At 44.7% G+C, this 144,179-nt stretch overlaps 2 protein-coding genes across 11 annotated transcripts in view; both read right to left on the reverse strand.

Moving 5' to 3' along the window:
* The window catches only part of LOC100774408 (cytochrome P450 2D20-like), an 11,171-nt gene extending 5,297 nt beyond the window's left edge, over positions 1-5,874 (reverse strand). The window contains exons 1-4 of the mRNA XM_027404131.2: positions 1,858-5,874; positions 932-1,103; positions 514-666; positions 275-435 (exon numbers count right to left, since the gene is read on the reverse strand). Coding sequence (XP_027259932.1) covers positions 275-435; positions 514-666; positions 932-1,103; positions 1,858-2,046 — 675 coding nt within the window. The 5' untranslated portion in view covers positions 2,047-5,874. The remainder of the gene's footprint in view (positions 1-274; positions 436-513; positions 667-931; positions 1,104-1,857) is intronic.
* Positions 5,875-15,477: 9,603 nt separating this feature from the next.
* Positions 15,478-106,061, reverse strand: Tcf20 (transcription factor 20). Of its 10 annotated transcripts, none has more exons than XR_004768616.1 (7): positions 105,729-106,061; positions 52,154-57,904; positions 31,155-31,248; positions 22,951-23,000; positions 22,738-22,817; positions 21,808-21,897; positions 15,478-16,778 (listed from the first exon to the last, which is right to left on the reverse strand). XR_004768616.1 is itself a non-coding variant. In XM_027404141.2 (7 exons), the coding sequence occupies exons 2-7, from the start codon at positions 57,866-57,868 to the stop codon at positions 16,775-16,777; spliced, it is 6,066 nt and encodes a 2,021-aa protein (XP_027259942.1). In that variant the 5' UTR covers positions 57,869-57,904; positions 105,729-106,061; the 3' UTR covers positions 15,478-16,774. The 10 variants fall into 10 exon arrangements, 8 of the variants coding, with proteins under 8 accessions (XP_027259942.1, XP_027259934.1, XP_027259940.1 ...); XR_004768615.1 differs by having other exon boundaries at positions 22,723-22,817; XM_027404141.2 differs by having other exon boundaries at positions 21,808-21,930.
* Positions 106,062-144,179: the final 38,118 nt, after the last annotated feature.

Below are 144,179 nucleotides of genomic sequence, written 5' to 3' on the forward strand. Positions count from 1 at the left end.
TGCCCAGGGTGAACAAAATGACTTTTCTATCTGTAAATCTAACAGGCTTGTGTAGTTTGTGTGTAGATAATGGGTAGAGGTTCACCCCATTTCTAGAGCCCTTGGCCTTCGTCCACCCCTCCCCTCCTGTTATCTGAGGTTTGCCAAGGTCCAGGCCTTTCCCCCTGCATTTGACTCTCACACAAGGCCCTCTCCCTATGCACCCTGAATGCACTTTCATCTGATGGCCTTTACAGCACAGCAGTTGCCATAAACACTGCCCTGATCCTCACACCTCAGCAATGAAGCCAGTGTCCTCTCCAAAACTTTCCTGTAATGTCTTGAGCAGCCTCTTGAAGAAAGGGTCTCCATAGTCGAAGCGATGGGCAAAAATGAGGGATGAAATCACATTGCATACACCTTTATTCAGGAGGGTGATGGGATTAAAGGGATGTCCTAGGAGCAGAGATGCAAGCAAGTCATGATATTGCTCATAAGTGCCTGCCCCATCTCCATCTCTCACCCGTCACCTACCTGCCTCCTGGGTGAAGGCATCACAGAGGTGACCAGCCTCCTCTGTCACCCACTGCTCCAGTGATTTCTTGCCCATGCCGAAGTCTCGCATGGTAGACACAGAGAATCGACGCTGCTCTCTCCACTCGGGTCCATCAGGTGCTAATGCCACACCTTCAGGGACATCTTGTGTAACCAAGGATACTTGGGTATGCTGTCTCCTCTTCTCCCAGTATTTCCCTGTGGTCAGTCTTAGCCATCAGTGCCCAGCACTTTGCTACCACATATGAGTACTTGCCATTTTGGAGGCTCCACCCTCCATTTCAGTGACTGTCCTTCCATTGCGTGACCACACCCCCTCCGTTAGGCCCTGTCTATCTTCTGTTCACTGCTCCTCAAGCCCTATTCTCTCTGCCTTGTCCCCACTAAAGCTCTTTGCCTTTTGATTTGTTCCCATAGCCCAGGTGTTTTAAGATGGGCATTGGAGGGCGGTCAGCAGTGTCCTCTCCACAGTTCACCAGCACTTCCCGCACCGCCTTCAGTCCATTGACCACGACCACAGGCTTCCAGGCCATCTGTAGGCTGAACACATCTCCATAGCGCTGTCGAAGCTGAAGTAGAGAGATAGAGCACTTAGGAAGTAGAGGTTCCCTGCAGAATGAAAGATCCAACCTCAACGTGTGTGTGTGTGTGTGTGTGTGTGTGTGTGTGTGTGTACAAACATATGTTCCTTTTTATGGTATTCATTATTGAGCCTTGGTCCTGCCCTATGCTGGTCAAATGCTCTATCACTGACATACATCTGTAACTGAGGTATGGGACCTTGTGATGTCAATGCCATCCTCTAAATCCATCAAAGATTTCATAGTAGATATGGTCATTCAGCGGTGGCCTTGCCAGAGCAAGGTCCTTGTCCCCTTCATACCTCTCCATACAAGAGGGAATTCAGGTTCCCAAGATGGGCAGCAAGGCCTGAGACCACCCAGCAGCAAGAGATTATAGCTCACACAGCCGCTCTCCCAGCTCTGCTTTGCTGACTGACAGGCTACACTGGACTCTGATGCCCACCCCACGTCCCTGTTCCTGAGACCGCATCCACTGATGGGATCTCATGGGACCTGAGCTGGCCTCCCTGACTTATGCCCTGTAGTCCAACCATACTCCATGCCTGTCTCCATGGTCTTTCCACACTGTGCCTCTGCTCTTAGTCCACAGTGTCCTCAGGCACAGGAGTAGCTGCCGTGAGGAAACCATTGAACCTCCTTCCTCTTGGGGGCCATCTTCCTGTCTACCCTGTGGCTTCAGTACCACAATGTGCTGGTAGGGGCATCATGACATCTACTGTCCCCCACCACCATCTCTCACCTTGTAAAAACTGTATGGCAAGTTCTCAAAGTCCAACTGCAGCAGGTTGCCCAGCCCAGGAAGTGGCACAGGACCTGGAGGGTAGCGGGCAGCCCAGAACTTGCGTCGGTGCATCAGGTCCACCAGAAGCAGGAAGATGGTCGTGAATATGACCACAGACCACAGGCCATCTCCAATCAGCAGTGCCATGGCTGCCCCACTGCTTTCCAGACTGTTTGGGGGACACCTGCTCTAGACACCCAAAATCAGGAAAGTCACTCTGAGGACACACTGGGCACCTGATCCCTTATGAAAGGGAGAAGGCTGCACTTTGTTCTCTGCTTTGAGCCAAGTAGCTGTGTTTACTGTTCAGCCAGGGTGTGCAGGGAGGGGTGAAAAAAGGACAGGGAAAATCAGTCTCATAGGTTTCCACACTTTCTTCTTTCCTCGGGTGCTTATCCATGGGAGATGCTCAGTTTCTCCACAGGGAGCTGAATACAGTGGTCATGTATGTTTGGGCACTGTGAACACAGTGGGCAGATGACCAGTGAACCCTGCCTCAAGGTGAAGGATCACAAGGTATAGAGAAGTCAGTCAGCAATATGCCACATAGGCAGAGCTCTGAGGGGCCTAAGGACATTGACTCAGAATTGATCTAAAGTTGTTGAGGCTCTGTTGAACACTTGGCTAGTAGGACTTGAGGTGTGACTGGCTTTGCAGGCACTATCACTGTGCAGCAAGGGCCACTGAAGTGGCTTGAGTGGCTAACCAATGATGGTGAGTGAGAGGCAGTGTGGGGAAGGCAGGTCTATCCTTGGAAGCTAAGAGTACAGGTGTGAAGTCACTTACTCACAAGGAAGGCCAACCTCCCAGCCTGGGCACCTCTTAGCTCTGATCTGAGAAAGCAGAAAAACTGTCTACAAGTGTCAAGAGCATCCTGGGGAGGCCAGCAGGATGCCCAGGTGCTTGTCACAGGGAGGCCCTTGTGTCTGATTTCATTTTCTCTTTGCTTCTTGGTGGGTGGAGCCCTGGGTCTACATCTATCATAGTAGGGATGGAGAGGGTGTCTTTCTCATGCTACACAAGCAGAGTTTTGAGGGACTTGTGAACATTGCCACACACTGGGGTAAGACTGACCTGTAGACTCAAGGACCATTTAGGTGGCAGGGCACAAGAACCTTCCAGAAACTGCAGGATATACCAGCTGACTGTGACAGCAAGTGCCACTGATTAGTTTTTTGGCTGCAGCCTGTGGAGTCTTGTGGACAGGTTTGAGGTAGGCAAGTTGATATGGAAGGCAGACTCAGAACTTGTGCATGTCGTCCATCAGATCTGAGAAAGCTGAGAAAGTGTTAACAACTGTCAGAGAGTGGAGGCTATGAGGTTAGGTTGGGGACTGTCACATGGTGGTCTCAGTCTTTCATTCATCATTTGTTTCCTGGTGGACCAATCTCTTCTGCAACAATCTTCCACATGAGGTATGTAAGCAGTGTCCTCCTCATTCCAGAGGCCTGTGGTTAGCATGGGTAGCCATGAGGAAAATGGAAAGATTACTCCTGAGCCTCTCAACAAAGGGTACTATTATGGTGGGCACTGCTGGTCAGACTGCACATGCCAACTCTCTAGCGTCAGCAAAGGCACAGTCCCTGTCCTTGTTGGGGATCCAGACTTCTGAAGAGCAAAGTCTCAGAAATCCCAGTGGAATGCAGGCTGGGACTCTTTGCAGTACCATCCAGTGTGGCAGAAGGGAGGCAGGAGCTCAGCTAGAGATGAGCTGAGTCCATCTCTAGCACTGTTTGCAGCATCTCAGCAAGGACTAGACACTGGGTCTCCTCCTCTCAGCTGCCCTGCCACTCACGTCTATGTCACCAGAGCCCATGGGGATTCCATGCTTATAGCTGGCTTGAAGGCCTCAAGTCTGCTCCCTGTTCCTGTTCCTGGCTCTTGGTCCTCTCCAACCCATTTACATACGATGGCACCTTATGTTGCGGCACAGACAAGGGTCTTTCTCTAGTTCCAACTTGGCCTGGATGCAGGCCTGAATGGGAGTCAGGGCACCAGTTTGCATTACAGTCAGGAGTGGAGGGACAGACACAACTGTGCTCTGGTTACTGATTGGCTCAAGCTGGTGGCTTTCTCCTGATTTACCCCCAAGACCCTCCCAGGGTAACTTCTGAAGCCATGTTAAACCTGGATGTTAGGTGTCACACTTTCTGCTATTCTTCAGGTCTCCACCTCTCTCCTGTGTGTCATGTATGACATCATTAAAGAGAAGTAATTGTGCTGATTGGGTGCTGGCCCCAGAGTGGGATGGGTCAACCCAAGCATGATTTTCCTGCTTCAGGCCAAGTGAGGACCCGCGAGGTAAGTGCACTGAACAGGTACTAGATGTCACACACTGTATGTTGTAAAGTGTTCCCTGGTCTGTCACCAGCTCTTGGGAGATAACCTGGATGCTCTGGTAAACATCTGCCTACTAGCACTGTTTGCTTCCCTTCATCCTCAGTCCAAGCCTCCTCAGCCATGTGAACAATTGTGCCCTGTCAGGATCAGTGTGGCTTCCTGGGAGACTGGGGTCTTGGTATTCATGTCAGCTGCACAGGTGTGCCATGTCTGCAACAGCAAGCTGGAACAGAGTCCCTGGTCATCAGGACTCATGGGTGTTTCCAGATTTGCAATTCTCTGTACACATGTCAACAGATAATCACTGTCCTTTGGACTCCACTGGAAGAGGCCAAATGGAACCTGGGCATGTTTCTCCTGGACTCTGTCCTGTGTGCCATTTACCTTTCCTGGCTTCAACTGCCTGGGTTCCTTGAAGTGAAGACCAACAGTGAGTCTGGAGCCATTCCTAGGTCTGTGCTTTCTTTCCCTAGCCATGGTGTGATGAACAAATCCAGTCAGTTTGTTAAGAGTGATGTGGCTCACTGGGGTGACTGTGACTCGGAGAGTGCTGTCTTGGGAAAGTTTATTTGTGCAAAGGAAGGCCTGGCATTGTTTGGTGTTGGTGAGGCTCTCATACCCAGATGGTTACTTCACCCCTTATGGTTGATAGAATGTTACCTATGGAATCACAAACCACAGAACCTATGCTTGACATATGTAAAATACTAAGAACCAACCTCATATATAATTCCTGGATGATATATGATGTTTATTCCAAAAATGAAAACAAAGGAGACTGTTGAGCTAGATCATGACACTGAACCAACCACAATTTCAACTTCCCAAGATGTAGAGGTAGTTATCAGTGGGATGAAACTGTTCTGGAACCTAGATATATCCATGATTTCTGGTCACAAAAACTAGAGTTCAAGAGGGCAGGGTGTAGGCCAAAGGCCAGCAGCCAATGAATCATGTTCTCCTGTGTTGTTGTTTCCTATGTGGGTGGGGCAGGGTCATCAGTCTCATGAAAACATGAACTCAAATGGAATATGGTGGGCACAATTGAGGCTCTTGGTTCTGAGTATAGTAGAAGTGTGGGCATGTCTGTGAGACTTTTGTCACAGCTCACTCACTTGAGACTGTGCATCCCAGGTAGGAGGAAGGACCATAATCCTTGATCACACATTATTTAGTTGTGTATATAGGAAATAGGGAAGGTTTCACAATATCATAAGAGAACATGAAATTCAGCAAAGATACCAAGTTAACACATGAAAACCACTGGTTTGTTCTTTAATGATGAACCATCTGAGAATCAAATGAGAAGCAGTATTATGTATAAAATAGCAACAAAAGACTAAGTATTTTAGGGCAGGGCAGTGGCTCTCACAGTATGGTGCTTGCCATGTAAGCATGAGGACATGCATTCATTCCCAATCATCTGGACTTGCCAACCACTTGGACAATCCCAGTGCTAGGGAGGCAGAAGAGGCAGGGTGCTCAGTTGCTGGCCAGCCAGTCTAGCTCAATGAGTAGGTTCCAAATCAGGGAAACACTGTCTCAATAAATAAGATGGAGGAGAACTGAAGAAGACATTCAGCTTTGACCTCTGGCTTTTGCCAGAGGAAATGAGTAATTGCATACACGTGCATTTGTTCCCTTCTGAAGTAGACACACACACACACACACACACACACACACACACACGTGCACACACACACACAGAGAGAGAGAGAGAGAGAGAGAGAGAGAGAGAGAGAGAGAAAGAGACAGAGACAGAGAGAATAAAATATATGTATAGTAACCTGTAAGAATCATCAGAATTGACTGGATAATATATAAATGTAATGCACCGAAGAAGTAAAATTTATTTTTGTTCTTGTGTTGGCTTTGTTTGGGGGGGGGACGCTTGCAGGAGTGAGACAGTTTTTCTCTGTAGCTCTGGCTGTCCTGAAACTTGCTCTGTAGACTATGCTGGCCTAGAATCCACAAATCTGCCTGCCTTTCTCTCCCAATTAGTGGGATTAAAGGCATGTGCCACCATCCCTGGCAAGAAATAAAAATTTAAAGAGAACATTAAAACAGGAAGGTTTGCTTTATTGATCATGCCTTGGACAGAAATTCTGGGAAGGGGTCTGTTATTCAATAGGATCTAATAGGATTCCTACAAGATTCCAAAATTCACAAAATTCATATGGAATATAGAGATCACAAATGCTGCCAAACATCAGCTACATACAGCATAAATGAACCCAGGTTGAAATAAGCCATCCATACAAATGAAAAATGTGGGATACCACTATGCAAATTTATAGAAACACTGTGGTTGTTAGCAGCTTGGTAGAGTGCTATTGTCTATGAATAGAGCTTTAAAATTTTCCTTTTACATTGTGTGTGTGCTTCACTTGTGAACACATGTGGTGTTCAGAGAATAATTTCACGAAGTTGGTTCTTTCTTGCTACCATTACATGAGTTCTGGGATCAAACTCAGGTCTCCAGTCTTGTGCAACAAGTGTCATTACTGGCTGAGCCACCTCTCTGACCTAGAGCTTCAGTGCTGAAGATGGAATCTGTGGATCGATAGTGAGAGTGATTGCATATTACCAATGGACTTGACAGCATTGGGTCTAAATTCCTGTCCTGCACATTTTGAACAGTCTCCTGATGCATATGCTCTGGCTATTTTTGGTGTCCTGTCCAAGCAAATGCATTAGAGTGATGATGTACAAATCTTTCCCTACTTGAGTTGTTCTTTCAAGCATTTTGGTCAGAACTCCCCAAAACTAACACAGTGAGCCTGGGAGGTCAGTTCACTGGTAGGATCCTGCTGCAGAGGACTTGGTTCCAGCACCAGAAAATAGGGGAAGAAGACAGAAGCCAAAATTATGTTATTACTCCTACAGGAAGCAAGGAGGGTGGTCCACACAAGACAGTTAACTCAGCTTGGGGAGTTGATCCTGCACATTCCAAAATAAATGTCTGATATGTCTGATTCTTGAGGTACCACTATGGTGAGATGTCTAACCTTTACTTGTGTCCAGGAGGTAAGAATTAAAAAAAAAAAAGTCTGAGCTGTGAGTCATGGTATTATGTTTAGGACACAGTCTTGGGATGGTGAAGTCTGACCTCAGAGGGTAAGGAGACCAAAGTTAGCCCTGTGGAGTGCTCCATATCTCCAGAAATGTCCTCCCTATTCCTATCCCTACCAAACCCCAAACTTTCAGGACTCTTAAGACTTTTGAACTTCCCAGTGACTCTTACTACTGTCACATGGGTTGCTGGAAGCATGCTCCTGTCTAGATAGATATCTTCAGTCAGGACAGCAAGGAACGTGCCATCTCTCTGTTGTCTTGTCAACTTTTACTGCTGCAGATTTTCCTCTTTACCCTTAAGGACAGCAAGTTTTGTAATTGTGAGTCCTTTCAGCAATTTGTGACATCTCAGGGTCTTAGGGACTACCACCAACAATATCTGTCATCCAAACAGAAACTGCACACACAAGCACGCATGCGCCCACACACACACACAAACTACTTTGTTTTGCCTAGTCTTGACTTCTGCCTGTAGCCATTGCTCACTAACCCAGCAGCCACTGATGGGTGTCTATGTGTGATACGGGTTTAGCTGGCACTTGCTGAACATCAGCACAGGTATCCCTTTCTATTTTTCCTTCCTCCTTTTATTTTTATGTTATTGTCATTGACATGCAGGTTGTTGTTGAATTCTTTATACATCTGCCATTAGCACTTAGAGTATTCTGCTGAATGTGCATGAGTATGCCTTAGTACTCTTTTTCATAGCATCCACACAGTTGTAGGGGGATGACATAGTTGGTAAGGGTTGGTTGTAGCTTGTTGTCTGAGAACACAGTAGACAAGGACTGAGTTCAGATCAAGAAACCAATTTTTTTTTTTTTTTTTGAGACAGGGTTTCTCTGTAGCTTTTGAGCCTGTCCTGGAACTCTGTAGACCAGGATAGCCTTGAACTCAGAGATCGGTCTGCCTCTGCCTCCTGAGTACTGGGATAAAGGCATATACCACCACCACTGTAGCAATGGCTACAGTCCAGATCAAATGGCCATCTTAAGACTTGTTTATTGTACATCAATCTGAAATTAGTATCCCTGCTAGTGTACAATTGTACAGAGCTAGAGGGGGCTTGGGCTAACGGGAAATGTGAAGATGCCATTGTCACTATGCTGGGGCTATCCAAAGGGTACCAAAAAACTAAAGGAAGGGCTTCATGTTAGACAGGAGCTCCCCAAGGCATGCGAAGCCAGCCTGGGAGTGAGTGTAGGGCTCAATCACCCTAGAATCTGGCTCCATCCTCCAAGACACCCTGGAAAAGGCACAGCGATACAGGCACATCACAGACACCTGCTAAGAGTGACATGAAGGCTGTGCCTCATAAAGTGGCCCTGGGATCCCCGAAGTGTTCAGCACCACTGACATGTTGGTGATTATGTCCCAGCAGGAGACACAGGGTATGAACCTGAGGCCGATGGGAATACCAAGATCCTAGCTGCCAAGTTCATATGCATACATTCTGCCCCTAAAGGCATCTTGCCACCTTAGAAGAGCCCTGTAGTTCTTGCCCAGCCCTGTGTGCTTTCTACAATCATCCATCACTTGCTTTGTCGTCTCACTTCCTGGAGACTCTGTCAGCAATGGCTACAGTGTAGATGCACTCATATCAGAATGCCGGGAATCCAGAACCAGGTAGCCTTTATTTGGTGTGCCTATGCTGGGGAGGAGAGTCCATGCCTAATTTGGGGATGAGGAAGCCCTATACTTCAATTTCATAAGATGACAGATGGGACAAATTCACTGGTATTCTACCTCCAAAGTGCTGCACTTATGGATTATAGCAGTAGTAAAGAGCATGCCAGCCTGGTATGTCATGTGTGGAGACCACACCTGCCCCATGATACCACCAGTCTCCTTTTGTACATGGCTTGGAGAGCATATTCCCTCAACATAGTAGTAAAGTCTTCACCCAACATTCTTTTATCTCTGTGTTGAGGGCTGATCCATGTGAGAAAGATGCCCATCACTTCTGTAGAAATCTGGATCAAGCCAGTTGTTAGGAGCCACATGTGTCACACAACTCTGGGACTGTAACCATACTCTTACCTCTAACCCCAGCCTTACACCACATATCTAAGCTAGCAGGGTCAGGTGGCTACGATTCCTGCTTCACAGGTCAGCAACCACAAACAGATTATCACTGAAGTTGCTCTTGGGGTTCCTCCTGTCCTGGGCAAGGCAGACAGTGGGCTCAGGGACATAAGAAGTTCCCTAATTGTTTTATTGTTTTCAGGCAGCCCAGGTGCCACATTACTGGCTACATAAACAGGCCTATAACCCACCAGCACTGATGTCCACAGTCCCTCACTTTTTCCATCTCAGCCAGGAAGACATCAGTAGGGTCTTAAAGTTGCTATTCAGGATCTCAGGCCATCCTGTGCTTGCCATTAGCTCATTCAGCAGGGGCCAGGAGTGCCTTCTGCCTAGGAAGACCTTACCAAGCAGCCCTGGAGGTGCAGAACCATCAGGAATGTATTCAGCACCTGTGACATCCAGAAACAGTGTGGGTGCTCCTGTGTTCACTGGTCACCTGGACATGTCTCAGCTCCCAGTTTAGTCCAGTATTAACCCATCTCCGTTTTCTCCAACCCATTGCTGGTTCTAGCCTTTAGGGTCCCTTACAGTCTTGGGTTGTCAATAGTACTTATTCTAGCCTGCAAATCTCAAAGGCTAATGTGGCCATCACATGGAAATACAAATGTTCATGCTTTTTGGAACCTTAGACTCTCCTCTCCTTCCTGTTGCCTGTGCAGATCCACACCATCCCTCTTGCATGAACCTTCACTTCTGAAGGGGTTCTAGGTGCATGGAGCTGGCTCTGTATAAGACGCCAGTGAGTATGGTATCTTGCAAATGAAGTGAACCTCTACCTCCATATTTTCTTCTAGCAGATCCAGCAGCCTAAAGAAATATCAGCAAACTCTAAAAAATAGACAAACACATTGCAGTTTGACTTAGGATTGTGTTAGGACTGAATGAGTGTCCTGGCAGTGAGGATATGGGTTAACTCTGGTACTTCTCCCTCCCCTTCTTGTGTCCTTTAGTCCATCAACCACTGGCCTGTCAGCTAGTATTGAAGTAGTGGGCCTTCTCAGTCATCCACAGCTCCAGTGATTTGTTGTCAAGGCTGAAGTTGTACAGGGTCAACACATCACTTCTGGTCCATGGGATATGTAATGGTTTGAAAGAAAATGTCCCCCAGAAGTCCATAGGGAGTGGCACTATTAGGTATGACCTTGTTGTTGGTGTGGTCTTGAAGGAAATGTGTGCCACCAAGGACCAGCTTTGAGATTTCAGATGCTCAAGCTAGGCCCAGTGTGTCTCTTTCTTCCTGCTGCCTGTGGATCGATGTAGAGCTCTCGGCTACCTCTCCAACACCACGTCTAGCAGCACACTGACATGCTTCCCACCATGATAATGGACTGAATCTCTGAACTGTGAGCCAGCCCAAATTAAATGTATTCCTTTGTAGGAGTTGCCATAGTCATGGTGTCTCTTCACAGCAATAGAAACCCTAAAGCAGGTAACTACATGTGGTGTGCATATAAGCAAGGATTCATGGCAGTGCACTGAACTCTCAACATCTCTCTCTCCTCCTCTGGGTTCAGCACCATCACCACCCGCCCTTGTTCCTTTCACATATCACATCTCTTTTGTAGGCTCCACTGTAGAATCCAATGGCTTTTATTATATTTGCTTGACTCTACCAGGAGCTCCATTAGTCTCTGTTCTGGTCATTGACCCTTCTGTGGCATCTTTGCTGCCCCTTGCCTTTGGATGGGAACAGGTGGTCTTCCACATTTATCTGCACCTCCTGCATGGTTTCTGTCTGTTGATCACAGCCACTGGCTTCCAGGCTACCTGTAGGCTGGTCATCTCTCTGAAGCACTGCTGCAGCTAAAGTGGAAGATCATAAAACTTACAAAGTGAAGATCCCTAGCAGACTCAGACCTTAAGGACCAGACCTGACACATGAGCTTTGCTGTGTGTTGCCTTATTACTGAGCCCAGAGCCTCAGTATGCAAAGCAAATGTTCTATTACTGAGCAGCTTCCCCAGCCTGATATCTGTTGCCATGTGGCTGGGAAATACATCATCTAAGTTCAGCAAAGGGCTGATATTAGATGTGATTACCCAGCAGTGACCTTGCCAGAACCAGTACACCTGTCCTCAGTTCCTTGAGGTACAAGACCTATAGAACATTAAGAGATTTGACCAGCCACTATCACCTCTTCCCACTGTTTCCCGACTAAAATACTGATCTAGACTGACATCTCTCCACCAAGACCCTTGTCCTTTGATGGGACCAAGGACTTGGGCCTTCATGATGTCTTCTGTGTGAATGGATCCCAAATCAGAAGCACAGTTTGTCCGTGTTGGTCTTTGTCCATATATATATACTTCTGCTCTTGGAAAGTTTAGACTGTCCTCAGGTCCTGTAATCCCTTTTTCTTGGGAGATGTTTGTGGATTCATTGTGTGCTACTAAGGGTACCATGGCCTCTGCTGCCTTCTACTACCAACTCCCCTACTTTGTGCTAGCTATAAGGTATGTTCTCAAACTCTACTTGCAGCAGGCAGCCCAGCTCAGAAGTGGCACAAAGCTTGGAGGGTAGTGGGATAGTTCAGTGCTAGTACCAGTTTATCAATTAAGTCCAGCAGCAGCAGAAACAGGGGTGTGAATCCAGCCGGAGGCACAACCCTGTCTATAGGCCATGACTGCTTCCTGGATTCTCTGGGAACACTGACTGGCCCTCAGCCCAGCCACCTAGGATAAAGAAGGAAATGATAATTATCACCTAGGCACTTTGTTCCTTATAAGGCAGCCAAGACTGCCCTTTGTTCTCTGGTGTTGAGACAAACTGTTAACTGTCATGATAAAGGGTGAAGGTAGAAGGAGGGAAGAACAGGTTGGGCAGATTAGCCTCCATGGCCCAAGCACCTGTGGCCCCTCCTATTTACACAGAAACTGTGGGGAAGTAAAGGCTAATATACCTAGTTATGTCAGGAAGTGACACTTGAATGGTCTGTGTGGGCAAGCAAAGGGCAGTGGGAGTAAAGTAGCTGAAGCCTATGGTATCTTTAGAACAAGTCTACAAGCCACTCAGTTGATTAGCGAAGCAAGACACACAACCTGGAGACTTCTAAGATCTGGAAACAAAGGCTGGGAAACGTGTCGGTTATCAGAGAACTTGGTGAGATCTACGTGATGATCCAGGAGTTTTTCAAATGGAGACCACTTTCTTCATTTACCTTTACTTCTTTTGTGTCAAGCCCACCACAAAGTCACTTTAATGGGGGTATGGAGAATGGTATTCCCCTTATGCCAGAGGCCTGTGGTTAAGATGGGCCAGCCACATGGAAAATTAAAGGAGCCTTGTGTCTTCCAAGGGTTATGTGCCACGCATTGCTGTTCCCATTGCACATACCAACTCATTAGCCCGCCCCAGGGTCCCCAGAGGCAGGAGTTTTCATGCTACAAGAGCAGAAGTGATGTCACACTACACTGCAATAGTACTTGCTCTGAGCTTCAGCTCTGCACTGCTTGGACATGATAGTCTATTGATGGCCAGTATAGACTTACTGTTTTAGAAAACATCCAAGCTGCCCATGATCTGGGACCTACGTTAAGGGGTAAAATGCACAATGTACTGGTGGGCCCTCTGAACACTGCCATGAGAGATTGAATTTCAAAATACTGTAGCAATAAGATGGGTTAAGTCAATACCTGAGTCCTATATGCCTCTATAAGACCCAAACTTTTTTGTGAGAAATTTTAGAAACCCATTATTTAGAGCTGTTGTAGCCAGCCAGCATAGGTCCATTAAGAGGAGAAAGGTTTGAGCATTTTTCTGACATTTCTTCCTCTCTTTGTCAGGCACAGCTATGTCATTGTGAAGAAATTTCCAACTCACAGCTCATTTCCCCCAAGAGTGCTAAAGGTAAGATGGGCAGCCTCTTGGGCTGCAGTCCCAAGAACTATCACTGGGGGGAGCCAGAGATTAAAGGCAGTGGAACACTAGAAAGAGAAACCTGCAACGTAGGACCAAACTCATAGGGAATTATTTAATGGACAGTTTCTGTTTTGTAAGGTGGAAAAAATGTAGATATTAGCTGCAGAACATGAGACATATATAAACCATAATTAGGACGTACATACCTCTAAAAACACCAGAAGTCTAAAATTTTAGTACGTATTTAAAAGAGGAACTAGAGAGATGGCTCAATCGCAAAGAGCACTCACTGATCTAGAGGACTTAGGTTCAGTTCCCAGTATCTACATTATCAGCTCACAACAGCCTGTAATTCCAGTTCCAGAGGATCTTCTGCCCACTTCTGGCCTCCACAGGTACTAGGCACACAAGTGGAATGCAATCGTACATGCAGGCAAAACTTCCATATACACAAAATTAAGTGTTTTAAAAGCGTATCTACTACATACCTATCAGCATAGTCAACATAAAGGATACCTCCAGATGCTGGTGAGGATGTAAACCAACAGGAACTCCCATTCATGGGTTATAAAAATACAAAATGGTATATTCATTTGAAAAGCAGTTTAGTAGTTGCTTACAACAAAACATACCCTAACACACGACACATTAATCTGAAAATTTATGCCTACACAGGAACACACACAGTATTTATGGCAGTTCTACTCATAATTGCCCAAATTGGAAGCAATCAAGATGTCCTTTGGCAAACAGGAAGCTGGCAAAACTGGGCATATCTAGACAATGGAGTATCTTTTTGGCAGCAGCAAAGAAATGAGCTGTGTAGCCATAAATACATGAAGAAACCATAAATGTGTATCACTAAATTGGAAGCAGCCAATCTGAAATGGCTATATACTGTATGTTTCTAACTATATGACACACTAGAAAAGGAAAAAGTATGAAGATGACAAGATCACTGGCTGTCAGCTTTTGGAAGGAAGGGGAGGAGCAGTTGGCACAGCTGTTTTAAGGTAGCAAACTGTCCTCTAAGAGACTGTAATGGGGTACACAAGCGTCATAAATTTGTACAAACCCATGAAATGTACAGCACCAGGAGCAAATCCTAATGTAAACTGCAGACATGATGGGTGGGTATAAGGGATCATGTAGGTTCATCACCCACAACCAATGTGCGACTCTGGTGGGGGCACAGCCAATGGGACAGGCTGCACATATATATCTGGAGGATGAATGTACATAGGAGATTGATTACCGTCTGTTCAATACTACAGTGAACCAAAAACTGCTTTTAAAAAAATCTACGACAACACGCATGCACTGACCTTAGAAACTGCAGAAGCTCAAAAGCACAGTCAGCTAAGGCACTGCAGACATCAGGAAACTGTCATCAAGAGGAACTGAACAGGGCCACTGTCCACTGGAAGAATCACTTCTGAATCCCAATTTAAAGAAAGATGTAGAACAATCATGACTGAAGCAGTGCTCAGGGATCATCATAAAATGGAAAGGGGACAAAAGAACAAAAGGCAAAGTGACAAACACCTGCTATCAGTAAAATATTTTCCTCAAGATAACTATTCTTCAAGTTTTATGGCTTAGTCCTTGACACCTGAAATCTATCAATTGCATTTTAACTGTGTTAATACAGGTAACCAACAAGAGATGCCATCCAGCTCAATAGCCCTCATTTCTATTCAGGTCTTGTCCAGCTGGCTGAGCATGATCCCATGGCTGACAAAGCACTTCATTCACACTCAGCACCATCCAGAAAGGTGAGATGAGAAATGGACCACACTGCTTGTTACAGCCATTAAAGCAAAATTAATCTGCCATTTCTGCAGCCCCAAATTCATGGGCACACTAGAACTCATTTATAATTGATTACTTCCAACTCAAAACACTATTTAAAGTATTTCTTCTGCTCTCTTTTTTAAAAAAACAAAGTCCATTAACATTGCATTATAGTTTTATAATCCTTAAAATTAATGCTGACTGGGAATATTTCCTCATGTCAACTTCAAAAAGTCAGAGGCAGAAAAGAACCCTAGGTTTGGTTTCAGGCTCTGCTGCCAAGGACTACCTAGACTTCAAGAAGCCAGGGAACAAAGGGCTGATGGTGGCCTCCTGGGGAATAGAATCAAGGTCTCCTTTGGGAGGTTGATCTTGGAGAAGGAAAAGACAGACACATTCACTTAGAGTAAATGAAAAAGGACACAAGGTTAAAATGAAGTTTATTATGGTTTTGTTGGTTTTTTTTTTTTGATTTTTGTTTTTTTAAATAAAACTGTTTGTAAAACAGCTATTTTATCCCCACGGCAGAGTGACCCCTGAAAGATGCACATATCCCTTCTTAAGGCCTTAACAAGATTTTTTTTTTGTACTTTTTTCTTTTTTTAAAACTCATATATTTAAAAATTATACAATTTACAAAACAAAACAATACAACATAAAGATTCATGTAGCATGAGGCCACACATCTGACAAGCCCCCTTTTTCCATTATAAAAATGAAAGCAAAAAAAGTGTTCAAGTGGGTGGTTCTGGTCAGCTTCACCCACCCACATGGCTCCTACGCTCTTCTCCCCCAGACCTGGCCTATTTCAGCAGCAGAGGCCTGGGCCTCCATGGGTTCCATGGATCCTGTGGGTCCTGATGGGTCCCAGTTACATAAAATTTGTCAAGGAAAGAGGGCGCCAGAGGTAAGCCATTCCTTAAGTATACCTGTTGCTGTGGGGCTACTCTACCTACTTGGTGGGGCCACAGAGATCCAGGACACAGCATGACCTTGGAGCATCTACCAATTCCACCCCCCCTAAAAAAAAGAAAAAAAATTAAAAATAAATAAATAGTGTTTCTGGAAAGGAAAAAAAATTTATTTTTGTGTTTAAACATCATTCCCCCACTTTTGAAAATGACCATCCCCATTCTGCCCTCCCCCAAAACTTCCCCTGTGAGACAGACTGACCAGAGGAAAGGTGGTTGTCATTGGTCTGCTCTTTCAGTCCTGGGTCTAGTGTTCACTGAATTCTTGTGAGACAGGCTAAAGATCAAAGCCACACCCCATCCTTTATGAGATGAGTTTGTTCAGTTCAATTTCACATTTAAATTTCATTGTCATTGGAACAAATTTTGAGTTAACTAGATAATTTTAAAATAGAATCAAAAGGGATAGCGCACCTTTCATTTAAACAAAGTCTTTCCAGACTAAAAATAGATTTATATATATATATTTTTTATCCCTCCCTTTTATCCCCCTCCCCCCTAACCCACCCCTCCCCCCTCCCCCATATTGTCACTATGGAGATTGTGTCCATGGAAACAGCCATTCCAACATCTGTGTCTTTCTCTCCTGTGGTGTCACCAGTTTGAGTGTGATGTGAAAACATGGGAAGGAAGTGCTGGCATGGGCAGGCGCAGTGGGGGTGCAGGGTAGGGTAGGGTGAGGGTGTGGTTGTACAGCAGGAGGATTCCATTCCATCACGTGTGTCCACCACCTTCTTATCTCCACAGTCTCACCTGGAAAACAAGCAGTAGACACTGGGTACTGGGAAGGTCTATACGGTCTCAGCACAGCTATGGTAGCAATACAAGGATATGGCTTTCAATAAGGATCTTACACTCAGACCTTTGTATAGATGTCTGCTAATTTTGAACACATCCAAGATCAATGCCAGCACTATCGGGCACTTTGAACCAAACATGGGGAAAGGCATCAGCTAATGGGTCTTGCATGGAAGGGACCAAAAAACAAGATTCCTTGACCTCCATGGCTGGGCCATGTTTGAGAGTGTGGTGTGTGATTCTTTGCCAGCATACTAAGCGCTGAGGTCCTGTGGCTGGCTCAACTCTTGTGGCAAAGCTCAGTCCTCATAAAAGTGACTGACAGTATCCTGTTGTCCCTGAAATGTAGAGCACCCACTCAAATTGCAAAAGGATCATCTCACAACTATGTCTCATCTGTCTGCTCTTCATGCAAATAGAGAACACTTCTCAGAGCCTCTGATGGGGAGGTGAGACAAGCCCTAGTCCATTTTCTAGAGCTAGTACAGAGCTGGAGGCTTTAATTCTGTAACTCCTCAGGAACCTGAGGTACTTAAGAACCCTGGGCTTCTCTCTTCTACCATTTCAGATTTCAGAGGTTGTTCTTACAACCCATGTAGGGCAAATGGATTTTTCAGGGGACTTGGAGGAGTGCCTTATGTGAGAAGCTCCCAGAGACATAATAGTTTCCAAGGACTTAGTCCAGGAAAATTACACCAGAAGCAAGCACTCTCATCCTTGCTTTCTGCCAATCACTGCACTCTTCGAATCTGTGTCTCTTGGGATTCCTGTTTGTCTCTTCCTCAAGTCTCTCCTGTCTCACCACCAACAGATAAACTTCAGGAAAAACCAGGCTCACCGTCTCATACCTGCCCTCACGAAGCTGACCAATTTGCAACACTAAGAAGGCTGATATGTGTGTAGGACCTAAGAATGCACTGTTCATATGAACACATAATCACACCTGCCCTTGCTAAATGCTTTACAAAAAGTCTAGGAAGGAAGAAGGCACTTTGCCAAGACAGCAGTATATCGCAGCCCAAGACTCCAATTCTGGGAATGCAGGAGTTTTATCATGGCACTACAAGATGAAGAAGCTCAAGTTCAGAGAAGTGACACTTGCACCCAAGGCACGTGGCTAGTTCAATATAGGATTTGGGTTTACAGCTACCTAATCCTTTGCTATCCCGGTTCCAGGGATTGTGTTTCATTGCATGAGACATGGCTGAGAAGAGGTAACTAGGCTTTAGGTGAGTTTTCTGCCATTCCAATCTGAAGATGGCCAATATTCTCTTTAAATCTCACTGGGAATGTGGCTACCATCTATAATCATAGCAGTTGGAGGAATAAGGGAAGGGGATTTTGAAAAACCAAAATGACTATTACTAAGAATGAGGATGTGATGAGGGTAGCTTAGTAGCAGAACTCTTATGTGGGACTAGGGCTCTATCTCCACAAGCACAAAACATTAAGCACCTTGATGTTCATCAGGTAAAGCACAGGGCTCTCTTTAGACTCCCTAACCTACCCTGTGACCTGAACCTGAGAGGGCTTCCTTTGTATCCTTCTCCACCCAACTATAAGACATACTCGCAGCTGCAGCAGGCACCACTCACTCAGTTCAACTATGCCAGGATTCAGAGACTTCTTCTCTGAAGTACATATGATCCCTACCTGAGGAGGGACTGAATTCTGACTCGGTATTTAATTACAGTATAAGGGAGATGTGATGGACTAAGGGTCTCCTTTTGGAGGTTTTAACAAAAGCAGCACTTCCCTCGAAGAACTTAGAGTTAGGGTGGTACTTATTCATCTGTGGATGACTGCATGCTACTCAAAAGGAGCAGAGAGGATGCCATCCCTTTCTTTCCATGGCTGTTCTACGCAAGGCATATATATGGGTAGGTGGCATTCCTAGCACCCAGGATAGAACATCTCTTCAAATGATGGTTTCTGTTCCCTGTCTACTACATCTCAGGGCCAAACAGGGAAGCCATGTTCAGGAATCCTTCTGTCAAAACCTGTAATGAAGCCAGAGAGTATCAGTATTTGTTTGTTTTTGGATGGGGTTTCTTTGTGTACCCTTCGCTGTACTAGAACAGGCTCTATAGATAAGGCTGTACTAGAACTAGCTTTGTAGATCAGGCTGATCCCAAACTCCCAGAGATCCACCTGCCTCTGCCTCCCAAGTGCTGGAATTAAGGTGTGCAGCACCACTGCCTGGCTAGTATAACAATCTTAATATCAAAGGCCTATCATGGTAGGAGACTTTCTTGTCCTCAGAAATGGATGGGGCATGGCCTACTGTGGCCTACTAAGACTTTGCCTCTCTTGCATTCTTAGCCTGGTGGGGACAAGTACACAAACCCGAAGATGTTGGAGCAACATCTTCTAGCACCTAGCACTGAGTATTTTTTGCTAGATAGAGCAGTTGCAGCTCTCAGAAACACACAGCTAGGTAGCATGCAGTGGCCAGTGTGCTCTGACTTGCCAAGGCCTTGTCAAATCCTCCTTAGTTCATCACTGATATTTCTTTTCTTTTTTTTTTTTTTAGACAGGGTTTCTCTGTGGCTTTGGATACTGTCCTGGAACTAGCTCTTGTAGACTAGGCTGGTCTCAAACTCACAGAGATCCGCCTGCCTCTGCCTCTGCCTCTGCCTCCCAAGGGCTGGGATTAAAGGCGTGTGCCACCAATGCCTGGCTGATATTTCTTTCGTTACATAGGAAACAAAAACATAGAGATACTAATGGCTTTAACCTCAGTCACACAGCCCCTTCCCCATCATTTTGTATGAGAAAGTGGGGTACCAGTAGGTCAGGACACATGCACACTTACTGTCCCTTCTTTTGTGTAGTTCCCCATTAATGGTGACTTTCTATCCTGAGCACAACTGTTCCTTGAGGACAGTAGTTTGTTTCTGTCCCTGACCACTGAGGCTTCAACAACTGTTTGGCCTTTAAAGGACACTGACTGACCTCAGTGTAACAACTGAATAGACAAACCTAGAAATAAATTTTTCATTGTGGGAAGTTTACAAAGAGAATATTCCAGATATTAAAACCAGACACGGGGTCTGTTTTTTACTCAACAGGTGACTGCTACAACCTCAATAGACTTGAGGTTCATCCCCACATAAGGGTCAGGTCTATTATGGCCAGATACAAGCTCAGGAAGGGTGGAGGTAAAATCCATCATTCTGCTCAAAGTCCATTCTGCTTCTAGTCCAGAAATGGAAGAGTCTAAGAATGAGTAGGGATGATTACCAAGGTCCCCAAGGCCCAGATTTTCTAAAACTCAAGCCTGAATTCAGGACAAAACCAAATTCCAAATGATCTCATTTTTACCTCAGCCTAGCCTTCTAGGACACACTTACTTCAGGAATCTATCACGTGGTCCCCTTGGAATTTGACTCTAACCATCAGGGCCAATACAGAGGCACTTACAGAGACTGCAGAGCCTAGTTAGACAAGGTGGCATACAAGATCATGAGTTCCACTGAAGGCCAATACAAACAGTTCTCCAAACCCATATTTATCTCCCCACCACTCTGTCCTGAGGGTCACATCACTATTCCAGGACTGTGCACAGCCTGTATATACCCCAGTAGCTTCTACAAGTACAGAGCCTTTTTGTCAGTCCACAGTCTTCTCATGTTTGGGTCTTGTGCCCCAAGAACAAGTAAAATGGCTCACATTCACCTTTCAAACTGTTCTGCTCTAGGCATTGCCAGCCCTATTCCCTGCAAGAGGCAGGCAGGGAGAAAAGGCACTACAGCAAAGCACTCAGCATCCCCACCAGGGAATCCTGGGGAGCCCACATCTGATCTAGACTTATCCCACAGCGGGGTGCAAGCTGCTTCCTCTGAAGTTAGTACCTGAACCACCAATTAAACAAGCATTTTCTTAGAGGAAAACCACATATGCTAAAATGAATTCAACTGTTCTTCAAATTATCAATGGTTTTTCCAGAAAGCGGCAAAAACCTCCCAGTTGTAACCAGGGAGAGGGCACACACCACAGAGAATAGGTCTGCTGTGTCTGTGGGAGCAGAAGAGCCCCATTTAAAGAATGATCCCACAGACACCATATCTCCATACAGCAAGGCCCACGTCATGACAACTCTGTTCTCTTTACACTCAACTTTTTTCACCTGTCAGTGACAGAGCAGGAAGGCTGAACCACGCTTCCAGAGACCATGTCCTCTAAACTGCATTCTCATGGTTGCACAATGAGTTTAATCCCTTGACACTGTTAAAAATGTAACTAAACTGGATGACAAAACCCACTAAAACAATTTTCCTTCTCTTTGTGCTTTTAACAAAGGAATTCTCCACAGTACTGGGTGGGATTACAAATAATAAAATTTGGAGAATATTTTGGTCCGTTTTCTTTCTTTCTTTCTTTTTTTTTTTGGTTTTTTGAGATAGGGTTTCTCTGTGTAGTTTTGGAGCTTATCTTGGCACTCGCTCTGGAGACCAGGCTCACAGAGATCTGCCTGCCTCTGCCTCCCGAGTGCTGGGATTAAAGGCGTGCACCACCAACGCCTGGCTTATTCTGTTTTTTTTTTTTTTCCCCAAAGAAAACATAGTATATAAGCCTTACTGAAATGTCTTTTTTTAAGTGACCTCTGGTTAAACTCCTCTAAGACAAAGTCAAAAGAGCAGGCTGCTGGCAGATGATTCCCACTTGTAGGGTTGTCCTAGAGGTTCTGCCTTTAGGACTATCAATCATGGGCCCATTTGTCAACTCTTCACTAAAGGGCTAACTTCAGGAAAAGTTGTCCCTTTTGATTCCAATTGGCAGTGGACAGTTTTGATGTCTCTACCATCTTCCTGTAGACATTCAGGAAGTTAAATAACAAATGAGAAACTATTTTTTTTCTGGTTTTATTAATCCACAAGACTAAATGTTGATGGTGCAGCATGTGGCCCATAAGAAGCCTGAGGCCAGGACTCACATGGAGCTTTGTGAGGAGGTGGTGGGAGCCCAGCAGGCCCCAACTCACCTGTGCTTGCTGTCCATTCCCACGTGCACACTGCCCCCCTCACCCCCGCTCCGACTGCTCTGTGCTGAGGCTGCCTTTCGCGGTCTTGTTCTGCAAGGGGGGGAGAGGGCACGGAAGGGGAGGCTGATGCCAGCCAAAGCCAAGGGGAGACAAGACAAAAGGACAGAACAGAAAATATAGTGTGGAAACCAGGGAGGGTAGTGGTAAGGACAGGAATGGCACATGGAAAAGGAAATAAAAAAAAGCAGAGTCAGTACTGAATGACAAACAGGAGACACCCAGACTTGGCTTTCTGAGGCAAAAAATGTGATCATAAGTAAAAATAAAGAGAATACTGTCTGATCATAAGAACCCCCTCTGAAAAGTATTCTTAAAAGAAAAGCATATGAATCTGCCAGGAACAGTCTGAGGACAGCCCTATTTGGAGACTGAGTGGTCAATGACCACCAGGTGTCAGTGTGAACTTAGCTAGACAGGAGCAAGTGCAGGAGACATGGGCAGCAGAGCTCTCCACCCTGACCCTCCTCTTTCACCCCATCCCACCTTCTGTGGTACCTCAGAAATGAGTTTCTAGCCTCATCTTTCCACCTTTCCTAAATGAAATGACTATTAAAAGCATCACTTAAACACAACGGCAAATGGGCCAGTAGCAGCCCATCACCTATACCTTGTTGGGTTGCTTCTGCTGCACTACCTGGGAGAGAACGAGAGCTTCCCCCAGCTCTGGAGTTGGCTCTATTTCTTAGTCCAAGAAATGTTTCTATACCAGACCTTGCACCCACTCATTATGAATTGATCCATAACTGGATAGAGTTTACAAAACTCAAGTAGAAAACAGTAATAGTTTCATTGAGTCTGATCTTCTAATTTCTCATAATGAACAGTTATCACCCCCCCCCCCTCAAAACAGCATACCTCGTCCCATCCTACCATGAAGGGTGTTGGCCCCATTCTCCAGGGATTTCTTCGGCTCTGTGCCCCTTTACCTTCCAAGGGCTAGAAGGCTTCAGCTAGAGGTACATGTTGGGAAAGGCATGGTTGAAGTCTTTCCAATGCCTGGGGCTTTAAATCTTTCAAGGGGGCTACCCCTAATCTCCAGCTACACAGCCAGCCCCACTCAGAGTGAAGGGGTCTATGACTCACCTTGTGCTTGGGGCACCTCACCGAGAAGTTCTCCTCATGTAGCAAACAATCTACAAAACAAAGGAGACAGTCAGATGAGCCTGTGCATGCTTAACCAAAGTATGGCCATACTGGTTGGACTGACAGACACGAACCTAAGAGGCCTCGATACCGATTTATTTCATTTCTTACTTCTGAATGTATATATGCAATATTCTTTATTTAATATGAAAAAACTGACCCTATTTGTGGAAAAGCCAGATGCCAAGGGACACATACACTTTTTCCCAGCTTTGTTACGTTTTTAGTGGGTTATCCAGAGAACTGCCATAGGGTGCTCACATGGCTGCTGGAGTCTAGACCCTGTCCTGCTATCTTTCCTACCCTCTCAGATAAAGGATTTCCAGAAGCTTTTGGTCTGCCTGGATTTTCAAGTCATTAAACATTCAAAATGTTAACATCATTCAGATCTGCACCTTAGACACACAATTGTTTTTCTCTTATTCTTTGACCACCCTATAGTTCCTAATAAGAAAACATCAGTGACATCCAAAATAATCTATGGTAATGACATGGAATCAGCCACAAAAGACTAGTATTTTAAAGTGATTGATGATAAGTGTAAACAACCATTGTATTGTTATACAAAAATCACTCCATAACCAGGATATATAAATGTCTAACTAATTTAAATTTCATTACAATTTTACATACATTCAAAACAAAGCACTGAAATGAAACTTCCAAAATGTATCAGTACCTTCTTGTAGGAAAAAGTTTGATTTCAAAAAAACCCTTCTCTCTGTGTATTTCCACAATGACAATGCTTAACAATTGAAGATAATCTCTCTCCCCACAGGATCCACACAGAATGCAAAGCCTGCCCTTCACACACACACACACACACACACACACACACACACACACACACACACACACACACACACACAAAATACAGTGACCCCCCCTTCTGCCTCTATTCAAGACAGCCCGGTTTCAAGATAGAACGGCGACCAGCCCTTTAAGCCGGGCTGTCACTTGCATACCACAGCCCCTAGAGACACAGGAAGACATTCCTGACATGATCACACAATCCGAACTGAACATTTCAGAGGGAAATCAAAATCCCATAAGGGTGGTTTTACTCCCTGGAGGAAAAAACATATGATGTATTTCAGCTTTTAACACGGTGGCAACATGCCTGAAGGCAGCCAAGAATACATGTACCTTCAGGTAAGTCCAGCTTTAAGGAACAGGGCAGTGTGTGGAGCAAGGCAGATAAACCTAACTAATGAGTTTATTCTGTACATCACAGCTCTGACAGACAGACAGCCAGGTCACTGGTGCAGAATGTGATGGCAGAATGTTAACATTGATCACACACTCTGAGAGAGCTCTCAGGCACCACCACAGCAAGAGGCAGCCATGGCATTTACCTTAGTAAGTTCACTATTTAACCAGTTTAAAATGAAATCCAGATTAGTAGTCTATATAGCCACAGATTTCAAATGTAATAGAAGAGTATGTAAGAAGCAGAGGAACACACAAATGATACCTTCTCAGGTCCTCAGTATCCTGAAGAAATCAGTTAAGACACTCAAGGTGGGCTATCAGCTTTCTCAGATCAAGGCCCAAGAACTCAGCCAGTTATCACTAGATGCCAGGCCCCTCCCTCCAGCATGCAACAAGCATAGCAGTAAGTGAACTGTGTTAATTTAAACCCACAAGTTCATAGCATGACCAAGATTCCTGCTGCTCCAATCTGCCAGTGAGTTTATGAACAGTAGGAGGCAGACTACTGGAGCTCAGGGAAGTACTTTCTCTTCACCTGGATTCTCCAGTGGCGCTATGCCACTAGTCTCCAGGCACAGTCAAACATGCCAGAGGATTTACAAAATCATCTGGAATAGGGACAATGTCAATTGCAAAAGGCACCATCAGAAACGCACAGGTGAGTTCATTCACCCTCAGAGTGACAGAACAGTGTGACCTGCTGTGACAGACCACTAATAAAATGTTTCTTAAAGTTAGAAGACTTTTTTTTTTCCTGAGTTAAAAGAAAAAACAAGTCACAAATAAAACACTGTAAATATATATTACACTTCTGGAGATGGAGTTCTCCTAAAAAGTCTTACAGACTGCCCCCCTCTGCCCTTGCAGCACACTGTAAAGACAAATGCTCTTTTCTCTTCTCATACAAATCTGCAAATCATCAGGAACTGTAATTGCATTCTTAGCAAAAGTCATGGTACTTTATAGGCAGAAAGCTCAGAAGGTGGAAAAGTACAGAAGAGATTATGCTATCTAATACCCCAGCGCTACCAAGATAAGAGCAAAGAGTACAAAGTGCAGTGAAATCCCAACTGAGGACTCTGGCGGGTACCTAATCCTCTCTTGGTCAGCCAGTGACAAGTCACCTGATTTGCATTTTCTCAGACCCTGGCACTACCTTGCTGTCCACAGGGCCTGGTCAGAATTCCTATAGGGTAGAAACCAAAGCAACAACTCATCAGCTCACCACATGAGCTAGAAAAGATTCACAAGGTAGAACAGTCAACAAGACAGCTTCCAGAAACAAATACCACCTCCATAGTACCCCTAGGAGAGGTATAAAGCATAAAGACCAGGGTGGCTTTGCTGAGTGGGTCATAACAAGCTCCATAAAACTCAAGTGTATCATCCATACAGAATTCAGGTTGAATGAAGATGGTGATCTCAAGGATAAGGTAGGAAAAACTAGAGGGGGTCTAACATGTCCTTTAGGTTCCTTGTTACTAGACACAGTCACCAGATGAGGTGCAATTTACCTCACAGAACTGTCATCCTCATACTAGTATAGATGGACAATACAGTCCTATGGCCACTCCTGAAGCACAGGGAGGGGAATAATACGCCCTAGAAATAAATCCTTGATGCTGATAGAGCCCCTCCCAGGAGAGGACAGATCTTTGTGTTTTGTCACAACCCACCCCAGACTCTGACCCCACTATTCAAAGTCTTCAGCAGAGAGTGAAATTTCCGGCTGTGCTTCTTCATGAGACTTAAAGAAAAATCCCCTCCAGCCAAGTTTCTTTATGCACAGTGGAATTACCAATGAGCTACCACAGACTTACTTCTTGTCTTAATTGTTGTGTTCTTTGTATTAATACATTAAACATTTTCCTAGAATCAAAATCAAATCATATTCTTATTACTGTATCCTCTATATAAAGCCAAACTCTCCTGTAACATTAACAACCAACACAGAAAATCTAATGATGGTATCAGAAATATGGGACAACATTAGGTGGGGGAGTTACAGGAGTTGCAGAACCTGAAACAAAGATTCCATTTCCATGGAGACAACCAAACAATAAAAGTTCTTCCAGAGGCATCAAGAGTTTTTTAAAGATTTGGCTGCTGGCAGCAAGGCAGAGATGAAAATGTTATACTGTTCCTTACTCCACCAATAAATTAGAGCCTCTTAAAAAGAGTTACTTACCTTGATATGAATAGAAAACCAGTCAGGGTCAATGAACACACCTTCCCTACATATAAGACTATTACATAGAACAGAGCTCTTGAAGAGACCATGGATTAAGCACAAAATCCATGCCTAATGGGCAGTGCAGGACTCTAGGTCATTACAACTTGGATCGTCAAAAAAGACTGACGTGTCTGTAGCTTATAAAGCTGCATGCATCTTTGACACCAGCTCTGCACTCACGAAGAGCAGAGTGCAGTTGTGGCAGCAAAGCTAGAGGACCACGGTTCAAACCAGACCTCTCAACCAGACCCTCTCTCTTGCTGGAAACTTGGCTACGTTTGTTAGAGACTTATGGGCTTGATGGATGTAGGGGTGATGGGTTTGGGTAGGGACACACGATAGACAGGAGCAGAAAGTGGCAGGCATTGTTTACTTACTCTCAATGAAGGAGGCCTTGCTTTTGATGAGGTGGTTTGGCAAGCTTCCATTATAAAAAGGTGTTCCCACTGCCCTCTCCTAAAAACCCCACCTTGAGCTTTATTGCTCTATGTCTGTCATGAGCAATACACAGCTATTTCATTTTAAGTTCCATCAGTTGTTGGTGGCACACACCTTTAATCCTAGCACTCGGGAAGCACAGGCAGGCAGATCTCTTAAGTGGAAGGCAATATGGTCTACAGAGTGAGTTTCAGAATGGTTAGGGCTACACAGAGAAACTCTGTCTTGAAAAACCACACATCCCCACTTTCCTCAGACCCACTATCCACGTTTTAAGTACTCAATGGTCACATATGGCTACAGCTACCATCCTGGAGCAGAGAGGTCTAAAGCATTTCCATTACTGTGGAACATTCCAATGGCTTTACACCTGAGAAACTGTACCAGGAAATATATGGAAATAGACTGGGAGCTGGAGTAGCACCCCAGGGACCTTGCTGTTACAAACCTGGCTATCAACACAGCTGATACTTGAGAGTACACGTGGGGTATGCCTGGAGTCTAAGTAGTTAACCTGTCTAGGTGTACAAGCTTCTGTTGCTGAACAGTCTCTGTGTATGAACACTGCTCACCCAGGCACTGGCTGGGACAGTCAATGATTGCATAACCCCCAATTCAAAAGAACCCCCCCAAACTTAACACTTGGGAATCCCCATTTAAGAGAAGCTTCAAGTGAAGGAAGCCAGATGTTCTACAAGCAACATAATGAACAATGAAGAAAAGCAACTGTCTGACTAAAAAAGATTTAATACCCTGAGTACAAGCTAGGGTGAACAGCTCAGACAATATGAAAACTTATCAGTAGGGAGAATGAGGCTAAGTGTAGAGGTGCATGCCTTACAACCTCAGCACTTAGGAGCAGACAGGAGCATCAGTTCAAGGTTATCTTGAGTCATATAGTGAATCTGAAACAAGCATGGGACACATGAGACTGTATCTCAAAAAAAAAAAAAAAAAAAAAAAAAAAAAAAAAAAAAAAAAACAAGTAGGGAGAAGAGAGGAAAATAATTAGAAGTAGAGGTATAAGAAGGGAGAAAGGAAAACAATAGTCCAAAATCCAAATCCCATGAAACAATGGTTCAAGGCTCTTTACTTCCTTCTTACCTATCCCCATAGCCAGTGCCTTGCCTATAAAGCAGCTCTACAGCAATTGCACACAAATCCCTATATACAACACTTTAAAAAAATCTTCCTGTGCGCCAGGCGTTGGTGGTGCACGCCTTTAATCCCAGCACTCGGGAGGCAGAGGCAGGCGGATCTCTGTGAGTTCGAGGCCAGCCTGGTCTCCAGAGCGAGTGCCAGGATAGGCTCTAAAGCTACACAGAGAAACCCTGTCTCAACCCCCCCCCAAAAAAAAAACTTCCTGTACAATTTTTGTTCTTTTTAGTTCCTCTAACAGAAACTTGGAGAGAAAACATTAGAAGGAAAAAAAGGATATGGAAGATGTCGACTAAACACAGTCACCTGGGAAGGGGAAACCTAGAGAGACTGACTCATAAGACTGGACTCTAGGTATGTCTGAGGAGCATTTTCTTGACTAATGCCTGATTTTGAAGGGCCCAACCCATTGTAGACAGTGCCACTCCTGGGCAAGTGGTCCTGGGTTGTGTAAGAAAGCAAGTTAAGGAGGAGAGATGGCTCTGTAGTTAAGAGCACTGGCTGTAATATCCAGCAACCACATAGTGGCTTACAACCATCTGTAACTCCAGTTACAGGGATCCAATACATTCTTCTGATCTCTGAGGACACAAGGTAAGCACATGATGCACAGACATGCAAACACACATACATATAAAATAACGAAATAGGTTGAAAAGGAAAAGAAAGAAAGAAAAAGAAAGCTGAGCAAGTCATTAAAAGCAAACCAGTAAGCAAAATTCTTCTGTGGAGCCTCTAGGTTCCTGTCCTGACCTTCCTTAGCAATGGCCCATGACCTGAGGGCTATAAAGTGAAATAAATAAACCCTTTCCTCCCCCAGGTTGTTGTTTTTGGTCAGTGTTGTCACAGCAATAGAGAAGCCTAACTAGGATACCAAGCATGTAATCCCACTGCTGGGGGTATGGGAAACAGAGACCAGAGGAAACTGGGGCTTGCTAGCAGCCAGCCCTGCTCAAACCAAACAACCAATTGGTGAGCTCCAAGTTCAGTGAGACCCTGTCTCAAGGGAATGAAGTGGAATGTAATAGATGAGAGCAACCTGCCACCCTAGTACACCCACATGTACCACAACTCTCCCTAAAACAAACAGGCTCCATTATAGCACTTACTTTCTTTTTTAAAAAATAATTTATTATTTGTATTTTATGTGCATTGGTGTTTTGCCTGCATACATGTCTGGGTGAGGGTGTCAGGACTTCTGGAACTGTAGTTACAGTTTTGAGCTGCCATGTGAATGCTAGGAATTGAACTGGGGTCCTCTGGAAAAGCAGCCAGTGTTCTAACCCTCTGAGCCATCTCTCCTGCCCCCACCACTATTTTTGTTAGCCTTCCCCGTCCCTCCGCCCCATCTGTTTTATGTCTCCCCACAGTAACCAGTGCTCCACTTTCATGTCACAGTATAATTTCTTTTCCCTACACTTCTCCATTCACAGTCCCTCCTTTAATTTAGTGACCTACATTCATACCCTCCCTCATACACAGGCATGCACACACACTATATAAATTAGAATCTAACATCTAAATGAGAGAAAATATGTGGTCTTAGTCTAAGTCTGAGTTACTTTACTCAATACAGTTTCCCGTTCCGTCTACTTTTCTGTAAGAGTGTTTCCAATTCATCTACAGATTTAGTGAAATCCCTATCAAAATTTTAATAGTCTTTTATTCACAGAAATGTGCAAGTTGACCATGAATTTCATAAGGAACAAAGAGGGACCCAGAATAGTGAAAACAATCTTGGCGGGAGGGAGACAGAAATTTTCCAAATTTCTTGTTCCATTTTTTTGGGAAGCAGGGGGACATACTTTGAGACTAAACCCAGGGCCTTGCATGTGCTAAAGTAAGCATTCTACCATTCCCAATTTCAAAACCTGCAAAGCTATAGTAATCATGATAATGGAATATTGCATAGAGGCAAGAAATAAGTCCATGCATAGTGGTCAACTGATTTTCAACAAAGTGCCAGAATCCTATCATTCAATGACAGAAGAAGGGTCATTCTGTAAATGGAGATAGGGCAACTAGATAACCACTTACAAAAGAACAGATCTGAATTGCTACTCCACAAAATAGTCAAAGACTAAAATAAGAGACCTAAAACTTTAAAATGCTTAGAGAAAAAAAAAAAAAAGCAAAACCCACTTTGGATTAGGTGTTTATTACTTTAAGATGACACCAAAAGAAAAAAATAAGATAAATTAGACTTCTCAAAAGCAAACTGAGGATACTATCTCGAGTGCTTGTCTGGAGTGCATAATCTCCTGGGTTCCATCCTCAATATTATGTAAATTAGGCATGTTGGTGTACACCTGTAATCTCAGCACTAGGGAAGGAGAGGCAGGAAATCAGGAATTCAAGATCATCCTTGACTACATAAGCAAGTCAGTCTGAAGATACTTGGGCTATATGAGATCTTGTCTCAAAAAAAAAAAAAAGAAAAAGAAAAAGAAAAAGAAAGAACACCTTCAGAAGAGTGAAAGAAAGCTCAAAGAATGGAAGAAAATATTTGCAATTCACATATCTGGGTCGGGGGGCTTAGAATTCTTAATACTTCACAACAAAAAGACAAAATAAGTAAAATAATTTAACAATGGGCAATGAACTGGAATAGACACTTCTCCATAATAACTGTACAAATGGCCAATAAGCACATAGATGCTTAATATTACTAGAGAAATATAAAACCAAACTACAGCATTTCACAACACTGGGATGTCTACAGTGATAATAAGAACACCTAAGTATGGTTGGTAAGGATATTGGGAAATTGGAACCCTAATACATTGCTGATGGAAATGTAAATGTGTATATACTTTGGAAAACCATATGGCCGTTCTCCCAAAAGTTAAACATGGAATTAACATGCAAAGAGAATTGAAATCCTATGACTACTATACAAAGATTTGTATGAGACTGTTCTGTGGCAACATGATATATAGTAAAAAAGAAACAAACTCCATGTCCATTAACTGATGAAAGGTAAATCCAACACAGTAGGTCCTTTACAATAAACAGTTTGGAAGTGAAAATAAATGAAGTACCTAACACATGCCACAACATAGATAAACCTTAGAAATCAAAAGGGTGTGTGGTCCCAGCTTACCTGCATCAATGGCACATGGGTAATGGTATCGGAAGGAGCAGCCTTTGTTGTAGCAGCCCAACGTAGCGCCAGCCTCCTGGCAGTGGGAGCATTTCTGAAAGGAAGAAATGAGCATGTCAGTAACTCCAGACCTGCCCCTCTCTTGCAGGCTTCTCTTTACCTCATCTGCTAGACTTCAGCATGGCCTTTGTGGTTGGAGAAATCTGTGGTGGTAGGAGAGACTGGTTGATCTCTCAACCACCACTCGCTGATCACACCATGGGAAGAGATCCAGCAGATTGTTTTAAGCCCAAGCCTAATGAATACCTTTAAGTCAAACAGAACACACCAGGGCAAGTGAGTGACATTATATTACATGTGGTAGACATATCAATGGGTGTAGCACCCAGACCTGCCTGTTTTACATACTCCCATGCTCTATTGGTAAATGCCTCTCTACTATTATTCACTGCCTATAGATCCTGCTTCTATTTCTGACACACACACACACACACACACACACACACACACACACACACACACAGAGAGAGAGAGAGAGGAGAAAGAGAGAGAGAGAGAGAGAGAGAGAGAGAGAGAGAGAGAGAGAGAGAGAGAGAAACCTTTTACAATTAAAGTAGAATTTGGTTTCTAGTTCTTATATTTGTAAGATTTTATTTTTAATTTTGATTTACTTATCCCAAATGCCCAATACAAGTATATTTTTCTTTCCAGAAAATATGGGTTTCTGTAAGCAAATGGTATTTTTATACATGAATCTTATTTTAAATGTACTAGGAAACTTGCCATGAATTTCTGGCTAAGTGAGACACTATTCTCTAATTGCAATGCTCCTCCTTATATGGTCAGATTTTCTTAAAGCAGGGCACATCTCTATTGTCACTTTGATGTGGCTGCTGTGAGTACTAATCCTGTCAATCCCATCAACATCATCACCAAAGGCCCTACTGAGGAAAATATGCAGATTAGTTATCCTTCCTGGGTGTGGCTATGATCCACACAGGAAAGCTAACCAGAAGACACACACTTGTTCCTGATTCTATGAAAAATAAAATGTGTGTGCTTCTTAAATCCTCACATCTGAGGTGACTAAGTTCCCAGAACATGGCAGCTGTAGAACCTAAATGTTCACCATGTCTCAAGATGGGATAGCTATGAACATTGACAATGCATTCATCTGGTAGGATCTGCATGAGTTCACTGTACAGTCTGGATAAGCAAAGTACCAGAGGGCAAGACCTAGCATTAGGTCAGAGCTAAGAATGTCTCCCGGAGACAAATGGTGTAGGACCTTATACCTCCCTCTCAGAAGACCAAGATCCTTTTAGGTGCCAATAATCAATAAATGTTTACCATGTATCCTTAATACCTATGAGAAGAAAGCAAAGATCATTTAGCCTAGGGTAAACCAAGGACAGTTAAAGAACACTTGGAAGAATCTCCAGGTTCTATGTCTCTTTCAGGATAAAAGGCCTCATCACCAAACCAAAGAAACAGAAAATGGCCAATCTGTCAGTGCAAAACTGGCAGCTTTTCCTCCTATCAACCTTTTTATTTGAAGTACCCAAGCATTCATTTATCCAGAGGTTTTGAGCTTCAGGCCTCTCCATCTTGGAGGATGAACCTCAGTTCATGGTAGCCACTGATGAATGGGTATATTAAGTACTTTTGAAAGTCTGCAAGCAAACATGCTCTTTTTTGCTCTTAAATATGGACAAGCTGGAAAACAGCAGCGTTCTGGAGGCAGAGGCAGGCAGATTTCTGTGAATTTCAGGCCATCATGGTCTACAGAGTGAGTTTCAGAACAGCTAGAGCTACACAGTGAGACCTGTCCCTCTGGGTATTTAACCTCAAAACAAACAACCAAACAGAAAACCAGACAATTGTGCTCAGCCTCTCTTGAGTACAGGACAACAGGATCTGTGACAGTCACCTAATCATCACAAGAAGACAGTCCTGACAAGGCCCATCTTCGGAAGCAGCAGAGTGGAAAAATGAGAGGCCCATCTCCAGACTTGTGATAGGACAACACAGACATACTCTTCTGTTTTTTTTCAATAAATTTTACAACTTATAGTCAACATATCCTAATTGATACAGAAAGAGCCTATTATCTGAGGTGAAGCTGGGCAAGGAAGGGTTAGGTGCACAGACTCTACAATCTAAATAACAACTTTGTTAGTAATTCTTCCACTGCCTCACTATGTCTTATCAGCCAATTTCCTAACCTTTGTTCGGTCCATCTTCAAAGAGAATACTAACAGTGCTCACTTTGCAGAAATGTTGAGCGTTGAATGCACTAATCCAGACTTAGAATATTGCTGGACCAGAACTGCCGTGGTGTCACCCAAGATGACTACAGGCCAGAGATACACTACATGTCCTAAACACCAAAAATTGAACAATCACCCACAGAGTGGTGTTGTTACTACTCATTTACAGATGAGGACAGAGAAGACAAGGCGCTGGGACATGGATGTCTGTTCCCTTCCTACTTCAACACCAGTTGCTCCATCCCTTGCAGGACCTCGCAAAGCAACCTGTTCCCAAACAGTCCACACTACATATGTATCTTTTTCCATGAAGACAGAGAACTCCTCACTCACGAGGAAATTGCAGCAGTAAAATGGTATTTGCTCCTTTCAACTAAAAGTATGATATGGAGCTGGAAAGATTGATCACTGGTCAAGAGCATTTGTTAGTATTCCATAGACTCCCAGTTTCGTTCCAAGCAAGCTTATAGTGGCTCAAAACCATCTCTAATACCAGATCCAGAGTAGCAATATCTTCTTCTGACTTTCTGGGGCACCAGACACTCTAACATGGTGCACATACAAACATGTAGCCAAAACACTTGCATAAATAATTTTTTTTTTTTTTTTTGGTTTTGTTTTGTTGAGACAGGGTTTCTCTGTGTAGCTTTGGAGCCTATTCCTGGTACTCGCTCTGGAGACCAGACTTGCCTCGAACTCACAGAGATCTGCCTGCCTCTGCCTCTTGAGTTCTGGGATTAAAAAGGTGTGTGACACCAACGCCCCATAATAAAATAAAATTTAAAAAGCACAATAAGCTGACTATATCATACCCAAAAAAGATCTCCTGCAGAAGTTATTAGGACCTCAGAGAAAGCACCTTATAAATGGTTTAGTTCATTGGTCCTGCAAGTGTGGTCTGGAGACCAGCAGCAGGAACTGAAAGAACAAATTCTCAACCCATGTTCCAAAGAGCCCTCTATTCGATTATAGCACACAATGCAGACTCAGAACCATTAATCAACTCCTTCTCTTGTAACATAGACCCACAGAGATACAATGACTGACTAGAATCCGTTTCCTGAGAGCCATTTAGTGTTTACTACACTTCTGTACTCGATATAGCAATCTGAAGACTATGGGTGTGAAGGCAGAATTGAGGCCTCCAATGATGTTCATCTGAATCCCTAGAATCAGAGACCTTTAATACTTTGCAGAGGTGGTAGAAGGGGGGAATGTGCTAATTATCTGGGGATGAATCTATTTTCAACACACAAACATTATAAAAACAAAGATTCTCTTTCAGAGTGGGGCAGAGCTGTAGGCTTCAGGGAGATGTGGAAAGGGGATCGGGGTCATACGCTGACTTTGAAGATGGAATAAAGAGCCACAAGCCAAAGAATGAAAGTAGTTATAGCTCAAAAAAGGCAAACACACAAAATATCCCGAGCTTCCAGATAACAACTGAATCCCAGAGAGTGGGACTTCATTGGGCTTCTAATCTGCAGAGCTGTAAAATAACAGGTACATGATGTGTCATGCCAAGTACACAGGAGTTCCTGAGATGCTCATAGTGACAGAAGTGACTGCTCACTTTTCTGTTACATTCTCTAATATACCAATTTCTTCCTCATGGGAAAAACTACAATTTCCTTTCCTTTTTCATAAAGTCAGTTTTGTTATCACAAGGTCCCCAAAGGAGGCACACTGGGTCTGTTTCCAGTGTTTTCCTCCTAGTTGAAGAAGCAGAAGCTAAAGCAAAGGGAACCGCTAAGATCACATAGCCAGGGAGCAATGAACTTAGAACTGTAGCTTTTTATCTACTAATCACAAGTTCAACACTCCTCACTCTGCCTTGCTCCTTTTAGTTCCCCTTCATTTATTTAACCATCCCACATTTTACAAGTACCTCCCACCTTTAATCCCAGCATTCATGAGGCAGCATGGTGGAGCACTGTGTTCCAGGACAGCCTAGTCTACATAACAAAGCAAAACACTCAAAAAAGAAACTCCAGATGTAAGTATTAGAAAATTAATAAATAAAAGTACCTCCTATATGCCTACTGTCAAAGACAAAATATAAAAACCCATCTCTACAAAATCTCAATTTGTTCACTCTATACCCAAACCTATTCTTTAGTCAGCATAATTTTCAATTATATTTTTATTCTTTATGTTTTGCCTGAAAGAAAAACTTACCTCATTCTCCCATACTGTAATTATTTAAAGTCCCCGAATAGCAAATGTCCTTGACTTAGGGGAGATGAGCACACAGTATCTTTTCTGTTTTGTTTTTGTTTTTAAAGACAGGGTCTCATGCAGCTCAGGCTAGCCTTAAATTCTTTCCTTCTTTTCTTTTCTTTTCTTTTCTTTTCTTTTTTTTTTTTCTGGAGACAGGGTTTCTCTGTGTAGCCCTGGCTGTTCTGTTCTGGAGCTTGCCGACCTCAAACTCACAGAGATCTGTCTGCCTCTGCCTCTCAAGTGATGGGATTAAAGGTGTGTGCCACCACCACCACCTGGCCCTCTTTTCTTTTTTTGAGACAGGGCCTCACTTTGTAGCTTTGGCTGGCCTGGAACTTGCTATGTGGGCCAAGCTGGATTCACACTCATAAAGGTCCACCTGCATCTCCCAAGTACTATGATTACAGGTATGTTGTTACCACACCCAGAAGCTTAAACTGATGAAGGAGCCGGGAGGCAGCACTTGGGAGGCAGAGGCAGGTGGATCTCTGTGAGTTTGAGACCAGCCTGGTCTATAAGAGCTAATTACAGGACAGCCTCCAAAGCCACAGAGAAACCTTGGGGGGGGGGGCACACTGATGAAGGAAGGGAAATTTCTTTTAATACAAAAAGTAAAAATTGTTTTCAAGCAACCCTGACAAAAACAAACAAACATAAAACCCTTGTATTTCTGGACACTATAACTTGTAAATAAATTACAAAATGTCTTAGTTTCTAGACAGATTTAAACAGACATTCATTCAGCCTGACCTTTCACAAGTGCTTGTCACTCACTATCTAGGGGGGCAGGGTCTGGTGACTTAAAATGGCAAACTACAGAGACTGAATCAACTAGGAGCCATCTAACTCTCCTTTAAGGGAGGCTGCAAAGGAAGAATACTGCATGACTCTTCATTCCCAGAACAGCACTTCCCTCTGAGATGTAACAGCAACTTGAATAATCATGCTGCTTAATGAACATCTTTAAGCAGCCTAGAGAGTTACAGCAATTAGGTCAGAGCATTATTAGTGCATCAATGCTGATCAATTCTGCACAAACCCTGCAGACTGCACTCTGTCCCACTGTATCCTACAGCAGTGTTCAGCCACCACTGCATTCTTTTGTTCATACATACAGTATTTACTGGGAGTAAATACTAGCACCTCCTGGACCAGACACACTGAAAATACAGGCAAGGTCTGACACATTAGAGACTTGGAACAAACTAATCAAGTTGGCTCTTTTGATATTAGTTAAAAAGCTGAAGCTTGGAGAAATGTAGAAAAGTATTTATTTTTTGGCTACCAATAAGAAGAAAACTCTTTTAATTATACCTCCTACAACTAGGGCAAAAACATCTGTTGATCTCATGATGCACTCCTACTAAATGACTGCAACATGGTCTCCATCCAAAGCAGTACAATATCTATTATGGTAATAGCAGCATCTTCCTTTGATTCAACTCTTCATCAGATCAATTTTCTTTCCAGAGGGTTACAAAGTGTTGGCCAGGACAATTTATGTTTTAGTCTTTGCTCCCTTGGAGCAAGACACTCTCCTTAGGTTTCTCCATCAAAGCTCTCACTTGGGAGCACACTGTTTTGTCATGCTCACTAAGTCTTGGAAGATGGCACTTGTGCCAGCCCTAGAACCATACCCTGAATTGGTATATCAGAGCCAACTCAAGAGGGCCAAGGAAGCCAGAGTTCTTTCCAGGATCATTTATTTAGTACAAGAGATGCAGAGATGTACTAGACGTATTCATGTCTCACAGCTGTTGTACAGGTATCAATTTCAGAACCTGAACTCATTAAATGCACACCTTAATAAGTTCTGAAATCAGCTACCAGTCATATTAGCAGCATTCACTGGTTAAAGGCTACTTTTGTATTTAATACAAGTTTCCAGATTTGACTGGCATTTTAGAATAAACACGGTTGGTCTAATGTGTCTATTATCCAGGTTCAAGTCAGTAAGGTCTAGTGAACAAAGGCCAAAATCTATCATATTAACCTTTCTTTTGCAAAAATAGGAATTTGCTTTACCTTCCTCGTGAAGTTGTATGAAATCACTGTAAAAGGATCTTATAGCTACAAAGGAATGTAATTGTTTTGATTTATAAAATACATAAAATATATCTTTGTACAGGAGTCTTACTGGCACTAATTGATGTCAAAATCAGGTATAGTATACATCTACTAGTCTCTCAAAGTAAGAGAAACTAAGTTAATTTATTAACTTATTTCTTCCACTTAGACCAGTGCCTAAAATAAGCAGACTATGGGGGCCTGTCATGTTTGTTACAGCCTTTTTATAAGTTCAGCATTTCACCTTTCTAAGGGCAAGAACAGTCAGCTCCTGCCAGCTTCATTCGCATTCCTAGCTACTGTTTACTTTCACTGGACTTCCTCTGTCAGTTCTTCTGTGATTGACCAATCCATATTAAGATGTTTTTAAAGTTTCTTGAAGCATTTTGCGTTTGAATATGTTTAAACAGACATATACTTGAATACATAATAAAAACAATTAACAGGCGTTCAAAAACATTGAAAACTACCTAAAAAGGGTTTACTGAGCTCAGTTTGGGCAACCTGAGTTCTAGTCATCTGTACCTGAGTGTTGAGTGATAAACAATCCTGCTGCAGGCACCAGTGCCCTGTTACTGCTCCCGGCCATAAGTCTCCATCTAGCCTCACTCTTGTCATACAGCACTACTCACTAATGTTAGACTAATCATGCATCATCTACAGCTGCTGGAGACCCTGATGCTATAGGGGCCAAAGGATCAAATGCACTACACACAATCAGGAATCTATCTACCTTTCTGCCTCCTCAAAGCCATCTGCTTCCCACAATGATTAACAAAGGACAGTACACTTGCACACCAGTTTCAGTCTAACCATCATCTTTGAAAGAAAAAAATCAGTGTAGGAACAAGGACCAACAAAGACAGTTGTTGGATTTGGGATGGGGGAAGAGTACTGATATTGGAGTTGGACATGCTCACAAGAGGAGCATTAAATGATTTAAAATAAATAATTATGTAAAGATGTGTTGTATTTGATTCACCTTGCCTGCCTAAGGCACCTGACTGGTCTAATAAAAAGCTGAACAGCTAATAGCTAGGCAATAGAGGGATAGGCGGGACTGTTGGGCAGACAGAATAAATAGGAGAGAAGGGGAAGAAGAAAGAGATAGAGGAAGAAAGAGAAGGACACACGTGGGGCCAGAAGCCTGAGAAAGGTAAAAAGCCCAAAGGCAAAACGTAGAAGAGAAACAGGTTAACAACATAAGAGCTAACAAGAAACAAGCCTAAGCTAAGGCTGGGCATTCATAACTAATAAGTCTCCATGTCATGATTTGTGAGCTGGTTGGTGGCCTAAAAGATAGGCCTGCTACAGTGGTGAGCCCTGAGGCATTCCACTGTATATTGGTGGTATAAGTCAGCACAAGTACAAGGGAACCCCTTGAGGTATTAGTGCAGCAGGATATTGAAGAGACAGCTCACACACACCACCTGGTCTGGACACTTCTTTCTCAAGAAAGATTGCATTACCAACCAGGGCAATTTGGATTTGGAAGTAAAATCTCAGTGAGAGTGAGGAATGAGTTAAACCTCTAATGAGTCTTTCTGGGTAACTGAAAGCAAAGCTACAAACACGGTCTATTTTCCTGTTGGAGAATATAGCTTAAATGTTTTTAATTAAAACGATTGTCTTCTGTTGCCATATATAGACTCTATAGTAAGAATATTATTGCAAGAGAACAGGCTTCATCCAAGTGACTCCAAGGTATAACCTAAAACTTGCTTTTTAAAATAAATCTACAGCCATTCTTGGGGACTCACATCTATAATCTCAGCACTTGGGAGGCTGAGGCAAGAGGATCACCACAGGACAAGCCTAAGATACACACTGAGTTCTAAATCTGACTATGTTACAGAGTGAGACCCCCTTTTTTTTTTTGGTTTTTCGAGACAGGGTTTCTCTGTGTAGCTTTGCAGCCTATCCTGGCACTCGCTCTGGAGACCAGGCTGGCCTTGAACTCACAGGAGACCCTATTTTTTAAAGTAACTAATTAAATCTTTGTTGGCAAGTGCTACGAGGGAAGATACAAATTCCATGAAAGAAGCATTTCAGTTAGTTTAAGCCGGAATTCCTACATGTGCCTTCCATACATGTGCTGATACCTTAAAAGAGTCTGAATAGATAAAGTGCTGGGTGTGGTGGCACATGCTTAAATCCCATCACTCAGAAGGCAGATTATCTGAGTTTGAGGCCACCCTGGTTATAGCTAAGGCTACAAAGGGAGAGTTTCTCAAAAGGTAATAATAGAAATCAAATCATAGTTATCAGAAGTACATATTGAGATGGGGAGCTGAACTTCTCCAGAGGGACTAACACTTGGCCTTGCCTTTCACTAACTTTGTGAGCCTGGTATGTTTGTACGTGTCTGTCTGACTGTCTTTAAGTCAGTAACATGGAGACAAATACCCAACTGAGAAAAGTGAAGGGGGAATCTTTTGTTATATAGACACTGGTTAACAAAAACTAACAGTAGTATTTCTAGTCATTTTCTGCTACTTTCCATTCTAGCAGCTAGAGACCAGGTTGGGAGGAAGGATAGGTAGTTTGCAAAGTAAACTACTTCTAGTGACTAGGCTAACCCCAGTCGTGCTGTCCCATAACACACTCCTTTGTTGGTGCTAAATATTTTTGCAGGTCATGCACAATACCTTTACCTATGGCTCAGTCATCTTGCTTTAGTGCGAACACTAAGAATGATGATAAACAAATACATGAGATTATGGCCAGTACCAATAATTATTCCTAACAAGTTGTCCCTAAAAGAGAAAGCTGACAATTATCACATAAGAGCTCAACTTTAACTGCCATTATAGCAGACACAGGTACTGGCCACTTGCTGTGGGTTTTAAATGCTCTGCAACCCCCTAACTCCAACTCTCTGTAGTTGGTAGTCTTCAGAGTCAGCAATGATAATTTAAGAAGGCAAAACAAAAGCAATCTAAAGCAATTTCACAAACAAAATGCATGAATTCGCAATAATGTAAATTATTCTAAGTATTAAGACAAGATTTGGTTTAATAGTGTTTCTCTTGCACAAAGTATACCCATATTGTTATACCAATACACTGTCAGAAACATGATTATTACATGTCAATACAGGCTTCACTAGTGATGTTTCGGGGACTACCCAGTTAGCTTGCTTTTCAGTTGGTTTCTATTTTATCTTACCCTCAGGTATATACACTTTGTTAAAAATAATTTTAACACATAGGGTTTCATTTACAGTCCAAGGAGAAAAATCACACAACTTCTCTGAAAATGTTTTGTGTAAGTAAGTTTTTTTCCCCATGTTAAGAGGTTAGAAAGGAAGGGCTCTCAGAGGCAGGACTAGGCTTAAGGCAGTAATTAGCACTTTTCCTCTGCAAACCTGAGAAAAGGCTGAATCCAGCAGGAGCAGGAACCAGCAGCAGCCCCATGAATGATGAAGAGAGAACAGCATCTTCTAAGTGTAGAAATGCATCTTACAGACAGAGATTAAAAATCTTGAATTCTAAGCTACATGTTTTTCTTTTACCCTTTGTGCAAACAGTGTACTGGCTGGGTAAAAAGAATGGTTACATTTTGTGCTTTGTGAAGCTAAAAAAAAATCCTTTGCCTGAAATCACTAATCAGGGAAGTGACTATAGTACTGCTTCTCTCTAGGGCTCAACCCACCTGTGAGCTCAAAACACATGCCCAGAAAACCAATTACTCAACTGCTTATCTGTGAGGCACCCAAATAAAAATGTTTATGATTTGACATACTATCTGCCACAATCAGACACCTGTAATAAGATTTCTAACCTGTGAAGATGATACTATTGGAACACAAATCTCCAAAGATGATCCCAACTTTCTGCACTAAAAGCCTTTATTTTTTATTCTCTGCACACTTAAATGCAAATATAATTTCCCCTTGCCCCCCTTTTTTTTACCCAGACCTCTGTCTGTCTCCCCAAAACTCTCATCTCTGTAAACTTTCATCTGAATAACTAAGACTTTATAATCATCTCCTAAAAGTCCCACCCTTAAGTAACATATGAGTTAAATAATACATGAGGAATGAATTTCCATCCTCCCCATACTTCACAGCTGGAATTACATTTCAACACTGAGATGTTGGGGGCCACTCTACCATATGGAAATGGTAGCATATTTAAGCTACTGACAATAAAACTGCCTATTTATCATGGTTCCAACCCTCCAAGGTTAACCATTGCCCCCAGTCTCCGAGTCAGGCCTTAGGAAAGGTCACTTGATTGTGTGTGATAATGTGACGCACATTCAGCACATTTCAGGTCACTCTGACACTCACAGGCATTTTTACCCCAGACCCTTTTATTCCTAGTAACCTGTATTGGAAGGCAAAAGCTCAGTCCAGATCTTCAAGAGCAACTTGGTGCTCAAGTCTGTGACCACCTCACCAACAGTATGTATGCTCTCTGAAATGACATCTCAGTTTTTCTCAAAGTATGATTTTGTCAACTGTAGCTACCATGCCTAAAGTGAAAGGGGTGTTATAAATGCAGACTAAGAATATAACACTTGGAGACTGCACAGCTCCAAGGGTAATGATTACAAGTTCAATCCATTACACTCCATTCTGTTTTAGATTCTCCCAAGAGGAAGAGAGTAAGAAAAAGGCCAAGGGTACTTCAACAGGTGAAGAAAATGGAAATTTCCAAGTAATTGACAAGGTTAGAAACTCAAAATGATTAAAATGTTTCTCTCCTGTCTCCATTTGTTTTGTTTCTTTCATTTGTATGTATGGTACATGCCTGTTTGTTTGCACTCATATACATGTATTAGGCTAGAGGTCGACATCCAGTGTCTTTTTCTCCATCTTTTTTTTTTTTTTTGGGGGGGTCTGATCCCCAGACAGTGCAGTTGCAGATACCTGTGTACAGCCATGTGAGAATCAATGTGGGTTCTCTGGAAAAGTAGCCAGGACTTTAAACCACTGAGCTATCTCTCTAGCCCTTCTTTACCTGATTTTTAAATATAACTCACTGAACCTGGAGCTTACTAATTCTGCTAGACTGGCTGGCCGGAAAGCCCCTGACATCAGCCTGTTTCTACTTCCCCAGCATTGGGATTACAGGCACACACTGCTGTACCCAGCTTTTTATGTGGGTGCTGGAGATTCAAACTCAAGTCCTCATGCTATGTTGTATAGCAAGCATTTCACTGAGCCAGCCTGGTGATTTTTTTGTTTGTTTTATTTTTGAAATAGGCCTCACTTGTAGCTCAGGCTGGCCTAGAACTCAATATATCCCAGGCTAGCCTGACATTCACCATGATTTTTTTGTATCAGTTCAAGTTCTAGGATTATAAGTATATGCCACCATGCCTGACTCCCATGCTCAATTGTTAAGTGTCTATTGACTGTTGAGACAAATCTCATTCATCCAATAACCTATTTTTGTACTATTTTTCTGGGTAAGAGGTAGGCTGAGAGGCCATATGACATTATCATTTTTCAAGAGACTAATTCCTAGAAGACTGTGTGTATTAAAATTAACCTGAGCTCTCTAAGGTTCTATAATCACTCACTGCTAAAAACTCCTCTAGTGTCTTCAAAAACTGTTAAGTAAATTCCAGGGCCTTTATGCTCCCTCCTTCTGGTCCTAGGAAGCAGAGTCAATAACATGGTGCCATTGTATGAGTTTTCTTTTATAAGTGAGATTAAAAAGAAAAAAAGACAGGATAAAATCCAAATTCAAGGAGCCAAGGGGCTATACTTGGTGCTTACAGGTAGGAAGTACCACAAAGTGTATGTTTAGACAGTTTCTGTCTGGAGTTGTCGAGAGCTAAATGGCTTGAACACTGTCTTCTAGAATTGAAAAGTAAACACCTTGTCTATATTCACACTAAATAGTGCCCTACCCACTTTTTTTTTTTTTCAAAGCAGTAGGATAATATAATCTGGAAGAATAGAATGCCACAATCACCATTACTGAGAAGCATTTGATGAGTCTAGTAGTTTGACTAAGAATAGCCCCATAGACTCAAGTGTAAGCTTCTTGGTGCTTACACAAACTCACACTATTCAGGGACCATGGTTTTATAGCATTTACACAGGTGCTGACATATGCTAACCTACAATGCCACTTGACTAAAAAGAAATTAGGAAACCACCCATTAAGAACCCTTTAACTGGAAATGGTCAGGCTTTCAACATAAATAAGAAGTATCTTTGAACAGAGATAAGATATAAATCTGTGTTTCCTTTCCAGCTGTCCTTTCTCCAGGACTTCCTGCCTTATGAAATGGTGCTGCTTACTGGTGGACCGTTTCCATTCCTTGACCTCAAGGCCAGAGGCATTGGTTCTTGTCTATCTTTCCAATCTCACTGTGCTCTTATTCCAACTACCTCTGCTACACCAACGCCATTTCCTCTATTGCCTAATCCACCAAGCTTAGTGCCTCCTGGTGGCCTGCTGTACCAGTCATTCCCTCTACTTAAAAGTGTTCTCTGATTCCAAGACTGACTCTTTTTATCATCCTCTCAAATTTCTCAGAAAACCTTTACCTGGTCCTAATCTAAAGCAGCCACCTGGTCTTCATCACATGGCTTCATTTCACTTATTTGAACTGATTTATTCCTAGCACATAATGGATACTGATTAGATGCCGAGTGGATGAATTTTTTGTGCTTATGAAGCAGGGTACTAAGATGAGATGAGCATGCACACCTAGGTTTCAGAAAGATCACCTCAGAGGCCACAGAGAGGGCTCAGCAGTTAAAAGTACTTCTTTGCGTACATGGAGGCTGGAGTTTGGATCCTAGTACCACATAGTAAGCTGGGTGAACCCCACAAATGCCTATATCCCTAGTGCCAAGGATGACGGAGACAAGAGGATCAATAGAACTGGCTGGCTTCCAACCTAGCCAAAACACAAGCCCCAAGTTCAAGAAAAGACCCTGACTCAGAGAAACAGGCATAAAGTAAAAAGAAAAAGGATACCTAACAATTATAGACTTAGATACCTGTATACACGACCCCTCTCTTTCTCAGAGAGAGAGAGAGAGAGAGAGAGAGAGAGAGAGAGAGAGAGAGAGAGAAGAAAGTTCTGCTCAGCCTAGAGAATGGACTGATGCAGTCAAATGACAATATAAGGAACCAGTAAAGAGGTCATTCTCATAGAAGGATGAAGGCTTGAGCCAAGGGAGTAACTGGAGACGTGAGATAGAAAGGTTTGGGTTATTTAGGAAACAGAACTTACTGTCTGGATAAGAGAGGAGTCTAAGACAGTTTCCAGACTTATAGATGATGGGGTAAGAAACAAGGTATGGTACACTAGCACCTGTATGTTCTGGTTGCAAGGCTTTAAAAGCTGGACTGGAGGACCTTGAGTTCAGAGTGTCATGGGGTCATACTTTTACACAGGAAACACCCTCTTAACATGGCAGTCTGCTGCCACCATCATCACTAGCTTAGGGCTCAAATGTTCCCCAAAAAGCAAACACTAAAACATATGAATAAAACCTTGCACAGAAGCAGAACTTATATGACGGTCCCTGACATACTACACTTCAAAAACAAACACAAGAACAAGGAGTTAAGATTACCACTGGTTGTCCAACTCTTTTGCATTATTTTCCATGATGACTGACTGTATCTATATATCTCCATTTACAGTATCATTATCAAAACACATCTTTCTATCTCTAACGTGGCTCTAGGGTTGGAGAGATGGAAGAGCACTTGCTGCTTTCCCAGAGGATCTAAGTTCAGTTCCCAGCACCCTTGTCAGAAAACTCACAACTGCCTCTATCTCTAGCTCCAGTACACTCTCTTCTGGCTTCCTTGGATATATATATATGGCACATGTGGCATACATTCACAAAGGCACATACACAAAAAATAATTATGTATAAAAATCTTGAAGAATGGCTTCAACTTATCTTACATTAGCACCATTTAAATGCTGTGGTCCCTGTGTGCTGTAAATCTGTAAATGCACTAAGAAATTCAATCTGACAGGAAAGGCCTCAAAAGACCTGATCTGTGCAGTCCCATTGCAGACCAAGCCTGTGGCTACTGCAGTGATTTAGACAGAAGAGTAAGAATGAAGTATATGTGTACCAGGTATTGATAAAATATGAGTTCCAAACAGCACTTACTGCCATGAACTGGGGACAGAGTACCAGATGAGCTGATTTTAAGGTCAATATGCTTGGTTTTGGTAGGTCTACTGATTTTTTTAAGACAAAATATCACTATGTAGCTCAAGATAACCTCAAAATGAAGACTCTCTTGTCTTAGTCTGCCAGGTGCTAGGATTACACCATGCTTCACCTTCAATGTGCTTTCAAGAATAAAGGTGAACTTAAGCATCCAGGCCCACTTTTCTGACATGGGAGGTACAAAGTCTCAAACCAGTAAACAGATTCTTTCAATGAGGCTGTCCTTTCACAGTATTAATATATGCTTATTTCCACAACTGAAAACTCTACTGAATTCAACAAAGGGAATCAATCATTATTTTACTTCGAATTATTACCCTGTTAAAGCACTTTAAAATAATTCTGTATATAGAGTAATTTTTACTCAAAACAGGGGCCTGATATCTGAACCAAAATTTCATAGTTTTCAAAGTCTAAAATTAAAAATGCCCAGACACATCCACAAATCAGTTACAAAAGGCCATGCCTGAAACTTGTTAAACAAATAGCATATAACCAGAAAGCCCTTCCTTCTTCTTCTATTAGGATCTACTTCCCTTTGCCCTTTTAGCAAAACAAACACCAGTAGTGGTGGGTCCCGCTACTATCCAAGGAATTTTTATCTACCTCGATTCAAGTTGGGTTGGAAATTTGTCCAACTGCACAAACTATGAGGCAGTTTATAAGTTTTCCTTATTCATTTCTTGACAGTATGTGCCAACGATTTTCTAATTAAGCATCAGATCCTAAGTGTATACAGTGGAAATAACTCTATCAAACCTGGCCTTCCTTCATGAATCAGGGTAATATGACCCTAAGGCCATTACTGTATCAGATGCAGTCCTGCCTTCTCTTCCTTGTATCTCCCTCCTTTTTCCTGTAAGTGGAACTATCTATGTCGGCTGTTAAGAGAAAACATGCATTCATAGCATCAATTTCTACTTCAAAGCCCATTTGTCTAAACAGTAAAGTAACGCACTTTGTCTAGTTCCAATTCAATGTTCAAAGGCCTTGAGTGGTGTTCTAGCAACCCTGGGAAATGGTTGCTACTATGTAAAACAGAGAGGGGTTTTTAGGTCAGTAAAATGATTGTTTCACTTCAGTTCTCAGCATAATTAAATGTAACCTTAGTTTCCTAATACTATGCTTAGAGCCAGAAAGTTACCAAAAAAAAAAAAAAAAAAAAACCAACAGCCATAGTTTTATTTTGAAACTGTTTATCATATTGCCAACACTAACTTCAAGCTGGCTATATAGCCAAGGATGGTCCTGAACTTCTGATCCTCCTACCAAGTGCAGAGTATGTGACACAATGCTTAGCTAGAAAACAATAAATTGCCCTTCCTATTTCCCTCTTCCAACTACATTATAGTGTAGTTTATAAGATAATCAGAATAACAAGTTCTTTGCTCACTTTTCAAGGCTTTCTCTATGGAGACATTTATACCCATACAGACCTTATGATTTCCTATTTTTTTTTTGACTTAGATTTAAAAGTTTACATTTTGGTGCTGGTGAGATGGTTCAGTACGATAAAGGCACTTATTGTCAAGCCTGATGACCTGAGTTCAATGCCTGGGACCTATGTGGTAGAAAAACAACTCCTGCTCCTCTGAACTCCCCAGGAGTGTCATGTCACCTCCTTTCTCTAAGAGAAAATTTTAATTTTTAAAGTTTATTATTTTCACATTTATTATAACCTGGATCCCTTAAGTTTAACTGCCCTATTTAGTTAGTATAAAATCTACCAACCATAAATCCTAAAACATTTCTATAGTACATCCCTTCTGATTTCCTTTTCTCCTTCATGTTCAGATGGTATCAGCTACTGTGCACATTCCAACTGTTCTACTTGCTGCTCACTTCTTCCATCCTCTTTCCTGAACTTCATAACACACAAACCTGGCCATACAGTTCCTATATTTATAAATCTCTCTAGGGGTCTAGAAATGTCCACTAATTGAAAGCCATTAGAATTACCTTAAAGCACACTGCACCCTCCAGAGTTCACATTTCATTAACTGAGGGAGGGGCAGGGATTAGAAAGTGGTAGAGAGGTGTTTGCTCTGAAGTAGTCCATGCATATGCCACATACTCTTAATTAGTTTGGGTCTCCATTATAATGCTAGCATTTTGAAAAAGTTTACTTTAAAAACAAACAGGGCTGGAGGGAGAAGTACACACCTTTAATTCTAGCACTGAGGATGCAAAGAGGCAAGAGGATTCTGTGAGTTTGAGGCCCACCTAGTCTACTATCTATAATGAGTTCCAGGACAGCCAGGGCTATGTAGAAAGATCTGTTTCAAAAAACAAAACAAAAAATCTATTATGGACTAGGCATATAGCTCAGTGGTAAAGTACTTGCATAGCAAGTTAAACCTCCTTAGTTAAACCTCACTGAAAACTCCTCACAGAAACACTCAAAGAGGTACATCCTAAGAGATTATAGATGAGGTCAAGCAGAAAATTTAAATTCACCACCACTTGAACTTGAACTTACACAGAGATTAATGGCTTCATCAAATTTTGGTTGATTTTGTTGTTTTTCAAGACAGGGTTTCCCTGTATAACAGCCCTAGCTATGTTAGAACTCACTTTGTAGACCAGGCTGGCCTCAAACTCACAAAGATCTGCCTGCCTCTGCCTTCTGAGTGCTGGAATTAAAGTGTATCACCACACCCAGCCATATTTGTTTGTTTTTTCAGACAGGGTGTTACTACCATGGCAGACCTGAAACTCACTATGTGGACCAAACTAGCTTCAAACTCAGATCCACTTGATTCCGCCAAAATAAAGAAAAAAAGTCAGTCAGTAATGGTAGTGAATGCTTAAATGCAGTTAAGAAGTTGAGGCAGGAGAAACAGGAATTCAAGGACAGCCCATGCTATATAGATCTTGTTCCAATAAAGAGAGGAAAGAAAGAAGCATTAGCATGAAAGTCAATTAAGTTGACTTTTTAAGTACAATAAAATAACATTTTCTCTTTCTCTTCCCATTTTTCTGGGTAGCTGACCAAGAACACAGATGTTAAGTATATTATATAAAGCTAGCATTCCAGTATTAAAGTGAGATGAGGAGAAGGACTAGGAAATAAGCTGGTGCTGTCTCAGAATGAGATGTGCAGCCCTAATGGAGCAGTGGCAGAGACATGCACATATAAAAACAGAACTTCAGTTCAAATCTACTACAAATGACCTTCTTTATACCATTCTCCTTAAATGAAGCATTTCAGATTTCTATCCTTCAAAGAATAAAATTAAAACACGCCTGAAACAGTTGTGACTGCAACTCTAGTTCTAAAAAAAAAAATTCCACCATGTAGATCCCAGGGATTGAACTCAGGTTTGACACCAATGACCATTACTGCTGAACCATCTCATGGACCCTGAAATGCTCAGGGTTTGTTGGTGGTATTGTTGTTTTGTTTTTTTAACCATCCAGTCACTAAGTTGTGAAAGGACGGGGATTAGAAAAGACATTACCATATTTGTTTTATCTGTTCCAATTATAACATTCCAGATTTTATTTTAGAATCAAATTTGACAAGTAGTAAGCTAACATTCTGAGTAGCAATTTTAATGTTTTCACTTAAATGCTGTTCACTGTTCACCCCTTAGAGAAAGGAGCTAATTGTTATTTAAGGTAGCTGCATCATGTATTATGTAACACTGTAACACACTGACTAGAGATTTACTCGAAGAGTAGGGATTCAGCCTAATTATTGATAACCAATAATCCGGTTAAATATAGTAGGCTGAAATATGTTTATACATATGATCTCTTCCCACAAAGGCAAGTGGATAAACTCACCAGGTATACATACTGCTACTTTTTATGTCAACTTGACTTGGGTAGAATCATTTGGGAAGATAACCTCAATTGATAAAATGCCTCTACCAGATTGGCCTACAGTCAAGCCTGTAGTGTGTTTTTTTAATTAGTCATTGATGTGGGAAGGCTAGACCCATTGCAGGTGATGTCACCACTGAAGCCAGAGGTCATGAATTTTATAAGCAAATACTCTGAGCAAGCTAGTAACCAGTATTCCTCTGTGGCCTCTGCATCAGTTCCCACCTGCAGGTTCCTATCTTGAGTTCCTACTCTGATTTCCCCAGATGATGCTTTTGGTCTAGGTGTTTTATCACAGCAATAGAAACTCTAACTAAGACATGAGGCTAATGAGGATGTGAAGAATATAAGGAAAGATACAAATTCTGAAAGTTGGAAATTGGATTAAGAGGTGATCCAGTGGGCTCAGAGGAAGCAGAGAGCAAAGAATAAAAGAGAATCAACAAGAAAGGTGTGGTGGTGCACAATTTTAATTCTATTACCAGAGAGGCAGAGGCAGGCAGATCTCTGTGATTCCAGGCTAGCCTAGTCTACAAGGCGAGTTCCAGGACAGCCAGAGCTGCTGTTACACAGAGAAACCCTGTCGTGAAAAAAGTGAAAAAAGTAAAACAAACAACAAAAGGACCAACTCGAAGACAAATGATTTTGTATCACAGAATCTAAGAAGGCCCAGGTGCTTACTTAGAAAAGGATGTATGGGGGGCTGGGGTGATGGCTCAGAGGTAAGAGTACTGAATGTTCTTCCAGAGGACCTGAGTTCAATTCCCAGCAACCACATGGTGACTCATGACCATCTATAATGACAACTGTTGCCCTCTTCTGGTGTGCAGGCATACATGGAGGTAGAATGTTATAAACATAATAAATAAAATCTTTTAAAAAAAAAGAAAAGAAAAAGCTGTATGTGAGGCGGGGCTGGAAAAAGGGATACTAGATCAAAGTCTGAGGGAGGAAGTAAAATTCCCTAACTCAACTCAATTTAATTAAAACTGTCCTCCATAAGGAAACATATAGTAATTGATAACAAGTAGAAAGATGTCAAGGTCTATACAGTAAATGCTTTGTCTAATCTGTAATAGAGACTTCTAAATAATCATTTCTTAGCATCATTTCCTCCTGATTGGACAATCACAAACAGCTAGACATTTTAAATAATCTCTAACAAGAAAGGAAGGAAATGGGCTGGAGAGATGGCTCAGCGGTTAAGAGCACTGACTGCTCTTCCAAAGGGCCCAGATTCATTTCCCAGCACCCACATGGCAGCTCGAATAACTGCAAGATCTGACACTCTCACACAGATACATAACAGGAAAAACACCAATTCACATAAGACATAAATAAGGAAAGAAACAAAAGATTTTTTTTATTTTTAGTTTATAAAAACAGCCACCAGGGTTAGACAGATGGCTCAGTGATTAAGAGCACTGGTTGCTCTTCCAGAGAACCCAGATTCAACTGCTAGTACCCACATGGCAGCTCACAACTGTCTGTAATTCCAGTTATAGGGGACCTGACACCCATGGCATAACACCAATGCAGAGGGAGGAAGGGAGGGAGGAAGGGAGGGAGGGAGGGAGGGAGGGAGGGAGGGAGGGAGGGAGGGAGGGAAGGAGGCAGGGTGTGTCATAAAGAAAAACACCACAAAACTTTTAAAATGCATTAAAATACATTTAAAAACAAACTACTAACAGATGATGCTCCTCTAAATAAAAGTCTAATAATAGAAAACGGGCCAGTTTTCTGGTAGCTTGTGCCTTTAATCCCAGCATTTGGGAGGCAGAAGCAAGTGGATCTCTGAACTACAGAGCTACTTCCAAGACAGCCAGGACTACAGAAAAAGACCCTGTCTCAAAAAACAAAAGAAACAGCAGTTAGTAACCTAGAGCAAATACCAGGTGTGGTGGCTCACATCTGCAATCCTAGAACTTAGAAAGCTGAAAAACAAGAGGATTGTGAAGCCTGGGTTACAAAGTAAGACCCTTTACCAAATCAAATAAAACTAAACAAAACCTAAAAGCAGTGAAATGCTTTAGAAAAAAAAGAAAATATAAACATAGTGTAATTTGTGAGTACCATATGTTGAAAAATGATTTATAAAAATTAACTAAATGAATAGTAGTAAAATGTTACTCAGAAACTAGTTGACCTGCTTATGAAAGCTACAATGCTAAAAGTGAATGGCCCCCTAATAAGGAGCAATCAAGGCTGAGAAGGGGTACAACAGGGACCCTTGTTTCCTTAAAGTTACATAGCCAAAAATATGTTTAGAATCTATAGATACATTATTGATGAAATGTATAAGCTATACCTTTCCAAAACACTTCCTTTTGTGTTTGTCATTTAGGTCAAGAAAAAAAAACATAAGAATAAAGACTAAGTCATAAGAAACAAAGCCAAAGTGAAGTAACCAGAACCCAAGAGGGTAAGGAGTTTCTCCTACTCACCATCTCTCTGGCGATTTCCAGCGCTTCCTGCAGGCCATAGAGCCTGCCACAGACCAGGTAGATTCCATTGGCCCAGAGAATACAACCCTCGTGGACCCAAAATTCATTGCTGTCAAGAGGTAGTTCAGGGATTTGTAACTCCAGCTCAGGACCACCTTCTGAAGTGGTAGGTACAGAGGGCTTTGTGTCCAAAACAGCCTTTTCACAGCTGCCCTCAGTGGCTGCTTTTTTACAAGGGAGTCCCCTGGACAGGGACCGAGGGCCTCCACCACAGTCTTCTGACCGGTGGCGCCGCTTGAACCTAGGGTGAGCAGCCAGGCTCCTCTGCTCCTTCTGCTGCTGCTGCTGCTCCTCCTCCTCCTCAGTGTCTGTTTTAGAACCGTTAGAAGTGCTTTTGTGCCGAACCTTGACCTTGCTCTGCATTTCTGTGGATCTTTTAGGAGGTGGATTCTTCGGAAGAGTGGCTGCATAATCTTGGGGATAAAAGGGTCCAAAGAGGTCACCCATGTTCCGATAACTGGCCCACTTGCCACAAAGACAACAAACCAGGTGCCCCATAACAGAAGATTCTGTTACCACAGGACCCTGCAGCATAAAGGATGAAGCTGGGAGCACCTTGCTTTCTGTGCTGCTGGGGGGAGGGGTCAGAGATCTCTGGCCCTTCCTGCTCCTTACCAATTTGGTCTGTTCTTCTTCTTCAGCATTGATGATTGTACAAACAGCTCCAAGTTCACACTTATTTACTACATGGATGTAAGGGAAGAAAGACTTGTTCTTAGCATCTGTTTTATCTAGTGGCTGGGTAGCATACTTTAGCTTGATCTCTGGTTCTTGAGGTTCTACGATGGGAACTGCTTGTTTGGTTTTCCGCTTCCTTGGCTGGGCCCCAGGCTTCCTTCTCTCCCTCCTTTGCCTCTGCTTTTTTGGCTTTGGCTCTCCATCTGCAGAACCTTCTGGTATCTGAGGGGGTTGAGGGGGTGGAGGTGGTGGCTGCTGCTGTTTCTTTTGCTTATTCACACTACCAATCGGTCTCCCCTTTTTCTTTCCTGATGGGAAATACCCTTTAGGGGGAAAACTTTCTTGTTTGGGTGAAATCATGACTGTTTCATTCTCTTTCTCTTCAGCCTTTGGGTTTGCCTCAGGGGCCAAAATGCCCACTGGAGCTACATTCTTAGAGTCAGGAAAGATTAGTGGTGCTGCCCCACCCAGGGAACCATCTGGTCTCCCTTGGTTACCACCAGACTTCTGTGAAGCTGTGGATGTCATAGTACCAGAAGGTTCCTTTCCAGTAGGAGCTGTTTCTGCATGTGCCTCTGTCTTGACTTTGTCATCCCCACTGCCACGCCACTCTTCTGAAGGTCCTGGAAGAGGCTTCTCAACATTTGATTCCTGATTAGTTACACTGACTAGGTCAGATACCACCTCACCTTTTCTCTTCTCCATCTCAGCCTCCTGAGTAGCCACAGTCCCACCTTCAGGAGGACCACTCTTCAGAGACAGTATATCATCCAGTGTGACTGTGTCTCCCCCAGCCTCAGTACTATTTGTGGATGCACTCCTCCTAATATTTGGGGATGTGATCTTCTGAACTATAGCTTCCAATTTCAATCCCCGTCCCTTCCGTGGGGGCAGTATTTTGGTCTTAGCAGGGCTTGTGAGGGTAACAGCAGGACAGTTTCTATTGTCTGGGTTTGCAAAGTCCTTGGAGGCATCTCTCTTAGGGATAGATTTGATATCTTGACTGTGAGAAAGGGTGTAGGAATTGTATGCCTTATCGGCACCTTCTTTTGATGGGTGGAGGCGTCCTTTATCATCAGTGTTACTGTTTTTTACATCTTGTGACTGTCTTTTACTGGGAATAGGAGAGATAAAAGAACGAACCCGCCTCCGCATGATTAAGGGATTTTGAGAAGAATGATCCTCTTGACCTGGTAGCCGTAGCATTACATTACTAGGTTTGGATGACTGTGTAGAATCAGTTAGTACATGTCCATCTGTCTCATGGGGTGGCCCATACCGTTTCTGATTAGACATTCCTGGAGGACCACTGCTTTTTCCTGGAGAAGTCTGCCGAGAAAGATCCCAACAAGACTCTTGTAACTTCTGAGAGCTGTGTTTCAATTCCATGCCTTTAGCAGGCAGACCATCACTAGACATGAGACAGCGCCCAGCTTCCTGAGTGCTTGGGTCATGGTATGTCCCTACTGGTGGGCCATACATCATACCATCTTTGTCATTTTTCAGGGGGCTCCGTACTCTGTCAAGAAACTGCTGCTGCCGTGGGCTCTTCCGTGGCCCTTCTTGCCTATGCTGTGCAGCCGCAATCACTCCCTGAGCAGAACTGCTGGTCCAATCTTTATACTCCTCTTGTTGCTGTTGGTACATCTGTCTCTTATAATGGAGCTGAGAATTCAAACCAGCATTAGGGTCCCCATAAGCATGAGCCCTGGTGTTTGTGTGGTAAGCAGAGGCCAGACTTTCTGAGTTGGGAGAAAAAGTAGCATGTAAAGAACTCCTGTTGGCCCTCTCTGAAAAAGTCATGTGTGGGTTCATGTGATGAGGGTCTGCCCCTGGGCCTCTGCTCCTGCCTGGAGACATCTTCAGTTTTTCTGCAAAGTCATGGTACTGAGAAGAGGACCGACCTCTCATAGTCTCCCGGCTACCAACTCTACCAGGGACCCGCCGCATTGGTGTGGACCTACTATCTTGTGAGCTGTAGTCTGAAATGGAATCATGGGCTGCTACGCCAGGGCTGACATTGCCACGGTAAGACTCATGCTTGATGCTGGTAGAATGGCAGTGGTCTCCAGATTTCTTGTTGAAACTAGCTTGAGATTTGGACTGTTCAAAGTCTTCCTCTTTTATTTGCCCACTCTGGGATTTCAGTTTTGTTTCCATGGACACCAAACCACCTGGAAGAATGACTGACTGACTTAAACTTGGGTTGAGACGCTCATTCCTCCCAATTCTGGCATCAGCACCCATGTGTCCCAATGAGTGAGCCCCTGGGTCCCTGACAATCTGTCTTAGTGGAGAAATATCACAGATCACTGACCTCCTTTCAGAAAGGGAGCCCCCAGGCTCATGGGCTGATGATGCAGGTTCTATCTCAAACTTTCTGGGAATGGGATAGTCAGATAAATTGATCTGTTTCATTTCAGGAGCCGTGCTGCTTGACTTCCTTTCCCATGGTCCCCAGTGGGGATTTTCTAACAGAGATCCAATGCTCTTGTTCAGAATGCCCCTGCTGGCTAATTCATTGGCTTGACTGACTAAGATATTGGGCCTTGCAGTTCCTTCCAGGCCACTAGTCATACCTTGATGGTCCTGAGCACTCCTAGGATACCTTCTGTCAGGATGGTGGTGGTAACCCTGAAGCACTTCCTGTAGGAGACTTGGGAACTTCTCATTTCTACCCTTTCGTTCCCCGTGGCTGGCAAAATCCCCCTTTTCTTGTCCTGAAGGATACTGAGGAAAACCACTTACATTTCGTGGTACAGCTGACCCAAAACTCTCTTTGTAACTGTAGCGCAAACTTCCAGGAGATTTGCTAGGCTCAGTCCTGCCTGTGAAACTTGGGCCTACTGCAGAGTGGCTACCCTGGCCATTCCCCTCTCCATTGTGATTAGAGCTATTATCACCATTCTTGTTTCCTTTGCTCCCTCCTCCTGGAGGATCTGGCTGTGGAAGTGATGTGTGGCTGGCTTCCTTTATACCACTATTGCTAGGTGGCCTCTGACTGGCAGCAGGATCCTCCTCTTGGGATCCTTTATCTTGTCCACCAGATTTTTCTACCCTACCAGTCATGGCTTCCCGAGAGACAATCACCCCAACTGTCTTCTCATTAACTTTTGCGTTCCCCTCAGACAGTGGTGTGTCCTTAGCACCTGGAGATGCAGCTTCTTCCCTAGCTGCAGGACTGGTACTGAGCCTAGGGGCCTCATTCTGAGCACCTTGTGTTGGTGAAGAGCCAGCTTTCTCTGAAGCTCCACACTTGTAGGTGGTGTCAGAGCTAGTGCTCTGGCCACTTAGTTGCCTCACTCTCTCACCTTGATCTTCTGAACTACTGGAGCAACCTCCATCCAATGACTCTGCCATAGGGGACTTCAGTTGTTCTTCAGGCTGTGAGCCTTCTGAGTTTGTACAGCTATCTGCTTTCTTAGATGATGATGAGGGCCTCTTGGAAGTCTTCTTCTGAGGTGTCAAGGCATCAGAAAGCAACATGTGCTGGACAGTATTAGGAAGATTGGCCACTTGAGTACTCAGAGCACTCAAACTACTCAACCCAGGATCTGTCAGCCGCTTTTCTGGGACGCCTTCTAATCCAAACCCCTTGAATCCTGCAGCATGAGAATTAGGACTGGGCATCATTGATGGGGTCGGACTGAGTTGGGGCATTAGCTGTAAAATTCGGTTTCTGGAACTCATGGGCACATTGCCTTGCCCACATTGGAGATTCTCACTACTCTGCATGAGAGGAGAAGGGGTAGAGCTACAGCTTGGAGACTGAACCACAGAAGCAGCTGGAGAAGGGTTAGAAATAGGGCTGAAGTTCTGATGAAACTGCATAGGGGACCTTACAGGAACCTCAGGCTGGTTGTACTGCCCCACCTGGCTTTGCAAGGGCAGCTTGGGGGCAGCATTAGTGTACTGCATCACATGCTGGGGGGGATGTTGCTGCTGCTGCTGCTGCTGCTGCTGTTGCTGCTGCTGCTGCTGAGACTGTGGCTGTTGCTGTTGTTGTTGCTGCTGCTGCCCCTGCTGGGTTCCTGGTGGAATCTTTGTCTGTTCAAAATTCTTCATAGACTGAGACTGATAGCTATAATTTGATTGTGTTCCATAAGCCTGTGCATTGGAACCCACATTATGCCCTTCATACTGAGATCCAGCATTTACACTATAACTGCCATCATAGCTTTGTCCAGACTGACTGAAACGCTGTGGTGAAGGAAAGGAGGAGGAGGAGGAGGAAGAAGCAGAAGACTGGTAGTGTTGGCCAAATTGACCTACTCTTAACTGATAACCAGCAGAAGATGGCAGAGTTGAAGGCCGCTGCATTGGTTGTAGATGGGATGAGCCAGAGGCTGACTGTCCAGTGGCTTGGGACAGAGGCTGATGGGATTGGTAAAGCTGTTGTCTCAACTGCTGTACTTGCTGTTGTTGCTGCTGTTGCTGTTGCTGCTGTTGCTGCTGCTGTTGGCTGGAGGCCTGCTGTTGATACTGAGCACTCCCAGGAGAGAAAGGCCCTGTGTAATCCTGCTGATAATGAGACACACCACCAAGGGCAGAGTGCTGTGCTTGAAATTGGCTCACATGACCCTCACTCCCATACTGATTGCCAAAGCTGCTCCCCTGGGGCGGTCCATAGCTCTGCACAGGACCAGAGGGCCTTCGCTGAGGAGGCTGTGGGGTTCCTGCTGCCACGGGGTCTTTGTTGCCTGTCATGTAGTAAAAATCCCCAGCTTCTTTCCTGAAACCCTGGTAGCCTTGATGGCCAGAGGTCTCACTAGCCATTGCTGTGGCAGCAGTTGCTGTTCCTCGACGTCCACTACTATTGCTGCCAGTGCCACCACTACCACCACCTGCTCCCCCAAAATTCTGGAACATATGGGCCTGACGAGGGCTGAACTCTTCTATACGGGATGAGCTGTGTACCTCCTGTGGGTAGCTCTGCTGGTTTCCGTGGTAACTGCTTTGCTCCCGAAAGGACTGCATACTGTTCAGCAGCACAGCAGCAGGCCAACAGCCCTCCTAGAAAAGGAAAAGAAAGAAAAGCATGAGACATACATCTGCTTGGTACAAACAAAAACCAAGCCTATATAACCCAATGGCCAGATAAAGCTGAGTACTTTAAATTTCATCTCCTTTTTCCTTATTGTATCCATTTCTGATCATGCAAATAAGCAGAGAAATGTCTAAAGAATGAAGGCATCTGTAACACAACAAAGAAAACACTAGGTATACACATTCAATACAGTCTTTTAAAAACTGCATTATTAGATAAACAAGCCTTACAAATTCAACTGGGGTAAATATTGGGATAGTATTACAAAAAATAAAAACACATTTCTTAATTAATCTTCAGTTACAGTGGGGAAGGCTTATAAAAACCACTTTCATCTCTTTAATTTCATTCATTAGACTGCCTCAAATAATGATGAGGCAGTTGTTCCAGGGGCTGTCCACACCTGAGAAACAGAACTATCCTAAGACCTAAGCTAGTTCCTCAGATCCAAATGCATACCACTTCAGGCTGAATGTAATTACCAACTGCCTATGATGACTATTCTCTGGGACACTCAATTCTTTACTACTGTGGATTCCTTATATATTGTAGCCACCCATATAAACATTAGATCTGATCTCTTCTTGACATAAAATTGTGTCCTAAGACCATTCTTGACCACCGATTTCCAGGTATTTAGTGCTAGATATAGGCCAGATAAGTTTCTTGTCTTTCGAACATTTTTTGTGGGGTGGGGTGGGAGGTGTGCCAAGATGTTTCAGTACCTCTATTTTCCATGTGGCTTTCCATTTGCCATCTAATATTCAGTTATTACTATCATTCCTATGGTAGAGAATAACAAAACATAAAGAGCTGAAAAGAATATCCAGGGCTGGAGAGATGGTTCACAGGTTCAAAGTACCTGGGTTTAGTGACTGACTTACAAGAATGTGTAACTCCAGTTCCAGGAAATCTGACACCCTGTGCTGATCTCCTTGGGTACAGGCATACATATAGCACACATATATACAGAGAGCATTTGTTGCTCTTTGCACAGAGGACCTGGGTTTGATTCCCAGCACCAACATGGTGGCTCACAATCATCTCTAACTCCCGTTGCAGGGGATATGATGACCTCTTCTGACCTCCGAAGGTACCAAGCCCACACATAGTACACATATATACACATAGGCAAAACATTCTAATATGTAAAATAAATATGAAACCAATCAATTAACCAATCATTCATGTAATACACACATACATAAAAATTGTGTGTGTGTGTGTGTGTGTGTGTGTATGTATGTATGTATGTATGTGTGTACACGTACAACCAGGACCCAGACTTCCAGAGTTATCTGACTTGAGCTGCCACATCTATACTAATGTTATCACCCTCTTATTTAAGTGGATTTTTTCAATACTTATTTTTAGTTTGTGTTTATGGGTATGTGCACTTGAGTGCAGGGGCCTGTGGAGTCCAGAAGAGGATGTTGGAAACCTTGGAGCTGGAGTGTTACAGGTGGTTGTTGAGTCAACAGAAGCGGGTGCTGGGAATGGAAGAGCAGTATATGCTCTTACCCACAGAGCCATCTTTCCAGCCTCCTAAATTAATTTTATTTTTGCCTTTACTTAGGCTTGTTTCCTCAGAATCAGAGAGGAAGGGTCAAGCTTTCTCAAAGGACTTTTAAAACAAACTGTTTAAAAAAGAAGTTATGAAAGTTTATGAAATACACTTTTCCCACAATGGTCTATGAAGCTACTTTCTTAGTCTCCCTTACAGGAAGTTACAATGGAGCTGCCTATATAGTCAACTAATCACATTCACCATCTCCTTGCTCTGGGCTAGGCCACCAACACTCTGCTCTGCTTACCATGCTTTCTTCCATACAAACACCACCCCCTTCCTGTCCTTTTTACCTTTTTTCAGTCTCCAGGCAGGCATTACCAGTTAGCAAGGCTGCCTGCTGGGCATCCTGTTTAAAACAGCTACCTCATACCTTCACCTTTGTTCCTCCTCCCTCCCCTACTCTGTTCCCTCACTCCCAATACAGCTGCAGCACAATCTAATAAATTAAAGCAAAAAATGTTTACTGTCTTATCGCTCCCTTCAACCTAAAATGTTCCTAAATGTCATTCAAATAGTAAGGAACAGAAGCAGACAATCTGCATGGACAATGACATGGTTTAAAAACTAGGTCTTAACAGAACTAAGGTAGAACTCACATAATCTGAGACACTGCTAAGGAGATAATAGAGGAAGTATCATTAATCTAAAAGCAGAGCTAGAAGACACTCAAAAGCTACCTGTAAAATCCTTTGGGTCCAGTCCTTCAGAAAAACCCACTTACCTTGGGTGCACATGAGAAATATAAGGGAACACTTCAAAAGTAAACAGATAACAGCAGATGAGCAGCAACCCTAAACTCTGAAAGCTTAACCTGTCCCCACCCCACCTCAACACACAGAGGGTTTCTCTGTGTAGCCCTAGCTGTCCTGGAACTCACTCTGTAGACCAGGCTGGCCTCAAACTCAGAGATCCGCCTTTTTCTGCCTCCCAAGTGCTGGGATTAAAGTCATGTGTACCACCACCACCCAACAACCCATTTTTGTTGTTGTTTGTTGTTGTTGTTGTTGTTTTAAGATTTATTATTGTAAGGCACATGAGTCAGTCAAAGATGGTGCTGAGGGAAAGTCAGATGGGCAAGTCCTGAGTTGTTTACAAAAAAAAAAAAAAGGTGATTGGCTGCCTATCGAACCAGATGAGGTCACTGCACGAACAGCTCATGTTCATTAGATAAAAGCATAGATCACCTAGGTGCATGTTAGGCTGACCTTTAAAACCACTGGTTGGTTGTTTTCCAGCTCTGCAGTTTTTTCCTTTAAAAGATGTGGCATGTGAGACAATAAATGAGTTCCTGCTTGACTAGACTCCCTGTTGCGTCTGATTGTCTCCGAGCAGCGCATTTACCCTTCCTCAGACCCAGCTCAGCTTTCTGTGGTTGGGCTAAGACCCTGCATCTGGCGCCCAACATGAGGACCTAAATCTCGGCCGAGGCCAAGTGGTCTCTCAGGGTAAGTGAGACCCTTAGTATGGATAACTCTATTTTCAGAAAGAAGGGAGAAGGGGAAGGACCGGAGAAGTTGGCCAAAAATGTGGCAGAGGAGAAATGGGCCAAACTATCTGCCCCAGATAACTCCAGACCCCTGCCTTACGCTCCCAAGAGCAAGGAGGTTGGGTCCTCCTATATAGCCCTCAGGGAAAAATCTATGGGACCTGGACCCTTATGAGTGACTGGACAACCGCAGGTCGAGACCTAGAGACCCTGTTTATTCGGAGGCCTACCCAATCAAGGAGGGACAGGAAGATGCAACTAGGGCCCCCCAAACCTACCCAGTAAACTTGGCTCCTGGGCCAGGCAGGCCTCTAGACTGGTATCCTTGGGAGGTGAAGGATCTCAAAGAGCTACGCAAGGCCATGCGTAAGATGGCCCTAATTCCCCTTGGGCACAGTCCCTATTGCAGGACATCACCTACCATCCATCCATGCATCCCTAAGGACTGGTTGGATGTGGCTAAGGCAGTCCTCCCTAGTTCTCAATTTATTAAATGGTTGTGCCTTTTATACGGAGGAATTAGGGTACGAGCTGAGGCAAATAAGCAAGCTAACCCCCCCCCATCCCTATTACCTATGCTATGCTGTCAGGAACAGGAGATGGTTACTCCACTGGGGTTCAGCAAGCAGGGATCCCAGGGCCATATCGGGATCAGGTGAGGCAGACTGGGTTAAACACCTGGGCTAAACTGGATGATAGGCCTACTGAGTCCCCCATAGCTGGGGTGAGGCAGAAGCCCGGTGAGCCTTTGCCAGAGTTTATAGACCAGGTCCAACAGAGCATATGGCGCAAGGTGCCGTCCGGAGACCTTAGAGAACAATTTATCAGACTGCTGGTATGAGAAGGGATAAATGGGGACCATAAAATGGCCTGCACAGGATTAAAAGAGAGTTCTCTGAGCAGTTGGGTGGTAGCCTCCCAAGATGTAGGTACCCAACACCACCAATCCCAGTCTCTACCCTGGCCTTACAGGCACAGATGATGGAGGTCATCATCCAGGCCCTGGCAACCCAGGGTCAAGGGTCCTCAAGGCCACTAGGAAAAGGGACATGCTTTAGATGTGGGCAGGAGGAACATTTTAAAAGAGACTGTCCTCAACACCCCTCGCCACCCTGGCTAACAAGCCAGGAGGGACTAAGCCCCCCCTCCCCAACCCCATGCTCTCAGTGCAAGAAGGGATACCATTGGAAGGACTGTTGATCAAAATTTGACCTGGAGGGGCAGCCTCCAGCCCCGTTAAAAAAGGAAAGAAGCCTCTCTAAAGGTAGGATTGGAAGGTCTCACACCCCAACAACTCAAGCCTACTGGACTGTCCCCTTGATTGAAGTACTTCGTCCAAAAATGACCACTTTTCTAGGCAATAAGTTTCACTCTTTGGTAGACACAGGAGCAAACAGGACAGTACTCCAGGAGGGGGAAGTAACTTCCACCTGGGAGCTCATACCTGGGCCCTCAGTTTTGGGGGTGGGAGGTAACTCTCAATCAAGAGAAACAGTGGCCTTAATGCACTGGACGAGCCCACACGGGGACCAAAGAAAGATACACCCCTTAGTGGTAGAGGCCTTACTGCCAATTTGCTGTGACAGGACATGCTAGGCCAAATGGACGCTGTTGTGACCACAGATCATCAGGCTTTTTGAGGATGTCCTGGAAGAAAAGGAGGCACAAAGGGTGGGAAAGGACCAAAAGGGGACAACAGAGGATTTTTTTCAACCTTCACAACTACAGGGGGGAGCCTGAGGCCTATCCAGGCATACCCCCAATCATAAGGGCCACAGCCGCCCCCCCCCCCGAGTGCCACCTATCAGTTGGGCACTGGGAAAATCCATATGGGTGGAGCAGTGGCCACTGACTAAACCTAAGTTGCTAGTACTCCACCAATTAGTGGACGAACAATTAAGGTTGGGACATATCTGCTCTTCTATGAGCCCATGGAACACCCAGTGTTTGTAATTCAAAAGGAGTCTGGGGCTTGTCGCATGCTCCAAGATTTGTGCAAGATAAATGAAAGGATGGAACTAGTGGACTCCCCTGAAGGGGCATGCCCTGGACTCCTGCTATTCCCACAGAATATACATTTATGGTAATTGATATTAAGGATTCCTTCTTTTCTATACCGATATATCCAGAGGACTGTGATAAATTTGCCTTCTCTGTTCCTTATTTAATTATTCCAAGCCAGATCAATGTTTTGAATGGGCAGTGCTACCACAGGGAATGGCTAATAGCCCAACCTTCTGTCAACAGTATCTTGCTACTCTCTTAAGGCCTATGCTAAAGTCAAAAGATTCAATAATATATGCTTATATGGATGATTTAATTTGGGGACATCAGGATCCAGCATATCTGGAGGGCTTTGTGACACAGGTGCTCCAACTTCTTAAAAAAGGGGGGCTTTACTGTTGCCCCAGAAAAGGTCCAAAAGGTACCCCCCTTCAAAGTACTTGGGTGGTACCTCACGCTGACACAAGCTAGCCAGCTTAAGCCTGTTCTGAAGGTGCCTGAATTTATGACCTTGACCCAGCTCCATCGCTTACTAGGGGAGACTAATTGGCTGAGACCCTGGGTGTGAATCCCCATTGAAGACCTGGTACCCCTGTACACCTCATGACAAAGGAGCACCCCAAGATGCTCCTTGTCTTTCAGAAGGCCTTGGACAAACTCTAAGGAGGAATTCAGTGACTAGGCCTTTGTCCCCCTGGCTGTTTGCTGGAGCCTCCTGATTACAGTGGTCCTAACCCAGGATGGGGAGCCGTTGAAATGGATCCACATGTCTTTGGGAGGAATACCCCAGGTCCACTCTCAGGCAGATCAGCTTGCACACACCATCATAAAGGGCAGGACCCAGGCCCAGCAACACTATTGGCTAGACCCCCATACCACTGTCTTCCCCTTCCAAGTGGTGGATGTTGAATGGCTTGCTCAGGCTAAGGCCCGCCTTGCTCTAACCTTAGAAGGATTTATTGATTGCCACTATGGGCCGTCCAAATGGGCTCCTCTTTTTCAGAGACTCCCCCATTAAGATTCTTTCCTTGTTTCCATCCGAGCCCATCCAGGAAGCCATTTGTATCTTCACTGGTGGGGGGCTGAGAGGCTCTGACTATGTTAGCTTTAGGGGATACCAAGCAACACCAAGCCACCAAAGACTTCAACCCTACCAGGGTTCTGCCCAATAAAAGGAAATGCTGGCCGTGACACTGGCATTACAGGGCATCTCCAAACCCTGCAATCTTTTTTCAGTCTCTATGTGGTTAACTTGCTTCCCCACATCACACAAGCACATAACCAGTTAGATAATAACCCTCTATCCCCCCTCATGGTGGCTCTTAAGGCCCTTTTAGAGGGCCAAGAAGCACCAATTCACCTTCAACACCTTTGGGGGCACTCCGGCCTCCCAGGGTTCCTGACTAAGGGCAATGAATGCACAGATAGACTGGTGACAGCCCCAGAGGCACTAACCCTACAGGAAGCCACTCAATTGCATGATATGACCCGTGTCAATTGGAGGGGACTACATAATAGATTCCTGATGATTCCTATAAAAGAACTAAAACAGATAGTTCACACCTACAAATCATGTCAACCATACCTAAGAGTTCCCCCTCTATCTCCACCAGGAGTTAACCCCAGATGTCTATGGCCCAATACCCTCTGGCAAATCGATGTTAACTCATTTTTCAGAAGTATGTTTTTGTCTCCATACATACTTATTCAGGGGCCTGTTGGGCCACTGCACATACAGGAGAAAAACCAAACATGCTCGAGCACATTTCCTCCAATGTTTCACAACCCTAGGATTACCCACACAGGTTAAGACTGATTGATAATGCTCCTTGCTTTGCCAGTAATTCCATGGCAGAATTTTTCGATGGCGCATCAAACTTACTACAGGAACATTGGGACCACTAAACCCTAATCCCCAAGTTAAAGTCAAATGGAAAGACTCTCTAACATCCCAATGGAGGGGCCCAGACCCATTAATTACAATGGGAAGAGGATTTGGATGTATCTTCCCCAAAGGGGAAGAAGCGCCCATCGGGCTTTAGGCCAGAAATCTAAAATTCTTGCCTGCTTTCACAATGCAGGAGGATGACCAAAAACAGGTTGACCAACAAGGAAAGGAAGCGACAGTGGTGGTCAAGGCTCGTCTTCCGAAGTAAGAGGACCAATACAATGATACCTAACCATGTCCAAGGGCACCAGACCCTTGAAAAACTCTTGTGTTCTTTAAAAATCACAGATGTCATGCTACCTGACTACTCTGATGCTCCTGCTGCTGCTGCTGACTGCTCCAGTGACCACCCAGCAAAAACCCTCATTGTCTCCAAAAGATGACATGGATGGTGATTGATGCCACCAATAGAGATGTCCTCAACAGCACCACAAATGAGACAGTCCCCCAGACCTGATGGCTTATGCTCTTTTTCGACCTCTGTGACCTGGTCCAAAGATCTTGGGACATGGGAAACTGGACCTTTCTTCATTAAGGACAGTCTGAATGTGGAGAGTTGTGGGGGTGCCACCTGCCCCACGTATCAGACCCACAATCCCCGGGCTGCTCACATGTTCCCAATAAGGCAGCCTTAAGGGACACTGACTTTACATATGCCCAGGGAACAATCAAACAGCAGCAGACATATCCAAATGTGGTGGGGTGGATGCCTTCTACTATGCACAATGGAGGTGTGAGAAAATGGGGATGGATTCTTGGATAAGGCAATCTCCACCCCACTGGGTTCCTTGATAGTAATAACTTTAATTTGTGTCTTTGGGCCTTGCCTTTTCAATACGATGGTCAGACTAATCAGAACAAAAACTCAAGAGACCCAACTGATGACCCATCATGTACATTGTGATACACTCAGTCCTGAGGATTATCTCACTTTTGAGTGAACACAAAGTGCTATTAGAGGTGAAACTCTGCAGAGGTGCCAAGAGGCCTGTACTTCAAAAAGAGGTGGGCCATAATCTAAAACAAAAAGGGGGAATCTGTAGGGCACACAAGTCAGTCAAAGATGGTGCTAAGGGCAAGTCAGATGGGTGAGTCCTGAGTTGTTTACAAAAAAAGGTGATTGGTTACCGAAATTGAACCAGATGAGGTCACTGCACGAACAGCTCATGTTCACTAGGTAAAGCATAGGGCGCCTAGGCTCATGATAGGCTGACCTTTAAAACCATCTGTTGGGAGAGATGTTGGGAGATGTTGGGCCCCATCCACCACAGGAACTCCGTGAGTTGCTTATCAGCCAATAATCACAGGTGCCATCCTGTTTTCTAGTCCCCCCGGCCATACCCCACTGGCATAAAAAACACGAGCTCTTACACCTGGGGTTTTTCCACTGTGTCGTAAGTCTGTATATAAGGCTGCTCCCTCCCTGCAAAAAAAAGAAAAAGAAAACAGACCCGCACACACATTATCCTAGCACAAATGACTGGACGTCTATGCTTCTGACTACATCTCCAGGCTTTCACCCCATATTCCCGTCATAGTAGTGGCACTGGGCACCACAACCATTGACTGGCTGTTTTCCTGCTTTTGTGTTTTTCCCTTTAAAAGATGCTTGCTGTGGGGCAATAAACGAGTTCTTGCTTGACAAGTCTCCCTGCTATGTCTGATTGTCTCCGGAATTATGGGAGGCAAGCAGTGCACTTACCCTTCCTGAGACCCAGTTAAGTCTTCCATGGTTGGGCTAAATTATGTGTATATGTGTAAGTATATGCTATGTGTGTGAGGGTACTCCTGGAAGCCAGCTACAGTTACAGGCAATTATGAACAGCCTAAGATGGGTACTGAGAACCCAACTCAGGTCCTTTGGAATAGCAACAAACGTTAACTGCTGAGTCATCTCTCTAGTCCCAAGATATGGAGACTTTTGTTTTTGAGACAGGGTCTCTCTATTTGGCCCTGGCTGTCCTGCAACTCTGTCCTGGAACTCAATCAAAATAAAGACCAGGCTTCCCTCAAACTCAGAGCACAGAGATCCCTCTGCCTCTGCCTCTTCAGTGTAGGGATTAAAGAGGCATGTGCTACCACCATGCCTGGCTCCTGACCCATTTTTAAAATACCTTATACCTGAAATAGCTAAACATGGGACTAAGTCCAATTACATATAGTCACATGACTCAAAGCGATCCTTTTAAATGTTCTTATTTAAAAAAAAAAAAAAAAATGTCAGGACCTGAAAGAAACCACTTCTCATCAATACCTCTGCAATAGACACCATTTCTCCCATGAGTCTTCTAGGCAACTATGAACATCTATTAGGTGTTTAATACAATATTTGACTCTGTTTCACCAATTACATGTACTAAACTCAATCCTCACAAAACCAGAACCCGCATTTTACAAATCATGAAACTGAGGCACAGAATTCATCAACTTTATTAGAGCCCAGTGTGGCAGCCCCACGGGTCACATTTTTCATACTACATTATACAGAGGACTTTTTTTTTTTAAACAAGGTTATAACATACACCCCTTCAGTGCTCCAACGCTGTTCTAGCTGGTTCTCTACTTCCTTCAATCTTTAGGACTGTCAAGAACAATTCCATCAACATCTAAACTTCCTTTGTTTCTAGGACATGTTGGGAATTCAGATGCTTTAACTAAAATTCTTTTGATTCTAAAACTCGTGATCCTTTTACTATACCATATGTTAAGCAAGAAACATCCCAAATCCACATTTGTTTTTCTCTTTTGAGAATTCTGACCAACAATTTGGGTCAGATCTGGATTAACAGCGGCTATTGCTGATTTACTGCATACCTAACATGTGCTACACACACCACTAGGCACTTTAAATAATAATATACTCTTTCCTTACCATATCTATAATGTGCCAGTATTCCCTTTTATAAACCAAGGCTTAGAAATTACATAAATAAATCATGTGTCTCATAAACAGAAAGACAGGATATGAAACACCAACTCCAGAATCCAGTCTACACTTCTGGCAAGAACCTTCCCCAAACTAGCAGAAGACAATGGTGCTGTATTCATAAAGGAGAATCACTAAGAAAGGAATCTTCAAGTCTGCCAAATTGAGTTGCCTGTCTTAAACCTGGATGTAATATCTGTTTCATCTGCTTTATGTGCATGTAAACTAAGCAGATTAGGAATGTGTATCTGTCTAGTGAATTGTTGTTGTTGTTGTTGTTTTTCCCTATTCTGCGTCCAGTTTACACAGAATCTAGCTTGTCCTTGGGGACTGACAAGAACCTCAGTACAATTAGTGCTGATGCCACTGGTAGTTCTCTGGCAAGGGAATCCCAAAAGCAGATTCTAAAAAAAAAAAACATCTTTTTTTCTAAATTTATTTATTTTTATTTTATGTACATTGGTGTCTTGCCTACGTGTATTTCTGTGCGAAGTTGTCAGATCTTGGAGTTACAGACAGTTGTAAACTGTCATGTGAGTGCCTGGAATTGAACCTGGATCCTTTGGAAGAGCAGTCAGTGCTCTTACCCACTGAGCCATCTCTCTAGCCCCTCTGAAAACATCTTATGGAACACCAAGACAGTCAAATTCACAAGCTTTTTGGTTATCTGGGGGGGGGGGGGGGACACACCTACTAGAATACTGTAGGTATAAGAAGTTGGCTCTTTTGGGGTCAAAAAATGTACATAATATCAACCATAAAAGCTGTGAAAAATATCTGCAACCATGATGATGACACAGAAGGGACTAATCTACAGCTTTTAAATTTTTTAAAAATAAAGCCAGGAAATGGTGGTATTCCCCTCTAATCACAGCACCTGGAAGGCTGAGGAAGGAGGATCATTATAAACTGAGGTCAACACAGGACATTGAACTACACAGGAGACCCTATATCAAAAAACCCACCCCAAGTTTTTTCCAAAACAATTTACGAGAGCCAGGCATGGTGGCACACACCTTTAGTCTGAGCACCCAGGGAGGTAGAAGCAGGTAGGCATATGTCTGTGAGTTAGAGGCCAGCCTGGTCTACAGAGGAGTTCCAGGCCAGCCAAGGCTACATAGTAAGACCCTGTCTCAATAACAAACTAAGAGATCGTATCCCATCTGATTAAGCCGAGGGCAGAACAAACACAACAAAAGCAGCATACATTCTTACAAATTAGAAATTAGATATAAATGGGTTATTTTTAAAAAGACTGCTCCAGTGGGATCTGGTAAGAAAAAAACTACCAACAAACTATGTCTTTTTATCACTTGAAAATGATTAAGCAAATTATAACTACTTAAATAGTATATAAATCAATAATTGTGAAGATTCTACAAAGTGCCAATAATTTGCATACCTGTGCTACAATTACATTTGGAAATTGGACATTCTTATAGACAGAAGACAAAGAAAATGATGCGGATAAATGAAAAGCTTTTGTCCATCTACAGGGGCAGGATTCATATACCCTCACATACAAATAATAAAATGTATACTACTGAACTTTACCATCATCTCAGCTGACAGCAAAATATTTCTATGCTCAAGGGAAAGAGACACAAGACACCCCACAAGCCCAGAGGCATGGTGGATGACCAGATGTGCCCTGCCCCAGGAACTCAAAGCCAACATACTACATACCTTTCACACACCACAGTGCCCAAGTAGGTATGCACATCACTGACTCAGAGGTTTGGGTTTTTTTTTAACTTTATTTTTGTTTTATTGTTTTTCTAAGAAATGGGTCTGAAAGCTAGGCACGATGATGCACACCTTTAATCCCAGCACTCAGGAAGCAGAGGCAGATGGATCTCTGTGAGTTCAAGGCCAGCCTGATCCACATAATGAGTTCCAGGACAGCTGGGGCTATGTAGAGACCCTATCTCAAAAACAAAACTTCACACAAAAAGCAAAAGATAAATAAGCCTTAAAAACAGCTCAATTCCCTGATTTCCCACTATATATTACATACACAATGGACAGGCCTATTTTTAGACATAATCCCCAAGAGCCCAAAGCATCCCATCAATTACCTATACAAAATGAAGCTCCTGGAGGTATGCCTGCAGCTCACACCCTAGCTCCATGCCCACCCGCATTGCTATCTATCTTTCACACAGGGGCATCCCAAAGTCAACTCAAATAGCTGCGTGGGAGAGCATGATGGCTCAACAGTTATCAGAAAGGGGACGGGAAAGTAGGACCAGTGGCACCTTGGGTTAACTAGATCTCCCTCTCAAGTCTTTGTCACCTACTGAAGCCCAAGACTTTGGGATGGCACTGAAAATTTCTATTTAAATGTTAATAATACAGTACAGTATAGTACAGTACAGACTAAAGGATAACAAACAGCAATCAGTGCTGCCACTTAAAGGCCATGTGTCTCACTCTATAATTCTTTCAATATAATTTTGAATTAAGAGTCAAAAGACTAATTCAAAACAGAAGTGGGCAAAGGCTGTATGAGGAAAACTACAAACTTTTTTGAGAAACACCAAAATGTTAAAAACAAAACTAAAATGAACTGGAAGAAGACATAGTATAACTAGATGAAAAGGGCCAGTGTCAGAAGGCAAGACTCTAACAGAGTAGTTTAATAAAATAAAGTTTCACTTTGAAGTAATTTCAAACACAGAAAGTTCTAAGTGCTTACATACACCTTTTAGCAAGATTGCCCAACTCAGTTCTTTACCTCATCTGCTAAGTTTTCTACATATATTCAAAGCCACAAGTCTCTTTCTGATCACTTTGAGAAATCTAAAAGACAAAAAAAAAAAAAAAAAAAAAAAAAAAAAAAAACACTCTTCTGTAGAGCCAGCACACACCCTCCTCATCAGGAAGCCAACACTACTACTGCTTTGCAAACCAGCCCACAGGCCCAACCTCAGTTATGGCAAGGGCCACATTTTTCCCCGTCTGGTCCAACACTTCATCCAAGTGTCATCTCTCTAGGGATGTCTATTGATCTGCATTAGTCCCTCATTCTTTTGCTGACTTATGTGTGTCCCTGCTGGGGTCACTCCTCAGTCTCAGACTGGTCTACATTTCTTCATGGGCAGCAACACAGAACACACAGGATAAAACAGAACAAACAGCAACCCATCCCTACACTGCTGATGTTAACCATCTGGTCAAGCCAATGTCTAGTCATATCATTTTCCTCTTCAAAACAATCACTTTGCTCCAAAAATTCTAAGGGTCTGCCAATAACTTGTTCTTTGTCAAATGTCAAATCACAGTAAGCATCAAGATGATCCCCATCTCTATGATGCCTGCCCGGTGGTGATACTCTAGCCATCATTCCTTCTACATTTGTCAACAGGCAAAGCATTGCTTCTTCATCCATTTTCTGATCTTTGAAAAACTCACCCACTTCCTGGCAAAAAAAGCTTCAAATTCATCTGGTATTTTCCCTGCTCTAACTCCTAGAAGTACTCACTTCTCCAAAGGCAATTCCTCTTCAAGGAAGATGATTTAGCAACAAAGATTTAGCTGCTAGGACTGAAACTATGATGTCAGTACTTCTAGCTATAAAGTGCTATGCATGGTTACCATTCTTGTAACTATTTTTACACATGTAGTTACATGTTAAAGACCATACTTATTAGTCCAATTCCAGCCCAACATTTGAGTTATTTTCATCTTCCCATGCTTGTTAATTCCTTTCTCATACAACAAGAAACCTAGTACCCATAATCTTTAACAAATGCATACTCACAGTTTACATCTTCTGTTCAAGATAACCATCTCCCAAGAATTTGTCTCATTCTTGCACCCTGCTCCTACGAGCTCCTCAGCCATGGAACTTCCTACTATCTATGCAGCACACTTCCATTATAGTTTGATAAATTAATCCCAAAAGTCATCCAAAGAAAAACCTAAACAATATATGTGGTGCTTTGAAAGAAAATGGCCCCCAAAGGAGTGGCATTATTAGGAGGTGTGGCTTTGTTGGAGTCGGTATGATCTTGTTGAAGTGTGTCACAGTGGAGAGGGCTTTGAGGTCTCATATATGCTCAAACAGCAACCAGTGAGACATAGTCTACTTCCTGTTACCTGCATATCAACATGTAACAACAAGAAGCTCCTTCCCCCGCACCATGTCTGCCTGCATGCTGCCTTGCTTCCCACCATGATGATAATGGACTAAACCTCTGAACTATAAGCGAACCACAATTAGATGTCTTCTTTCGTAAGAGTTGCTGTGGTCATGGTGTCTCTTCACAGCAAAAGAAACCCTAAGACAATATGTAAGAATAGTAAAGAAAACTTGGAAAACTATAAAAAGGTGAGAAGCATTTGCCCTAACAATATATCAAAAATTTTAAGTATAATTAAAATAAGGGGTAGCATGCCACTGGGGGGGGGGATAACTGTTAGATCTCACCTAATTAAAAGAAAAAAATTAAAAGAAAATACAAAAACATTTAATCTTTGGGATCAAACTGACATTCTCAGTTTTGTTCAGTTTGTTTTGTTTGTTTGGTTTTGGCTTTTCAAGACAGGGTTTCTCTATGTAGCCCTGGACATCCTGAAACTCACTCTGTAGACCAGGCTGGCCTCAAATTCCAAGAAAACCACTTGCCTCTGCCTCCCAAGTGCTGGGGATTAAAAGCACATGCCACCACAGCCTAAGAAAAGGTCTTGCGAAGTAGCCCAGGCAGACTCTAACTTACAATCTTCCTGGCTCAGATTCATAAAATTCATGAAAGCACAAGCCATTTTGGGTTTTTCCCTGTTGTGTCATACCAAACAGCCTAGAATTCTTAGGGAAAAATGATTAATTTGCCAAGGAACAGGCAAAGTACAAGGTAACACTTCACTCTGCCACAAAGACAGGGTATGCTTTTCCACCTGATTGAGATGGAGCCAACAAGTGTCAGGAAGCAATTGTCATTGTATAGAACCAGGTACAGTAGGTGCAGTGGGGGGTGGGTGGGTGTTTGTGTGTGCAGGTGCAAACACTTACACTATAACAGGTTGAATTAACAATGGGATCTATCTATGAAACCAGCTCTCCAGGCAAGTATGAACAAGGATAAATCTCAGTGGCAATGCAAATGAAAAGGGGCCTGGTATTTGGAAGGAAGAAAAAGGTATTCAGGACATAATAGTAACATTTGTTAGGTTCATAAGTGTGGTGATAACATGCTACCTTTGAGGGAGGTGGCCTGGGTTGTTTTTTTTTTTTTTGGTATGTTTGACATATTTGTTTAAAAAATAGTTCACTACCTAATCCGTTTAAGAAAACAGCAAAATTTATGTAACTCAAGATCTTTTACCTTCTGCCATCAACAAAATTTCCACATTTTTCTCTCATGGTCTGTCTTTCATACTCAGGCTTCAGACCTGTAGGCCATGCCCATGCTGCCCCCATGTCCTGAATACCAGTTCCCTTCCATGTTCACTGTCTGACTAACCAGAGTCTCCTGCCCACTCTTTTTAAGTCTCAGTTTCTTCAAGCATAGAACAGAAATGACCCTCTGGTCTGTCACTGATAAAACAAATGATACACTCCACCATTCTGTGGACCGCAACTGTGCAGTACATGGATGGGAAGCACTTTTGTTCTCTGGAATTTCATGGCAGGATCTCAGGCACCAGAGGCCTAAAGAATCATATTCTGTATGTTAACCAGCTCATCAGGCAATCACATGTGTGGTTCTGTTTAACAAAGACTGATGAAAGGTCTTGAGGAAATATGGGCCACAAGTGGAATCTATTAGAAGTCTCCTGGGGACACATTCTGGTTTCAGTTTTCAAATATCTTGACTGTTTTGTGGAAAACAAGTAGGGGAGGAGCAGAAGCAGAAGCAGAAGCAGATTCAGTAAAGAAGCTATTTTAGTAATCTGGATAAGGGATGTTGGCTGCACAGATGAATGTGGTGTTGGTGGAAGTGGCGTGGTCAAATAAAGAATGTATTTTGAATTCAAGGACAACAGAAATTGCTAGTTTATCAGAAATATAGCATAGCAATACTAGGGAACACTAGTGCTTTACATCCTTTACAGGTGAAAATTGTAAAAACTCAAGTCTGTACCATCATACCAGGTGGACACAGCTGACAATCTCAGTTTATTAAAATGAAGACAATAAAGCAGAGAGATTAAATAACTGACCAAGGCCCCAACACTAGTTTATCAAATCTGAGCCCTGGCAGTGGGCCTGTGTAGCAGTACTCCAGTAACCATCTCCTACAATAAACTGCAAAAATGTGCACCACTGTAGAGAGGGTAAGACTGGAGCACAATAGGAATGGTGTTTTGCCTGACATGCCTGCCACCTTTGAGATTCCCACTGAAAATCTGAGTGGAGAGATAGACAGTTGGCATGACTGGATGGGGTAAAGGTAAAGTCAGCAGCACAGAGAATTCAAAGCCAAAGGAATGAATAAGAACACTTGAAGCAGGTTGAAAATCAATTTAGAGGATCTTACACTCGAAGGAAGGAAGGAAGGAAGGAAGGAAGGAAGGAAGGAAGGAAGGAAGGAGGGAGGGAGGGAGGGAGGGGAGGGAGGGAGGGAGGGAGGGAGGGAGGGAGGGAGGGAGGAAACAGAATTGATGGCTCACAGTAAGATAATGTATACAAAACTGGAGAAACAGCTCAGTGTTTAAGAGCATGCATTGTTCTTACAGGACTCAAGCTCAATTCCTAATATATAAGCCACAACTGCCTGCAAGGGGGTCTGATGCTGTGGCCTCCCAAAGCATCTGTAAACACACACATAATAAAATCAGAAACAGTAAAAAATAAATCTTTAAGTGATTTGAAGAGGGAAAATGGGGTAATGCTTTAATAAGGGAAAAGGAAGTCAATACAGAAGGGACAGAGAGAGGAAAGGAAAAAGGTAAAACACTAACAAAAACTCCAAGGCCAGGCATCAGAAATTACCTTTCAAATTGTCATTCAGGGGAATTTAAGAGACTTCCAAAACAATATAGGCTATTGTTGTTGCCCTTAGTAGCCTTTCAGAAGTTGAAGGTAAGTCCTTATTTGTCAAAGGCACCATGCACTTTAGACACAGGACCCATAAGATCTGAATCTGACCTGAAAGTATTTTCCTGCAGACTAGTTTTCACAGTACAGGAAGGTGCTATGTGTACTTCTGTGGTAGTTTGAATAATAACCCCCCACCCCCCTTCTCCCCCACCTCCACCCCCACTCCCCACCAGCACAGGCTCATAGAGAGTGGCACTATTAGGAGGTCTGGCCTTGTTGGAATAGGTGTGGACTTGGAAGTGTGTCATTAGGGTGGGCATTGAGATGTCAAATGCTCAAGCTAGGCCCAGTCTCTTTCTTTCTCCTGCCTGCTGATTGGGATGTAGAATTCTCAACTACCTCTCCAGCACCATGTCTGCCTACATCCTGCCATGCTTCCTACCATGATGATGATAATGGACTAAACCTCTGGACCTGTAAGCCAGCCCCAATTAAACATTTTCCTTATTCAGAGTTGCCGTGGTCATGGTATATCTTCACAGCAATAGAAACCCAAACTAAGACAGCTTCCAAGTAAGGAAAGCAACCAAGAGCACTTTCCTACTGCAAAACCTGTGAACCACAACAATGATCAGCATAGCACAATAACTTTAAGGGTACAATAGTGGCACACATTATCTCAGTAGTAACAGCTGTCTAATTGGAGTGAAGGCCCATTCAATAGGAGGAAAACTATGCCGATCACTTGAAACCTAGCTAACTACATAGGATAAGTGAAGTTTTAGACTTTTAGAGAAGAACCTATTTCTACAACTCGATTAAAACTACAAAATTCCTAACTGTATTCTAAATAGTTACCCTTACATGCCTCATCAAAGGTAAGAGTAGCTCTCACTCCCCATCAAAGAAACAACCTTGCAACAGAGAGACCATTGCAAAAAACCACAAGTGATCAAAATACAGAGAACAAGCATCCATGGAGTGCCCAGCCACAATGAATCCATCTACAGCATAACTTCTGCACCTAAGGTTTAGCGAACATCATGGATGGGGGCTGGGGTAGAAGAACTGTTAAGAGCCAAGGAAAAGACCAGGAAATCTGCTGTGAGATTGTGCCTCCTATAAATAATATGGAAGCTTCACCCACCCTACCTCAACAACATGGCTGCCTACACAATACCTGAAAAAGCAAACCACCAATAGATATGATAACATGGAAAAGTGGAAACTTCACAGACCACCACCTCTAGACAAAGAACTACAAGCAATCAAGGAATGCTGCGAGGAAGAAATAATCTTCCCCAGGGATGAGCCCCTAATTGGTTACCCATTACCAAGTAGTCACCCTTGAAATAATATATAAAAGAAACACTAATTAGACTGATTAGGTTGTACTTATATATGAAGGTGTGTTTGTGTTTGTGAGTGTGTCTCTGTGTGTGTCTGTGTGTGTAACAAAGAAAAAGAGGCCATGAACTCAAGAGGGAACAAGGAAGGATACATGAGCAGGGTTGAAGGAAGAAAAGTGAAACAAGAAAATAATGTAATTATATTTTTTTAAATCTTTTTTTAAAGATGTATTTATTTATTATGTACACAGTGTTCTGCCTGCATGTATGTCTGCAGGCAAGAAGAGGGCACCAGATTTCACTACAGATGGTTGTGAGCCACCATGTGGTTGCTGGAAATTGAACTCAGGACCTTTGGAAGAGCAGACAGCGCTCTTAACCACTGAGTCATCTCTCCAGCCCCTATATTTTATTTTTTATAAAAAAGGATTTAAAGAAACAAAATACCATTAAACAAAGATGAAGTATACAAACTAATTAAACAAGTTTCATTTTCATATATGTGCTAATACAAGGCTGTCACTTGGTGTGGTGGGGATTTGGGGGTTTTTTGGGGGGTGGTGTATGTTTGTTGTGGGAGGGGAGGGAAGGGGAGGGGAAGGAAGAGGAGGGGAAAGGAGGGAAGAGATGGGAAGGAGTATGGTCATCAGAGTCAGGCAAATGTGACAGTAAGTATAGCATGCAGGTAAGTAAGGGTTATGTAGTATGATTAGAAAAAACTATATATAAATAATTATGGGACGGCAAGAAAGCACATGCCAGGGACAGAGGTGACGGGCCTACATCAAACTCAACAACAAAGTATGGGGTTGAGGTAATATTTTATTTTAAAACCACCACCTCATGACAGGCAGTGGTGGTGCAAGTCTTCAATCACAGCACTGGGGAGGCAGAGTCAGTCAGATCTCTGAGTTTGAGGTCAGCCTGGTCTGAGAGTTCCAGGACAGCCTCCAAAGCTACAGAGAAACCCTGTATCAAAAAACAAAAAAAAACAAAAAAACCCACTACCCCCTCTTTTTTCTGAGAGTCCTCTGTAGCTCTGGCTGTCCTGGAGCTCACTATTTAGACTAGGCTGGCCTCAAACTCACAGATCTGCCTGCCTCTGCCTCTTGAGTTCTGGGAATAGGTGTGCACCGCTATGCCTGGCTTAAACTCATGATTTGAGGGGACGGCAGAATAAAGTTTGTAACATCCATAAACATCAAAATCTAGTTGTTTTTAAGTATCAGTATAATATGCTGACATGGTTACTGGGCCTTGAAAAACAAACAAACAAACAAAAAAACAAAAAAAACTAAGGGGCAGTGTCCTGTCCTGAAAAAGCTCACATCTACAAAAGAAATAATTGCAATATAATGACATCACAGTCATATGAAAGTATGTAAGTAACAGGTTTAGCCAGAGAAATGGCATTTTCCTTTCCAATCACAACTGACCAATCCGAGTCCATGACTATCTATAAACAGTGTACTCCATGTCTACACTCCTGAAGTTTGTAGGGAGCCTTCTCCAAAAATTGCAGCCATTCTTTTAAAATTATCTGGCCTCAGTCCTGAAGTCTCTAGGAAAAGGTTCAGCTTAGTGATCCTGCCTAATCACCTAAATGTGACAAGGTTCCAGTCCATACACTATTATGTGGTGCCTGGTCTTCTAATTGTCCTTCCTTTCCCACTTTTCCCACCTCAGTAGCCAAGTAAAGTAAATATTTGTTGGTCTGCTATATGACTTCCATTAAAGGACTGGAGATGACATATAGGTTAAAATTAAGTACTGCTCTTCCAGATGACCTGGGTTCAGTTCCCAAGGCACATGTCAGAAGATTCAGAACCACATGTGTGTGTGTGTGTGTGCGCGCGCGCGCACACACACACACACACACACACACACACACACACACACACACACACACACACACGTACGTTAATATTTTAGAAAAGAGTATATAATCAACATTTTAAAAAGGGCAGCCTTCCCTTCAGTTCAACATCCCAGCATCCCTCCTGAACAGGTCTGGTGCATTCACCCTGTAACCTAATCATTTGCTCAGCATGAAGACAGCTCAGCCCTGATTCCAAAGGCTCACAGTCCTCACTTTCCACCATCCCAAGGGCTAGAACACTGCCCATCAACACCAATACCAGTAAAACCCAACAATGCAACAACAAGTAAGAGAGAACTATATAGCCTTGGCTGTCCTGGAGCTCACTATGTAGACCAGGCTGGCCTCAAACTCACAATCTGCCTCTGCCTCCAAAGTGCCGGGATTAAAAGCATGTGCCACCATGCCCTGACCAATGCCCCCCCCTTATAATATAGTTTATTGTTTAAAAGTTGTTTTTTTTTTTTTTTTAAGCCAGATGGTGGTAGCTGATGTCTTTAATCCCAGCACTCGGTAGGCAGAGGCAAGTGGATCTCTGTGAATTCAAGGCCAGCCAAGGCTAGACGGAGAAACCCTGTCTTGGGAAGGCGCATTGGGGGGGGGGGGGTTGGGGGAAAGAAAATGATGTAATTCTATTTTAATTAAAAGGTTTTTTGGGAGGAGGTGGGGGTCAAGACAGGGTTTCTCTGTGTAACAGTCCTGGCTGTTCTGGAACTCACTTTGTTGCCAGGCTGGCCTCAAACTCACTGAGAACCACCTAATCTGCCTCCCAAATGCTGGGATTAAAGGTGTGCGCCATCACCGCCAGGCAATTAAAAGCATTTTTACAAAGATTTTTCTTAAACTGTGTGAGAGATGGTATCTGATACTTTCAATCTTTGGGGGATTTTAGGGTAGAGTTGTTCTTGTTTTGTTTTTTGTTTTGTTTTGGTTTTTTTTAGACACGGCCTCACACTGTAGCCCCAAATGCCTTCAAATGAATCACGGAAATCCTACTACTCAGTTGCCTGCCTGAGTGCTGGGATTAATGGTTTAGTCTCACTTAATCTTAATGATTCTGTGACATAATTAGCCATTCTACAGATGACAGAACTGAGGTTCAGAAAACTTAAATAACTTTCACCATCTAAAGCTAGACAGTGAAAACAAGCTTGGGCTGGTGGCCATATCCAATAAACAATGTACCCCTAAACTCTACTGTGTCTTCCCCAGAGTACCCAATATACCCTCTGTAGCCTCGATTTTGTTCAGACTAGTCTATTGGAGTAATAATTACTTTGCTGACATGCCATTTACTGTCAAAATCCCATGCAAATCCCACTCTCCAACATCAACACCCACCCAGAGCACAAGGTACAAACAGCACTGATCAAGTTATTTCCCCCTCAACTTCATCCAGTGTGGAACCTTGGTACTACTCCTAAGGTTGAGCACAGGGCATGCATTCCAAACACCAGGTAACTTAAGCTGACAGTGCAATCTATCTCTCTAAAACAAAACTCAGATATAAAGAACAACGTTTTAGAATGTGGGTATAACTTAGTGGTCAGCAAGCACAAAGCCCTGTATTCAATCCACAGCTAACAAACAATAGTTTTACTTTAGTCTGTGGAAGAAACTAACAGTAAAAAAGGGTTTCTATAATTCCTGTCTCCATTCTCTACTTTGAAACCTCACCAAAGTAAAAGGAGAAGCAGGTTGATTTTTTTCTTAGCCTTATCTACAAGGAACTGAACATAATAGGTCACCACTTCTGGTAGGTAAAAACTGCTTCACTTGCATTAAAATTTAAATAATGCAAATCAAAAAGGGGCTTTTAAATTTTTTCCTTTTTTTTTTTTTCTTTTGGTTTTTCGAGACAGGGTTTCTCTGTGTAGCTTTGGAACCTATCCTGGCACTCGCTCTGGAGACCAGGATGGCCTAGAACTCACAGAGATCCGCCTGCCTCTGCCTCCCGAGTGCTGGGATTAAAGGTGTGCGCCACCAACGCCTGGCTCTTAATTTTTTTTCCTTAAAAGGACTTTTGAAAACTACTTTCTAGTGGCTGAACCTTGAAAGCAAGCTTCCATATGTAGTACAACAAAATGTAAAAACACTGAGTTGTTTTAAGCTAAATATGAGAACACTAAATATTTAAAATTGGAAAAGCTTTTAATACCAACTAAACACATCTGAATTTATGGTAAATGAAACCCAAACACACTGTAAAATAATAGTGCCAGCTAACAACCTCAGAAAACAAATGTAAGATAGAACAAACAAATGTTAATATGTCCTTGTTCTTCTTTCACAAGCCAATGAGAAAAGCAGTCAACCAAAGCATTCCGATTTGATTTTATTTAAGGTACCAAAGCCATAGGTCATCCCATCAAATGAAGCAAAAGGCAGAACTAAGTTCTATGAGTCTAGTCCACTCCAAATAAAAGCCAATAGACCTTTTTACAGTTATCAGGGTCCTCTCCATCTAGCTGAGGATGCAGGCAAGGGAGGAACCTATATGAATGATTTAAGTTCTGTAAAAGAAAGATAAAAGCCAGAAAAAGCAGAGGTGAGTAGCTGATTGTAAAATTCCACTGTTGTCACAAAGTCACAACTCCAAAACAATGTGTTAGCTCTCAATCTTGCTATTTTATTTTTTAAGCCGAGTATGTGTTCCTGTGTATGGACAAATATACATATATGTGTATGTGTGTGACTTGCATGTGGATGCCAGACAACAACCTTGGATGTCATCCTCAGAAACATCTACCTCCATTGGACTGGAGCACACTAATTAGGCTACAGTGAACTCCAAAGATCCTCTGTCTCTATCTCCCCAGTGCTGGGATTACAAGCATGAGAAACTTCATCATGAGTTCTGGGTATCAACTACGGTCCTCATGCTTACAAGAAAAGTGCATAACTGAGTAACCACCCACCCCAGCCTTACAGCTCTTATATGAGCATCAGTAAGCTAACTGTATTTCTACAACATTGAATTTCCCTCTATATAAAACAAAACTCAAACCCACAAAAGTCCACACCTATTAAGAGGAAATAGTTTCTTTGCAGGGTCCTAGAAGAACGCCAACTTTTGACATGTTGGAGGGTAGAGAGATGGCTAAGCAGTTAAGAGTTCCTTCTGGCCTGGCGTTGGTGGCACACGCCTTTAATCCCAGCACTCCGAAACGGAGGCAGGCAAAGTCTGTGAGTTCGAGACCAGCCTGGTCTACAGAGCAAGTTCCAGGACAGCCTCCAAAACAATACAGAGAAACCCTGTCTCGGGGGGGGTTCCTTCTGTTCTTGCAGAGGACCAAGTTCAGCTCCCTGAGGGGAGGTGACCTCACAACTGCCTATAACTGCAGCTCCAGGTGGTCTATAGCCTCCACAGGCACTATACTCACATGGACATTTAAAAGAAATATTACAATATTTCTTTTTTAAAATATTTTAAAAATATTTTAAAAAAATATTTTTTAAATATTTTAAAAATATTTAAAAAAAATAAATAGCAGGTTAGTTTAGAGGGTCACAAAGAAACACAAAAGGAACCAGCAAGATGGCTCATCTTGTAAAAGTGTCTGCCATTAAGACATGACCAAAATCAGCAAGTTTTTTCTGACCCACTCCCCCCCATACACCGATTTTAGAATCTGTTACTACTAAGGGAAGGAAACAGGAGGAGTGCAAACATAATAGACAATGAGATAAAGGAAAACTGGTAACTGCTAGCTGTCTTCCCCCAGAGATCTGAGAAGCAGTGGGCATAAAACCTAGCATTCCCTCCTCAATTAACAATCCCTCTGATATGATGGCACTACTAGACAGGACCCAGTCATGTCTACCCTGGAATAAGGAGGGATGAACACTACTCTCTTACCTGTAGTCAGAAGAAATGAAGAAAGAGGCTTAAAAAAAATCTAGCCAGGTGGTGGCAGCATTCGCCTTTATTCCCAGCACTAGGAAGGCTGAGACACTCACATCTCTGTGAGTTCAAAGCCCGTCTGGTCTACAAAGCAAGTTCCAGGACAGCCAGAGCTACACAGAGAAACCCTGTCTCAGAAAAACCAAAACAAATAATAAATCTAGAAGCTGGGTGTGGTAGAAGCAGAGACAGGTGGATCTCTGTGAGTTGGAGACCAGCCTGGTCTAAAGGGCTACACAGAGAAACTCTGCCTAACAAACAAACAAAGATCTAGAAATGGAACTATGTTTTAGTAAGCAGAATAAGAAAACATACTTTTATTTTAGCAAGGTACAACTACTTCCCTATTAAACTTTGTGCTATTGATTCTCCTGGATAATATATTGGAGAAAGTACTATATTTAGAATCAAGAAATCTAAGTTTAAACACTTCCTAGTTTTGTCTCTTGTAAAACCCACTCATACTACCTTCCTCGTTTTTAAAATGGAATAACCGGTATCTCCCAGTAAGGAGCTACAATAATGTAAATTATCATACTATCCCCACCCTTACCTTAGCCCTCTCTAAGGTCAACTTTTGAGCCAATAAAAAAGTAAATTAAAAAAATTAAAAAGAAATAAGCAGTAAGAAAATAGAAAACAGAATAGCCACAAATCAAACAAGCCAACCCTACAAACAATATATACCAAAGACTATTTGGCAGCAGTTAATTTCCACATCACTGTCAAATGAGGAAAGGTCCCCTACCCTGAGCTCTACAGCCCATTTATAAAAACATGTTGGGATGAAGTCCTTATCAGTCCTCTAATTCAGTCAAGAATGCTAAGGGCCATCTCATTCTACATGGTAGGGCCGCAAGCCACATGCCTAGTTGCTACTCTACCTACCCAGGGAAACTACCTGGCTATCAGAACCTCACACTTAGCTGGCCTCTCAAGTGCAAGAATTTCTCTTCCTTGACTAATCATTGGCATAACACTAGTAAACACCTGAACTTCAAGTCATTCTAAATACGTCCAGGGAACAAATAGCTAACTAGAAGGCAATACACACCCAAAGCTAAAGTCAAAAATAAGAGAACCAGAAAGGGTATTTTATGAAAAATGAGAGAAAGGCTGAGTGTGGAAACACACACCTGTACTCCCAGAAACTGGGAGGCAAAGAAAGGCAGGAGGACTGAGTTGCAAATTCAAGGCCAGTCTGGTACACATAAGCATGTTCCAGGCCAGCCAGGGTTGTTAGGAATAAAGAGTGTGGGGAATGTTGGCTGATTCCATGTCTGGTGAGGGTGACTGAGGTGGGGGACAAATATGCCAAGCAGACAGAGCTTAGTAAGAAGTTGTATTAGAAAAGGGAGAGAAGAAGGAAAGAGAAAAGAAGTAAAAACACACAGAGTTTCAGAAGAGAAGATGGAGACAGGAAAAGTCCTGTTTGCCCCAGGGAAACAGCAGCAAAGAGAGAAAGTGGGCAGGTGAAGTGGGGTCCTTTGCACCTTTGTGCAGACTATGCAGCCATGGAACCCTGGGCTAACGAGGGTACTGCCTGAGTGCATTCTGCCATGTGACAGGAGCAGGCCAGTGTCCTTACAAGGGTGATGTAGTGACCCTATCTGCAAAACCAAAAAGGAGAAAAAAAAAAAAACAAAACCTTTTAATGGGATGGAGAGATAGCTCAGAGGTTAAGACCTCTTCCGGAGGTCCTGGGTTCAATTCCCAGCAACCACATAGTGGCTCACAACCATCTGTAATGAGAATGTAATTGGGGGAGGGGGGGAACTTTTAATGAAGCAGTTCACAATTTTCCAAGTAGTTAAAGGAATAACTAAAATATATGGATCATTACCCCAAGTCAGGCAATATTCTGAAGGACTTAATTACTATCTTAATCAGCACAATCACCCTGTGAAGTATAATTATTATTTCCATTTTTTTCTTTTTTTTAAGATTTACTTATTATGTATACAACATTCTGCCTCCATGTATGGCTGCAGGCCAGAAGAGGGCACCAGATCTCATTACTGATGGTTGTGAGCCACCATGTGGTTGAGAGCCACCATGTGGTTGCCAAGAATTGAACTCAGGACCTCAGTGCTCTTCACCTCTGAGCCATCTCTCCAGCTCTATTTCCATTTTTCTAGACAAGGAAAATAACACACCAAATAGTTCAGTCACTTGCTGTGGGGTATACTGTAAATAAATGATAGAGATATAATTTTTAAAATTAGGCAACCAGAACTGAAGAGGTAGCTCATCAAAAGCAATGGCTTTTCTTCCAGAGGACCCTAGGCCAATTTTCTGTCGGTACCCACATGGTGCTCACAACCATCTGTTCCAGGGGATTCAATGCCGTCTTTTGATCTTTACAGCCACTACCCACACGTGGTGCACAGACATACATACAGACTAAACACTCATACACATAAAATAAAAACAAACAATCTTTTGAGTGAGGGGATGTAATGAGTGCATCTTAACAACCATTCCTGACCTACATTTACTATGTCTAGGAAATAAAAGCCACACTGGAAAACTTTAGCAGGGAACAGAAATCCAAAACCACGTAATAGCCAATTTGTAAAAGGCTAAACTGGAAAATCCAATAAACCCACCAATTGTGTTCTTAATCCCAATTAAAGGCCCATTAAAGAGCCAGGTGTGATGGAGCATGCCTTTATTCCCAGCAGAGGCAGGCAGACCTCTTAGCCAGCCTGGTCTACAGACCAAGTCCAGGCAGCCAGGACCTCAGGGAAACCCTGTTCTGAAAAACCAAAAAGAAAAAGAAAAAAAAAAAAAAAGCAGATTAAAGAATTTGGTTAATTGAAAGATGGATCAAAATAAACTACCAAAAATGCAAACTAGAAAAGGTGATAGAGCTGGGAGTTGGTGGCACATGCCTTTAATCCCAGCACTCAGGCAGCAGAGGCAGGAGGATCTCTGAGTTCGAGGCCAGCCTGGTCTACAGAGCGAGTGCCAGGATAGGCTCCAAAGCTACACAGAGAAACCCTGTCTCGAGAAAAAAAAAAAAAAAAAAAAAAAAAGACACCACATTAAAAAAATAGAAAAACAAAGGTGATAGAAAGGATACAGTAAGAAAGCCCGAGACAGAATGCAGCAAGGCAGTGCTTAAAAAGCATCACCACAAATTTTTCCAGAATAAATAAGAGACCCCCCATGCCACAGATTCAAGATGATGAATACATGGAATATATGGACAGGGATAAGTAGATGAAGAGCATTTGAAGGCATATTGATTTTTTTTTAATGTACATTGGTGTTTTGTCTGCATGTATGTCTGTATGAGGATGCCAGATCTCCTGGAACTGAAATTACGACAGTTGTGAGCTGCCACGTGGGTGCTGGGAATTGAATCCTGGCCTCTGGAAGAACAGCCAGTGTTCTTGAAAGTGCTGAGCCATCTCTCTAGCCCTGGCATGCTGAATTCGAACAATCCCACAACCAATGTACTATCAAGAAAAATGACAAGAACAAAATGGTAGGGAGCAGAATGCTTAAATTTGCTATTGTTGTTGTTGTTGTTGTTATTATTATTATTATTATGTGTACAGATGTTATTAATTTTTTAAAGATTTTATTTATTTATTTATTTATTTATTATGTATGCAACATTCTGCTTCCATGTATATCTGCACACCAGAAGAGGGCACCAGATCTCATAACGGATGGTTGTGAGCCACCATGTGGTTGCTGGGAATTGAACTCAGGACCTCTGGAAGAGCAGTCAGTGCTCTTAACCTCTGAGCCATCTCTCCAGCCCTATTATTATTATTATTATTATTTTGTGTACAGATGTTTAGCCTACATTCATGTCTAGGTACCACATGTACTCATGGTGTCTTCAGAGGCCAGATGAGGGCATTGGATCCCCTGAAACTGGAGTTGCAATCAGTTGTACCCTGCTATGTGGGTGCCTGGAATTGAACCCTAACTTCTGGAAGCTCTTAACTGCTGAGCCACCTCTCCAGCCATAGGGAGGCAATTTTTAAGGGACTAAAGGTGAAAACTGTCAGGCACCTGTATGACCATTGACAGGAAGACACTGCACTGTTAGTCAACATTCCAAACTCCATACTGTATGTATACCCCAGACCTTGGGCATGAAAAACTCAAAGAGCAGTCTTTTAATAAGGGTTTTGTTTTTAAAAAAAAAAAAAAGAAAAGTATTTTGTGGGAGGAGTTAGTAAAGATATTTAATGATTTTTTAATATAGATTTAAGCACTAGAATTAAGTGAGAAGGAGAGGCGCTCAGAGAGAAAAGACACATCTAAGGATATGGGTATTGACTTCTCTAAAAGATGGCCAGAAAAGATAAATCTAAACAGGTAATTCTTAATCACAGATATTCACGATGACATAAATAATCCTGAGTACCTTTTCTTCTATTGCTTAAGCCAGTCTGAAGAACCTGAGCCTTAGGTTAAAGAAGGAAAATGAATTCTACCAGGAATTAGTGAGAGGAAAGCACTGAATAGGTAGCAGAGGAAGACCTATGGAAAACAGCCACCTGGAAACTTACCTTGTAAAATGGATTCTGTTGTTAACACTCCCAATACTCTTAAAGCTTCAGTACCAATACAAATTGCCAGATATGCACTCAGGTAGGAAAGAACCTGCTGAGGTGAGCATCAGCATATCAATCCTCAAAGAAGGAAACGGGACACACAAGTAACATGTTTTGCAAGCAGTTTCTCTCTCAGGATAGACTGCCTGCCATTTAGAAGTGTCCCTAAGTTCTAGGCTTGGAATGTGACCTACAGACTAAAACGTGAGTGGTATAATCAATATATAACACTAAATGTCTCTCTCTCCCTTAGGAATAAAGTTAACTTACAAATTTTTACTCATGCTGAAACTCTAAAAACTTTGACTTTTCCAAATCTCATAGTTCTGTGAACCATATAGGTTTTAAAGAGATCTTAAAGAAATGCACTAAATAAAAATATAGATACCTAAATATATTTCAAAATATTTAAAATTTCTTCTACCTCAAAAATTCCACTGTTGTCCAAATCTGCAGAGGACCTATTCATGGGGACCCAAGATGGCTCAATAGAAGCATTTGCTGAGCAAAACTGATAACTAAATTCAATCTCCACCCAGGACCACTTAAAAAGCCAAATGTGATCAACACATCTGTAATCCTAATACTCCTTTACAATAAGCTGAGAAAGAATTGGCCAGAAGCTTGTAGGCCAGTTAGCTTAGAGCAGCAGTTCTCAACCTGTGGATCTGGACTCCCTTGGGGTCAAATGACCCTTTCACAGGTATTACATCAGATAGCCTACATATCAGATATTTACATTATGATTCATAACAGTAGCATAATTAGTTATAAAGTAGCAATGAAAATAACTTTATGGTTGGGGGTCACCATAATATGAGAAACTGTATTAAAGGATTTCAGCATTAGGAAGATTGAGAACCACTGACCTAGAGTGAATGACAACACTCTGCCCCAACAAACACGAGAACCAACTCCCAAAAGCTGGCCTTTGACCTCCACTATGTGTCTTCATAGGAATGCATGCGTGCGCACACACTCATCTTTAAACTAACTTATACAAAAGACACTAGCAGAAAGAATACCAAATTCCTAGACAACACTAATCATATAGTACCTGATACTTGATATACAGAAGTCTCATAACCCCAAAGCAAAATCAACCGAATTTTTTAAATAACCTATGGAAACGAAGCCAGGCATGATGTCAAGTACTTGTAATCCCAGGGCAGAGGCAGATCCCTAGGACTTGGCCAGCCAGCCTACTCTAATTGGCAGGTTCCAATGCCAATGATAGACCGTGTCTCAAAAACAAGGTGGAAGGCATCTAAGTGACAACACCCGAGGTTGACTTTTGGTTTCTACATAAAACTACCAGCAAATATACATGTACCCCACAAACATACACTCACCCCCCCAAAAAAAAATAATCAAAGGACATGGAGACATTTCTCTGAGGAAGGAAGAAACAGAAATGGCCAACAAGCATATGAAAAGGTCTTCAACATCATTAGTCATTATGGAAATCAAGTCAAAACCACAATAAGATGTTACTTCACACCCATTAAAATTATCTACTGAAGCTGGGAGGTGGTGGCACATACCTTTAATCCCAGCACTTGGGAGGCAGGGGCAGGCGGATCTCTATGAGTTCAAGCCCAGCCTGGTCTACAGAGCAAGTTCCAGGGCAGACTCCAAAACTACAGAGAAGCCCTATCTCAAAAACAAAGAGAAAAGGGGAAGAGGGAGAGGGACCCCAGAGGGAGAAGGACAGGGGTCCCAGAGGAAGAGGGACAGGGTCCCAGAGGGAGGGGGAGATGGAGAGGGAAAAGAGCCACAAAAAAAAACTAAAAAATTACAAATGCAGACCAGGATACAGAATATATTGTGATAGGAATGTAAAATAGTATATCCACTTTGAAACAGAACATAGCAGCTCCTGAAAGACTACAGAGTTCATCTATAACCAGCAATTCTACAGAACAAATACTTCTTTAAAACAGTATCTCATGTATTCTAGCATGGCCTCAATTGGACTATGTAGCTAAGGATGACCCTGAATTTCCGATCCTCCTGACCCCACCTTCCTAGTGCTGTGGGTTACAAGTATGTAGTGCCACATTTGGTTTATGGGACATGGTACTGACTAAAGGCTTCATGTGCTAAGTAAGCACTCTACAAACTGGGCTACATTTCTAACCCTAAAAAGATACTAAATGCTAATCTTTATTTCCAAATTATTCAAAATAGGCCAAAGGTGAAAAGAACATAAATACACATCAATAGATAATGAACAAAAGGGTCTACAGTGTACTTACAATGAAGCATTACTCAGTCATAAAAGGACTGAAGTTCTAGTACATTGTACAAGGACAAACCTTGAAAACACTGCTAGTAAAATAAGCCAGAGACAAAAGGACAAACATGATTATATATATATATCACATAACTAGAACACACAAATTCAGAAACAGATTAGAAGATTGGAGGTTACAAGGGCCTGGAAGAGCAGGAAATGGAGAGTTATTGCTTAATGCCTGGAGTTTCTGTTTAGAGTAATGAAAATGTTTTGGAGACAGTGAAAATGGTTGCACAACACTGTGAATGTAATTAGTGCCACTTAACTATACACTTAAAAATTGCTAAAATGACCCTATAATATATATACCTATATAAAACACAACTTAATTTTTAAAACAGCAAGGAAAATTATTATCTACACACTTCAGAAGACGGTTTGGCAGTTTCTTACAAGCCATGCATCTAATTATCCAAACAAGGTACACATGAAAACTAACATGCTTTATTTATATTTGTCAGAAATTAATAGCAACTGAGAAGCCCCCTCGGTAGTAAACAGATAAACTGGTGATATACCCTAAATAAAATATTAACAATGATAAAAAAAAAAGATATGACCTATCAATCTTCAAAAAAGATGCAGAACTAGCTGGGTGTGATGGCACACACATATAAAACCCAGTACACAGGAGGCAGAGGCAGGAAAATCATTCCAAATTTGAGGCAAAGCAAGACTACATAGCAATATCCTATCAAAAAAAAAAAAAAAAAAAAAAAAAGACAACACCAACAAAGAACCTTTGATACATTACTGTCTGAAAGAATCAGTTTGAAAAGGCTACAACAGGCAGTATGATTCCAATTATATGACATTCTGGAAAAGGCAAAACTGTAGAGATAGTGAAAAAGATCTGTGGTTGCTAAGGATACAGGGGGAGTAGGGGAGCCAGGTATGGAGCTAGAACAAGCACAAGAGCATGCAGAGGGACTTTAGAGTAGTCAGTCACTTTTTGATGGTAGAATGACAAAATTTGTATTGGCAAATTCCAAAGGATGAACTCAAATATGAACTAGAAATTTTCATTAATAATGTATCAATAATTGGCCATCAACTGTACCAAACACACGAAATTAATACAAGATGTTAATAATAGAAGTTGATTGGAGTTAGGGAAGCGGGTATACATAAATGTTGTACTTTCTGGTCATTTTTTTCTATATATCTAAAACTACTCTATGACTTTTAATAAGAAATAAAAGGACCAGAAAGATGACTGAATGGTTAAGAGCACTTGCTGCTTTTAGAGAGGATTTGGACTCCATTCTCAGCATTAGCAGCTCTTTACTGTCTATAACTCTAGTTCCAAGGGATTTGATGCCCTTTTCTGTCATCCACAGTCACCAGGCATGCAAACAGTATACAGACATATATGAAGGCAAAATACTCATAATAGGTCAGAGAGTGGTGGCACATGCCTTTAATCTCAGTAGAGGCATGCAGAGGTCGAGACCAGCCTGGTCTACAAGGCAAGTTACAGGGCAGCTACAGCTGTTATAGAGACCCCGTCTCAAAAAACAAAAACAAACAAAAACCACTCATACAGACATAAATAAATATCTTTAAAAATCAGAAAGGAGGGAATCAAGAGATGTGAGTTTGAGGCCAGCCTGATCTCCAGAGCAAGTGCCAGGATAGGCTCCAAAGCTACAAGTTTCCTTTGACTTCCACAAGGACACCATGGCATGTGTACATTCACTCATACCATAGTACATAAATACTATAATGAAAAACAATTTAAGGGAAAGGGAAATAACAAATAATGTCCAAGTGAGGAGGAATAGAGATGTGGCAAAGAGCTTGCCTAAACATGTGCAAGGCCCCAAGTTCTATCCTCAACACAGAGGAAACAAAAATTACAATCCGAAGAGATGACTGGTTAAAGAAATATAATCGTTCACAGAAGAAAGGACATCTGAAAAGGGCCTTGAAACATAACAGCCTCATGAAATGGTTAATGGTCAAAGATATGGACATACAACTGAGAATGGAAGCATCTCTGGGCACACGAGGGAGTCAGAGCTGGGACAACAAAGACAGAGAGTTGTCTACACATGATCCACACATAAATAAAAGATACAGCAAGAACTGTATTTGGAAGACTTTTGGGCAGGAGATAAGACACTGGGAAAGAAGTTATTTTCAGGAGGCTGGAGAAGCAACTTAGGCAAGTCTTTCTCCATGCCCACTTAACCCACTTCCAACTCCATCTGCAATAGCCATGAGCTCCCTCCTGCAGAAGGTTTCTCAGCATCACAGCAGGGTACCTTCAATTCCCACACTTTAAACATATGCCTAGAAAAAAATAATCATTATTCCTCCAAAAATCAATTATAAGCCAGTATCATAGAGGGGATATAACCTTAAGCTACAAATTCCAATCAATATGTGAGCCAGATACTACTCTAAGGAACAGGGATAAAGATATTTCTATCTCATGGAACTCATATTAGGAGAGATAACAGACAAGAAGCAAAATGTCAGATGATGCCTTGAGAAAACAGAGCAAAAAAGGAGGCTGCATTAGCCCTGGGTAGGTATGGAAGACCTTCTGCATAAAAAGGAGGAAGCAGCACATGGTATGATTTGTTTGTTTGGTTTTTCGAGACAGGGCTTCTCTGTGGCTTTGGAGGCTGTCCTAGAACTAGCTAGTGTGGCCCAGGCTGGTCTCCAAACTCACAGAGATCCACCTGCCTCTGTCTCCCAGGTACTGGGATTAAAGGCCACCAAACGCCCGGCGATATGAAATTTTTATAACACATCTTACGTAAGATGAAAATATTTTGGAGCCACACAAAGCCTGGCACTGACTCTATCACATAGTGACTAAATAACTGCTCTTAAATCACAGATCTCTCAAATCTATTTCTTTTATCTTCATTTTACTGATAAAGTAGTAACCTTGTTACACTGCTATTTTATAAAAAACAAAATAATGAAGATAAACACTGTGATACTGAAAGTGCTCATCAGTGATTTATTATATTTGTGGTTGTTATATTTCACAGATAGTACCTTACTTCTTCTATATCAAAAAACTATGTTTGCTTGTTTGTTTTGATGCAGGCTGCCCTCAAACGCAGACATCTACCTAGCCGTACCTCCCAAATGCTGGGATTAAGGGCATGTATCATTACACCTGGCCCTAAAAACTATACACAATTTAGGCTAAATTGTCTGAAATAAATATGGTTTTTCTCAGTAGTGATTAAGAACCATTTCCAGGATTTCCATAGACATCATATAGATGCTCAAGTTCCCTACATAAAATGGTTCATTTTTTATTACCTACAAAAATAACCTCTCATATTATTTAAATCTAGATTATTTAAAATAATCAATCACACCAGGCGTTGGTGGCACACACCTTTAATCCCAACACTCGGGAGGCAGAGGCAAGAGGATCTCTGTGAGTTTGAGGCCAGCCTGATCTCCAGAGCAAGTGCCAGGATAGGCTCCAAAGTTACACAGAGAAACTCTGTCTCGGAAAAAAAAATCAATCCTGGCCAGGCAATGGTGGCGCATGCCTTTAATCCCAGCACCCAGGAAGCAGAGGCAGGCGGATCTCTGTGAGTTTGGAGACCAGCCTGGTCTACAAGAGCTAGTTCCAGAACAGTCTTCAAAAGCCACAGAGAAATCCTATCTCAAAAAAAAACCCAAAACATCATAATAATAGTAATAATCAATCCTATATAAAAGCTATCAAAATAGTTATATTGTATTATTCACAAAATAATGATAAAAAACAAAGTTTTTAAATTATTTTATTTATATATGACTGAATCAGATACAAGGGTCAAACTTGGATGAGTCTTCTGTTCTAAAAATAGAACACTATTTCATAAAATAACACAATCACCTCCAGCCACAAAAACACTTCTAAAAGCTATTTTAGTTAAAATATATATATTAGGTTAATAATCATGGCATTTTTTCTTTAACATTATTTCCATACATAACTTATTTCAATAAAAATAACTATGTTCACGTAACCACTTTAACTAGAATAAAAGTATATTATTACAATATTACTTTTTGTATTATTAATTTAGTAGTTAAATCTTATTTTTAATAGAAAAATATCAAAAGATGTATATTTTAATAGGCGAATATGCTGAAGTAAGTCAACAAATAAATTGGCTGGCTATGGAATTAAGTCTTGATTCACTTATAAATGGAAGACAAACTTCCTCTTTTCCTCTTCTCAAATGACTTAATTTAGTATGAACTAAGGCAAAGACAAAACATTATGTTCTTCCCTAGAAACCTGTATCAGTTATTAATTTGTAAATGAGCTCAGATATATGACTTTTATATGATCGATGCTGTGACTTCACACTGGCAAAGACACTCCTTGAGTTGAATTATCACTAGGTTCCTGGAAAAATATTTCCTAATGAACCACAAGCAAGTCTCTTTAGCAGGTACAGATGGGCCAATGTCAAATATTATGAATATTCATATGAATATGAAAAGAAAGTGAGGGTGGTGATAATGCTTGGTCTGTTGAGAAATATTTACTAAGCTTCTCTAAAAAAGATTAAATGCTTTAGCTACTATCACAAGAACTCAACTTCAACTCATTTTTTGTATGTGATATATGCATGTGCATGTGTATGCGTTTATGTGGTTGTTATTGCTCAAGCATTTTTGTGTACATCTGTGGGTCAAAGGTTGATAACAGCTATATTCCTCTTGGGGGGGGGGGTTCTCACTGGATCTGGAGCTCACTGATTTGGCAAGATTAGATGGCCAGCAAGTTCCAGGGTTCCTTCTGCACATGCCTCTCCAGAGTTAGGGTTACAGGCATGAACCACGTTGCCACACCAGGCTTTTCGTGCAGGTACTAGAAATGTAAACTCAGTTCTCAATGCTTATGCAGCAGAAACTTTACAAACTGAGTCATCTCCCTCACCCTACGACTCCTCAATAACTTTTCAAGATGCCCATCTTACATACAGGTATGTGACACAACAAAATTACAAGAACTTGAGTATATAGATATCTACTGAAATTATAAAGCCTAACATTTTTATTTTGAAATTAAGTTGACTTCTTAAATCTAGGAAACAGTTGACTGAGCATCATTCTTTGAAACTTGAGTTAGATACTCAAGTGTATAAAATAAAGCAAATATAACAAAAATAAGCAAGTAACAAACTTAGAATCTATTAATTCAGAAAGGATCCTCAACTGTGAAAGCAATCGACCCTTCCGATGGCATTTCTTGGGAGAGTTGGCAGCAAAACTCTTATTTTACTTACTGGTTCACTCAAAAATATTTGCCAAACGCAAACAATATACCATGTACTACTCTGCATGTTACGAATGCAATGGTGACTGTACAGTCCTTATCCTCTCATAGATGGGTCCCAGAAAGGCAATTCTCCATTCTGGTTTTCCTATGACCCAAGACCAAATATTTCCTTTTCCAAGGCATCATGTACTTACTTGCCAAGTTGTTTCCCAGTAATTCAAATTAAATACAGATGGACATCAAATACAGTTAAGAGCCAGAGTGCCCAACACCAAAAGCTGGCTCTTCTATGTACTAGTTAGGTGACCTTGGTCAAATTACTCAATTTTTCCAAGATTCAGTTTGCTCATCCAGAAAATGGGAGATATCATTACCTCCTAATTTTTCTAAGAATTAAATAAGTCAACATTTGTCAAGTATTTAAAATGTCTAGCTCTTATTAGAATCTGTTATATAAAAATTATGTTATTTATAATGAATTTTTGGCCACTTTTGATGTTAAAGCAGATTAGTGCCAGAATTTCCTACAAGTCCATTTTAATTAAACCAGATACTATAGTTCCTGCTTCCTCTTATGAGGCTTAGGCTTTGGTCATGGGGAAAACCAGAAGAGGAAGAGTCAAAACTCACCAATTTATTGCTTGTCTCCAACCCTCCCACCACCTTTCCACCCCCAGCCTTCCTCACAGTGAGAAAAAGCTGCTCAATCATACACTACACCTTCTTCTATTTATGTGAATCAAGTACACAAGTTCAAGGTCCATCATCTCAGTCTTAGGCTGCTTGGGCCCCACTTACTTCTGAACACCTACCTTGTCAACTCCAGGCCATACTCCAGAGCCCACTTTAACCTTAGTCTTAAAGAACTTGTCCTTGAAATGCTCCTTCTCCACTGCTCCCACACAGCTCTCTGCCTATCTATCCTTTAAGGCCCATTAAATGTCTCCTCCATAGCTTTCTCTCATATTATTTTCATACCCAATCAGGAGTAAGAGCCTCTTCCATGGTCCTCCCCTAGTTCTCATTACACCATTGTTACAGCCTCGTATGGATCCTTGGGAAATTCTGTAAATAATTAATTTTCTATGTCTGTCTCTCCCACAGATACTGAACTTTAAGAAAAAGGCAGATATTTTATTTTGGCATTTCTTGTACATAGAACGGAATCTACTTAGCAATCTTGGATGAAGTGAAATATTTTTCTCAGATGTAGTTCATTTCCTTAATCTTCATGTACCTGTGTCCCTTATCTTCAAGGAAAGTCAACTTTCAGCACATATTAACCAATGTAGCAAATTTTTATTTTCACTTCATAGAAACATTTAATGATACCAGTTTATATCTTTCATCCCAACTCAAATTTCTCACTAGGACTCAATTCCATTTACACAAAATCTTGTTCAAATCAAAAGATGAAAATCTATTGCCATTAAATTTATTTTTGCAGTACTAGAGATGAAACTTGTGCATGTTAAGCAAATACTTTATCTCTGAGCTACATACCCTCAGCCCCCTTTGTCAGGTTTAAACTCACTGAGTAGGGGGTAGCACTGAATTCAATATAATATATATTTTTTCATTTTGTCTGTTCACACAAGTGCAGGTAGCTATAAACTGTTCAGGTTGATTTCACTGCTTAGACAAGAGTTTGTAGGAGTCACTCTGTTCTTATGAATATATTCCCCAAACTGCCCTCCAGTAGAATAAGTACTAAATACAAATAGAGTGCTACTGTTCTAAAATTCTCTACAAGTTTCCAGCTTTTCTCACAGAACAAGAGGAAAGTTTCTTCAGTTTCTTCACCTAACCCACCAATGTTCCCCCTGGACCTTTCTGCAGTTGTTTTACAGAACTGAGGAACAGCTGGCCACTACTTTTCAACATACCCTAGAACCAAGATTTTTATTATCTCCTTGTTCCTATCAGATTAAATTAACTCAAGTCATATTTCCTTCTAAGTTTTCTCTATTCTTAATTTTAATTACTCCTAGAAACACCTTGTAAATTTTCTACAATGAATTTAAATTCAACATATGTGAACCTATGTCAATCCATGTTTGCTCTCCAAATTATGGTTTGAGACAGGCTCTCTTTTATTTTTTTAAGATTTTTATTTATTTACTTATGTATACAGTGTTCAGGCTGCATATATGACTGCATACCAGAAGAGGGCACCAGATCTCATTACAGATGGTTGTGAGCCACCACATGGTTGCTGGGAATTGAACTCAGGACCTTTGGAAGAGCAGCCAGTGGTCTTAACCTCTGAACCATTTTTTCCAGGCCGAGGCAGGCTCTCTTAATGAACTTACTGATTCAGTTAAATTGGCTGGCAAGCTTGGCCCCAGGTATACTCCTGGCTCCTCACCACTGAGATTCCAGGTCTGAACTACAATGACTGTTTTGTTTGTTTCATTTTGTTCACAGAGAACCTCACCATGTAGTCTTGGTGGATCTGGATTTCATTATGTAGACCAAGCTGGCTTCCAACTCACAGAGATCTGCCTACCTCTGCTTCCCGGCCACATAACTGACTTTTTAAAAACCATAGGTACTAGAGAAAAACAACATGGGAAGAGGGCAAAAACAAGAGTAGGAAAACCAATGAAAAATAAAATCATTCTGATAAGAAAGATGATATTGATGCTTCAAGTTACAAGAGATTCAATGTTACAATGAATTCTGAAATCTACTTTAATTCCCAAGTTGTTTTCAGATATAATTTGCTTAAAATAAAATTATAAACAATACAAGATCTAATGAGGTTTGCTGTCATCAAGACCCAGAACATTTCCAATATTCCAGAACAGTGATTCTCAACCTGTGGCTCTCAACCCTTTGGGGTCCAACGATCCTTTCACCTGGGGGGCTAGGGAAGGGGGGAATGTCACAGGTCACTTTTCAGATATCCTACACATCATATTTATATTACAATTCATAACAGTAGCAAAATTACAGTTATGAAGTAGCAATGATTTAATTTTATGGTGAGGGTCACCACTTGAGGAACTGTATCAAAGGGTCACAGCATTAGGAAAGTAGAGAACCACTGCTCTAGAAACTTAGTCCCCTCCTAGTCAATCCTCATCCACCCAAAGGGCAAAAAAATCAAAGCTAGACACTATGACAAAGACCTGCAATCCCAACATTGGAAGGTGAAGGCAGAAAGAAGTTAGGTGAAGTTAGATGAAGGCAGAAAGAAGTTCAAGACCACCCTCAAACATATAACAAGTTTGAGGCCAGCATGGGCTATATGAGACCTGCCTATGGAGGGGAAAAAAGCATTAACAATCCTGTTCCTGGTATCACCGGTTAGTTTTTGCTTATAGATAAGATGTCCATTTTCTAACTTTTCACTCAGCATATCTGTGAGACTCATCTTTACTACAGTACCAGTGGACTGTTCTTTTCTGTTGTCGAGCAGCCTTCTATTATATGCTTATACTAGTTTATCTTGCTGATGGACAGACATCTGGACTATTTCCAAGGTATGATTTACAAGATTAATTGCTATAAGCATTCCTGCATTCAACTTAGTTGTAGAAATTTTTCTTTCCTCTGAATAAATACATAAAAATAAAACTGCTTGGTCACAAAACATACATGTTCAACTTTCTAATAATTTAAGTTTCCAAAGTGGTTACATCATTTTACACATCCACCAGTGTATCAGACTCCTAAATATACTGTTTGAGAAATTCTACCTATGCTACAACCAAACTAGCTCTCCCAACACACTTCTACTATTTTTAAGAGCTTTGCAGATGTATACCAAGAACACTTTTTCTTCTTACTCCACTTTCTACACTGATTATTTTCTGATATTTATTCATTCCACAAATACCATAAAGGATGAGAAAAGGCTAGCTAGGCTAGTCAGTGTTCTGAATGGATGAAGTAACATCTTCAAGGAACTAAAGAGTGAATATAGCTGGAAAACAGCAAAAGCATCAAGATAAGCAGTCAGAGAGGTAGCCTGAGGCAGGCAGGAGTCTGTTTTCTCTACAGGGTACTATGGGAAACCATTAAAATATTTTAATCAGGAAAGAGAAGTGATGCTTAACCTCTGGGCAAGGTGGGATAAAGGGAGGTGTGAGTAGAAATAGGAGGTCATGTTAAAAGGCCAACAGTATTCACTAAGTATGAGTACAACACCACAGGTAGTGGGAACAGAATGAAAGAAATGCCGTTACAGGAGTTACAATACAGGACTACAGAGATGACTTCACAGTTGACAGCACTTGCTGCTCTTCCAGGGAACCTGAGTTAGAGTCCCAGTACCCACAGTGCAGCTCACAATCATCTGGAACCCATTCCAGGCAATATGACACCCTCTTCAGGCCTCTGCAAGCACCAGGCACACAAGTGGTCCACAGACATACATACAGGAAAAAAACCCATACACATAAAATTAAAAACAATTTTTAAAAAGAAAGTTATATTATGGAAATAGTATTGACAGTAACTTAGTAGTATTCTGTGACTTAGGAAACTGGGAAAGTAGTGATACCACTGGGGAAAGGGTCTGAGACGTGTGGAAAAGTTAATTCTAATATGAAAACAGAATGATTATGTATTTGTTTTTATGCACTGTGGACAGGCACTGTGGTAAGGAACTAGTCAGAAGAACTTAGGAGAGATCATTTGTGGTACCCTATAAGGGCTTCAAGAAGGGAAAAATGTATCTGTTTCTAATTGCAGAGACTGAGCTGGAAAGATGGCTCAGAGGTTAAGAGCACTGACTGACTGCTCTTCCAGAGGTCCCAAGTTCAATTCCCAGCAACCACATGGTGGCTCACAACCATCTATAATGAGATCTGGTGCCCTCTTCCGGTCTGCAGGCAACATGCAAACAGAACATTGTATAATAAATAAATAAATAAATAAATAAATAAATAAAAAAAATTGCAGAGACCTAAGTATGGTAGATTATGCCTAACACTCAGGAGGATTATCATCAAGTTCACAGACAGTCTGGGGAAACATCCAGGAAACATCCTTTGGTATTTTATATTTAAGTTTTCAGATAAGGTGGTAAACATGAGTGGCTTTTATATGTCTGGTATCTTGCTGGGTATTGTTTCAAATAGAGGGTCCCAAGTGACCGAGTGGAACTAGGGTAGAAAGTTGGTTGAGAGAGGCAAGGGCAGCTAGAATAGATACAGGCCAGGGATGACACAGTACCTATGAGACAGGCTTTGTTGTCAAAGTTAGAAGTTCATTTCCTTTTCATCTATGTTTACAGAACTTTAGGGGGGCGGGGGAGGGACGGAACCAAGCAGTGGGAGCTGGAGAAACAGCTCAGCAGCTAAGAGTACCTGCTGTTCTTCCCTAGGACCTGAGCTGGGTCCTCAACACCCACATTAGGCAGCTGTAACCCCACCTGTACCTCCAGCTCTCAGGGATCTAGCACCCTCTTCTACCCTCCACCAAGTACTCACACCCACACATACAAATAAGTAATATTATCTTTTTAAAAAGAATAATCTAGTTTAACCCTTTGACTTTATAGCTCAGGAAAAACTGAAAGAACGGTGACTATACACTGATACAGTCAAAGATGGGGCCCGGCTCTTTGCCAGCCAGGCAAAGCGTTTGCCATGCAAACCTAAGTACCTGATGTGATCCCCAGTACCCACAAAAAAGCTGAGCACATAGCCGGACAGACACCTGCACGTGCACCTGCATATACATACATACATTTACACAAACATCTCTGAATTTTAAATGTATTCCAATTTAAAAAAAAAAATCACCAGGGTGTGATAGGGATTGCATGCTTTTAATCCCAGCACCTAGGAAGCAGAGGCAGGTGAATTTTCATGAGTTCTGGCAGCATGGTTTATGAAGAGTTAAGAACTGCCAAGGCTACAAAGAGAAACTTGGTCTACAAACAAACAGAAAACTCCATACAGTTCCAATCTTAAGAAATGAAGAAAGAGGCCGGGCATTGGTGGCGCACGCCTTTAATCCCAGCACTCGGGAGGCAGAGGCAGGCGGATCTCTGTGAGTTCAAGGCCAGCCTGGTCTCCAGAGCAAGTGCCAGGATAGGCTCCAAAGCTACACAGAGAAACCCTGTCTCAAACCCCCCCCCAAAAAAAAAAAAAAGAAATGAAGAAAGAAACATATCAATATAAAGCTGTAGACAAAGACTGTTACTGTTACTTTTCACAAAGATGAACCCTGCCCCACTGGCTTGTGATCCTGTTCTGCTTGGTCCACAAAGTAAAATATGGAGAAATGTTCCCTTAGTTATGTTTATCATCAACTGTCCAGTTAAAATGAGGCCTTTTAGATGTGGGGATAACTTTTGATGTGTGGTTAAAATAGGGCTCTAGGATTCAAGAGTTAGGCTCCAGCAGGACTCCCACCTCGACTCCCACCTCAGTTACAAGACAGCTCTGGTTTCACTTCTATGATCAAAATTATGAACCATTACTTTGGAGGCCAGAAAAAAATATTCACTGTGCCTGATGAAAGTAGAGGTTAATGATTATTGCAAGATCATACATATGTATATACAATTGCATGTGCACTATCCAGTATAGTGTTTGTATTTGGATTAACCACTAAATTTCAATGTAATGCTTTTTTTAGAAAAATAAAAAAATAACCTGACCAGAAAAAAAAAAAAGGTAGGGGTTATTATTGCTAAGGCACATACCTCATACCTGATCCTAGCACTTGGGAGGTGGAAGCAGGAGGATCAGGCTTTCAGGATCACCCTCAACTGAATAGTGAGGATGAGCCAGCCTGGGCTACATGGGGGGGGGGGCTCTTGAGAAGAGCAGGGGTAGTACCCCAAGTATCTAACCGATTGTTATTGTTGTTAACCAGGTAAAATTCAGGACATGTTCTGTATATTATTTTTTTTTGTTGTTTTTTAAGTGAGGGAGGAAGCATATTTGTTGTAGAAAGCACATATTTAATGTTGGTAGCAGACTATGAGAAGGACAGACACTTCCTAACAGTGGCTTTGGGTACTTTTTTCAGAGATTCAAGGCCAAAGTAAATTAAACTTAACATTTTTTATTTGCCCTACAGATTAATCTGACTGCCCAGCTGACAGAATGTCGACAGAACAGGGACTACCTTTAAAGCCACTCCATGTCACTGTCATGTTGAGCCTTCTTTTTTCCAGATAGGCTTAGTCACTATGCAGTTCAAGCTAACCTTAAAATCACAACCCTGCTTCTGCTTCATGCTTCCCAGAATTATAGGAAGGCACCACCACATTCACCTATATATTTTTACTCTCTTTGTAACTATTACCAAATGACATTCTTACTTATTTGCTGTTTACATTCTGTTTTCAGAGTGGCTCCTTCTCTATCTGGTCCACCACTGCATCTCCCATGCTTTAGAGCAGCCTATGAACACCTGTTATTGAAAATTACAAGATATATACAGGATCTTAATCAACATTCAGGGACGTGATGTTTAAACAAAGAAATCATCTTCATATTGTACTGATTGTGTCCCTAGCCTACAGAACAGCTTATGATAAGGGCAGTTTCCCTAGTAGCTATTATAGTCTCATTCTTTTTTGTTTTTTGAATTTATTTTGTGTCCATTGTTTTGCCTGCACTTTGTTTGCGTGAGGGTGTCAGAAGCCCTGAACTGGAGTTACAGACAGGTGTAAGCTGTCATGTGGCTGCTGGAAACTGAACCCTGGTCCTCTTGAAGAGTACTGAGCCATTTCTCCAGCCCATCTTTTTTGTTTTTGTTGTTCTTGAGACAGAGCCTCCTATAGTTTCTGCCAGCCTGGAACACTATGTAGACCAGGCTAACCTCAAAGTCAGAGACCTGCCTGCCTAGTTCTTGAGTGTGCTGGGACTGCAATCATATACCACCATACCCAGCCCTATGTTTCTGTTTGTTTTCCCAGACAGGGTTTTTCTGTGTAGCCCTGGCTATCCTGGAACTCCCTCTGTAGACCAGGCTGGCCTTGAACTCAAAGATCTGCCTGATTAAAGACATGGCCACCACCACTCAGCCCTATATTCTTAAATCCACATAAAGAACCATATAAAGATGAGGCCACAGTTATACCAATAATGTGTTATGCAGGAATCTTCCTGCTGGTCCTGTGTATTACCTGCAAAACAACCATGGCCCTAATATAGAAAACTCTGAATTTTATTTGTAATCATGAGAATCTTTTCACCTATACTATGGGTATCATGGTCACAAGACTCTGGAGAGGATGAAGGATACAGCTCAGTTGGCAGGTACCTGCCTAGCAACCCTCAGGTTCTGGTCTCAATCCCCAGCATCATCTCCACAAGATTTTTTTTCTTTCTTTTTCAGATTTTTTTTTATTTGAATTAGAAACAAGATTGTTTTACATGACAATCCCAGTTCCCTCTCCCTCCCATCCTCCCATACCACCCCCATCTCCACAAGATTTTCAAGGGCCTAAAACTAAAACTAGCCCCAAAAGGAAGTAATGCTTAAGGAATACTGAGGAAAGTTCTGTTTTGCATAAATGTATGTTAACAGTCTCATTTGTCCAAAGCGAAGGCAATCATGATTCCTGTACACCATAAACCAGTAACACAGGCAACAAAAACACAAACTTTTATGTCTTATATTGCTCTTTCAGATGATAAATGTTTCCAGCTCAAAACAGAATGGCAGAACTAGGTATGAAAGAGAAACCTCTTACATTAACTCTTAGGCATGCTAGTAAAGTTGGTCAAGCATGGGCAAACTGAAAGTTCAGAAAACTCCCAAGGGTCACAAAAACCACTTTCCAGTATTACATCTAAGTCCAGATTTCATATTCACCATAATATTTGTTGGTTTGGGGGGTATGTGTTTACATAAGAGCCAGTAGGGTGGAATGACAGCAGAAAGATACAGATTTTAGGGCCACACCTACCACTAGCTGATCTGCACCTGGAGCAGATGACTTACAAGGACTCTGGTAACAAGCTTTGGGGTCTAGTAGAGGAGAGTTATATTGAAGCCCCACTTCTCACTAGCTCTATACTCTGAGAAAAAGTAATGATAAATAACTCTCGGGTCTACTGGATAGACATTTTAAGACAGTTTAGAATTCCTTGGTCAGTGTATACAGATTATTTTTATTTTTAATGCAAATGTTAGCTTCCTTTCCTATCTCTAAGAGAAAGTAAACTTGATAAAAGATCAATTCTAGCTTCCTGGTTAAAATAGATGTTGACCATTTCAACTACATACCACTTCATTTTATAAGGTTAAGAAAAAGTATTCTGCTAAAATATTTTAACACAAAAAGGCACATCTAATATCTTACCAATATAAGGTCTTCTCTCACATACACATACATACACAAATAACCTCACTAAAGTTTTACAGTAATTGTTCTTCATAAGCCACAAACTAGGCATAATTCATGTACACTGGATTGTGATAGGTGCTTCCAATTTGAGAAGCTGGAGCTTCTCAAATCATACACTGAACACAAGATCATAATTCAAATCCTAATAGAATTGTTTATTTCGAAAAAGTCCAAATAATTCATCTGTGTAGTCGTATCTCCTGTGATAGGTCTGATGTTAATATAAAAGAAAACCTCTATTAAAAGACTGACATTATGAGCCCAGTCCCCCGTCCATGTTAAGATCATTTTTAAACTGTGTAGACAAAATAAGTGATCTAAGAAAGGTATAATGAACTGTGAGTGGTGCACATGTTTATAAGCCCAGATAAATATAATCGGGATGCAGAAGGATCATGGAAAGTTCAAGGCCAGCCAGGACTAAATAGCCAAAAAAATAAAAAAATAAAAATAAATAAAAAATTTAAAAGGCACAGGTTATCAAATTAAGCATATGTCATTCAAATATTACAATGCTGAAAGTGAAAGTCTAAGTCAAACAAGAGCACAGTCTGAGGTTGGTTTACAAGAACTTACCATTCAAAAGCATACGGCCCACGGACCTCACAAACCAGAAAAATCAGTGAAACTAATTGGGGTTCTTCATCATCTGCCAGGAGGCATCCTACTATCATTACAGAATAAACAGGGGATGCAAATAATTTCTGAATCCTGAGGTGAACTTTAACTCCGCTAGCCTACTACCTCACATCGTGAAATTCTATTTCATCTCTACCCGAAGACCAAAGTTGTAAATTTCAAGTTAGCCAAGTGCCACCTAAAAGAACCTGAAATAGCATCCCTCCCCAACATGAAAAGAGCTTCCGATAAAAACAGACCCAATCATCTTATTCACATTTCCCAAGTAGCCAGTGTCCAAAATCTTTTTACTGAAAACTCTCCCACAAAGAAATATAAAAATGTGCACTCAGCATAGGCTAGACTGCTATTAATAGTGTGCATTTTCTCTTCAGAAGCACATTATTAAAGCACTGGAAATTTGGGGGAAAACTACCAGGACCAAGTTACTTTTCAATCCAGTAAGGCACATCTTGCATTTCTCAGAAAAGTTGCTACGGTCAAAATGAGAGTACCAAACAGGAATGAAAGAACCACCAAACCAAACTCAAACAAACCTTCCAAATGCCTGGCCTGCCACGGAGTCTTTAACAGAAGTGTAATTGAGGCACTGAGAGGGTGGGTAACTTGCCCAGGGCTACAGTTTATTTGGTGGCCAAGCTGGAAGTGCATTCCTGGCCTCCTAGATTGGAATTTAGTAGTTTCCCCAGCCGCCAATGCCATCCCGAGTAAAACGTTTTATAAAACTCTTCACTAAGGCCGTTAGCATAAGGGTCCAATTATCATTCAAAGATCAGCCTGTTAGATAATAGCTCAAAAATTCCATCCATTTTATGGCATTTACCAGAGTCATCTAATCTCTGGAGGAAGAACGCAGAGCGAGGGGAGAAATCCCTAATCCTGATTCGTCCCCAGAAGGGTTGAGTACAAACAGGCAAGCAACGCTGGTGTCCGCACCCACAAACGGTGGAGAAATCCTCAGCACCATTCGCCCCAACACTGAAATCCATTCCTATCCCGCCGCAGGACGGATAGCCAACTCTCCTTTAAACCACCACTTTCCCGAGAAAACTCAGAGCCTCGCCTTCCCACCCCCCAGCCCCGGATAAAAAGAGCTCCTCCGCGGGACCCCACGCCCTGCCTCGCTCACCACGGCGGGGGAGGGGAGAGCGCCCCACACAGGAAGTGCATCCTGAGCCCCGAGCTCGCGCCCCGACGCCGGGTACCTGCCCTGGGTCGCCAGTAGGCGACCGGCAGCCGCATCCACATGGCCTCAGGTGTTCGCGCGGCCCCTCCCCGGCCCGCTCCAAGCCCGGCCCTCCGCCGCGGCTGCCTCGCCTACAGTCCGCAGCCAAGAGACCAGCAACGCCGGTCCCCGCGAGGCTGCCAGGAGCACGGACCCCTCTGCACCCCAGGCCGCAAAGAGCAGGTATCTCCGCCCGAAGCCCGAGCACTTAAGGCCCCCCTCAAGCCTTGACGCCGAGCCGGGCCGTTGACCCCCTCGGCAGCCCACACCGGTCCCCTAAGCCCCCTCAGCGACTCCCGAGGCTCAGCGTTCGCAAGGAGGGCCGGGCCACGACCTGTGCTCCCAGCCGCCAGGGCGCGCGGCCGGGTCCCAGCCCCTCAGGCCGTCCCTTTCCTCAGGCTGGACGGCAGTTACCTGCAGGAGCCCCCCGGCCCGTCCCTCAGCCTCCGCCGGCGCTGGGAGGGGAGGGGGCGGCGGCGCGGCTCGGGGTGGGGGTGGGGGTGGGGGCGCCTCCACCGCCTCCAGCGCGGACGCCCAGGCCGACAGCGGGGCCGGGCCGCGGCCCCTAGAGGCTCGCTCCGGCCCGCGCGCTCGCTCGATCACTCCTCGCTCCGGCGCGCCTTAGGGAGGGCTCCCCCGGCTGAGGCCGTGGCCGCCTCGCAGGGGCCGAAAGCGGCTCGGCTCCGGGTTTTTTCTCTCCATTCTCCCAACACACAGGAAATAACAGAGCGTCAGGTGACAGCGCGCAGCCAATGAGGCGGCTCCGGGCCCCGGCGCGCGGCGGGCGCGAGGGCGCGCGGAGGGGCGGGGAGGGGGCGGGGGCGGGGCGTCGCGCGTGCCCACCCGCGTGCGGCAGCGTCGAAGAGGCGCTGCGAGGAGACCCCGCTCGGTGGTCCCTGACCAGGCGCCCAGGCGCCCAGGGCTATATCCAGCCCTGCGCTTGAGGTTGCCTTGTGGGGTACCCTCAAGACAACTTTCTGGGGAGTTGGTGGCACAGAACCTTCCACTGGGATTTCTGGAGTTCTCCCTGAGACTCCAAAGCCTGAGTCGCGCCTCTGGCAGGCAGGGAAAGAAGCCCGTGGCAATTGTGTAGTTAGTTGAGCGGTCATCAGGATAGTTCCTGCTTTGCTAAGTCCACAGGGCACGTTGGGTCCCACCAGGCCAGCACCTGCTGTCTCTGCCCTTGGTGCTTAGTGGGTGTTCCTGAATGAACAACTTAGTCTCTGAGACTCAGTCTCCTCCATTATAAAAGGAAGGAAGCCAACCTACCTCATATTTAAAATAAAAACGACAGTGCCAGTAGGCTGCCTTGGCACTCAGATTCTGCACTCCTGAATGGCAAGGCAAGAACTGAAGTTAAAGATTTCCAGGGCGGAGCCTCAGGCCCTAACCAGCCATCCCTTGTATTCCTAATGTCTTCTCCCCACCCACACCCCCGACAGGGTTTCTCTGTAACTTTGGAGTCTGTCCTGAAACTCGCTCTGTACACCAGGCTGGCCTCGGACTCACAGAGATCCACCTGCCTCTGCCTCCCGAGTGCTGGGACTAAAGGCCACCACCACCTGGCTCCCTGATGTCTTTACAGAGCAAGGGGCTAAATTTCTTTTTCTTCAAGAAAATCTCATGTAGAACCGCCATCCCCTAGATGGTAGTACCATGTGCCCACCCCGCTGCTATGCAAAGTGAGGCCTGTAAGGACAGGATGAGTTTGGAAGACCTCAGTTTCCCATAGACACAAGAGGAAGGGGGAGATTTTGGATTAGGTGTCCCTAAAACTAGATTCCCCCCGCATCTGCCCTAGATGTTGGGGGAGTATGTGGCTTCTCCCTCCTAAAGCAGCCTGAGTTAAGAAAAAAATGGGATCCAAAATATATTTTGGGTATAAGATAGTGGCTGACTGAATCAGTTGTGGTCTAGGGACCAGATTTCATATATCTGGGGTCTATAACTCCTGAAACCTGGCTTTTACCCTTTCACCTTTCATTCTACCTAGTCAATTCAATGCTTTTACTTGCCTCAGGCCACCCACAGAGGATCTGGGGATCCCAGGCAGGACCTGAGAGGCTCTGGAGCCCCTGGCAGGAGGATGTGTTGAAGGCAGTGGTTTCTCCTGGCTTCTGTCCCATCTCACCAAGTGGGGGCTGATTCCAATGCAGGTCATGACTACTCCTGGGGATTTGATTCCCCCACACTGCTTGCACGCCAGGCAAGGTGCCAAGGCCTTCCTGAGCAAAGCTGAATAGGCCGACAGGCCCTGCCCTCTGGCTGCTCTCATTGTTCTAACTGTGAGTTTCATTTTCAAATTCTCCAGCACTTAGGCTTTTAAGAAACCAAAGCCTGGCTTCAGCTTGTATCAGAACTGCAGAAAGGTGGGAGGCACTCTCAATAGACCCAAAGTTTCCTGGAAAAAAAAAAATGGAGACTATAGATGTGTTTCTTGGAGAGTAAGTATTGAGGGCATCCCCAGCTTCTAGAGCCAATTCATGAAGAAAAGGGACACCCACTTCCTCATACTCCTGCCACCATTTCTCCCTTCTTCCTATGTTTTACTTTGTCTCAAGGGGACAAGGGAAAAGAAACAAAATAGAACAAATCTCATTAACAAAAGAATGCAGAGACACGGGGCCCAGCTTCTGGCTCCTTTCCTGAGGTAACCTCCTCCGTACTTTTTCAGCTCTTAGAATACTGTGCAGGTAACCACTACATGGAAACTTGCCCCATTCTCTAGCCAGGTCTTTCAGTCCCTGGTGCCCTATCATGTGCCTTTGTAGTATCACATGGAAGGAAGACACTCACTGGAATTGTGACCAGCAGACAGATATTAATACTCTTGTGCTGTGTGGCCATGAACAAATCATTTCACCTCTCTGCGTGCCGGACCCCAGCCCTTAATGTTACCTCACTTAGAATTGTGGGGAATCTAAAGATAGCTGCATAAGAAATCCATGCAGTACCAGGCAATTAACTCTGGAACCCCACAAGGCAGAGTGGTGCACACCTGTAATCCCAGTAGTCAGGAGGCTAAAATCAGAGAACCACTGTAAATGTGAGGACAGTACAACAGCTGAGCAGGTAAAAATCGGGCAAATTCATTTACTGCCCAAAGTCCTACAATTCAGAACCCCATAGGGGTAGTTATTTTTATTTTGAGACAGTGTCTCACTGTGTAGCCCAGGCTGGCCTCAAGTCATGGTTCTCCTCCTGCCTCAGCCTCTGGAGTATTGGGATCACAGCTCTGACACTACTACACCCAGCTTGCCCCAACCTTTTGTATCCCTACTTGTCTCAAATGTATACAGCATGATTTTCCTTCTCCGCTTTCGGAGTGGTCTTTTAAGGAAAACAGAGTAAATAAGCTGTTTCCCCCCATTTCTCCTAACTCAATCTACTTCAAAATACTTATTGATAGAATCACTGTGTATCAATTCCAGAGGCAAAATTAATCCTTTCTTTCCTCCTCTGGCTCAGAGATGGCTTTTGGAAACCCTGTGTCACTCCTTTTATTACAAACTCCTCAGCTGTCCTCCAGGAACCTGGGCCACTCTGGGATTACAAATGGAGCCTTCTGCCTTTAGGTCACTGATTCTGCCACCATCTGTCAGCATGGATTGATTGAGGAGACTGGCCCTGCTCGGCAGATCAGTGACTTGTGAGAACTGAGCCAGAGTGTCTGCCTTCAGCTGCAGGCTAGTATCCTTCCCAGCACTGGCTGACTTTCTCAAGCACCCAATCAGCCCTCACCTTTATCTTTCAACAGGCCCCTACTCTCCTTCCTCTTGGGAGGGGCCACCTGCTAGCAACTCTAAACACCAAGAGGGAAGCCTAAAACCCTTGTTCATAAGCCTGGGGCTTCACCTCTAGACTTCCAGGAGAAAGCTTACAAACAGCCAGTGGTTGACAGAAGAGGAAACTACCCCCAACATCATGCCATGCCTGTCCTAAGCCAGTCAACATTCCCAGGCAAAGGGTGAAGATACTGACCATGGACAGACACACAGGCACAGCTTGACGCTTTGGGCATACCCTCACAGGAGCACCTGCGATCTCTGAGGCAGTAAGCCATGACCAGTTCTTTCTCAGGCAAGGTGAAGGAAAGCTATGAAACTTGGGGTGGGGACGGAAGGAGGAGGAGATGCTGCTGCTGCTGCTGCGCACAAGAGACCTCTGCCCAGAGCAGTAGAAAGAGAGGAGACTGGGCTGGGAGCTCTGTGGGGCCTTGTATATCTTGTGAAGAGTTTGACAGGACTGGTACAGTCTCATAGTGGCCTCTGCTCACCAGCTTGCCCCTCCACTCTGCCCTCCAAGATCAAAGTCATGGTTCCCATTGGTCCCACTGGGCTGTTTGTATGTCTGTATTTGTCACTGGACATTTCCACGTCCCTTTGGTGCCTGGCACCCTATGCAAGAAAAGGTAACATGTCCACAAAAGTTACATATCAATTATTATGAGACAGCCTAGAAGAGAATACCAGACACTGGCAGAGTTTATTTTACACCCTAATTAATGTTTGAAACAACCCGATAAGGTTGATATTGATGTCATACTCCACTTTACAAATGCAGCCTCTGAGATGCAGGGGAATTTCAGTAACTTGTCCTAAGTGGTTCAGCTTGAAAGCTGAATTTGGTCCTAGGCCCCCAGAGACTACCTCTAACTATCCAGCTTCCTAGCATTCAGTGACTACTGGGAAGAGGGGCAGAGAGCTAGCTAGGTCCAGTCTCCAAGTGACCAGGGAAAGACACCATAAAGAACAGAGGACTCAGCAGCAGTTTCAAACCACAGGTATGCTAAGGCCTTGGAGACAGTCTGGGGAACTCAGACTGTCTAGCAGTATTCATTTTCCCACAGATGAACAAGCAGGACCCTAAAACCAGGTGGTAGGGGGCATTAGCTTTCCACCCAACTTGAAATTCTCAGTGCCTGTGGGCTGGACTCTTCCTGAACAGCCACTGGCATGGCAATACCAACCCAAGTCACAAATCTGAGGACCAGTCTGGTTTCACAGTGTGTATTCTTCAACAAATCATCTAATGACTTAGAGTCTCAACTTCTTTATCTATAAATTGTTCTTCCTGCCTCCTGGGAATGGGGGTCCCTTTCCTGGGTGACGCTGTGCACTCCTCACTACAAGTCTGTGAGGAATCAATGACCACCTTCATGATACTGAGCAGAAAATAAGCACACAAAGAGGGGAGTGACTAGTTCCAAGTCAGGCAGAAAGCAGAATTGGGACTGGTACCCAGCCTTCTGGCTTCAGAGCTTCACTAAGTCACTCAGAGTGCTACAGAGTTAAAGATAAATGATCTGATTACAGTACTAACTGAGGCACAGTCTAAGCATTAACTCACTTAATCCTCACAGCAAACCTGTTAAGTGGATAGTGTCTTCCTTTTGCAGGTAAGGAAACCGAGGCACAGCAGTTAGGCAGGGTCTGAGCTAAAACACAGACCCAGGCGAGTAGGGCTGCCAAGCCCCTGCATCGCTTCATCATGCACTAACAATGGGAGGTTCCTTTCCATTGGGATTATTTCTGCTTGAAAGCTCAAGACTTTTAGCCACATCATTGTCTGGGCGCCACAGGAAGGCAGTGCCACATGCTGAGGCATGCTGGGAAAAGACTTTGTTCCATCCTGTTTTGTTGACATGCTCTTCATTTTTAAGCCTGAAACCCAAGTTTCCTGCTAAGAATGCAAACGGTGGAGAAAAATGCAGCCATGATGAAGGCCACTGCTTCCTGAACCACACTGTTTCTTGGGCTTTCGAGTCTGTCATTTAACTCAACCTTCACAAGGCTTCATCCCAGTTGATTGCTAAAAAGGCCCAAAGTCACTAGAAGGATGCTCAAAGGTGCACAGCCACTAGGTGGTGGACAAAGGAGCTGCCCTCAAGTCCTTCCCCTCAAACTCTCACTCTTGACCACATGTCTGCCTTGTAAAAGGATGCTAGGGCTTTGGCATTGAGCATAATGGCGGCAATGTTCCTGCTCATATTCCACCCTGGGCTTGTCTCACCACGTTGCTCTAGGATCCAGGTGTAGGGGTGGAGAGCTAGGAGCTCCCTTCTCAACGAGGATGGCTCACGTCCCTTCTCATGACTTGGTAATGGCTGCCCTGCCACCAAGCCACTTGTCTTCCAGAAAAAGAGACATCATGTGACAAGCCTCATTGCTTGCTACCCTGCTTCTACCTCCCTGATAGCTCTCAAGGACAACTGCCAGAGCACATGTGTAATGCCTTGGGAACAGAAAGCAGTAGGAGCCGTGAATTCTCCAACTCACAGTCCTTGACTCCAGCTTTTTTTTTTTTTTGTGAGCTACTCTCATCCCTACCGCCAACTTACTATAGTCCCATGAGCACTTTTCCCTGGCTTGACAGTACACATTGCCAACCTCCACTCCCTTGTTTCATTGTGTCTGCCAAACCAAACAAGTGTGTCCCTGTCCTCTGCTGGCCTATTCCCAGAGGCAGGGGTGCCTGCACCTCTTACTTTGCACAGACTGAAATTATACCTTGGTTTTTTGGGTCTGAGTCAAATGCTGCCTCCTTCACAAAGCTCTACTTTATTCATTCATTCATTCATTCATTCATTCATTCATTCACTCAACACTGATTGAGTCTTTATCATGTGCCAAGCATTGAATAAAGGGTTCTTGTTGTCCTACTGTTTATGGTCCTATGAGGCTTCATGTTGAGGCTGGATAAGTTCCAGGGAGATGCTGCATGGACAAAGGCCCTGAGGTAGGAGGAAGCAAAGAGAGCAGAAGACAGGGAGGAGGAGGTACAGTGCAAGTCAAAGGAGAAAGTGGAGGTGCAGCTGCAGGAAGGTGCAGGCCCCACAGGCTTTGGGACTTTATCCTAAGCTAAAAGGAGGAGTCACAAATTCTTAGCAGAAGGCATTGGCTAATGCTCACCTCTAATCCACCTTTCAGCTGTGGAAGCTGAGGCCCTATAAGCATCCCATCCCTGTCTCTGATCTTTGGAGGTAGTTTTCCACATCCTTTCTCCTGGGCTGAGCTCAAGGGCAATATTGACTTCTGATCATTTAGTTTCATCCCCATTCTCTGACCCAGTGCCCATAACAAGGAACTGTCCAGAAACTTATGTTCCGTGACTTAGGTGACCACATATCCCCTGTAGGGATGAGGCTGCCTGAGGGGCCTTCCTCATTCTCTGCAAGTCAATAAAGCCAGAGCTCCAGAAGTCCTTGGGAACAGAGCATGCTTTGATGGCCATGCCCAGTATCATAGGGACTGGACAGGATCTACCTGTGGTCATCATTGCAAAGGACCAGAAACAAAAGTGAACAATGTCACATCTGCTTACCATGTACATTCCACATAAGCAATCCCACAGTCAACCTCTAATGTGAGGTTTGTTACTGCCCTGATTTCTGAAGGAGGACTGCCCCCACACACACACCCTCACCCTCACCCTCACCCCCAGGAAGTCATGACAACACTGACCTAAGTTCAGACTCCCTGTGGTCCTCCTCTAGGGCTGATTGACTTTCCAGACATTTCTTTCACAACTGTTTCCAACTGACATATTTCATCAGGATGTCAGTCACACCAGCAGTGGGAGCCAGCACACCAATTCTCAGACGCTCTTCCCCTCTGCATCTGAACTACACACTCAGCTCCCAAGCTCCATGGCTTGCCGCCTAGTCGAGGCAGAGACACTTGGGTCTGGCATGTCAAGGGTACTCAGTCAACACTGAGTGAACAGAGACATCTGAGCTGACTTGAAATAACAAAGGAAAATATGCCTGCAGCTTTCACATGTACTAGCCTCCATGCTCTGTGTATTACCTGTGCTAACCCAAGCATTCTTTCTACGGTGCTGTGAGACAGGTCCAGCACTAGTTTCCATAACAGTAGAAACAGAGGCAAAAGGAAACTAGCAAGTGGCTGATACAGGATTTGAACCTTGTAATGCACTTAAGCAACCCCATGTGTGTGCATGTGTACCTTGGGCAGAGGGAACGAATGTTCCTGAAAAGCCCCAGTCTTGTGACGCAACCCTTCTTCCCTGCAGGAAGCGATGGCAGACTTGCATGGTAGCAAATCCATCCCAAGTTTTGTGTCTCCTGTGGTCTCTGGACTCCAAGCATTATAATCTGCCTCTCCTCTCTTTTGGTAGCAAATGGGTATACGAGCCTTCAATGCAGTCCCTAAGCTCTGGGCCCTCAGCTTTTTCATCCCAGAGAGATGATTGCTCACTGCAGAGAGTTGCTTCACATGCAGCTTCATCAGAGGCTGTTCCGGGGAAGTGAGGTGCCACAACTACCCAGCACAGTCTCAGTGGAACTGAGCAGCTGGTTCTAAAGTTTGTGCTGGGAGGCGGGGGGAGGAGAATGCTCATGATCTCTGGGATGCTCCATGACAGTCTGTCACCACCCAGAGCCAGCTGTGGCCTGCTCCCAAACCCCACAGTACCCATACCTGGATGTACTCACTTGTGGTGCATGCCAAGGTGCTGGCTAGCCCTGTTCTTTCGAGGGGCCTTCTGGATGCTGCCCCCTTGCTGGACCCTTGGGCCTCTCCCCTAGCCTAGGTACAGTGCTAGTGAGGAAGAGGAGTAGGAAAGCCAGACAGAGGTAGCCCATCTACAGGCTGCCTGCAGAATGAGAGGGAAAAACATCCTTTCTGGAAAAAACAGCAGGCAGATGATACTGCCCAAGACACAGCCAATATGGAAACCATCCAAGAAAATCAGCAACAGGAAAATCAGAGCCCTTCAGAGAAGCAGGAATCCTAAAGCAGGCCTTAGTTCTCCTCCCCAGAAATGGAAGCTGAGGCTCAGGATGGTGACATCCCATGCTCAAGGCCCTTCAGTATATCAGTTGCTCTGCCATATGTCCAACCAATGGCTCATTTGCTATCTTCAGGCCTCACACTCTATCAGTCTATTTCCCTCTGATCTTGCCCACGATAACCAGAGACACTGGCCAGTCTCATCAAGAAAATGCCAAGTCTCTAGAACTTCTCCCCTGCACTTTCTGCTCTGGGCAACCTTAACATCCACCATGCCCTAACAGAGCTCAGGGCAGGCGGAGACTATTAAAGTAGACAATCGGAGGGTGCCTCAGCACGATAACCACCCCCATTTCATAGCTAGGGAAACTGAGATTTGGGGGATTGTGCAATTGATACATAGATATCCAGGTGCTGAGCCTTTACTCTGGCCTGTTCTCTCTTCAAGCAAACAGGTATCAAGTGGCCCCTACCTCAGAGAGCCCGGCTCTACACTGGTTGATCTGAGAAAACTAAGTCCTGTAACCTTCATCACAGCCCTGTGGCATGGGTATCACTACTATCCCAAGATACAAAGACTCAAGGCAGGTGACCTGTCTGAATGCTACACAGAGACTAAATCCAAGCAGTCTTTGGCTACCTTCTGTACTGCCACTTTGGTAAAAGCTAGGGCTGGGAACTAGTGACCCAGCCTTTGAAGGAGCTTCAGGTCACTCCAGGGTTCAGCCTGGAGATGCAGCTCCAGGAACCTGTCTCCAAATCCTCCAAATCATTTCCCTCAGCAATGTTGCCTGCAGCTCAGAACGTGGTCTGTCTGGCCCAGGAATGCAGCACAGGGCCTGGGTTCAAGATTCAACAGGAAAAAGAAGAGGAATACAAAGTCAGGAAATGCACACCAGGGCTGGAGAGATGGCTCAGAGGTTAAGAGCACTGACTGCTCTTCCTGGGGTCCTGAGTTCAATTCCCAGCAACCACATGGTGGCTCACAACCATCTGGAATGAGATCTGGTGCCCTCTTCTGGCCAGCAAGCATACGTGCAGACAGAAAACTATACATAATAAATAAATATTAAAAAAGAAAGAAAGAAAATGCACACCAGTCTTTAAATTCAAGTGTGGAACCCACACCCCAAGGCAGCCTGACAGGCCTGACCTGGCAGAAACTGGCAAGGTTCTGGAGAGTGGTCTAAGACAAACATCTGAGGATGAGTTTCAATGATATAATTATGGATATCCTGCTCAAGTCTGCCAACAGGTCCAGCTTGCCCTGCCTCTAGAACCTGCTCCCACTTTGGAAGAACCACGTGCCTATGGAAGTTCTGCTCCTTCCTTCCCTTCACTAGGTACTCTCTTTCTGCCTTAGCCTGGCAGACTCCTACTCACCCTTCAAAATCTTAAGAAGCTACCTTCCCTGTGAAGCCTCTCTTGATTGTCCTGTTGAGACTAACAAGGTACAAAGGGAGGCTTTGTCCATTTGGTTTGTGTTTTATTTTTTTGTTTTGTTTTGTTTTTGCTTTTTACCTTGCCCCCAAGTTTCTGGCACCTTTAATAGCCACACTGCCACTAGCTGAGCACCTGCTCTGTAACTGCAATCTTCTTGATCTCTGTGGCAAGTCTACAGAAGGAGATCAGTGCTCCCAGGCCTTCTAAAGCTGCAGCTCTGAGGCATACTCAAGGTCACACAGCTAGAGCTTGTGTTAAAGTGACAATGGGCCAGAGAGGCTACTGTTCTGGCCTGGCTTGGTCTAAATGGAGGAGCCTGGAGGGAGGGGCTCCCATGCCAGCTGTAAGTGAACAGGCCATCTGTGGATCTAAGCAAGTTAAAGAGGGTTAGCAGGGACCAGGGGCCACCCCAGTGCTCTGAGCATCCCTGGTCGTAATGCTCTAGAGCCTACAGCCTGGAATGAATCTAACACCACAGCTTTGGGGAAAGCCCATCCACACCCTCTTTCTTTTTCCATCTGGCACACAGTTCTACAAAACAGCAGAACACTGCAAGTCATCAGGTAGCCACTGTTCATCTAGCTCCTGTTGCCCCATCTTACATTCAGTGTCTTCCCGCATGACCAAGGCTGCAATCTTGGCATACCAAGCTCCATTGGGAAAGTTCTCCTTTGGGTGGCTTTGCCAAAAGAACTGGGCCTCATCATACTGTCCAGGATAGAATTGGGAGGTGTTACACCTTGGTGGTCCTGCTTCATTAGGGAATCTCTAAGTTACTCTGCTACCTTGAGCTCCAGGCACAAGTCTCCATGCTCAGCTTTGGGTAGATGTCAGGAATTTATTTACTAGGGTTGCCCTAAAAGTCCCTGCAATCAAGGCCACCAGTGTGATCAGTGCTATAAGAGGGAACATACCTAAGCCCTAGAGGAGAGTCCAGAGGACTTAATCGGGTAAAAGGGAAGTAGGAAGGTCCAGAGTGGGATCTAAGGAAGCAGAACTAGTGCAAGGGCCACAGCAAGAGATTCAGAATGTGGCACCCTGGGCTCTGGTTCCCTTTCCCTGACCCTCCACTGTAAAGGATTCTTGGTTTAGTCTCAGCTGGATGGAACCTGAGCACAGCCTAACCCTTGTAAAACCCACTCCATGCATTCTCTAAAAGCATGCTTCAAGCAGAATGATCCCATGTGTCAGTATCACTGTACCTGCTGAACCCTGTGGCCAGACCAGAACCTTGAGAGCTGTAGCTGCCTCCTGTCCTAGAGAAGGCTCACACTCCCTGCCCCCAAGGCCTAACGGAAGAGTCAAGGTCCTAGGATATTTTGCCAACATACCCTGGCAGGCCAGGTCAGCACTGCAGCCAGGGGGTGGGCATGAAGGGGTCACAGTCCCATCACAGTCTTGGTCCAGGGCTGTCTCTGGTCACCTTCTGAAAGCAGCTGTGGGCAGAAGCACCCTTCGGAGATCTCAAGCTACCGAGGCTAAGGGAGGAACAAAGTGTGACCCTGGCTTGGGGCAGGGGACCTAAGAGAAAAGCAAATGACCTGGGGCAAAGACTTGGAGGCAAGAGAGGTGCCTGAGCCTCCTACAAAATGAGGAGGTACTGGAAAAACAGGGAAGAGGGACTCCTCCTGCCATGTCAGGCCTGTCTATCTCCAGCTCTTCACTGTAAAATAAATGAAAGAAGCACATGCCAGACAGGAAAAAAGGGAGGAACAAATAAAATCCCAAACCACCGCCCACCAGCTCCCTTGATGGGTCTGGGCCAAGGCCTTGGCCTGGGTCACTTGCCTCTGCTTTTCCCAGGAAACCACTGGTGCCAAATTTGCATTTACCACAAACAGAGACAACACAATGTCATAATCCTTCTCCTGTCATTCTCCCCTCTCTGCCTCCTCCCACCTCAGACACACACGCTAACACAAAATGACGGCTCCCTCGACAGACTGAATGAGCAAGGCTCTGGATCTGTTTCCTAATTGTTGGCGTTTCTCTTCGGCCTGTGCTCTGAGTCCATCGCCCAACTCGCAGCAGACCACCCACTGCCCCCCTCCTTTGTCCCGCATTACCATTGACAAATGGCCTGCTGGAGGTAAAAGAATATGTCAGGAAATAATGCAGGGGGGGGGCTGCCCCTGCCTCCTCCTAAAGCTTCTGCACCTCACTACTGGGGTCCCGGCCACAGAGAGCGGCTGGACCAGAGGAGACAGGGACAGTAATGAGGATCTGGACCCTGAGACCCTGACTCAGGGCCTTGCCCTTCACGCCCCTGCTGCTGCGACTGTATTCGACCAACAACGCTGGCCACCCCTCCTCTTGCGGCCGCCCTCCTGGGCGCTGCTCTGAGCACCACACACCACCCCCCCCCCGCACTCCCCTCCCTCCATCGCTCTTTATGGCAGTTTCAAAGCTGCAGCCGCCACTCGAGCAGCTGCGGCCTTTGATGGGGACAAGGCAGTGAAGGCCGCCCAGGAAGCCCCTGCCTGGCCTGTCCCTGGCCCGCTGGCCCCTGCACGCCCCCGGGGAACCTAGGGCCGGCGCGGCGCAGCGCCCAGCAGGCACGCCTCACACGCCAGAGCAAACTTTCGCGACCGTGAGAGAGGCCCCGCACACGCCGTTACCTTTGCAGCTGCATCCTCCCCTGGCACTTGCCCCAGACCCCCTGACAGCCCACAGCACGCGGGCCGACAGGAAAACAACCCCCCGCGGAGGCAGGGAGGAAGAGAAAACGAGAAACCAAGAAGAAAAAGGAAAGGGGGCAGTTTCTCCTCTCAGTCTCAGCCTCTTCACAGCTCCTCCTGCCCAAGCAAGCAAGTGAAGTCACAGGGCCGGGGCGGTGACATCAGCCGAGCCTCTGACATCACGGCCCCACACCTCTGCAGGGTGGAAATGGAGGAGCAGCAGGGAGGAGGAATGAGTGGATGTAGGAGGGAGAGGAGTACCACATCCCTCCATCGCTCTCAACTGCGGAGAGTGCGTGCCAACGTTTGGAGGGGGGGTAAGAGGAGGGGCATGTGGCTCATCTCTAAAGAATACGTTTTATCTCTGTAGGGGTGATTATGTGTCTATTTATAATTGGCCCCAGAGTGGATGGCTTAAAAGGGGCCAATGCCCACCACAGGTGGGGAATCAAAGCTTAGAGCAAAGGGTAAGGGCAAGAGTGCCCACTCACAGCATCCCTTACTGTGTGCTGGGAACTGGCACCTGCACCTTGGATGGTAATCACAAAGGCCAAAGAGGACTCCATGATACCTGGTGAGCTCAGAGAGGGAAGAGCCTTCCTAAGGCTATACAGCAGAAAGACAGCCATACTTGGAGCCAGGATTCACTAAGGAGGTAAGGCTAGCACAGAGGCACTGGGGGCATACCTAGAACAACACACACACACACACACACACACACACACACACACACACACACACACACACACGGGGGGGGGGGCGCTTTGGTAGCAGGAGAGAGTTGTTTCATGCTCCTCATTCAGGAGTGGCAGTAAAAGAAAGTCTGTCCTGGAACTGCAGCTCTGCCCCTCAGTGTGTAAGTAGGGGTGCTAGCTCTGAAGAAAAAGCCCCTACTATGCACAGGCCTGGTACTGGGTACTTTACAGTCCCTCTACTTAACCCTATGGCAATGCCTGAGAGATGAATACCCATCTTCATATTCAGAAAGGGAAACCAAGGCCCAGAAATAGTCCCAGGGATCTAGCCTCAGGCACAGGAAACCACAGCCATGTGGAACCACACCTCCTGTTTATGCTTAGCCTGTTGAGGCCTCCCCTGTCCAAAGGGTGCTCCCTTTGGGCATCAGCCCCAATAAAATCCTGCAGGTCCAATCTACCAACTCCAAAACAGCACCCTACCCTGTGCCACATGGCATCTGGGCTGCCTGCTGTGTCAGTCTCTATACACACATGCTTCTGATCTTCTTCAATGCTTGATGAGAGCCTACTATGTACCAGGCCCCAAGCCCCAATTATTTTCTCCTTATAATCTAAAAAGTAATTCCACTCCTCCAGACATTTCCCAAGTCCTGGAACTAATGTTGCCACCATGCTTTTTGTACCAGCCCTTCCCCTACCAAGGGTATGCATGGTTTGTCTTTAAGACCTAACTTGGTGTAGAATCCACAGCAGGCATTCAGTAAACTTCCAGATACACTGGTCACTCAGAAAGGATGTGTTTGCAAGTGGCAGCATAGAAACCTAGAACACAGCTGTTGATTGGGATCTCTGCCTCTGTCCCTTTGCATTTCCTGTTGTATGTGCCTGGAACACGCCCTCTCTGCTCTGCCAGCCCTCCCTTTGTTACCCAAGGGTCTTGACTTAGGTATCACTTCCACAGGCTGACCCTCTCTGCCTATTCAACTGCCTGCAGCAGCCCCTGAATTTGGGGCTTCAAATTCAGCCAAGGACACAGGTTGGTTTTATATTCTGACCACTGTCAAAGTACCTGCAAACAATGAACACTTAAGAAATACACACTGACCAGGCATGGTGGCCCACATCTTTAATCCCAGTATTTAGAGACAGAAACGGGCGGATCTCTGTGAGTTTGAGTCTACATATGGAGTTCCAGACCAGTCAAGGCTGCATAATGAGACCCTGTCTCCAAATTAAAAAAGAAGAAAAAAGAAAAATATACCCTGAGGAACCTAGGCAAGGGCAGCTGAAATCGAGGACTGGAGAATTCTAGTTCTATTTGGCACCTACATTAGACTGTCTGGCTTTAAACCTTGGCTTTTTCTACTTCCTTCCTGTGAGATCTAAGGCAAGTTACTTAACTTCTCTGAGCCACAGAGGCCCCACCTGTAAAATGGGAGGAAGAATAGAACTTCCCTTTTAAGGTTGTCAGATGGCATGAGATAAGGGATGCAAAATGTTCAGAAGGCTTCAGACTCTTAGCTGGAGCCAGACTAAGTTTAGCTGCCTTCGTTATTTTATTTCATCAGAGCCAACAAGTTGCCTCTGCAAAAGGGGCTGTGGAAAAGGTGTGACGTGAGAGACATGGACAGGGCTTCCACATAACCATACCATACCTTGTTTTCCTTTTCTTGAAGCAGGATAGCCCTCTGCTTTCCTGAGACTCAGGTTTCTGACAATAAAAACAAACAAAATGTCTACAGACACGTGGCTGTCACTAAGTAGAAATGCAACAAATGTGGGGACCCTGTAGTCCTTCAAAGCATGGGCATGTATGCAATTATAACTCCTTGAGTACCCAGCAAGAGTGAGGTCACAAGCAAAAGCAGAAACACTCAGAAGGGAGCATAATGGAACGGGCACCAGGAAAGGCTTCCTAGAAGAGAGGGAGTAAGCTGGGTGGGACACCTGCCCAGGAAAGAAAGGTGGGAGCAAATGCATGGGCATGGTGGAGACACCCAACCCAAAAGGCAAAGCTCATTTCTAAGGTGGCAACTTCCAGGTATACTTGGGTGGACAGACCCAACCTCATTCATTTTGGAGCTTTGGATTTGGGGAAATATGGTGGTCTGAGCTGGGAGATTTGGAGAGCACCAGGCATCCTGTTGATGATCAAGGCCAACATCACAGAAACAAGAACTGAGTTGAGAAGGATACTAGAATCATCTTGTCCAACCATTTTAAAGATGAGAAAATTGAGGCCCAAATGACTGAACTACATTACCCCAACTCATACAATAAGAACAGAGCCGGAATTCCACTCAAAGCTAAATCCAGAGTTAGTGGGGGGTTTTATGTATTTAATTTGATTTCAGTGAATTGGTGTTTTGCCTGCATGTATGTCTGTGTGAGCATGTCAGATCCCCTGGAACTGGAGTTAAAGACAGTTGTGAGCTGCCATGTGGATGCTGGGAATTGAACCCTGGTCCTCTTAAAGAGTAACCAGTGCTCTTAACTACAGAGCCATCTCTCCAGCTACCAGAGTTAGTATTTTGGTGTTTGGTTTGGTTTGTGTGGGTTTGGTTTGGTTTATCGAGACAGAGTTTCTCTGTGGCTTTGGAGGCTGTCCTGGAACTAGCTCTTGTAGACCAGACTGGTCTTGAACTCACAGAGATCCGCCTTCCTCTGCCTCCCAAGTGCTGGGATTAAAGGTGTGCACCACCACCACCAGGCCCAGAGTTAGTGTTTTTAACCAATGCTTCTCATCAGAATGTGCATCCATTCCATGCTGTATGCACACACCCATCCTGCATGTGTGTACCCATCCACCCCATCCTTCATTCATGTAACTATGCCATTATGCATCCATCCACACACCCATTTATCTTATCATATATGTGCATATCCATCAATCCAATAATGCATGTATGCACCCATCTATCCCATCCTCCATGCATGATCCTATCCCATCAGGCATCCATATATTCATCCATTCCATTGCACATGTGCACCCATCCATTCCATCATGCATGCATGCACCAATCTAAATCATCATCATGCATGCATGCACCTATCCTCAATGTATGCACCTATCTATCCCATGCATGCCCACACCTGTCCAAACCATCACAGATGTGCACCCATCCATCCCATTTGGCATGTATACACCCTTCCATCACCACACACACACACACACACACACACACACACACACACACGCACCTACCCATCAGATCACACATACATGCATTCAAGTAGTGCTTATTTGAATTCCTGCTGTTCCAGACACTAAGATGTCAACAGTGCATGCAGCGCCAGCCCCACAGAGCTCTGCACTGTACTCAGCTGCTTTAGAGCTGCTAAAGTCTTCCTCCTGAAAAGCCTGACTTCAAATTTAGCTGCTCAAGACCACAGACCACTCTGCTGCTGGGAAACCACAAACCAACCCCTTTTCAAAGGCCATTACATTGCTTGCATGGGAAAAGGAGAATGAATACAATTGATCCAGTATCCATATCTGGACAGAATGATGAGTTGTTTGGAGGTCCACAGTCTCACAAACAAACAAAACAAACAAAAAAAATTGGAAATGCTCAGTCCAAGGGGCTTGAAGCAATTGAATGAAAAGACATTACATCTGAGTTCTGCCACCACAAGAGTTTTTGGCAAGTAGTTCTCTGGGAAAGAGGAAGCAGGCCAACTGTATACACTGACTGGGTTTTAGAGCTCCCAGACCTTTCTTCCTAAGAGCTGAGTACCTACTATGATCCAGGCCCACTGTGCTATTCCATCCCAAAAAGCTGGTGTGGCGTGACTACCCCTTTTTGCAAACAAAGAAACTGAGGCTCAGAGAAAGGAAGACTTAACTGAGGTCAACACAAGTCTCACTGGCTTCAAAGATTGTGATCCTCATCACCAAAGATTTGGCTTAACCTTGGACAAACATTTCCTTACCTCTAAAGTGAACACCAGAGTAAAACAGCCGTAGCACTCATTGAGTCCAGCCAACTCCTCCTTCCTGACCCACACCCCTCTAGCTTCAATCCTGCCCTACCAGTGCCCAAGGTTAGACTGTAAATCTGCCCAGAAGGAAGCTTGTAAAACAAGAATCAGTGTCCTGACTTAGGCCTCCATTTTAGGGAGGCAATTATTTTATGCCCATTTTACAGATGAAGCCACTGATCATGATCTATAAAATAATCAGTACTCTCTCCCAGGGTTCCTGCAACAGATTTGGCATTGCCTGAAGAAGAGTAGATGGCTGCTACAGTCAGGGAGATTCTCTGTAGTGTTATTAACCATGATCTGCAACATCTGGACAGCATAACACCACGCCTGAAAAAAAAAAATTGCTCACCACTAGTTTCCTCTTCCATAAGATGTAAAAAGAACAATTTTTAAAAGGAAGCATGCACCCCCATTTTTCAGATGAGGAAATTGAAGCCAGAAAGGGTGACCTAAAGTGTGCAGGAAAGCTGCGACTCAGGATTTGTGACCCAGAACATAATAGTAAGAGAAAGGCTGGGATGTCAGTGGACTGCAAATTTGAATGGCACGCTTGTGTGGGCTGGCAGCCTGCCAAGAGCCACAAACAAGGGGTGTTCTGCTCACTCAGGGCCATCAGGAGCCTGCAGCCTTCCCTGGGCACAGCTGCTACCTTGGCAGACCCCTAAAAAGCCCCCCAAAGAATCTCTGCACTCCGGAGCTTTTTTCCATTCCAAACATGCCAGAGCCCCGCGGACCCCGGAGGCTGCTACTTAGCGCCAGATTAATCACACCGAATTCTCCATCCAGATATTGCGTGCAGGCCGAACTCCCACCGCTAATCGCCGTAATATTCTCCTCGGCGTGTGCAGGCGGCCGGGGCGATGTTCCAGGAATATTAATTCTCCACAGCCGGCTCACTCCCGCTGCACGCATGCGCCCCCTGCACTGCTGGCTGCTGGTAGGGGAGCGGGCCTGGCCAGAGGGACAGGAACCTGCTGGAAGCTGGGCCAGACCCCAACCTTCCCTGGGAACCAGGCTGGCCAAGCAAGAACCAGTGGTTCAAAACCTAGTCAAGGTCTTAATGCCAGAGTAGTGGGGACTCCTGCCTGTGGTAAGGTTTGCCCCCAGTACTGCCTCTTTCCCCTTAGCCCTGACCCCAAGCCTCCTGCCCCGAACCTGCTATCAGTTCAGGGCCCCTAAGAAGCCACACAGTATAAGTTCTCTGATGTCCTCTCAACACAGCAATGCTTTGACAAATGGGCATTCAGGGACCAGCTAATCTGGGGGGAGCACACACACAAAAAGGAATAAAAATCTTTCATCTGCTTGAAATACAAAAGCGTGGGTGGCAGAGGAGACTCTGGAAATGTCTCCACTATGGGACTAACCCAGACCTAGAGGGGGCAGGCTGGGTCTGTGGAAGCCAGGCTCTGCTGCTGGCCCTTGCTAGTTCAAGGCTACATATAACTGAGGAACTGGAGTAGGTGAAGCAGCTGGAAGGTCCCTAAGGAATAGGAGCCCTTGCCTGTCCGGGGCTGACACTAGGCATCCTCTTCTTGGTCTGAGACCCTAACCTGTCTTTAAAGAGCTCCTGGTAAGCCCAGTGGTCCAAAGCAGGGCTCAGCATCCTAGGGGACCTGAGGACACTAGACAGACCTCCTGCCCACCCAGAAAATGGCAGGGAAAAGCCACATTTTCAGGTCTTTAATCACCATGGAGGCAGCTTCGGAACATCCATTTAAGCAAACAGACACAAGACAGTGTCCCAGTCAGGCCAGCCTTCAGGCTGCCAGAACTTGAATCCAGGTTCTCCTCTTCAGGTGGTTCTGTGACTCCATTTACTTCCCTCTGAAACAACCGTTAAGGTCTGCCAAGCTCCCATATGCCTATCAAACAAGAATAAGAACTTCTAGATTGCCTACTGTGTACCTAGCCCAAGAATCCAGAAATGCACCTTCCTTGAGCTCAGTCTGCTAAGAAGAAAAGTAAACTGAACCCATCATATGGCCTGAGATGCAGGGTTAGGGTCCCCTCTCCACAGCCTGTGAGTCAGGAAGGGAGGTGGTGAAACTAGTGCGGATCAGGATGAGACTTCCATACTACAATCTGGACCACAGTAAACAGATGAGTGTCCTAAGGCTTTGCAGGGGGAGGGGGGTGGAGGGCGCTGGCAGACTGGCCACATTCCCATGATGACCCTTAGCAGCATGATTTGGATGGTCTACTCAATGCTAGTGCCACCTATGGGTGATGGCACCTGCCAAGAGAGGACAGCTTCTTGGGGAATCAAATGTGGCCAATATCAAAATGGTGCACAGGAAAGGCTAGGCAGGTATCAGTGGAGGCCCAGGATATCCATAGACCTAGGTCATCTGAGCCAGCACTTGCTTTCCATAGCCTGGGCTAGACCAGGCCAAATGAAGGTGGAGCCCTGGATCCACTGCATAGAGAAGCATCTGGGACTCTGTCATAACTCCAGTCCAGTACTGGAAACAAGAGGCAGAGCCTGTAAGAACACAGGAATGTGGGCCAGCTCAAAAGAAGCCAGAAATGGAAGTTGCTTGAGGGTTTAGGGATGCAACTCAGTTCCTTTCCGGTACAGAACTGAAGTTTAGAACATACACAGCAGACCTGCAGGACAAGTCCTGGCTCTGAGGCTCCAGCCTCAAAATCCAGCAAAGGCCCAGCTCAAGGACAGCAGCTGACCCCTGACCCTGTGGGCCTGAGATGTCTGGCACCTCTCACGTGCTACCATGCATGTGTCTCATGAACACAAGAAAGCCAAAAGGTTTTTCTCCATTTTTCAGATAAAGGAGAGTACATGGGCTCCTCTCACATGCTGGAGGCCATAGATTCACAGGGTCTAGGTAAATACCCCCAATTCCCAAGTGGGAGCTCACCCAGGTTCCACAGGTAGCAGGTAACCATACCATATGGTTTCCAGGTCCAGACCTGTTTGTCTCTGCCCAGCTCCACCCCAAGGCCCTGGTGCTCAGGAAGGAGGGTTGTCGGGCAAGGATGCAGTAAAAGGACCTTTCTGCCCTCATCTTGTCCTGTGGTCTCCCTGCTTTGGACTTCAGGAATCTGGAGCAGAGATGAGATGCAGCTGGCATCGAGCAGACACTTAGAGACTGATGACCACAACTAGTGTTTTTCCCTGCCTTCTAGGAAGGAGCACCCCAGCCTGTCACCTGCAACCACAGTTGGTAATAGGATCCCAGGCAGTGAACGGCAAGTGCCAAAGGAGGACGGTTTGAGCAGGAACCTAGGAGATCAAGAGGTCTATTCAAGTTTCAAAGTATCACACAGGAGACATGGGAGAAGACAGGGCCCCCATGAGACTATCAGGCCTCCGACTTCCAGGCCAGTGCTTCTGGCTTTGCATGCCTGTTGCATGTGCTTCTGAGTTCAGTCACAGCAGGTCCCGTGCCACCAGAGCTCTACTGAGTCTGGCTGTGGACAGCAGACATGTGGTTCTCACATCCCCTTCAGCCAGGTGCTCAAGGAATGGCAGGATCTGGGACTTGCAAGTGTTAGGAGTAGGGGACATGGATTCAGGCTTAGCTATGGAACAAGGCAGGGGCAGGACATAGCCTGAGTAGAAGAAGAGTCCAATCTCCTCCAGGAAGTGACCTGGCCAGGCCCAAGATCTGCAGCATGCTGACAGCTATCATTCTTCCTTAGTGGTTTTCCCAGAAGATCCCATGGTTTAGAATGTTGGCCCTCTGGCCACTGGGTCAAAGGAAAGACCCAGATACAACCCTGACCTCCTACTCCTGGCGGACTCAGCAAACCACTTTATTGCTCTAAACATCAGTTTGTTCATCTGAAATATGATGGGCTGACCACACCAGAAGTCAGAGTGGTTAGTCATGAAGTGAGTAACAGGCAGAAGGGACAGATGTTGGTCCATCCCTGGGGCTAGACATCTCCAGGAGAGTAAGAACTGGGCTGTCGGTGGCTGGGGAGATGGTTCAGAGGTTAAGAGCACTGGCTGCTCTTCCAGAGTCCCAAGTTCAATTCCCAGCAACCACATGATGGCTCACAACCATCAGTAATGATATCTGGTGCCCTCTTCTGGCCTGCAGGGACACATGGAGACAGAACACTGTATACATAATAAATCTTAAAAAAAAAAAAAAAAAAAAGCAGATAGGTGAGGGGTGGCTCAAGATCAAAGCTGCATATACCCCAGGTAGACAGGTGGACATTTTCCTAGTTGTAAAAGGCATTTTCCAGCTATGGAAAGTAGTGGACAGAGAGGTCAGAAGCACCTTCAAACCAGCCCACTGGCTGGTCCCAGACTGAATCCCTGGACTGTAGCGGTAAGAGGCCTAGCCCACAGCCAACAGCCTGTGAAGAGTCCCTCACCCCATCCCCTCCATTGCCTGAAGCCATCTTGGATCTGGGCTTTTTTTTTTTTTTTAAATTTAAATCCAGGAAGGGCCTAGGCAGTGGGCACAAGAGGCAAGGTAAGCCTCCAGGTAGAGAAAAGCCGGCAGCCCACTCCCCTTCAGCCGCACTCAGTGCCTGCAGTTTGGTGCTGCCGCCCAGCCCAGTGCAGCGTGCACATTCATGCACATAGGCAGGCACCTGCCAATCTCAGCCCACGGCCTCCTCCCAGCCCCCCACTCCCTGAGGACAGATAATTCTCTCACTCTCCCAGCCTGACAAAATAACTAATGCTAACTCAATAAAGTCCCCCTTGAAGGTTTTTAATTACCAGCCTGTGCTGAAGACTAAAGACTCCAGGAGCGGAGGGAGGCCTGGGGAGGCTGATGGGGATGGGCGTGGCAGAAGCTCCACCGGGATGGTGGTGAAGGGCCTTCCCTCCGACTTAGGGAGAGGGCAGGGCCAGGCTGGTGCTGTCCAGGGTGCTGGACCCAGTAGCCTCAGGACTTGGAATTCCTACTAGCAACAGCAGCCACTGATGGAGGCCCAGTTAGGCTCCTGGCGGACTTGGTGATTTTATCTTTGAGCTTCACAGCCAACCACACAGGGGACAGATCCACAGTGAAGAGAAGGCACCGAGCTTGCAGTCACCAGCAAGCCTGGACTGTCCAGTTTTACAAAGGTATCAGACAGGGTCTGGCAGCCCACAGGGAAAATACAGACCTGTGACATGGAATGAAGGAGCTGTGTGCAAAGGTGGCTGTCAAAAAGAATGTCCCATATGCTAACCATAACCTGGGACAGAGTGATGTGCTTGGGACACAGCCTAGCATAGGTGGGACTAAGGCTACCCAAAAGGCCTAAGGAGGATGAACCTAAAACATCACCCACCACAGATATTCAAGAGACCAAACAATGATCTCTTACTGTCATGAGGAGATAACTTGGGGGCAGGACTGAGCAGGTGGGAATGTCACAGTTGGCATACAAACCCCCCGTAACTATTGCCAAGAGCCAAGATAACTTCCAAAGAGAAACACCTGTCTGCCTTTACCCTACCACAATACCGAACTCCTCTCTTACCACAGCCACCCTGTAAGCCTGCCCAACTCTTCCATGGAATCTACTCTGTGCTCACTCAATCATGGATTCCTTTCAGGCTTCAAGACCTTTGATCTGGCATTTATCCCTCTCTGGGACTGATGACAGGCCCTAGATAAGCCTTTCTGGGAATCCTCACCTTGAACCTCTAGGTCAAAAGTCATCTCCTGCTCATCAATAATGACCTCCAGCAGTACTCCTGTGCATCCAGACAGAATGACCAGTACCAGTACCCATTCTCCCATTCTGGCTCTGAGACAGCCTGCTGGGATTCCAAGCTTGCCTTGACCCTGAACTAGCTGAAAGTGGGTATGTTTCTTTATATACACACTGGGGGTAAGAACAGTCCCTAACTCAGATACAGGTTTTGAGGGCTACTGAATTCATATTTGTTAAGATTCGGCATAGTACCTAGTAAGTGCCTGGAGTTGCCAGGCAACCACCATCATCTTCATCTTCAGTAGCAGTCTGTCTTTATCTGGGCATAGTCACCAGCACAGCCCTGAACATAAGGACATGCTGAACTACCCATCAGACAGGCCGCAAGGCTTAAACTGGCTCATTTTCTGGATGTGGACACAGAGGCTGCAGGGGTTCCACATTGCTCCACAACCCCTTTGCCCAAGGTGTGCTCTCTTTACTGTGTCTTCCTCAGATCTGCTCTTTTTCAATTCTGCAGAGATATCACCTGATGGGCAGTGCTGAGAGCCGGGGCAGCTGTGCTCAGCTCTCCAGGGGCTTCAAGGGGTGGTGGGAAGGCCCCACCACCCAGCCCTGACTGAAGTCTTCTGCTGGGATCACAGCCCTACAACGACGGAGTTGCTGCCCACCAGCCGGCCCCTTGGCATCAGTCCCTGGATGGCAGCCAGCTGGGAGAGGAAGCAGCTTGGCTGGCAGCCAGCTCACAGTGCCTGGGAGGCAGGCCAGGCAGGGCTGAGACCCCCTGCCCCTGAACAGGGCCCTGGCCAGGCCACCAGGATGGGGCCAAGCTCCTCCTCCCACCAGACATTCAAGGGGGCCCTGTCAATGCCAGCCCTAAGCAGGGAGCAGGGACATAATCTTGCTGGGTCCCCATTTATTCAGCTCAGCTTTTCACAAACAACAACTGTTGTGGAAGCAGCACGTGGAGCAGGAGATTTTCAAGTCAAATAATAATAAAAACAGCAACAACTGCAGCTGACATTGAGCAAGCACTTACTCTGCACCGGGTGCCACTGCACAGATTCCTCTGGGAGGGAGGATGCCATTGCTATCCAACGCAGCAGCTGAGCTCAGGAAGGGGCAATAACTCACCTACAGCCACACAGCACGCTGCAAAAAGGCCTGAGACTGGAACCTGTGCCTCAACCCTGACACTCCACTGGCTTAAGGTACCTGGACAGGGCAGAGCTCCATGCACCCTTGAGTGTGGAGTTCAAGACTGGGCATGGGAGTACTGAGATGAACACTCAGCTCATATCTAGTCAAAGCACTGAATGAGGATGGTGTTGGAGTGATAGCCCAGAGGTTAAGAGCACATATTGCTCTTCCACAGGACCTGAATTCCCAGCTTACAATCAACTGTGACTCCAGCTAAGGGAAACTGACGCCCTCATCAGGCCTCCTGGGGCTCTGCATTCTCATGCACAAACTCACACTCAGCCACTCACATATGCATATAATAATTAAAAATAAAAACATTTTCTTAAAAAACAAAGCATTGGAAGCTTCTCACCCCATTCAAGCAAACTTTTAGGAGATAGTACTGCCATGAGCTCCATTTCTACATGCCCAGGGTGAGCTAGTGACTCACCCACAGCTACTTAGATGAGGTACAAGCCTAGCATGCCTCTCATCAGATTCCCAATCCTACAGGAAGACCCAGAGTCTCATGACTCCCAAAGTTACTTAACCCAGGAGGCTAAGGAGATCTGGGATGCAGGGCAGGAAGCACTGACCAGAGGAGTCCTCAGGAGAGGCTTTCATCTACAGCTGGGCCACTGTAGACCATGAGGGTAGCTGCTAAGAAGGCACCCTAGAGAAGGCAGGAGCAGTCTAGCATCAAGAGAGCAAGGAAGGGTCACCAAAGAAAGGTCACCAAAGAGGGGCTTGGGCTCCACTGAAGTCAATCCTGAGCAGACTCCCCCCTGGCCCCCCACCCCTGCAGCAGAGGGCTGGCATGCTTGAGGAATCTTGGCACCTCTCATCCTGTAGTGTCAGTGCTAGGGAGGGCCAGCCAGATAATACCCTCCTGTCCCCTGTGAATGGCCAGGTGCATAGCAGTCTTGCCAGCTGGTAAGATGCCAGCTTGGCCCTAATCGCATATCTCTGCACTTGCCTTTCCAGAGCTTGCCCTCCAGAAGGACAGATTCAACCACAGAAAATGAAGGGGGGATATGCTGGAGTCTGGGGCCAGGATGGTGGAGGGCCCTTCTCCCAAGAACTAGACAACCTCCTATGCGCCTGGAGACCATCCTTGCAGCTGGTGGAGGGAGGACTCCTAAGGAAAGAGCAGGGAGGCCCTGGCATGATGCCAGTACAGACGAGGCTATGGTGCTACAGAATCCGTTCCTGGGGACAACAGTGAACAGACACTAAGAGTTTCTATACCCCACCCGCTGGGAGTGGGAGAATTTACCAGAGAAGCCTTGAGAGGACTACTATTGAGTGCTGGGTGGGTAGGCAGACATCATGAACTCCTGGAAAATCTGAGGACCTTATTCATCACTCACTGAAAGAGGGCAGCAAGGCAAGGCAGGGGTGTGTCCTCCTGAGGGTGCACCTACATGGGCCTTTCCCCAGCCTCATCTTTAGTCTTTGCTTCTTTCCCCCCTCAGCCTGGCACTTGCACCCCATACCCAACACCCCTCTCACTCATCATCCTACAGGTCAGCTTTCAGGGCCTGGAGCCTGTTTCCCACGGGGGCAAAAGGGGTACAGCCCTGACCCGAGGCAGAATCCATGCTTCACAGCCTCACAGAGTAACTGCAGGTTGGCAGGAGTGGGTCACTCTGGAACTCCGTGGCACTGGGTGGGGTACAGGGTAGAGAGATGCCATTCCTTCTGAGAGCCCACTCCAAGTCAAGTCACCAGTCCATTTTTCTCCCAGGCATCAACTTGCCAATGTCTGCACTTCTCCCCAATGGTGGGGTCCCCTCCCCCCATCTGGATCTAGCTGGGCAGGAGCCAGGGAATTAGCGGATACCTGGAGCGGGAGAGTAGAGAATAGCAGAGGAGGAGGAAATGCAGGGGAGAGGGAGGTGGGAAAGAGAGGAGGAGGAGGAAGTAGAGGGGAGAGGGAGGAGGGAAAAAAGAGGGGTAGGAGGGAAAAGTGGAGGGGGCAGGTGGTGGGGAGAGAGCTGTGGAAGAAAGGAAGGGAGGAGAGGGAAAAGGGGGACGGGGAGGGAGGGAGGGACCGTGGGGGAGGGGCGGTCTACAATCACTGCAACATCAAAGCCTTCCCCGCCGCAGAGCAGAGTCACGTGCAACCTCGTTCCTTGCGTTCCTTAGCTGGGAGAAGCTGCTGGGCCTGGGGCTGCTGAAGGAATTTTAAAACGAGGCAGATTGTCTAGAATGGGGGTGGGAGGATGAATGGAGTTTTATCTTTAAGTAGGGGATGAGGCGGCAGGTTTGGAAACCTGTCCCCTGGAGCGGCAGGAGCCTAAAGGGCCCCTGCTCAGTGGTTGGGTAGGGGGCCAAGAGCAAGGACCACCCAACTCCTCTACTGGATGGAGCTTCTGGCCAGCCTAGCCTGGCAGAGAGAAGCTGGAAATGTGGCTTTCATTTAAAAAGCTTCCTCCTTTTAATATTGGCTCAAGTTTAAAAGAGGAGGGAAAAAAAGGAGGGGGTTGGGTTGGGTTTTTTTTTTTTTTTTTTTTTTTTTTTTTTTTTTTTTTTTTTGGGCCAAATACAGCAGGTCCTCACTGGGCCCTGGGGTCGAAGCTGGGATAGTGTTTCTGATAGGCTCCAACCTCTTGTTTTATTTGTGGGATCATTAAAGAGGAGTAGAGGCTTGCTCAAGATGACATGGAAGAGATTAGAACTCAGGATTCCTAGGCCTGGGGTCACCCATGGGCAGGCTGGTCTGAGGTTCCATATACCCAGGGACTGTAGGAGAATAAGAAGTGTATGGAGGCTGGTGGCAACAGTTCTTAGGGCCCCCAACCCCAACCTCTATCGCATGCCTGGCCTTAGGCAGTCCTCAGCAGCTCCTCATGAATGCCCCCTCCAACCCAGCTCTCTCACATGCCATCTCACATGGGCCCTGCCCAGCCCTGGCTGCCTTTGCTCCCTCCCTGGGACCCCAGCCTGGAACAGCACCCTGACAATCAGCTGCAGAAGGACCAGGACAGGGCAGGACTACACCACGACTGGTGGGGTCTTCCATGGAGGAGACAGCTGTCCCAGTGCACTGACAGGAGAGGCTCCCCAAGGGAGGCTCCCCCAAGAGCTGGAGGCAGAAAGCACAGTACCTGCACTCAACAGGCAAAGTGGGGTGAGAAATGGGTACGGACAGTGGACAGAAATCTGACGCCAAAGTTTGGATGTTTATTTCCAGGGCACTGGGGAGCCCTTGGAGGAGTTTGAGCAGAAGAGAGATCAGCTCACATCCTTGCTTGGGGGCGGGGGCAGGGGCGGGGGTGGGTGTAGGGGGAGACACATGGAGCTGGAAGCCTGTTCTTTAAGCCATTCTTTAGTAAATACTTACCTAGCATTTCCTCTGTGGTAATGGTGGGGCAAATGGGTGGGGCAAATGTGATGACACACACCCCCTCCCCCGCACGGCTGTGAGGGAGCCCAGTTGCAACAGGTGTTCTCCAAAAAAGAACTCCTTGGCAGGAGAGAAGACTGGTCTCTGCAGAGGGACATGAGGCAAGGGACAGCAGGATCTCCGTAAGTGTGGTAATCAGAAGGCAAGTGCCAACAAGCCATGACAGAAGCAGAGCTTCCAGACCCTGTCTCGAGGGCATTCTAAGGAAAGGTCTGAGGTGAGGGTGAAGGCAGGTGCACCATACCTCTTCGTTCTCTGTCACTGGGATTTCCTATGGAACAGAACCCAGCACACTGGCAGCCATCCCCAAGGCTGACTGACATGTGTTTCCACCAAGGTCTAGTCTTAGGAATAAGGTATCCTGGCTGGGTGACCTTATAGGCCATTAGAGACCATTTACTACACACACATTTTGGGATGGCAGGCCTAAATTCCAGGTTCTGGACCTTCAAACTCAGGTAAGTCCCACAACTTGAGATCCTGGAGAAAGTGCCTGTTTGAAGGACATGTGGACCCTGGAATGAAGGAGAACTCCATGAGGGTTCTCTGTAGTCCTCCAGGCTACATGAGAAGGGCAGCTGAAGTGACACCAGGCAGTCATGCTTACAGAATTGAGGGGCCATGGTACCCACACAGAGCCCAGAAGCAACTAATGATGGCTATCAGATGCTAGGAGCCTCGTTTTCCAGATCAGGAGACCAGGGCTGTCAGGGCAGCCAGGGTGGGCACCAGACAGAATTCACGCTCAGGGCCTGTTGGGGGTGGTGAGGAATGACCAGGCCAAGGGGAAGGTTGTTCTGCAAGGAAACCAAGGTGACTGGAAGGAGGGCACAGAGTCCTCTCCATCCTGGCGGTGGGAGGGGTGGGGGGAATGGAGGGATGGGAGAAAGGTAAGGGTGGGGGTTGGGGAAGCTGAGGGCAGAGATGCAGCCTTCAACTACTCCCCTCCTATATTCTTCCCTGAAGCATGTGGGTTTGGGGTGGGGGTGAAAAGCTCCCCAAATGATCCTCTATCCCTCATGGGCTCCTACACTACTCACCAACCTCTGCACCACTCATGCAGGAGGGACATTAATATTCCACTGACTTTACAGATGAGGAAACCAAGGCCAGGAGAAGAGGTTAGGCAAAGATCACCAGCCTGTGAGGGGCAGAGACCAGAGCTTCTCAGGTCTATGAGGACAGGATTCCTGGATGTTTCATATGGAGCTGAGAACAGGAAGATGGTGACACCTTTCTCACTCAAGTCACAGGCAGTGTGGTGCCCTCCCACCCCAAAGCTCAGTCAGACTCTACCCGAGTGTGAGCCCCACCCACGTGGCACAGCTGATTTTCGGCTAAGCCTCGAAGCCCAGCTTCGCAGCCATCTATTAGATGCCCCTTGTGCCAAATTCTGAAATGTAGGTTCTGGCTCCATCCTCCCCATCCTCACCCTAGAAGTTACACATATGGTAATACTAAGGGGAAATTGAGGCTCACTGAGGCCAAGCCTCAACCCAAGACCATTGCTCAGTGCAGGGCAGGAATCTCAAGGCTTAAGAGTATTCACTCATTTAACTCATCAGTAGGTGAAGACAACCACATCCCAATTCTCCAGGCCAGACACGTGCACAAGCATGGAGTACTGAATTCTCACATCTGATCATGAGCACTAGGCTGAGACTCCTCTAGGCTGTCTGACTCCACCACTAATCTAATCACCTTCCCCCACCCAGCCAACCAGGAAAAGAGAGAAAAGTCTGGCTAGCACTAAGGTTGGTGCAAACAACCAGTGCCCTTTCCACACATCCACCCAGGGGACCCTTACGGATGAGAGATAGTTCTGAAACAGGAACTATGTTACAGTCTGGAAATGCCTCTGGCCAAAAGGAGGAGGAAGGAAGAAGAAGAAGAAGGGAAGTCAAAGGAGAGGACTACAGAGAGGAGAGGTCTGAGAAAAAGGCAAAGAAAAAGAAAGGGCATGAAAGGGGGAAGGGCTGGGGAGGACCACATGGCAGATCCTTTCTCTCTGGTGTCTGGCAGACTACAGCTGGGGCCAAGGCACAGGAAGATCTGCCCGGTCCCTTCATGGCAAGAACATCAAAGCTGGTTCCCAGCCAGCCCAAAGGTAGCATCCTTTGAGGTTTGGCAGTGATCCGGCCATATTTCAGGCTGATCTGAAGCAGGCAGCGCCCCACCCACTCCTGCCTGCCTGCCAGGAGATCCCCATCTGGGCTGTCTACTTAATACCCCATTAAGGGAGAAAATATACAGCCAGATCCCTCCCGGCCTCAGCTGCCCATTCCTCTGAAAAGATCAAGGCTGTGCTAGATTCTCTCCTAGAAACACCATAAATAGACTGCAGACTTGGGGAGAGGCAGGTAAAATCCAACATGGTAGTGCCTAAAGGGAGGGGGTATGGTACTAGGGGTCATCAAGAGCTAGCAGAGTGGGGTGCCCTTCAGGTCCAAGAAGAGCCACACACATCTATCTTAGCATGGATTCTTGGTGCCTTATTTGCAGGTGGGGAAACTGAGGGACGTCATAGTGCAGTCTGACTCCATGTTGAGAGGCTCCAGGTTTTGGCTGATCATGTATGTACATATACCTCCACCTGCAGCCTATGCCCTGAAAACTTTATCTGCACACACAGCAGAATTCTTCCTACTCACCCATGGGGAAGGGACAACAAGACTTAGGCTGAATACACCCAGGTTCCCTTCATGCCGTTTACAAAGTCCAGGCAAGGCACACATCACCTCTCCAGGGCTAACTCTTGGTCCTCACGCTACTGTTGAGCATGAGTGAGCCAGCTGCTCCAAATCCCTGATTCATACTGGGCAGTGACCACTTCCTCTTGTGAATGACCATCGCCTTCCTCTTTCCTCCCCAGCTCTCTGCTACTTCCCACAGTGGCTCACCTGGGAACCTCAGCTCCCTGCTTCCTTCAGGATTTTCACTCTCCACACTGGCCATCCACAAGTGTCTCTTAAACTGCCCATCTGACCAAGGATCTCTCAAGTCCCCAGGGAAGATCAAACTCTCCCTCTGGACCCTTGACTCACACTGTAAGCCCCTGATCTTGACACCCAGATCACCTGACATCTGTGGGATTAATGACATCAGACTGTTCCATGGCTGTTCCTGGAACGGGACCTCTTTGCATCCACCATCCATCCATTCTCCCAGACTCTGGCCTTCAAAGTTACTGGACCTCTGCTCTCTCTACTCTCGAGCCGGTCATCAGGGCACCATCTGCCTCTCTTCTGCTTACAACCCTGCAGGTCCTAAGTGCTGGAAGGCAGAAGAGCCCCTTTTGAGTGAGGCACAGACATCCACGAAGGCCACACCAGTAGAAATGCAAGTACAGAGTGCAGGGAGATGCTGAGCACTCAGAAATATCTGCTCCCTTAACAGTTCACCAACAGCTGACCCTGGCAGGTTCCTACCTCTTCCTCCTCTCACCATCAGAGATACAGCAGCGAGCACAGAGTGAACCAAGCAATTTTCCATACCTCGTGGGGCTCAGCAAGCCAATTTGAGCACAGTATAAACCTCTGGCCTCTGCAAAGGGGCATAGCAAACAGTGTGAGCACACTAGATGGTGCTCCCCCACTTTGAGCGGAGAGCATGGCTGGGCCAGAGAGGCTGCACTTGGCTGCCAATTCCCAGCCCAGCAGAAAGCCTCCATTTTGCAGGGAGAAATTAATGGAGAGGGAGAAGCCTGGGATATTATGAGTTGCCACCTGCAATTTCTCCCTCCTAGGAGAGTGGCACGATGGCTGATTAAAGCAGCAGCCACCCTGCCAAGCTGGACCAGCAGCTGAGGATGGTCCACCCGCTAAGAGGCAGGTGGGAAGCAGCAAGGGTGGCTACTAGGGGGCTCCTGGGCTTAGGCAGCCTCTTCCAGAGACTGTGAAGAGGGGAAGTCTCCAGCCAAGTGAAACACCCTTCTCCCCTCATTACTCTTAAGATGAATGGTTCACAGGCCATCTTGGTGACCTTTGGTACCCCATGGATTATGGGACAAGAGACACACCTCTTGCAGAGCTCCTCATAGGCACAATGGGAGAACCAGGGAAATGGCACCAATGGAGGGAACATCCCTTGTGCCTAAGGCTGTACCAGGCACCTTGGCCATGGTTGCTAGCCTCCTGGCCAGGGCAAGGAGGTACAGGAGGGAGGTCCTTGTTTCAAATGAGGAGTCATCTGTTAGTAACAGTGGGGCCTTGGTGACAGCACAGGGTAGCCCCTGTAAAGCTGCAGAACGGTCATATAACACTGCCTCTGCCACAGCTATGACCTACATCTGGCCAGTAACACACAATTGTGGATCCCAGCCATCCTCCGCCCCTGGATGATAAAGATAGAACTTCCTCTGGTCACCACTTAAGACTCTTCTTCCCCAATCCAGCCAAGGTTTCTGTGATGGGTAGTGTTAACTGTCACCTTGACAGAATCTAGAATCACCTGAGACCAGCTTCTGGGCATGACCGTTGGGGGTTATCTTGATTAAGTTAACTGGTGAGGAAAACCCATTTTAGCTGTGGCTGGGACCATTTCCTGGTCAGAAGAGCCTGAACTGGATAAAATGGAGAAAGGCAGCTGAGTATATGTGTGTATTCACATCCCTGTCTCCTGACTATGACTATGGACTTATATGCCCAGCTACTTCAGGGTCCCATTGCTTGACTTCCCCCTTGTGATGGGCTGTATACCTAGACCTGGGAGCCAGCACAAACCCTTTCTTCCTTAAATAGCTTTGGTCAGAGTATTTATCATGGCAACAGGAAAAGAACTAATTCCCAGCTTCCATCCGCACTCAGGATTTGAACAGAAGACCTGTGGGAATGGTGACAGCCAAACCACTGCTTGAGGAATCTGCTACATCTATTCACACTGGAGCTGGACTACTCCTTTCTCCAGTGACCTTGGATCCCTCAGATCCCAACCCTCACTAGGTTGTGAATTTAGAATGAAGGGTGTAGAACCGCTACCAGCCTCATACCTCCTTCTCTAGGGTTAATGCATTCTGAAGCACTGAACTCAGCTTCCTATAGTGGACCACAGGAGTGAGAAACTGAGTAGAAAGCCACAGAGATGGCAATCTAGCAGTTCCAGCACTGCCGGCACCAGGCACAGAAAATGCCACCAATAGCCCAGGGGTCCTGAGCCAGCTCTTAGCTTAGCTACCATTCATCAGTAAGCTAGAGTCCTCCAAGCCTGGTCTCTTCTGGCTCTCCCCTCCCCATCCATGACCCTAGGCAGGTCCACAGGCTCTCTGAGCCTCAGCTAGGTCAGCTAGGAAGCAGCGTGCTGTGGCATCCTCCAGGAAGTGAACTTTGAGGCACCGCTATCTTCCAGCTCCCTGGCCCTGGCCATATATTATAATAATGGCCTTGGCCAATAGGGGCGCAAGCTATTAGAATGAGTTAAGACCAGATTAATCTGCTTAAAAAAATATGCCTGGTTTTTACGCTGTGCATTCCCTCCTAACAATTCAGGCTCCTTCCAGGCCATTATCTCGTTTTATCGTTAATTCAATTCCATAAACATGTATTAAGTGTCTATTATGTGCAGAGCCCTGGTCTGGTAGCTGGGGTGGGGTGGAGAGCTATGGGGGGAAACACCCAGGTGTCTAGAGTCTAGCCAGGACCATCTGACCTTCAGGCCCTGCTCCTGAAACCAGAGGCCATGTGAGACTGCTCAGAGCAGGGGTGAAGTCCATTGTCAAGGTGTTGCTTCCTGTAAGGCAGTGAGGACTAGGGATAGAGACAGCAGCATCTCAGAGAGTAAAGCTTACTGTGCTCAGACTTAGTTATGCACTTACATCCATGGGCTCTACCCTTCCAGCCACTCAGGGGTATGCACTGATGTCACCTCCTCTAACACCAAGTGAAGAAACTGACGCTTAAGGAGATAATTTACTAGAGGATCCTGGGTAAATACAAAATCAAACCTCATAGCCTAGACTTGAGCTTCTTTAAAAAGTTCATTATGTTTATTTCTTTTGTATGTGTGGCTGGACATTTGCCACAGTGCACGTGGGAATCAGAGGAAAACTTAGAGCAATCAGTTCTCTCCTTCCACCTTGTGGATCCTAGGGACCACACTCAGATTGTTAGGCTTGGTAGCAAGCATCTTTACTTACTAAGCCCTTTCACTGGCCCTAAATTTCAACTTCTAGAGAGTATCCCAAAGGTCTCTATAGTGTTGGGTAGGCACAAAACCTCTAAGAATGAATAAATGAACACATGCACATGCATGTGTGTGCACACACACACTCTGAGCCTCCCCACACTCAGAGCTGAATTTGATCCCTCTGATGATAAGGAGGGAGGAGGCAGGGACCAGGCAGGTGCTGGTGTCCTGTGGGAGCTGGGTAAGGAATTAGTCAGACCTAGTCCAAAGCTTGGTATTGCCTCATCCCAGCCAGCTCTCTGAGCCTCAGTTCTACCCACAGCCATGGGAGCTGCACAGTGTGTCCACAAAGGCCTGGGAGTGACACTTACTGAGGGCATAGGAGCACTGAATACCCAGGTCAGATGTCTGGTGCCTGCAAAGGGTAGAAGGTTGACAAGATGCATGGGCAGACCAGGCTGGCCCAGTCCCATGCTGGAAAAACCACTGGAGCACCAGAGGGAGCTGTAGCTAGGAATCAGAGGGCAGTGACACATACCCACTCTTCCTGGGAGATGGAAGGGCAGCTGTTACCAGGCTCCTCACATTTCTTATGATTGCCCTAGTAAGGACTTCTATACAGTCCCAATGACCCACAGGGACAGACACCTGTAGCCTCCCTCTCCCATAGCCTGCCCTGGCAGCCCTGAAGGGACCTGATACGGGAATAGACAAAAGACAAAGGACTAAAGAGTCTGGAAGCTGCTAAAAGTCAGAGCCACTGTACCAGGACCACAGCAAGAGCGTGTGCCAGGGAGTCCATTCAGCAGCCAAGCCCTGCTGGCACTCCTGTCATGGGCTTCCTCCCCACTCAGGCCTGGCCACCTCCTCAGCCTCTTTCCTAACTACCCCCCTTCTTCCCCTGCCCTGGGCACCTCAGCCTCTCTCTCTCTCACACACACACACACACACACACACACACACCAGTCTACACTCCCCACCCCTTGCCCACACAGCTCTGATGCCAGCAGTGCCTTTCTGCTCCCTCTTATCCCAGAAGATGTGGCTCTGGCTCTAGAGTCTCTGAGATGCTCCCTGTGACTTCCCTGCCTCCAGGCCTGGGGTGGAACTTCCCACTAAACTCACTAAAGAGGCAGAGTTAGCTTTCAAATTAAGGTTAGCTTTTAGGAACTGAACACCAAGATCTGTCACCTCTCTGAGCTCTGCTGTTCTCACCTGTGAAGAGAGCAATGAATAAAACACACATGGAAACTCAGCACATCAGCAAGTTCTGACGTTGCTGTCCTCTTGGCTAAGTTTACCTAGATCCCAATCCCCAACCCTCTCAGCCCTGGCTCCCTGTGCCCCATAGCAGCTGAGCCACAAGGCAGAACTACCTCTTCTGCTTGGGGAAGCCGCGACAGTTGTATGCTACTCATGCATCAAACACATGCTGAGGGGCTGTGAGCCAGGAAGTACTGGTTCACTGAGAAGATGAATGGGTCCTGGGGACACAAAATCTCGGTCCCGTAACATCTCTGGGACAGGCAAGCAGTAATGGGGATCTCATAAATGACACATTGATTCCAGATGTCTGGAGGGTCAACAGGAGGGAGGAGGTGCTGAGATTACAAATGGCAGGGGTCCACTGTCTGGCTGTCTGTGTGTGTGTGCACACACGCACATGTGCACACATACACCACAGTAGCTGTGGTTCATCCAGATCCAAATATTAAGACTTAAAGAGAACATTCTAGGCAAAGCCTGGAGGAAGAAAAGGGTATGGTTTGGAGAAGTGGTGGCCTTGTGGCAGAAGGACCTGGAGTGGCCCAGGTCTTGAGGCTGAGCCTGGCAGTGTGTGCTCATCTCCAGGCAACAGGAAGCCAGGCCAGGAGTCTCAGATTGGAAGGTTTGGGGACCCCATGACCTTGCATGTTCCAAGGCAGGGAAAAAACACCAGACAGGTAGATCTGTGGCCTTCAGGAGCCCTCTGGGAGCCCTGAGGGCTGTACAGCCACGTGCACAGGTACTCAATGCCTTCCCCAGCAGAGTGGCACATACAGATTGATGAGGCCCAGGCTCAATCCATCTTGAGTTTAGCTCAGCTTCTGGCTGCATCCTGGTGACACAGGCTCATCAATACTGGAGAAAATACGGCCTGGAGGACGACCAATTAGGAACAGCTCCACAGGCTGAGGACGAACAGCATAGTGTCTACCGATCACTGCCCCTCTGCCCTCAGAAAATGGGCACACAGGTACAGAAATGGTAGCAGGGCACAAGTAAAGACTGGACTACCAAGCTGATGCCCACACACAGCCTTCCACCTACTAGGCCCTGCAGTCAGCTGAGCTGTTGTCCTATAGTATTGAAGATGGGGTACATAGTCAGGGAAGCAGATGGGGGCTATTTGGGGCTTTACCTCCTGTAATAAACCTGGGCAAGAGAAAGAGCTTTCCCAGCCTCTCTCCCCTCTCCCTATCTCCCTCTCTCTCTCTCTCTCTCTCTCTCTCTCTCTCTCTCTCTCTCTCTCTCTCTCTCTTTCCCTCTCCACTCTCTCCCTTTCCTCTCCCCCTCTCTTCTCTCTCCCCTCTCTCCATCTCTCCCTACCCTGTGTGTGTGTGTGTGTGTGTGTGTGTGTGTGTGTGTGTGTTCCTGTCCAGAGTTAAGTGTTCCCATGCCTCGGTTTCCTTTATTAGACAAATGGGAACGTTTCTGCTTTGTAGTAAGGGGGGCTCAAACTAACTCTAGATGGGATAAATTCTATAGTACATCTGCTGGATTCAATTTTTTAAAAAAAACCTGGACAGGACAATAGTAATGCTGAAGAAATGAAACAACTGGCTGAACACGATGGCACGTTTAGGAGGTGAAAGCTGAAGGATTAGGAGTTCAAAGCCAATTTAGTAACATTTGTAACTATGTAACACATCATCAGCTACAAGTTAGAGGCCAGCCTGGACTACATGATGTCTTGTCTCAATCAGGAAAGAAGGGAGAGAGAAGAAAGAAAACAAGGAAGAGGGAGGAGGGATGGAAGGAAGACTCAGCCAGGCTACCTATCTGTAATCCTAGCACTCCAGAGACTTGGGCAGGAGGATTATGAATTCAAGGGCAGCCTCACAGATATAAAGAAAGGAGAGAAAAATAAAGAAAGAAGAAATGGTAATGGCAGGGAAAGAAAGGAAACAGAGGACAAGGGAGAGACTTTGAAGTCACCTTGCAGAGATGGCCAGTGCTACTTTTGGATCTCAAATGTTCCCCAAAGGCTTTATGAACATTTGACTTGATGCTATTGGGAGGTGGTGGAAAGTTTAAAGGCATGACAGATGGAAGTCTTCAGGCCACTGTGACATGCCCTCTGAGGAGGCTGCAGGACGCCAGTCTCCTCTCTCTGATTCCTGGTCACCAGGTAAGCACTGTTGCTCCACTCCACACTCCTGTCATGATGACCTGAGGAGGAATCACCCATGGAACACACTCAAAACTGAGCCCAAACAAACCCTCTCTCTTTTTAAGTTGGTATTTCAGGTACCTGTTAGAGTAACAAAGACTAACCACACAGGTTGGTAGAGAGTGCACTATATGGCCAGCACATTGAACAAAGGGACCACAGAGCAAGGAAAATCTCTGAAGCCTCAAAAGTGTCAGAGGGAGGGAGAGAGGGAGGGAGGGAAGGAAGGAGGGAGAGAGGGAAGGAGAGAGGGAGGGAGATGGAAACAAACCACTGGGAGGAGGTGGGAAGGGAGCTTCAAGGACTTCATTACTGACCCCTCCTAGTTGTTTTTCCCTTTGGTCAGAAAGGCACCTGGGAAACTCACATAGCCATGGCTCAGCCTGCCTGATGTGACTGGAATGGAGTCTTTCTGGATGGAGCCACAGGTAGGGCAGGAGCTCCATGGCTAGACTTTCCCTTGTGGATGAGGGCTTGATAGGCATAGCCAGATAAGACTCAATCCATAGAAGAGGCTATAAAAATGTGTATGGGAAGATGAGCGCTGGAGAGTTCAGATTCAGGAACTGAGGCAACCCTCACCTCCTGAAGACAATCACTGGGACCAAAGCTCTCATTCTCAGCCACCACAACCATCCCCTATTCCAACCATTGGCTGCCCAGACCTAGCCATCTCGGCTGAGCCTAGGGTTCCTCTTCTGAAAGGTGGCACTAAACATTCCTTCATGAAGAGGCATGATGCAGATCTCTGAAGTTCCAAGCATCTCTCTACTGAGTCTGAGAGGCAGATTAAAGTGCAAGGTGTCTAGCCTCTGTCCTGCAACCTCACCAGGCCCTGTGCATTTTCTAGGGACCACATGTCTGCACAGCCCAGGAAAAAAATAATCCAGAGAAGAGCAGCTGGGTCCAGGCAGAGGGTATAAGAGCCAGGGAGACACATGTTCTCTACTCAGACTGTTTTGTGTCAACTCGAAAGCTCTCACCCTTCCCAGTCTGGGCTCCCTTGTCAGGCCCCTACCATCACCACACTCTGCAGCCACTGGTAGGAGGAAGCCCCATGGTTGGACTTGCCCTTACGGTTAGGAGCTTGATGGGCATGGCCAGACAAGCCACATGACATCCCTGGGAAGGCAGGTGTTAATGTCTACCTGGAAGTTATGTCAGGAAACATGTCAGTGGTGGTACTTAGTAGGCCCGCAGGAAGCAGAAACAGCAGCTAGGACTTAATGAACTCTCTGGCACACAGCATAACCTTAATCCCTATGTGTGTCGACTTTACAGGTAAAGTTACCCAAGGTCTGAGAACCCCAAGTGGCCTGAGCTCACCTAGCCTAAAGTTGTGCCTTCCGTGTGTCAGTGGTAGGTGAAGCCCTACCCAAGGGGGCAAGGGCAAGCTTCCTAGTGCTTAACCTCTCTTCATGACTCACACACAACACCCCACACAACTCCTCCAAGGCTTTTTTTTTTTTTAATCACCTGCCAGCATCCATCTTGTCTTCCCCAGGATGCCTCTGGGGTTCTGTTAGAACTC

The sequence above is a fragment of the Cricetulus griseus genome, chromosome 2 (assembly GCF_003668045.3).
Source record: "Cricetulus griseus strain 17A/GY chromosome 2, alternate assembly CriGri-PICRH-1.0, whole genome shotgun sequence".
NCBI classification, from domain to species: Eukaryota; Metazoa; Chordata; class Mammalia; order Rodentia; family Cricetidae; genus Cricetulus; species Cricetulus griseus.

What these genes read in the sequence shown, in the direction of transcription:
- Tcf20 (XM_027404141.2), bottom strand. Translation starts at nt 57,868, where the DNA reads ATGCAGTCCTTTCGGGAGCAAAGCAGTTACCACGGAAACCAGCAGAGC. An exon ending in TGGAAATCGCCAGAGAGATG is followed by an intron (nt 31,249 to 52,153) that starts GTGAGTAGGAGA and finishes TCTTCCTTTCAG; the next exon opens with AAATGCTCCCACTGCCAGGA. An exon ending in CCCATGTGCCATTGATGCAG is followed by an intron (nt 23,001 to 31,154) that starts GTAAGCTGGGAC and finishes TTTGTTTTGTAG; the next exon opens with ATTGTTTGCTACATGAGGAG.